Source organism: Callithrix jacchus, chromosome 12 (genome assembly GCF_049354715.1).
Source record: "Callithrix jacchus isolate 240 chromosome 12, calJac240_pri, whole genome shotgun sequence".
Lineage (NCBI taxonomy): Eukaryota > Metazoa > Chordata > Mammalia > Primates > Cebidae > Callithrix > Callithrix jacchus.
In genome coordinates this window covers 60,104,371-60,246,693 of record NC_133513.1, presented here as the reverse complement: position 1 = coordinate 60,246,693, position 142,323 = coordinate 60,104,371, and the positions used below count along the sequence as shown (strand labels likewise).

Genomic DNA, 142,323 nt, shown 5'->3' with positions numbered 1-142,323 from the left:
TGTCCAGGTGAGAGGTGGTGGTGACAGAGGAGATGGGGATAGTGTGCAGACTTGGGGCATTTGCTAGAGGTGGCGCTGGCAGCCCATGCTGTTGGGCCAGCTGTCGGGTGACAGACGGAGGGAAGCCAGACAGAACTGAAGGCTTCTTGACTTGAGCTGTTGACTGGGCTGGGCTAGGAAACTGCCGGAGCTGCAGAATGCTTAGCCCAGGTTCTGGGGGTCAGAGGCAGGTCTCCAGGAGAGATGGCGACAGGGCTGGAGGGACAGCCAGTGGCACCGAACGAGCCCGGTGAATTGGGTTCCTGTAAGTTGCGCATCCCCCAGCCTGGAGTTTGCTGGAGTGAGTTCCCCTCCCAGTTCACCAGTTCCTGCCCAGCTGAGGAGCTCGAGGGGCTGCAGGGAGGGGACAGAGCCTGGGGCCCATCTGCCTGGCTGAGGGGGCCTCTGGAGTCAGATGTCCTGAGTTCCCCTTCCCACCTCGGCAGCTTCGCAGTGCATTTCCTTGCTCACTAAATCCTGACATACTAGGATGATGGGGCTCCCTTTGAAACTTGAGTGAGGTAAGTTCAGGACAAATTAAAGGAAGTCCTGCTTCTCACAGCAGCTCAGGACCTCAGGGGACTCATTACCCTGAGAGGTGGTCCAGGCTGGGAATGTCATGGGATTCCTGAGGGATCTGGGTAAAAGAACAAAATGAGGGGCCCTCAAAGGCCCCTGAGAGGAAACCTGGGATCTGTGTGACCTTTGAGTTGACGTCGGGGAGGAAAACTGGTCTCTTGAGGCTTCTGCTGGCAACAGAGTCGGGAACCATCCTAATCCAACCCAGCATTCCCCTGCCCCACGGCTCTCAGAACCCTGGGCGCCAGAGCTGGAAGGGGCCCCAGGCTCTGCCCCATCCAGTCCTCTTCCGTCACTTGGGAGGACACTCCTCAGTCGCCCCTCCGCCTGAAGCCCTGCAGTGGCGCCAGTGTTTTCACGACCACCCACGTCCAGCACGTCCCATCGGGCCCGATCCCTCCCCACTGCCCCCAACCCCATCCCTCCCCACTGCCCCCTGCCCCACCCCTCCCCACTGTCCCCAGCCCCACCCCTCCCCCTGCCCCCAACCCCACCCCTCCCCCCTGCCCCCAACCCCACCCCTTCCCACTGCCTCCAGCCCCATCCCTCCCCACTGCCTCCAGCCCCATCCCTCCCCACTGCCCCCCAACCCTACCCCTCCCACTGCCCCCCGGCCCACCCCTCCCCACTACCCCCAGCCCCACCTCCCTAGCCTCCCTGCAGCACAGCCAGCCAGCCTGAGGCTTAGGAGCAAGGCTGTCATCACCCAGCCTTCCTCCCTGCTCTTCCCTCTCTACTGGGAACACCTCTTCTCCACTTTTGCCTGTTAACTCTCCCTGACCCTTCTGATTTGGCCTTAGTTGTAAACTCCTAGTCATCCCTGATTCCCACCCCCGCCCCCACCTCTCCAATTTCAGGTTACCTGCCACCGCGGAAAGCTTCCTTAGACCTACTAGCCTGGCTTCCAAGCATAAACCCATCCTGCTGTGTCATCAGGGCCTACTTACACATCTGTCTCCCCTCTGGACAGTTAGCTCTGTGTCTTCCCAGCACTGGCACAGAGTAAATGTTCTTCAGTAATCATTTAAGGTGTCAGGCTCAGAGAATGAAATTGCCATACACAAAATCACAGCGTCATTCGCGTATGCATTCAACACATATCATTGAGCACTCACTCCACGCCATGCCTTTGCTAGGTGCTGGCAACCCAAGGGTGAGCAAGACATGACCCCTGCCCTGTTGGAACTTACAGTTCAGTCAAGAAGACAGCCTCCATTGATTGCCTCAGCAAATGTAAAATTGCAATGGTGATCAGCACCACCAAAAGCCAATGCAAGGTTTCATGAGAAACTAGAAAAAAATCCTTAGTCAGGGAGGCCTGGGGAGGCCTCTCTGAGGAAGGTCCTTGAGCAGATATCTGGCAAGGGAGTAGGAATTGACCACGGAAAGGGTTCCAGGTGGAAGAAACAGCAAGGGCGGAGACCCTGCAGTGGGAAGCGGAGGGTAAGGAGCTGAAGCAGGAGCAGTGTGGCCTGGGCAGGGAACTTCGGGGCAGAGGCTGGTATGAGATGAGATTCAGTTGGAATGCGCAGGGCTTCATGGACCACACTAAGGCTTTGCTCTTTGTCCTAAGAGCAGTGGGAAGCCACCAAAGAGTGTTGAGCAGGACCGTGACCTAAGCAGACTGGTATTATGAAAGCTCAGACCAGCTGATATGGTGTGGCTATGTCCCCACTCAAATCTCATCTTGAATTGTAGCTCCCATAACTCCCACATGTTGTGGGAGGGACCTGGTGACAGCTCATTGCATCGTGGGGGTGATTTCCTCCATACTGCTCTTGTAGTAAATAAGTCTCACAAAATCTGATGGTTTCATAAGGGGAAACCTCTTTCGCTTGATTCTCATTTCCCTCTTGCCTGGCGCCACATAAGATGTGCCTTTCGTTTTCCACCAGGATTGTAAGGCCTCCCAACAATGTAGAACTGTGTGTAAAAACGAACTAATACACTGGGCTTCTGTATAGAGCAGAAGCAAGAACCAGCTGCCCTGACACTAAGCGCTTATAGGATGTCCACATTCTGTAGCCTCTACAGCCCTACTCCCTACCCCAGGTCATACATCTCCAAGGACCTCCCCTACTCCAAAGCATTGATCTGCCCATGCTCATTCCGGCACTAACATCATCCTTGCCCATAGGCGAGGGCTGGGCTTCAGCGATAGCTTTCCTGGGCATTTGGTACAGCCGTGCTCCATGAGGATGTAGTGTACACTACACTTTTGTGTCCAGTAGACAGGACAGGCTGTGCATGCCCAGATGCTGGCCTCAGTGTGCCGCCAAGGGCCAGTGTCAGCACCCATCTGTGTGAAACAGATGAGGACTGTTTCACACAGAGTTTGCTCCTTTGAGGAGTAGAGCCCAGCTCCCTGCCGAGTCTGCTGGGTTCTGCCGTGTGAGGGTTTCAGACAGGGTCCTGACAGTGGCCCGTCAGCGGCATTTACGCCAGAGCAGCAGCCTTTACATGCCTTGGGTCTACACTTGTGGAAGTTGGTGTCAGGACCAAGTAAGGTTAATCTTCCAGGTTGCCTGGGCTGCAGAAACGCAGTAAGAGTAAACTGTTTATGTTCTCTGGCTGCGGAGCCTGTGACTGAAGGCCTTCTGCAAGGAAATCATGGCCCCTAGGCTGTCGGTGCTGGAGGGTGGGGGTCATCTCCTCCAGCACCCACTGTCTTAGCAAGAGAGGGGGCCCAGGGAGGTCAGATTCTTACCATGTCGTGCTGTTCAAGTGGTCAGTAGATTCCACTTCCACACAGAGGCCATTGGCCCACATAATAGCTGGTGTGATGAGGTTGAACTCCTCTCACTCCACCCACAGCCTAGGAGTGAGAAGACAAGGTGGAATTAAAGGGTAAGAGTGCAAAATCTGGGTTTCAGATTCAGGCAACCCTGGGTTCAAATCCTGCCTTTGTCACTTGTCAGCTGTAACCTCTTGGGCAAATTTTTCAACCCCTAGGGTCTTTTTTCATCTATGCTGCAGTGTCCATTATGACTGCCACTAACCACATGTGACTATTTAAATTAATTCAAATTAAATAAAATTAAAAATGCAATAGATCAGTGACACCAGCCGTATCTCAAGCGTTCCTGTGACTAGTGGCTCCTGTATTGGACACAGAACATTTCCATTAAGCAAAACGTCTATCCAACAGCTTTGACCTACAAAATGAGGATAATGAGAAGACTTGTTCTATGGACTGTGGTAAGGATTAAATGAGATAACATCCATAAAGCAACCTGGCCTAGCACCCAACATATATTAAGTTCTCAACTAATGGTTGCTATGATGGCAATGGTGGTGATGGGGTTGGTGAAGTCCATTTGCTTCTGTGTAATTTTCAGTGTCCTGCTGCGTCCATGACAAGAGGTGCTTCAGCCCCATAAAAAGGTGCTAGAGTTAGGCAGCTGTGCACCTGGATTTATTTATCCGTAAGAAGGTGTTGATCATCTGCTGTGGGGCAGGTGCTGTTATCATCTGCTCTGGGTCAGGCATTATGGTAGGTTTGATATGGCACAAAGTCAAACAAGACATGATTTTTATCCTCCAGCAGAGATGCCCGCAAAGCATAGAATACAGAAAATGCCCAAGGAGAGGCAAGAAAAAGGAAAGGAATAGCAAGCCCTGAGGGCTTCCCGGAGAGGTGGCATTTGCTCTATATTATCTTGATTATCTTTTTGTTGTTGTTGCTTGTTTTTGTTTTTGTTTTTTTCAGATGAAGTCTCTCTCTGTCACCCAGGCTGGAGTGCAGTGGCATGATCTTGGCTCACTGCAACCTCTGCCTCCCGGGTTCAAGCAATTCTTCCACCTCAGCCTCCTGAGTAGCTGGGATTACAGGCACCTGCCACCATGCCCGGCTAATTTTTTTGTATTTTGGTATAGACAGGGTTTTACCTTGTTGGCTAGGCTGGTCTTGAACTCCTGAACTCAGGTGAGCCACCCGCCTAAGCCTCCCAAAGTACTGGGATTATAGGCAGGAGCCACCATGCCCAGCCTGCCCTTCTTGAAGGAGGTGTAGGATTTGAGTTGGAGAGGGCAGGAGGACATTCCAAACAAAGGGAACAGCATGGCTGACAGGAGGGGCCTGAAAAGTTCTCTGTGCTTGGAAATGATGGCCAGCTCAGTGTGGCTGTTTGGGGGGGATGGGCCACAAGCCCAGTACTCAGCAAATGCCAGACACTCCCTAAGTATTTGTGGGATCAGCCAGTGGAAGGAAGCTCATAACTGTAATTCTGGGCAAGTTATCCGACCTCTCTGTGCCTTCTGCCTGCTCACACTTCACCTGTTTCTCATCCCGGCCCCCAGCAAGCCTGTGGAGATAAAGAGAGATGAAATGAGAACATGCTTCCATCACAAACATAAGCTGGTCTAACTTCGTGCCTCAGTTTCCCACCTGTAAAATAGGATAATAGTAGCCACTTCCTTGGGCCATTGTAGCATTAAAAGAGTTAATACAGTGGCATGTTTAGAACAGTAAGGAGCACAAAGTGACTCTAGGGAAGGATTAACCAGCAATGTTGGCATGGTGACAACACATATCCTTGCTTTTGTCATGAAGAAGGGCAGTGTTGGCTGGCCTGTCTGAGTAGGACTTAAATAAAGGTTCCTAAAATCATGTTGGCCCTTCATACTTCACCTGCCTTCAAGGATTTTTGAAATCGTAAAGTACATGGAGAGGTGCTGCCCCAGAGTGTCAATTACAGCAGCACTGGGGAGTCAGAGAGAATTGAGCTTTGCTCTTGAGTTGATTTACTGTCTACAGTGGTTTTGCTCTTTGGAACCTGGGCTCTGTTTTGAGAAATCCAGGAGGTGACTTTTCCTAAGGATTTTGAGAGATAAGTAGGAGCTTGCTGGAAAGGCCAGCAAGAGAACCGTACTATGTTAAGATCCCGTACCTAACTAGTTATAGGATTCTCTATCCTATAGAGATAAAACCCATCCAGACCTGCTCTGTTTGACATCTGACACCCTCCAGATGCCTCCAAGACTTCACTGTGCCTTTTTGCTCAGCCTCGTCTTCTTCTTGTTTCCTTTTCTTTTTCTTTTTTTTGAGACAGTCTCACTACGTCACCTAGGCTGGAATGCAGTGATGTGATCTCTGCTCACTACAACCGCCTCCTCCCAGGTTCAAGTGATTCTCCTGCCTCAGCCTGCCAAATAGCTGGTATTACAGGCGCCTACCACCACACCTGGCTAATTTTTGTATTTTTAGTAGAGACAGGTTTTCACCATCTTGGCCAGGCTGGTCTTGAACTCCTGATCTCAGATGATCCACACTCCTCGGCCTGCCAAAGTCCTGGGATTACAGGCGAGAGCCACCACACCAGCCCTTGTATTCTTTTCTTACGCTCCCTTAATACTCCCACCCACCAGCTGTACCAAAGTAGGCATCCCCAACCCACTAGCCTGCATCACTCCTTCCCCCGTCTCAGTGTGCAGTCCCTTCCCCAGTAAATCAGCTTCAGGTGCCTCCCTGGGAAGTGTTTCTTGTCTCCCACAAGATCCCTGTATCCTGTATCCCCTCTCAGCAGTAACCCTGCTTCCTGATTTGGAAAAAGACATTTCAGTCTTTTTTCAAATCAATTCTGACCTCTCTGCAGCGGAATCACCTGCTCAGCTAAAAATGCAGATGCCCAGGTTTGACCTACAACATCAGAATCTCCAATCCTGTGGCCTGGAAATCTGCATTTAGATAGCAGTGCAGGTAATCCTTTCTCTCGGTGAGTTCAGAAAGTCACAGAACTACTAAACTGCGCTTTAGCGTACCTTTTTGTTTGCATCTTTTTCCCTCCACCAGATAGGGGTTTCCTGGGGGCAGGAGCTGGGGTGGGGACAGGGACAGGGACCGGGACAGTGCCTTGCTGTCTGTTTCCCCTAGGCCTGGCGCAAGGCCTGGCACAGAGCCAGTGCCCGGGCAGTTCTGAATGAATCATTCCTGGACATGACACAGTTCCCGTGCCCTCTCTCCTTCCAGCCCATGCCGGAAATAAACTTTTACAAAGGCTGTTGTAAGTAGTTTGTGATCTCTCTGGGAGGCCATGCATGCCTCTCTTAACCAAGAAAGGAACCTAGAGGAAGAGAAGCCCAGCCCTCAGTAACAAGGGGCAGGGGGTGGCCCCAGGACAGGGTCCTAGATGAAGAGGGGTCTGATGGCACTGAAGGGGCTAGGGGAGTGTCCTGGTTCCTAATCAACAGGAAGGGCCTCTGCCTCCAGGATCACTTTTCAGCCCAGCTGCTTGGACATAACCCGAGCTGGGGTTGGGGTTGGGAGTAGGGGCAGCGACAGACAGACAGGCTGATGGGGAGGCCAGTGCTGGGACAGATGGCCAGCCCAGTATGTCTGCCCACCCAACTCCCTCACACCCCCAGTGCCCCGGGAAGGCACATCCAGGGAGAAGGCTCAGCTGGTGAGCTCAGAACACCCTTCTGCTCCCCTCCCCCACCCTGCCCTCCCCTTCTTCAGCTCTTTCCAAGCTCAGGGACATTCAATCCTTCCTTTGATGAACAGCCAAGAAAAGACTCCTTCCACATCCTAAATTTGTTAGCACCAGCTAATCGTCTTAACCTTCCTCCCTCCTGTGCTCCCAATAGGCGCCTCCTTAAAGACACAGGGTGCTTTTGATTCTCAGAGGGGAGCCCCAGGAGGGACCAAATCTCCACAGGGGCAGAGGAAGTTTCCCTGGAGGTCCTTCCTCTGCAGTGGCTGCTGGTGAGCCTGGGTGTGCAGGCACGTGGGGCAGGAGCAGTGGCTGCGTCTGCAGCTGAGCCTGAGGCTTGGCAGCTTAGAACCCCCATTCAAGTGGGGGTGCATCCCAGCGGGAGCCACAGCCCTCATTAGGGGCTCATCCCAGGGTGCTGCTAGGAAACTGAAGTTAGCCAAATCCCAGGTGGAACCCAGCAGAGAGAGGGACACTCTTTCTTGACCCTTGCCTGCTTCTTCATCTTCTCTGTTGTGTCTCTCTTCAGCCTCTTCCTTCTCTTCCTCCGCAATATACTTTCCATCTACTTAAAGCTTTACAGGGTGCCAGGCTACATGCTTACGGCCTGACCCCAGCTCCTTCAGAACTCTAAGAGCTAGAAATTCTTATGCCCATTTTACTGATGAGAAAATTGAGGTAGTGTTTTGCTTATTGGAGGTTTTGTCAGGGATATCCTTGGGGATGAGCTTTGGAGTCTTTTATACATATAAAAAATGGTTTAAACACTTCTCTTTGGGTTTGGTAAAATTGTTAAGAGAAGTCCAGCCTGTCTGAGCCTGAGGGGAGGTGGAGATGAATTTCCCACATGCATCAGGTGGAGCAGGGGGGTGTCAAGGCACTCTGGGTATCTGAATACAGAGGCAGCAGCAGGGGCGTGACCATTTGAATCAGTGCTGGAATGTTGACCATTGTCCAAACTGTTGACCACCATACCCTTCTGTCTCTAAAACACACGTTCTGAACTGCTCACACATGCACACACCTTAGGTAAAAATGACCTACTGTGATCTACTAAATGAGGCCACCCCTGCAAACATCTCCTCTAGGACCAGGCACAGAGTGGGCCCTCAGCACGGCAGCACCCCTTCCTCCTTCCCCTACCCTCATCTTTCTCCCCATTCTCTCTCTCTCCTCCTGCTCTTTCTCCTTGCCTCCAGGCTTACAATACAGGTGAGAAGAGCCAGGACAGAAGAGAATGTGGCTGTGGCCTACAGACCTCATCCTGGCTCTAAGCCTCCCAATAAATAATGGGGTCTGTATATAAGCCTCCAGCTCTGCAGCATCTCAGCTTGGGAGGACTGACGTTTGCTGTTGGAGGGATTAGAGCCCTGGGAGGAAGGGACAAGGGCCTCCCTCCAGAGCGGCAGGGGAAAGGCTCTGAATCACTCTCTTTTCCTTCCCATCTATGGCCCCACAGAAACAGCAAAGAAACATAAAGATCTGCCGTCAAGGTCCTTAGTGGGTGTGGGCCTGGTCTGGGAGGGAGGAGTTCCCCTTCCTGCAAAGGGCTAGACCCTGACCTGAAGGCATGAGACCCAGCATGCTTGGAACACAGGCAGGAAGCTGCCCTTCTTGCCCCCAGCCCACCTCCTTCCTCTTCCCAGCTTGCCTGAGTCCCTAGAATGGGGGTTGTCTGGCCAAATGGAGTCTCTGGTCATTTGTTGAAGACCTCTGAGTCACAAAGGTGAAGAAGCCACTGGGACCGGCTGAGACAGAGGGGCCCTGGGGGAGGGGTCAGGACAGTTGCAGAAGCTTCCAGGAAGATGGATCAGACGTGTCACAAAGCAGTCCAGCTGAGGTTGCTGATGAAATGTGAGCAAGCTGCCAGCCTGAGCCAAATTAAAATCATCCTGTACCCACAGGGTGGCTTAGTAATAAGAAGCAAAGCTGCTATTTCCTGAGTGCTTATTAAGTACAAGACCCTTACATATGTGTATATGTCCCCAACACCCTTGCAAGCTGGTACTATTAGTTCCGCTTTATAAAGAGACTGAGGCTCAGAGAAATGAAGGGGCTCCGGAGCTAGTAAGAGTTGCTGGGATCTGAACCTAGGTCTGTTTGGCTCCAAAGCTCATTCCCAAGGATACCCCTGAGATTGCTCAGTGTGTAAGCAAAACACTACTGAGTGAGAGCAAGAACAGCCAACAGGTGTGAGAGGACCCACGCAGTTTCCTCTCACCTGCAGCCTAACTCACCTGTCTTCCCCACCCCAGACTTCTCTGTCTTTCTGGAGGCAAAGGGACAAGGATGTTTCATTGGACCAGAAAGGGATGCCCTTCCCTTATGAAAACAAATAGAAGCATTCCCCACAGAAGAGCAGAGGGCACCAAGAGGGTCACTTAAGGACAAGTGAGGGCCACGTAGTCACTGGCCTAAGAGTCTCCTCAACTCACCTTCTCTTTGTGGCCCAGTGCTATGTAGCATGGATATTTGCACAGCCCAGGGCTGCAGCCTGCCTTTGCTTCTGTGATGCTGTCCCCATGGGATTTCCTGCTGCCACCTCTGTGTGCCTTGACACCCCCCACTCCACCTGACCCATGTTGGCAATTCATCTCCACCTCCCCTCCAGCTTAGACAGGCTGGAATTCTCTTAACAATTTTACTAAACCCAAAGAGGAGTGTTTAAACTAGTTTTTAAATGTCTTAGATTTTTCAGAGTTTCTGACATCACAGTGCTTACAGAGTACAGGTTTCTGACGCTAAACAATAGAAGGTCACTTTCAGGTCTCAGCTCTGTTATTCTGTCCCATCAGAGAAAGAAGTGGCTGCCCTCTCTTTCAGTTTCTTTCCCACTTCCTCCAGGAGGGGTCTGCGGGCTGTTGCAGAGGCCCAGGAGCCATGCTCCCTGATCATTTCCCACTGCCCGTCATGGAGGCCCAGGGTCCACAGTCAGCAGCTGGCTTGGCAGCCCCTCTGCTTGGTCTCTGGGGAGGGAGGGTGGTGGTATGATTCCCACATAATGGCACGTTTTTATTTTTATTTGTTCTTAAGAAATAGAGAGGATATTGTTTCCTTCTTTTTCATATCTCCTTTTGATCTTACCCCTGGCCCCAATTCTGCAGGACTCCCTGACCCTCGTGGCATGTGGGGCTAACTGTGTGTAGTCTTCTGTTGTGTTCCAGGGCTGCAGACAAGGATGGCGGCTCCCACTGTCTTCCCAGGCTGCCTCCACCTGTCCCCAGTGCAGACCTCTACCGCAATTCCCTCAGTGACTCCTTTACAGGTGTTTTTTTTTTCCCATCTGCAGAAGTCACAATGTCCCTTGTCCCTTTCCAGACCTCCCTGCCCAGGGTGGGCTACCCAATTGATTCCAGTTTCCCTGAACCCAGCGCCTCCTGGGATGGGGCTAAAACAGGGCTGGCCCCGTAGCCAGCTCCCAAGCGAGGTCAGAGGTCAGGAAAGCAGGATGAATTGGTCTTCCTGGGCTCCTCTTAATGATTTTTTAGCCACTGTCCCCATTAGGAGCTGTTAGCACATCAAAGCAGGATTTGTGAAGGGAGCCTGGACACACAGTGATGACCGTGACAGACATTAGCTGGTGGCTGCCCTGGTGCCATAAAACTCCCACTGGGTGAGCTGGAGGTGGAGGGAGGCACTGATCACTTTTGTTCGTGACTCCAGCAAAGGCAGAGCAGATCCAAATGTCCATGTTTCTAAAATGAATGTGTATGTTAACTCATAAAATCCCTGAGTTTGGAACTCTAGGTGAGTTTATACTGTGTGTCACCTTACAGTACAGGGCAAAAGGCAGATTCTGGAATCCACAAGATCTGGATTCAAATCCCAACTGTGGCATCAAGAAGCTACCGGAAGTTGGGTACTTTCAAAGCCTCAGCCCTGTCTCTAGTGGGATGAGGGTAACAATCCTCTTAAAAGACATCAGGAGAGGACCTGGAGCCACATGTTAAACTGCCTCAAGAAACAGGGTTTCTTACCCCATGGCACGTGTCTAATGTAGGAACCTCCCAGCGGCCTCTGGCATCTGGAGGAAGCTGCCTGCTGAGGGGTTTCTACCAGCCTGCTCAGGGTAGTGCTCTCCTTAGGGCTGTCTTTACCAATGGACAAAGGGGTAGGGCTGTTCTCCTTGTAATGCTGAGGGAGGCTGAGGCAGACCCAGTTCCCAGGGAAGCTGTCTGTCAGCTACCAGGCTCTCTACATACACACCATTTAAAGTGGAGGCAAGGGAAGGGGAAGAGACAGAAGGGGAAGGTAGCAGATCTGGGCAAAGGAGGACGTGCCATGTCTCAGTGATGGCCTCAGACTATCCAGGTAGCTCTGGAACTGGGATGGCCCCTCAGAGTTGCCCCAAGTTGGGCATGGGGGCCAGGCTATGAGAGGAGGTCATGGACAAGGTAGCTCTCTTCAGCCAAGGCATTCCTGCAGAGGACTGATGCCCGAGAGCTACCTGCAGGCAGCGCCCTAGTCTAGGGGGACAAGTCCTTCATTCTCTAAAGGAGAATCTGGATGGCACAACACAGCAGGTACTACAGAGGCCTTTCGACAGGGGCCAGAACATGGGCCAGGGTTCCTGAGACCAGGCCTCCATCTCTGCCTTCACTAAGGGGAGCCATGCCTCCCTCAAGATAATGCAAGGTCCTGAGAGTTTCTGGGGCATTCCTGTATACGCCTCACAACTGTAGCTTTGAGAAAACGGGAGTGTTGGGCTCAATGAATACATCTGTTCACCTTTGGCTCTGATTTCTGAAGATTTCTCAGGTTCAGAGAAGTGGGAGAATCAGGGGAATCAGGAAGGGAGCTCCCCCTGCACCCCTAAGCTAAAACAATTTTGCCAAAGTCTGGATACCCCAAAGGTTTCCCAATGCTCTTGGGAAAAATGCCAAGCTCCTCCCTAGCCTGGCCTTCAAGATCCCTTGAGGTCTGGCCCTTGCCTGCCTTTCCTGCTTTATTTCATGTTCATTTCTCTTCTTCTCCTGAAACTCCAGGGCAGAGCTGCTTAATTGAACTTTCTGCCAGGATGAAATATTTTCTACCTGCGTGTCTAATACAGTAGCCACAGCTATGTGTGGCTATTGAATCCTTGAAATGTGGTTAATGAGGCTGAGGAACTGAACTGAATTTTAAATTTTATTTAAATTTTATCGTGTTTTTTGTTCTGTTTTGTTTTGTTTTGTTTTGAGATGGAGTCTCTCTCTGTCACCCAGCTAGAGTGCAGGGGCACAATCTCAGCCCACTGCAACCTCCGCCTCCCGAATTCAAGTGGACTTCCTGCCTCAGCCTCCCAAGTAGCTAAGATTACAGGCTTGGACCACCATCCCCAGCTAATTTCTGTATTTTTAGTAGAGACAGGGTTTTGCCACATTGGCCAGGCTGGTCTCGAACTTCTGACCTTATGCGATTGGCCCACCTTGGCCTCCCAAAGTGCTGGGATAACAGGTCCGAGCCACCACTCCTGGCCATTTCAATTTTATTTTAATGGCCACAGGTGGCTAGCAGCTACTGTTCCTAGCCACAGCTCCAGCCACAGAGGCCTTTTTTCTATTTCCCACCCAGGGCCTTTGCACTTGCTGTGCTGGTGTGCAGTGACCATCCCTTGGATCTTCTCGTACTGCCTTCTCATCTAGGTTTCAACTCCAACATCACCTCCTCAGAAAGGCCTTCCTCAGTCAACCAAGCTAAAGCATGTTCCCAAATTCCAGCCCCATCCACTATATTTGCATATTGTAACACCTTCATCACAGTCATCAGTGTGTAAATTTTTCCCATTTATTTATTTCTGTTTACTGTCTGTCACCTGCAGCTAGAAATAATAATAATATATAAGCCAATATTTGTACAGCACTTATTATGTGTCAGGTACTGGTTTATCACTTCACTTATATTACCTCCTCTAAGCCCTTCAACTCTCCTATGAGATAAGTGCTACTTTGTCCCCATTTTGCAGCTTTTGTCCCCATAAAGCTCAGAGGTGGACTTGCCCAAGGTCACCTGCTAGAAGATGTCTTTTCTACCTCTATAGTCCCAGCACCAGCATAGAGCAGTGCCAGACATATTGAGCAACGACTCAGTACGTGGCCCTTGACTGTCGATCGGGCTAAGACTCAGCAGGGTGGGGTGGTTGGGCTGCTATGGACCCAGGAAGCCTTCTGATCTTGGGTGTGGGCATCAGCCCTGTAGCCCCATGGAACTCCTGGTTGGAATGGTGGGCTGGGGACAAGGACAAGGGTGGTGCTGAGTGTGGCCTGCAGGTTACTCGTCCCATTTAGGGAGACCCCAGTGGGCTGGGAGGGGAGAGGAATGGGCCTCACTGGGCAAACTTGGCAAACCCTTCTCCTAGGCAGTGAATGTTGCTAGTGGCCAAGGTGGACTCCGCCCATCGCTGGGGTGGGGCTAGGGCTGGGGCTTTCCCAGTGCCTTGACAGAAAGGGACCAGAGCTGTGGGGACCACTCAGCCTTTTCCTCTGCACAGAGCTCTGACACCCACGTGGCTGCCCCAGCAGAGGCCTCGCCTGGGGCTGTCCAGCTGCAGGGGAGCGCGGAGGGAGCTCTGTGCAGCCCAGCAATGGGGAGAGATCTTCCTAGCAATCAGCATCTGCTAACACAGCTTGGTCTCCCCAGGGTGTCCCTGCCCCCTCTAAAAAGCATCTTCTCTTAATTAAAAAGGCAGGGCCTTCTGTCTGGAAGGGACAATCCATGAGGAGGGGAAGCCACCAGAGAGGTCTCATCCTCCTTTTGGTCCTGCTGTTTCCATTTCCTATGGATATTGTACCCCCCCATGTCCCATCCCCCACCCAGCACCCCAGGCTTCTAGGTGTGAGAGAACTTTGCACAGAAGCCTGAAATACAATTGTCATTTCCAGTGAGGCCTCTTTTCTGCTGGGTGACCTGGAGTCAGTCTCTTAACCTTCCAGCCTCCGATTCCTCATTCTACAAGGAAGCACATGTGCCCTTCTATGATTGCCATGGGATCTAGGGAAGTACGATGCTCTCAAAACTTACAAGACTTTATACATGTGAGATCAACACAAGTGTAAAAAACCATAACGACGTTCATACAAAGGTTTCACATAGGCTCTCTCCCTTAGGCCCAGAAAACAATTTATCAAAAGAAAACTGCTAGATATGGCCGGGTGCGGTGGCTCACACCTGTAATCCCGGCACTTTGGGAGACTGAGGCGGGCGAATCACAAGGTCAGGAGTTTGAGACCAGCCTGGCCAACATAGTGAATCCCCATCTCTACTAAAAATAACAAAAAAACTTAGCTGGGCATAGTGGCAGGTGCCTGTAATCCCAGCTACTGGGGAGGCTGAGGCAGGAGAATTGCTTGAGCCCGGGAGGCAGAGGTTGCAGTGAGCTGAGATCATGCCATGGCAGATCTCCAGCCCAGGTGACAGAGTGAGATTCCATTTCAAAAGGAAAAAAAATAAGAAAACTGCTAGATGCACAAAGAAATTCAGGCAGCATAGAATATAAAACACAGAAACTTCATGATCAAGTAACCAACTCAAAGGTAAATGATGGTGTATGATCTTTGAATGCGGCCACTTTATAGATGCCGTTTCCAGTGTCCGATACAGGAACATGTCTGGTTGTCATGGTAAATGGAGGAAGCAGCGGACCATATTCCATGCACACTGATTTCTGCTCTGTGAACATAGGTATGCGTGTGGACAAGGATCAGAGGGGAGAAGAGAAAATGGAAACAGTTGTGTGAGAGCAGGGGTGGGGATTAGATATGATGGCCTTTCTTTCACAAAATGGCCTTTCATGTTCTTACAGAGCTGGTTGAACAATAAATACATGTCAGAAAAACAAACCAGAAAAATGTTTTAAAGCAAAGCCAAATGTAAGATCCAAAGTGTTTCCACTCTTCCCAGCTCAGATGGATCCGGTTTCAGGACTCCTCTGTCTCCCAGGCACCCCACGTCCCCGGCACGTACACAGGAGGCCACGCAGCTCACTGTGCAGCCTGGGCCTCAATGGTCAGCCTCTCTGGTCTGGTGTGTGAGACGGCAGAACCCCACTTCATCGTTTTGTTTGATCTTTGCCCCTTCTCCTGTCACATGCTTAAGGCCCTTTCTGTTCAAAAGACAGTGGTTTTAGCTGGGTGCTGTGGCTCACGCCTGTAATCCCAACACTTTGGGAAGCCAAGACTGGTAGATTGCTGGAGTTCAGGAGTTCAAAATCAACCTGGGCAAAATCCCATCTCTACAAAAAAAGTTTGAAACCATAAATTAGTCAGGGATGGTGGTGTGTGCCAGCAGCCCCAGCTACTGGGGAGGCTGGGGTGGGAGGGTCGCTTGAGCCTAGGAGATTGAGACTGCAGTGAGCTGAGATCACATGACTGCCCTCCAGCCTTTTGAGACCCAGTCTCAAAAAAAAAAAAAGTGGTTTCTGTCATTTCTGCTTGTCACCAGACTTTGGTTAGAGGCTCTACATCCTCTAACCAAAATGTTATGAAAATGATTTCACTTGCAGTTGTACTGAGACCTGCCAAGGACGCCAAGCAGGTTTCCTCACAGGGACCAGCTCTGATTGGTTGGTTGTGGTTGCCAAAAAGTACAAGAAACAAACAGCACTGAAATAGATCAGTTATGTCTGCCATGGTCCCTAGATAGAGGAATGGTATATGTCCTGTGGTATTTGCAATTTCAAAATAGACGGGTACTCAACGCAGGGCTCAGATATCTGGGCTTTCATCTCAACCCTGCCAGTGCTTCCCTGGAGAACCTTGGGTACCAAACATCTTTGTCGTGTGTGTAAGGAAAAGCAGAGCCTCCCAGTTCTCCAGGCTGTGTGCTGGTCTGGAAAGAGGACGGACTTTGCGGTCTCATAGACCCAGGCAAGAATCCCAACTCCATCCTTTACTCACTATTTGACCTTGGGTAATCTGTGTAACCTACCAGAGCCTGGGTGTTTACATCTGTAAGTTAGAACTCAGGTAGGCTGAGTTATAATGATTAAAAATAGTAAATAGACAGTGCCCAGTCTACTGCTGGCACACAGTAGGTGTTAGAGTAGCTGTTATCCTGGCCACCTGTGATGTTTGGAGGGTTTGGTGGTGCCGTTCAGCCAGGAGGCATGGAAGCAGGCCATGGGGCTGCCAGGCTGCTGCCCATGAGGCTGTGTGTTTCTTATTTCTCCCTGGTCCACAGTTATGCATGCACGCCTTCACCATGCCCTCCCAGACTAATAACACAGCTGCTTGAGACAGGATTCACTGAAAGACTGGGACAAATTGATGTTTCACTTGATTGCGCTATTGTAAGTTAAAACACTCCATGTTATAATGAACTAATAACATTTGCTAATTACTAATTGCTGTATATGCAATTTAAAGTAAGATTTAAGAAAAATAGATATCTCGGGTGATTAAGTACCTTACTAATTGTTAATTATTCCCTGTCACTCCTCCATGTAGTCCTGCTTTACCTCCAGGCCTGAGGGAAGCAGCCTCCTAACTCACCTGACTTCCTGGGGTGGGGACTTGTGTGGGGCTTGTCTTCAGCTCTGGGCTTCCATGACCAGTAGAAGGAGGGAGGCAAGAGGGAGGGAGGCAAGCACTCTTGAAGGTGGTGTGCCCAAACAATTCCACTCTTGGTCAAAGCTAACTCTCGAATACAAGTTCAATGTGCAAACGCTGTTGTGACATTGCTCCTTCAGAGACCCGCAGTTCAGATGATAGCCAGCGGGCCCACTCTCCATTCATTTAATCACCTATTCATGCATTCAGCAAGGATTGACTGAGCCCACACTCTGGGCTGGAAGTTCTGGGCTGCAGAATTGGAGCAGTTCAGGCCTGGAAGGTCCCCAAAGATTGGGTATTGCAAATTAGCAGCTTGAGGACCAAATACAGCTCTTTCACAGGCTTTGCTTGGCCTGCAGAGTAGTTTTTAAATGTTCTTAAATTAGTATCAGCATTTAGTAATGAGAAGATTTTGCAGAAAATATCTGATTCTCGGCTTTTCTTGAATAGTTTCAAGATCTGGCAATAGTAGGTCTGCATCCTCAACTGGAAATACTTGGTTGCAGCTGAGGGGTGTCCAGTCCATTTTAAGCACACAGGCAAGCCCTTAGCACTCTGCCAGTCTCCACCATGCCCTGTTGCACTGTACCTGGCCTACTTCATTCATTTATGTTTACCTGCCTGGCTCCTTGTAGGCATTGGAGTTTGTGGCACCTAATCTCCCTCAACTCCTCTTGGAGTAGTGACTAAAGAATGAATGTGCCCATCATAAATCTTACAGTCTAACAAAAGACAAGGCAGAAAAACATGGACATGGAATGTGGAAGTGCCGTCCACACATAGAAATGAGAACTGTCATTCACTGAGTATTTTCACATCGTGTATTGTGGTGAATCAAAGCCAACTGTGTGGAGGAGATGATGTGAAGCCATGGTGTACATACTGCAACCTCCGCTGGAGAACTGTCTATGCCTTTTGGATGTAGAAAAGGGAGCAAGGCTTGCACAATTGCTAATTTCCTGGGAAGGGCCAGAGGTGAGGGGCTGGGGATGGAGCAGGACATCCCTCCCCTTGTGAAGATATCTCCAGGTCTTATGGGAGGATCTCACTGTTTCTGGGAGACTCAGTCAAGGGTGACAAGTTCGTGTGGAGACCCTGAGACTCCAGGTTGTTATCAAAATAGAGTTAAGAGGTCAGAGCCAGCAGAGCGCGCTGAGCAAGGCCCATCCTGACTGACTTCCACCTCGCCCACACAAGGGCCAACTTGATAGAGAACCTCTCCATCTTCCCTGGGCCCACTGTCCCTATCTGTGTGTGGCAGCCCAGCCCCTCCGTCCTGTGCTGGAGGCCTGGCCAGGAAACTGTTTAGCCTGAGAACAGTGCCCACCCTTGGCCTGAATCTGCAAACTTGGGATTGTAATCTCTACCAGCAAGACCTATCCCCAACGTTTCCTCACTCAGGAGTTAGGATTCTGACCCCACCCTGGAAGTGCCAGGGGCCCAAGGAAGTAAGAAAATGTGCAATTTGTCCCAACAGTTCAAAGCTGGTGGCTTAAATCTGTACTATTTCATTCAAATGGTCACCCAGTCCTGTCCAGCCTGCTCTGCTTAGCTCAGCTCACCCTGAGCCCTGCCTGTGTTCTTTGTGGGTTCCAGGATTTTGAGGGCTCACCTGAGAGACAGGGCAACAGGGTGATTAACATGGACCAGTACCAATCAGTGGCCTGTTAGGAACCGGGTCGCACAGCAGGAGGTAAGTGGTGAACCTGCAAGGGAAGCTTCCTCTGAATTGACAGCTGCTCCCCCATCGCTCTGCCTCCTGTCATCAATGGCGGCATTAGATTCTCACAGGAGCGAGAACCCTATTGGGAACTGTGCATTTGAGGGATTCAGGTTGCGTACTCCTATGGGCCAAGGTGGAACAGTTTCATCCTGAACCCACCGCTCCCACCCTGAAAAATTGTCTTCTAGGAAATCAGTCCCTGGTGCCAAAAAGGTTAAAGACTGCTGCCCTAGAGTCAGCCTGGTCCTCACCAGCTTGGGATGCAAGGCAGGAGATGCTGCCCCTCTGGGTCTCAGTCTCCTGAGGTCTACCTTAAAAGGCTTATAAGGGTTTAATATGGTAATACCTGGGAAGCGTTAAGATTGGTGCCTGGCACATGAGAAGAGCTCTTATTAGCCATCCTTCTGGTTAGAACACCACGGGTGGTATTACGTGCTTCTGTGATTGGATGCCATTATTTCTGACTTCATAACCATATAATTGTCATAGCTGTATTTGTTGAGTGCTTACTCTGAGCCAGGGACAGTGCTGAATATCTTACTTGTATTATCTCATTTACTACCCAAATCCAGTGAGGTACATATACTCTTATTACCCCCATTTTACAGAGGATACTGGGCTTAGAGAGGTTAAGCAGCTTGCCCAAAGTCACACAGCTAGTAAGTAGTAAAGTGGAGATTCGAACCTGTGGCTGTTTGGCTACAAAGCCTATGCTCTTGTCCAGGATTCTGGGCAGTTCCCCATTCCTTCTAAATAAAAGGAAGAACAGTGAAACCACGAGACTGTGTCTGTCTGTAGTTCCTCCTAAGATGGGCAGTGTCTGGATGGGGTTTGTGATCAGTCCTCCATGGGGGACTCTGGGAGCCAGTTTCAGGAAACAGATGAGTGGGGTCTGAACTTAGCCCAGGGATGAGGCCATGTGGTCCTCAAAGGCACCTGACAGGACTCATGGCAGGTTTTCCTTCTCAGCAGTCTAACCACCTCCCCCCACCACTAAGTCTTGTTGACTCTTAATTTGCTTTTGCAGCTGAAGCAATAAATGTAAAGGTTAAGAAGGAAAGCTCGAGGGTGTAGCTGATTCCAAATGCGGCTCTGCCAGCTTACCAGCTGTGTGACCTTGGGCAAATCGTAACTTCTCTGCACAGCCACAAGAGCCCTGTCTGCAAAACGGTGCATAATAGCACCGAACCTGCCTGTCAGGGCAGTGAGATATAGCGTGTCACTGGGGCTTAGGGCATGCCTGGATTTCAGTTGTATGACTATCGGCCAGAATTTTGACCTCTCTGGGGCTCAGTTTGCTCTTCTGTTAGGTGTGGACAATAGCACACCTTGTACAGTCACCTTCTAGGGCTACGTGAAGAGGAAATGGTATGATGTGTAAGATGCTTGGCCCCGGTTACAGGTTAGCATGATGCCAGACCAAAATGGGTTATTCATATTAGGTTGGTGCAAATGTAACAGCGGTTTTGATATTCCTTTTAATGGCAAAAACCACAATGACTTTTGCACCAACATCATAAATGTGACTTTAAAATTAAAAAGCTCTTCCTTCAGAGATACAGGCCTGGTTGTCAAAGCAAGATCTACGAAGCCTGCAGCCCCTCACAGGTCTCTGAGGGGTGGCGATCGGCGTGGGTCTGTCTGGGGCTGTGACCGTTCACCAGCCCCTCCTCTCTGCTCCTCCGGCAGTCACCTGGCAGGGCCGTGACCAGCAAAGCCATGTTGTGACGTGTGAGCTGCCCCAGGCAGGGCCTTAAACAGGAACACGAGCGAGATCCAGTGTCAGGAAGATGTCTCGGGTCAGAGATGCGATGCCCAGAGACTCCTTGTCTTCCTTCAGGGACCTGAGTGACATCTCAGTGGAAGAAAGCAGCCCTGGCTTGGGACTACGGGGTTCAGACTGGCAGTCAAGGGTCTTGTCAGGACCAATTGCCCCTCCCAGTCAAATCTCTGGTCACAAGGCCCAGAGCCACAGGCAGAGGAGCTGCCCAGAGGGCTGCAGCCAGAGGAGACAGGAGTTCAGGAATATTCTGTTCGAGCTTCCAGACAATACATCTTCTTTGGGCATCTCAGTCCCTCACTCAGAAAATGGGGCTACTGACTCCAACTCCAGCCTTTCAGGGCTGTTTCATGGCTCAAATGAGAAACGGTAAAACCTTCCTGAGAAGGGAGAAGGGCTGAAGGTCAGCCACAGAGTGCCCCAGGCAGGAGCTCACTTGGGAGTGGGGACCCACATGGGGCTAGCTTCATCCCAAGACCAGTAGCAAAGCAGCTCTAAGCTGGACAGGAGGCAGAGTCAGAGAGCCTGCACCTGGGGGATAGTGTGGGGCTACAGTCTCACTCTGGGGCTCCCGGCCTCAGTCTGCAGGAAGCAGTAGGCGTGGTGACCAGCAGATGAGCCCTGCTCTGGGGAAAAGCTACCACAGCCCTCAGCCTCAGGATGAAGTGTCAGGGGACTCAGATGGGGGGGGTCTCCTGAGCTAGAAAGAAAGCCCCCAAGGTCAGGGACAGCTGGTGATCTTTACAGCCTCCTGCACAGCAGCCATGCATAGCTGGTGTTGAGCAGGTGTTGAAAGTGGGCATGAGGGGAACACAGCTCCCTATGCCAGGACACAATCTTCTTTACCCCTCATACCGCACTGAGCCATGCTTCCAAGCACCTGCCTTCTGCCGAAGAATGAGAAAAGCAATTCTGGGAAACTCAGTCACTTCCTGCTCAACCCTTAGCCTTTCAGGCCCTCATCAGCTGTCGAGACACCATTCCCCTCTCCCCCTTTCATTCACCCAGAATTACAGCTGGGCTGGGGAGGGGCACAGGGGTGGCCTAGTTTCATCTTCTGTCTGGGTTGTCGTTCCTCTTGCCAGGGGCTGGGCATCACCCTCCATCCCCCTGGGCAGAACCCTGCAGCCAGGTCCCCCATGCCCTCCTTGCCTGTAGCTTCTGTGGCCATTTTCCTGAGCATGGGGGCCGCTATCCCCCATTCCAGGGGATGTGGGACTCTGGCATCGAGGGAGCTGCAGGGGTGGTAAGGGGATCTCCTGTTCCTCCACCTGCTCAAATCGACTCCCACCAGAGCCATCTCCACGAGGGCTCCTGGCCCCAGGCATCTACCCTCACCCATTGCTAGTTAGGCTGGGGACTGGCTTCCCTGGAAACAGGACTGCATGGGGAAAGAGAGGAGGCCGGGGGGACATGAGGGTTCTGTTGGGAGGAGAAAGGGAGAATAGATGCAGAGGAGGTAACAAGAGGGTCTGCTACCCAGGCACACCCCCTGTGCCCACAGACAGGAGTTGCCGCAGGTGCTGGGCCAGGCATCTGAGCCTCCCCCATCCTACTGGCCCTCAGGCACTTGCAAAACAAGGCAGGGAGCAAGGAAGTGAAGGGGGCACCTCCAGATTGAAAGGAGGGGTTAGCCAAGAAGCCCCTGGAGCCAGACCAACAGCCCTGCCAGGCTGCTGGGCGTGAAGTCCACTTCTATGGAGTCTACGGGAAGGGTGCACTCAGGTGGATCTGGGCTGGCAGTGGCACAGCTAGTAATGTGGGGTCCTCTAAGGACCTCCTGGGACCAGGGCATGAACTAAGCTGGAGGAGTCTTACTGGCTCCTGTCCCTTCCTTGCCCACACCTCCCTGTCTCTCTGCCAACCTTAGCAGCTGGACCAGGATGGCAGAGAGCTGCAATCAATGCTAGTCCTTACATCTGATATGAGATGTGTCTGGGACACCCAGCCTCTCCACCTCTGTCTCAACCACTCCCCAAGGCTAGACCCAGTCCTGCCTGATTAGTTGTAAACGGGTCCTCCTGCTTTGTCTACTTGCTTCCCCTGAGTCTCACCTCCAGATGGCTCTAGTTTCCAGGATGACTAATAGGTTCCATATCATGTGCCAATTTCTGCTGATTGATAGTGGCTGTGTTGCAAAGAATTGTGAAACCTTGTCTAGGCTCATTAAGGAGCTGTGATTGATTATCAATGTCAGCCATGAGTGCAGGAAGAGAGACTATAGGTGTGTGTGATTTCAACTGCCGCCCACTTCTCCCAGAACCTGTTACTCCCCGTCAACCTGACCTGGAAAGGGCTAGGGATGTCTTGTGGCCGAGAGACGTCATCTTAGGACAGATGTGAGCTATGGCGTGCTAGCAAACGTTTAAGAACTGGCTCTTGGGGTAAGGTGGGGCTGCTTTGTAGCTTTTGCCAATTTCCGTGGTGTGAATACTCGCACCACAGCCAGTTTCCAACAGCCAGTGTGAAGTCACTGAGCGCCAAGTTAGGAAGAGATGCACACAGTTGGCTCTTGCAAGACTGCACAAGCTGGCTCTGTCTGAGTAGTCAGACGTTCTTCCTGGGAAATGTAAAGCTTCTCATAGCTCGGCTTATGGTGGGCTGTTCTTGGAAGAGCACTAGACCAGGATTCGTGGATTCGTGATCGTTTACCAGCCGTGAATAACAGGCAAGTTATGTCCTTCTCAGATCCTCAGTTTTCTCATCTATAAAATGGGAGTTGGGTTGTGGTGGACTACCATTTAAGGAAGTGCTTTGTCAGCCATGCTCCCAGGACATCAAATAAGTTCAGATGGTCTACCCCAGAAATCTGCCTCAGCCCTTCCTAGAAAGTCAGGGTTTGGGCCGTAGGGCTGTATGAGACAGGGCTTGGGTGTTCTCTTTGAGCTTAACCCCAGAAGACAGAGACTGCCTGAAAGCTTACCAGTTTCCCTTCACAGGCCTGCCCCCAACAAATTGCTTTCCATGGTTTTTGTTTGAGATGGACTCTTGCTCTGTTGCCCATGCTGGAGTGCAGTGGCACCATCTCAGCTAACTGCAACCTCCACCTCCTGGGTTCAAGCAATTCTCCTGCCTCAGCCTCCTGAATAGCTGAGATTACAGGCATGCGCCACCATGCCTGGCTAATTTTGGTGTATTTTAAATAGAGATGGAGTTTCACTGTACTGGCCAGAACAGTCTCAACCTCCTGACCTCATGATCCACCCGCCTTGGCCTCCCAAAGTGCTGGGATTAGAGGTGTGAGCCACCATACCTGGCCCTTTCCATGGTTTTTAAAGCTACTCGTGTTTTCCTTCTTCACTGCTCTTTGAGGCAGAGGCTGCTCCTTTCATTTCTCCGTGAGCCTCCTTCAAGCTTCAGGAGCCCATGGTCCTGGGAGGCAGGCAGACCTGGGACCAAGTACCAGCCCAATGACACATGTGTTTTGCAACCTTGAATATACCATAAACTGTCTGGGCCTCAGCTTTTCCATCTGTAGAGTGGGAACAATAACCATCATAACTTCTTCACTGGGTTGTTGGGCAGACCAAGTGAAATAAGGTACAGAAGGGTCTTAGCATAGTGTCAGGCACAGAATACATGCTCAATAGATGAGTAACACACAAATTACTATTTGTCCTGATGAGGTCTTAGATGGAGGTGGAACAGGCCAAACTGTAGAAGAATGAGATCCCAAGAGTTGGCAAACCACAGGTTGGTGAGGGCTGGGGCGTGGGTAACGGCGTGTGTCGTAGGGACTGAGGCACAGGGAGAGCCCCGAGGCAGGTCTCGTGCCGTTAGTCCAGCACAGGGTTTCTCATCCTCAACACTATTCACATGTGGGACCAGATGAGTCTGTGGTAGGAGGCTCTGTGCACTGTCTTTCTAGCAGCATCCCTGGCCTGTCCCCACTAGAGACCAGTAGAAGCCTCCCAGTTATGAAATCAAAAATGTCTCCAGACACTGTCAACTATTCCCTGGAGAGCCAAATCCCCTCCAAGCTGAGAACCCCTGCTCCAGCAGGCAGAGTGTATCCAATATCACTAGTCACCCAAGGTCTGAGCGGAGCACATGAGGCAGAACACCTGTCTTGGCAGAGATGGGTGGGTCGGGCACGTGGCAGAGCTGGGGGCAGGTGGTTGGCTACAGGCAGCCTGGCAGCAGGCACCAAGAGGAGTGAGTGGGGGCTAGGACCCCAGCTGCTGGGATCCCAGCGGCACAGCAGGGTCAGAAGATGGTTCAGATGATGCTGAACTTGGGAGCACCCCGCTACTCTTGACGCCCCCCTGTTCAGGACCAGGACTGGGTCCAGCGACTGGGTGGGACCAAGTCCAGGGATGATGGGGAGGGGACTTACCTGCCCATTTTAGAAGGGGCTGAGGGCCCAGCTGACCCTTCCACCCTTGAGAACTTCGTGATCTCCAGCCAGGAGAACATAGGCTGTGGGGCAAGAGAGACCAGGTTCAAATCCAAGCTCTACAATATGGAAATAAAAGCTAAACAATAAAATTACGCCAGGCGTGGTGACTCATGCGTGTAGTCCCAGCATTTTGGGAGGCTGAGGCAGGCAGATAGCTTGAGCTCAGGAGTTTGAGACCAGCCTGGGCAATATAGCAAAACTCCATCCTTACAAAAAATTCGGAAATTAGCCAGGGGCGGTGTGTAGTCTCAGCTACCTGGGAGGCTGAGGTGGGAAGATGGCCTGAGCCCAGGGAGGTTGAGGCTGCAGTGAGCTGTGACTGCACCACTGTACTCCAGCCTGGGCAACAGAGTGAGACCCTATCTCAAAAAATAATAATTTAAAGTTTAAAACTTTAAGAATCAGATGCCTTTGGGAGGCCGAGGCGGGTGGATCACGAGGTCAACAGATCGAGACCATCTTGGTCAACATGGTGAAACCCCATCTCTACTAAAATTACAAAAAATTAGCTGGGCACGGTGGTGCGTGCCTGTAATCCCAGCTACTCGGGAGGCTGAGGCAGGAGAATTGCCTGAACCCAGGAGGCGGAGATTGCGGTGAGCCGAGATCGCGCCATTGCACTCCAGCCTGGGTAACAAGAGCGAAACTCCGTCTCAAAAAAAAAAAAAAAAAAAAGAATCAGATGCCATCACTTAAGAGCAAAGTGACCACCTTAGGCAGGTTGCTTAACCTCTAAGCCTCAGGTTCCAAGTCTATGGAAGGGGTGATAATGCCAACCTCACAAGGTTGTCATAAAGATGCAGTATGGTGTGATAGTTACCATACTTAGCACTGTGCCCTATGTCTGCTGCATAATGGGCACTCAGTAAATGATGCCGATTGAGTTAATGAAGGAATGAAAAAATGAATCCTCCTACAGCAAAGCTTTCTCCCTTAAACCCTCATGTTTGTTTTAGTTCTCATCTCTGGAATTCCTCTAGCTTTCTAACATAGGAAACTGTTGCGTTCTCAGCAGAAGGAAATGAATTATTCATCTCTTATCATCAGAGCTTTGCATCAGGACTGGTAGATAATAAGTGCTTAAAAAATGAAGTTTTCCTTCCTCAGAGGACAATGACTATACTTGATTCATCTTTAGAGAGCCACAGCCCAGCACAGTGACTCCCACACAGTAGGCATTGTCAAGTGTTTGCTGAATGAACATACCAGAAGTGGTTGGGAAAAAAGTCCCAACCCACAATGCTATCCCAGAATTCTTCATAGGGGTCCATCTCTATGTGTCCATTTTGGGGGAGCATGGCTGCCTTGCTTGGAGGAGGTGGGTCAAACCCCGGGGGTGAACAGTAGTGGCCTTAGCAGGAAGCTGAGGCGCTGGCGATAGACATCAGCAGGGAAGTCTCAGGCAGAATGTCCCCACCCTGGATGGCTGCTGTGACCCTTCCCTGACAGCCCTGCTTGCAGCCTGCTCAGCCCACCTGAGGACGCTGGGACAATCTTCATAGTTCTCCCTGCTGCAAGAAACAGGTGTCCTCCTGCGGAAGCAGCAGGTGTGTGGGTGGAGTCCAGGTGTTTTCCTCCTCCCTCCAGATGTGGTAGTGTGGGCTGTACCTCGGCAGGATCAACTGCACAGGTCATGAGATATGGTGTGCTGTTAGGAAGACACCAGGATGGGGAGTCAGGAGACTGAGTGCTGGTCCCATCCCCATCACCTGCCCACAAAGTGGCCCTGGATGGTCATGAATCTCCCTGGACCTCTCTTTCTCCATCTGTACTGTGGGGACTTGGTAATGCCTTGGAGTGACTCCATCCTTTGGCGCCTGGCCAGGGCGATAGGCACAGCCAAGTAGCCCACATGGGAGAGCAACAAGTGACAGCCAGGCACTGCTAGATTTTGCAAAGCCATCAGCTCCCCAGCATCTTAGAGCTGCCAAGCATTGAACACAGCATCAGGGGAAGCATCTGCTTGGAATCCCAGGGCTGTCCAAATACAGGCCTGTTGCATGAAAGTTGGCAGGGGCAGGATGGCAGTTGGGCTTTCCAAGGCACCCAAAGATTTTCCAGGGGGACCCATGAGGACCATCCTTAACAGGGGAAAGCCTTCTTTTATAGCACCCCTATATCTTTTTCCCTTCCTATGGCACAGCATTAGCTCACAAAGAGGATTTTCCTGCTTCTGAAGTCCCTGTAAGGGACAGGGATGGGGAGTGGCACCCTGGAAGAGCTTGGCAGAGCCAAATGCCCTTGCGTAAGACAAAGGCACCTGTTAAAGACAGATGAGAGGATTGAGTCAGAGAAGGGGGAGGCTGATCATGACAGGCATCCCAGGGGAAGGACTGGAGAGGACTGGGTCTGCAGGCAACTGCGGGGTCAGGAGTAGGTTGCTTTCTGAGCGAGAGACAGAGAGAAAGGCACTGTAGAGAAGAGTCCAGGGCGCTCCCATTCACTAGCTGCATGGCCCTGGGGAGTCACTCAAATTTCCGCTGTCTCAGTTTCCTCATCTGCAAGGCGGGAATGATAGAACCTACTGCATAATGGAAGACACCTCAAATTGTGCCTGGCACCTAATAAGGACCATAGAGATGTGTGCAGTGACAATGGTGGTAGTAATATAAAAACCCTCAAAATCTTCAGTAGAATTCATCTCCCCCAGGGGTGGGCCCAGCAAACCGCTCTTCAGCCACTGGGCTGAGTGTCGAGTCTCGTGCCAGCTACCTGGCTGTATCTGGTGACACCTATGCAGCCGAGATTGCCAACAACAGGCAGGGCTGCCCTCAGAGCTCCAGCCTGGGTAACTGGGGGCATTACCAGAGCCTGCCACAGTGGGAGCCAGGGCCCCATCAGGCCTAGCAGGCACAAGTCATCTGCTTTCCATGTGGCTGAACCATCCCAAAATTGCCACGGGCTGAATTTTGTCACCAGCCTGATTCTCATACACGGGACACCTCCCCCCTCTGGGAAGCATAGACTCCCCAGCTGGGCTGGCCCCTCTGGCAGGCTGCACTCTGGGATATTTTCAGATTCTGGGTGACATTCCTCTGCCCCTCAGCCTAATGGGTCCCAGATGCTCCCCCCTGCCCAGTGCTCCCTCCCACATGTTCTGGGCCCTGCATGCAAGCCTGGGGCCTGGGGCTTGCTCACCCAGGCGCTACACCTCTTGACTTTTTCTGTTGCTTTTAATTTAAAACATTTTGTTCCCCCTTAACATGATGGCTTGACAGAGGCCAGCATGAAAGAGGCTGTTTCTTCCTGGATGGTGACCAGGGCAGGGAACGGACAGATGAAGGAGGAGAGAAGGAAGCCGGCTCTGGGAACGGGAGGAGCACGGGGAACATAGGAGCCTTTATTGGCCAAACATAAAAGAAGCAACAGGAGTCGCAGCTGAGTTAACGTGGCCAGGGCACTAGGGGCCGGGCAGACGCACCAGACCCAGCTGGGAATCACTGGGGCGGGCGGGCCATGGGGGTTTCGTGGCTCATGTTCTGCAGAAGTGCTTTTCCTTCCCAATCTTTCTGGGGCTGCTTTTCTAAACCTTCCCTCCTCCTCCTTACCCCTACTCCTTTTTTCTCCCTCTCGGAACACTTGAATTTGTCATTCTTGGCTGTTGCCAGTAATGAGATAGGTCTGCTGCTGCGGCCGTGGGAGGGAGGCAAGGAGTGGACACCAGGAAGAGAAAGGAACCGAGAGAGGCATGGAGGAGGGTGGGGCCGGAGCCCGAGAGGGGCTTTGAGAAAGAGGCTGTGGGTGGCAGACCCTGGAGGGGTGGCGTGCCCAACTCACTGTTAAACAGAAACCAGGCTGGACCCATGGGCCTCAGTCAGGGTGCACCATGAGCAGCCGCGCCTGCCCCTGCCTGCCTGCTGCTCCTCCCTGGCATGGCACAGTGCGCACAGGGGCGTGCGTGCTAACAACCCTCATCTTTGCAGGGTCTGTTATTTCCACCTTCCTCAGTGTGCTTCAGTGCCCACCATCCAGTGTTCTGCAAAGCAGCCTTGTAAACAACTTTAGGCGGGTCCTGAAGAGCCCATTTAGTAGGGTAGGAAGCTGAGGCAGAGGGGTCACTGGCAGGTCCCCAGCAGGGATGAGCCTGGGGCGCTGGCCTCTGCATTTCTCATCCAATTATGAAAGTATGGAGAGGAAATAAAGAGGGAAGAGATTGTATTGGTGAAAGTGGGCCAGGAAAAGACAATCTTTGAAGACTTGATGGAAACCCCTCTGCTGAAGAATTCTTGGACACTGCTTCCCAGACAGCCTCCCACCTGCCCCTACAGCAATGACACTGACCCAGGCATTTTTCCCTCTCTTTCAGGACCTCCTGTAAGTACTCAAGCCGTGGGTCTCATGCATCTGAAAGGCCTGTGTCACCTGTTGGTAACGGGGTTCTGGGTATGGGCACTGAAAGCTGGGCTCCTGCTGTCTTGGGGGGCCCTATATGGGCACCTGAGGGGTCCCTCCAGAATGCTTCTTGGGGGGAGGAGGGCACCATTTTGCTTTTCACCCACCTCTGAACCCCTCCAGGGCAAGACAGTGGCTGCCCCCAGGGCAAAGTAGGCTCCAAATTTCAATCTGAAAGGGTGGCTTTCCCTCTAATTAGCTCTGTTCCTTTGTGCCCCAAAGAAACAACTGGAGTCAAAAAAAAAAAAAAAAAAAAAAGCACCAAGTATTAGAAGAAAAGAGGTCATCTCTCCTCAGTTCTGCTCCTTGTAAGGTCTCAGAAAACAGGTCACCGAGCTGGTTCCAAGTGTGGTCTGCTCCAGAGGACTCATGTCCACATCCCTGAGTGGGCAGCTCCATTCTGGCGAAGCCACTTTGGGCAGGTGGTGGTGGTGGTGGCCATGCTTATGTAAGAGAGAGTGGGTCAGCCGGCTAGACTGGGAGACAGCACGTAATTACAGGCAGCGTGCCTCGCTCCTTCCCGGCCTTGCTAGGAAGCCCAGGGTGGGGCGGGGAGTGGAGCCTTCCAGAGAACCTGAGAAGAGCCCAAGGAGACTGCCTCCCTGAAGTAATGGATCCAGAGAACAGGAGTACCTGTCTTTCATATCCCAACAAAAGACCAGAGGGCGCTGGGGGAGCTGGAGATAGGAGTTGAAAGGGCCCAGCCCTCTCATCAGATCTTTCTCAAGGTTGCTCAATTCAGCCCTATCATCATCCCTTCCTTGGAGAAGTCATTTCTATAGCGGTTTTCCTCTTGATCTGTACCTGTGGGAGCCACCTGCCTAATTTTTAGTAAAGGCCGTTATTGAATACTCCATTTGTCCCCTGAAAGGCCCTTGCACCCACGCTGAGGATCCCATGCCCCTCGACATGTCACAGTGAGGCAAGGCCTGTCACGTCATTGCTTGAAAGGAGGGATGATTTATTATGGCATGTTTGGAGGGATAATTCCTATTATCCATCTTCCAAAATAAACTCTGCCATAGAGAGCTTTCACCTGTTGGAAATGGGCTCGTTTTCCCTGCCTTATTCAGAGGAAGTCACAGGAGCCCTCAACTGCTCCCACCCTGCCTTGGGGCCTCCTGCACACACCTAACCCTCAGGGCCAGGACAGCTCTGAGTCCCTGTCTGACTTGAGGGTCCTTCCCTCATTAGGAATTTTGAATTCTGAGACCTTGTGCTGGCCTGACCCGGGGACTGTTCACAGACCCCTTTGGGTCTGTGCTGAAGGGAACCATGAGGTGGAGGGGATGAGTCTCAGTCTCTACCCACAGAGTGAAGGATAAAGGCCCAGGTAGCTTTCTCCACCTTCTGAGTCCAGCGCAGAAGAGAAGCTTTGCCCAGTGCTGGCTGAAACCACAAGGCAAGAGGAGGAAGAAATGGGAAGCTGGCCAGGGCAGGAATCACCTCCTCAGCCCTGTTCTCTCTGGTTCCTGCAAAAGAAGAATGCTGATGACCAGAGAGAGAAGGTCTGAGATGCCTGTCTGCTGCCCTCTGGGTGTATCCTGGGGGCTGGCTCTGTCCTCCAACAGGAAGACCCAGGTTCCTGTGGGCACAAGCTCAGCCAGTGCCTGGAGAACACAACCGTGCAGGATGGATTAAAGCTGCAGGAGAAACCATTTAGGTGGAAGCAAATTTGCAGCCACCACTGCCCCACCCGTCATGCCCCTGGCAGACATTGCTAATCAATTAGGAGGCTTTTTAACATAACCCATTAGTCAATTACTCCCAATCCATTGGCCATCCCTGGATTCTATTTAAGGGAGAATTTCTCAATGTTGGGAGCTGTGAGACTGAAAACAGATGACCAAGGGAAATAGGGATGTATCTTTCTCTGAAGGAATATAGGGAAATATTTGCTGGCAGCTGCCAGGCCTGGTTGAATATGGTCCTTGTCGAAATAGTAGCTAACACTTACTGTGTGTTAGACACTGCTATGTTTTTATGGAGGCAGTGTAACAGTGATTACCAGCCTGGGCCCTGGGGCCAGACCAACTGCAATCAAATCCTGGCACTGTCACTTTTTGCTGTGTGACCTCAGCAGGTTACTTAATCTCTCTCTGCCTCAGTCCCCTCATCTGTAAAATTAGAAATAGTGTCTTCCTCATATGAGTGTTGTAAGGAGTGTGTGTGTGTGCTACATATATGTATATTTTTCCTTGGAATATATTAATTCATTTGCTCCTGAAAGCATGAGGCTTCCCTAGATGATCCCTGAGAGTTTTTTGCAAACGTTTAATTTTTTTCTTTTTTAGAGGCAGGATCTCACTCTCTCACCCAGGCTGGGGTGCAGTAGTATGATCATAGCTCACTGAAGCCTCAACCTCATGGGCTCAAGCAACCCTCCTGCCTCAGCCTCCCAATTGGCTAGGACTACAGGCTAGACTACACCTGCTAATTTTTAAATGTTTTTTTTTTTTCTTTTTTTAAAAGAGATGGGGTTTTGCTATGTTGCCCAGGCTGGTCATGAACTCCTAACCTCAAGCCACCCTCCTGCCTCAGCCTCTCAAGTGTCTGGGTAAACATTACATTTGAAGGAAGAAATTATGATTTTGTGAATTTTTATTAATGAATTTATTATTTATTTCTACCCCATTTCATTCCAAGAGACATTTTCAGGGGAATTGGAAGGTCACTGCCCCACTTCTCAGCCCACTCTGTGACATTAGGGGACAGGCAGTTTAGAAGCGAGAGGAAGAGGGCATTGGTTCAGCATTAAGGTTCTGGTTTTAGGGACGCAGGGCCTGGGCTGTCCTCGTGGGGGCCTGGGAAAGTAGGAGTGTTGCCAGGTTCTGGCATCTGCAGGCAGATTGATTCCTTCGTTAATGTGTCTTGAGGACTATTGAGAGCTCCACATTGCTGAGGCACTGGGGACACAGTGAATGAAACAAGAAAGTCCCTGCCTCAGGACCTCACATTTTAGTGCAATGGGACAAAACCAACATGACCGGGATGGCAGCCAGTCCTGTCCCCATGAAGCCTGTAGCCCCAGATTCCCCAAGGACCCCCCAGCTGGCAGATGTCACTACATCACTGCTGAGGGGATGTCCTCACAAACAAGGGTTAGAAGGGGTGACTTATTCCTGGAGCTGCCTGAGCTTTTCTCAGCAGCCCTTCAAGGATGGACTTGTCTCCCAGGGAACCCCCCAAGACCCACTCCTGGTTCTGCCTCCGGCTTATGGGAAGAGCAGGATGTCTGGAAGGAGAGAAACTGAATGTGGCAGCAGGTCTCTGAAGGGAGAAACCAAGGCCAGCCCCACGCACATCCCTGGCGGGTCCTCTTCTGATACTCATGGTAGTAGCTGCATTTATTTAGCACTTGCTATATGTCAGCTGCTGGGCTCAAAGCTTCACATACATTCTCCCATTTGATCCTAACAGATAGGTAATGATTATTCTTCCATTTTCAAGATGAGAATACCAAGGGACAGGGAGACCAAGACACTTGCTGGAGGTTTCCCTGGTAGTAAGTGGCAGAGCCAAGAGGTGAACACAGGTGGGCTGTCTTCAGAGCCAGAAATGGAAGGAAGCTTCATGAGCCTTAGGCATCAAGGCTCTTCCTTCATTTTGTTCGTAAAATTGCAACGGCTCACCCAAGGGGCTTGCTAAGTGGTTTGCCGAGGTCACACAGCTGGTTGGGATAGTGTTTGACAGTTATGTGTTACAATACCCTGCCTGACCTATGGCAACTTCACTCTTCATTTCAGGGTCCCACTGGAAGGCCTGGACTCCCAGTAAGTAATTTTTGTTTCTTTTTTCCTTTGGGCCTATTTTACGTGCTCCTTCTCAGTCTGAGGACTGGCTAGGTTGGGTGGCTTGTTTTCTCCAGGTGTATCTGGGTGACAGGCCGTTCTCCAGAATCCCTGATCTGTATAGCTTAGGGTGAAGCTACTTCAGCTCCTTTGTCCTTTGATATCTAGAAAGGACCCTACTGGGGCATCTTCAGCTGCAGACCTTAGTACCCCTCCCGGGGCCCCCAGCAGACAGATCGCAGCATGCAGGCCCTTCCAAAGCTGGGACTGATTTCCAGACTGATGGGCAGCTGTAGGGACGGACAGCCCATGGGCACACTGACTATCCCCCTGCACACCAGCTGACATTCAAATTACTGTTCTCCTCTACCTGCTGGTGAGACAGTGGACTCATAAACTTTGTTTTCCCTCAATTACCATGTCCCAATTCTAGGGACTGTGGGGGAATGTTCAGACTTGCAAATGGAAACTCTCCTAGTAAGAGCCCCAGTGCAAAGGAGTGCCCAAGTAACCATGGAGACGCTGGGACAAAAGAGATAGCCATCTCTTACTGAGACCCTAAGAGGAGCCAGGCACTGCATTTATCCCCTGTCACACATTTGGCTTGTTCAGCACCTCGGTGAAATGGGTATGATTGTAAATCTGTTTTATACATGAGACTCAGGAAGGTAAAATACTTTGTCCATCTGTCCAAGCTTCGGGTGGGGAGCTGTTAGAGGCCCGTATCATCACACACCATTCCATTCTGCTGTTGCTTGTGGTCTGTGCTCCACCTTCGAAAACCGAAAACCGTCTTTAGAGTCTTCTAAGACATTGCTGGGTGGAGTCTAGCCCGGGGCATGGATGAGTTGAATACTGGTTATATGTACCATGGGACCTCAGATGGGGAGTGACCCAGGCAAGATGCTACAGCCAGTTAGGGGGCTGGGATCTGGTATGAAGGGCACCCCGGCCTGGGGCTTGCAGCAGTCTACCCTGTCTCTCTGTACCAAGACCACATCCATAAAATTCCAGACCCTTCTGTGCATCCCTCTTACCTAATGACTCCCCTTTTAGACATGGATTATACTGGAATCTTTGGACGAATCCAACAGCTTCTAGAATTCATGCCTAGCAGTGGCTGTCTTAATGAAATGCATATGGGAGAATGTTCAGTCTTGCAAATGGAAACTCTCCCAGTAAGAGCCCCAGTGCAGAGGAGGATGGGTGAATCGGTTCCATGAAATCCAAGGAGGGGAAACATCAGATGACCGAGGGGACTGTGGGCAGACTTTGTTTTTTCTTACAACATCCACCTTTAAAAAGCATTTAGGGGGCAATTAGCAGAGCAGGGGCTGCTGCACATAGTTTCCAGTCTCTGGCCATTCCACACCCATCCCTAACCCAAGCATTTTATGGCCAGGACTGCAAAGAGCATTAGTTTCAAAAAAGAAATGAAAAAGAAACCAAAACACACATCCTGAAATATCATTGGAAAGCCCAAGAGTGACTGGACCGTGGGGCTGCCACAGCTGATGGCCAGCCCTGGCCTGGTATCCCTCACAGGCAGAGTCGGTTTCAGATCTGTGGGTCATGGTCCTGTTGATGCGTCCGTGTAAGGGGACCTAGGAGTAACCCTCAGAAAGCCTGTGGATGTGAGCCCGTGGTGCACAAAGCAAAAGGTGTGGCATATAGACATGCTGATGAAATGCACCTGCCCACGGCTGTGCTAGGCTTGACATCTGGTATTGAGCAGATGCCGTTTACTCAATACCAAAGGCCAGGCAGGGGCCACATGCTTCTCAGAGACAGCATCACATGGCATCTTCCCAGCAATCCCATGAGAGAGAAGCTCTTATCGCCCCCACCCAACAGAACTGACACTCGAGGTTAAGAGAATAGTCGGTGCTTCTAATCTGCACTGCTAGCCTGCCATTCATTAGCAAAAGTGGAACATTTTACTCAAAGCCACCATTGGTCTTGACCATATACGTGAATTTTAAGAGCCTAATTTCAGAAATGGTTGCTTCTCTCAGGCATGTCTCACATACATTGTGGATGTTCATTGTTCCTCAAGGCATTGTGCCTCAGTGGGGTTAGCAGATGCAGAGTCGCCTCAGAAATGCCCATGCAGTCCCCTCCTGCCCAGCAGGCCAGACAAACCACCTTAATCTCCACACCCTATTGCTTTCCATCCTTCAGCTCATAGCAAACTCTAGACCCCACCCCAGGTTTTATGATGTCTGCATGCATATGATTGCAAAAAAATATTTTCTACCAAAAGGAGGAGGAACAAAACTTAATAAGCAGATTTCCAGAGTGAGAAGATGTAACCCCTGGCTACAAAACAAAGCATTTCCCTTGGAGCATCTGCAACTCATGATTCAGCTGAATCCACATGGCTCTTGGTCCTTCCTGTCAGTACTGGAGGTGGCCGCGAGGAAGGAGGAGTGGAGAAAGACTTTAGTTGTTGCCTTCTCAAACCAGGGGCTGGGGAGGAGCACTGCTCTCCAGCCCTGGCAGAGATAGACCGAGGAAAGTGATTCACTCGTCTGTCACATGGGAGCTGCCAGTCACCCTGCTCTGGGCCTTGAAGTTGTGCGTGATAAAGATGAGGCACATCCTGGCCATTGCTAGAATCGATGCAACAGTGAAGTCTAAGGGAGCAAGGGCCTTGAATAGGCATAGGGAAACTGAGGCCCAGGCTGGGACCAGACTCCTCCTTCAGTACTCTTTCCACAACTCTCATGCCTAAGTATACATAGCCATAGCAGTGGCCACTTGCCGAATAGTGTTTGGGGGCTGCATAGGTAGTGCACTTACATGATGCTTGAGCATCATACAGGATGCCGTCCCAGCTGCAGACTGGGTTAGCTGTGCCCTAAATCAGGTGTACAGCTTGCCTGTGGGATTCTTCACATGCTAGCCTGGTTCCAACCACATCTGATTGTTTCTGCCTCCTTCATCATCAGGGGGACAAAGGTGCCATTGGGATGCCTGGACGTGTGGTGAGTTGGCCATTGCTTGCTTCTCCATGCTGGCCTGTCCTCTAAACAATGGCAATGTACTGTCTACCCCAGCCCCAAGGAGAGGGTCAGCACTGTCCCCTCCCCAGGCCCCGGTGTGCTTCAGAGAGGGACAAGGAAGGAGAAGGAAAGTTTTATTCCAGTCCTTCAGACCCCACAATATGGCTTTATTCTCCAGAGAGCTGCCACAGCAAAGGGAACACCCAACAAAGTTGCACAAACAAAGCCCTTTGCCAGTCACCTGCTGGGGACCAGGGGAGAAACAAACAGCTTCAACACTGGGAGGACTCCCACGCTGTCCCCCAAAGCTGGCAGTTCACCCTCAGATGCACAGCTCCTCCTACAACTACCTCTCGGTGGAGCCAGGCTTCCCAGAGGTCTTCTCTGTACACAGAGATGCACTAAGGGATGGTGAAGACAGGGCTTGGTTCCAGGTGGAACCTCCAAGTCCTCACGAGGAGGCTAAGAGTTAAAACATTCCATGTTTCCTGCTGGAAAGTGAAGATGGAGAAGGGGAGATGAGAATGTTTGATGGAGAGGGTGTTTCCCAGAAACGGGAAGGCCAGCAGCAGGCCCTGAGTGTCTGCAAAGGGCTATAAAGAGCGTAAGGTAGTGATGGCCATGCCCCACCCTCACCACTCCCCAGCCTCAACTGGGACATGGCCTCAGCTGCTCTCCCCCGTGACTCCTAACTTGCCATCAGCCATCAGCCCCTGCCTCCGCCTCCACCTGGCTCCCCAGGACTCCTGACCACCCCCATGTCATTCTCAGCTCTGGCTCGAATCTCATGGGATTGGCTGTAGGAGTGAGTGTGGCATCCTTGTGTGAATTTGCACGCCTAGTGTGAGCCTGCTGGTGCTCAGAGGTTGAGAAAAGGCATTCAAAGGATAGCTGACCCTTGCTAGCCCTAACTGCTTGCTGGCATTATGCTAAGATCCTTCCATATGTTAGCTTACTCAGGCTTCACAAGAACTGCATGAGGTAGGCACAGTTTCCACCCCCACTTTTCAGATGAGAAAACTGAGGCTCAGAAGCTAAATGTCCTTCCCAAGGTCACACCGGAAGTGGCTGAGCAGGAATCTGAACTCAGACAGCCCAACTCCAAACCTGTGCTCTTGATTCTGACAATATTAGGATCTCACCGCTCACCACCCACTCCCATTGGCCTTGCTCCCCACTCACCACCCACCCCCATTGGCCTTGCAGCTCTGAGAAGAGTCTGATCCTTAGAATGAAGCCCCAGAGGCCTGGGATATTTTAGAGTTCAGGACAAGTGTTCCATGTCACAGAGCTCTCTCCAGGGCCCACTCAAGACCTGTCTATCAAGGCATAGAGGCTGGGAGCCCTGGGCCTCCCCACATGAAGCTCTCCCACCACTTCCCAGACCAGAGCATAGTGAAATTGCTGCTCGGCCCTGTCTCTTTTCTTTCGTTCTCTAACTCCAGATCCTCAGTCCACCCAAGCTGTCAGAGGTTCTGTACAGAGCAGGGAAACATGATTCAGCCATCCTTTCTCGATGGCCTGAGCCAGGCACCTGAGCCACCATTGCCCTCTAAGCCAATGTCTTCCAGATGAAGATGTTGAGACTCACTGCACCTGAGATAGGGTAGAGTTGGGTTTTGTACCCAAGCCAACTGTGGGACCCCAAAGTCCCTGCTCCCAGTAGGCAAGTTTCATGAGTTTCTTCCCTGAGTGCAGAGACCAGCCCACAGGGAAGGCTGCAAAATGCAAAGTGGCAGCTCTGGCCTCCCCCTCCTTCCCTCCTTCTTGGGCCCTCTGGACACCTCCCCCCAGGAAGTGTCCCCCTGAGCTGTATTGTGCCCCATAGCAGCGGGGGGAAGGAAGGGACCTGCAGGAGGTATCCCCACTTCCTTCTTGGCGGGCCTATTTTCAAGCCACTCTGGCTGCTGGTGCTATTTTAAATGTGACAATGGGCCCATTTGGCTGCCCAGGAGGGGTCCTGGCATGAGCCACCTGATTAGGAGTGAGGTGGCCAGTAGGTGTGACATGCCTGGGTCATCCCTGGGGTTTACCAGAGGTGGCGTCATTGGCCTGTCCAGAGCAGGGTGGACTGTCCATCTACTGGTCACTGTGATTGCAAGGGACCCTTGGCCTCCTAACCCGCCTCTGCTGCCTCACTGACCCATGCTCCATCCTTCCAGAGGTGTATGTCCTGCCTTCTGGCCTCCTGTGTTTCTCCATGACCCCTCCCTCTACCTTGCCTGGCCAGCCCCAAGGACTCTCTCTGGGCTTGTCTAGCTTGGCAAAGCTTTGTTACTGGTGTTCAGCTGGACATGCAAACGTCCTAGACACCAGTGTCACAACACATCCCTGGGGCAATTCTCCCCCATCCCCACCCCAACCTCAGAGTACCCTGACCAGCTGGGGCCATGGCTTCTGGAGATTTCTGTTTTTTTTTTTTGTTTTGAGATGGAGTCTCACTCTGTCTCCCAGGCTGGAGTGCAGTGGCACAATCTTGGCTCACTGCAACCTCCACCCGCTGGGTTCAGGCCATTCTCCTGCCTCAGCCTCCTGAGTAAGTAGCTGGGATTACAGGCTCCTGCCACTGCACCCGGCTATTATTTTTGTATTTTTAGTAGAGATGGGATTTCATCATGTTGGTCAGGCTGGTCTTGACCTCCTAACCCTGTGATCCACCTTCCTCAGCCTCTGAAAGTGCTGGGATTACAGGTGTGAGCCACCGTGCCCAGCTGGGGAAGACTTCTTGACTTAGGTGGGATCTTGTTTTCTTTTCTCTATCTCTGTCTCTGTCTCTTTCATCATCTGGCGCTCGCGCTCACTCTCACACGCGCTCTCTCTCTCTCTCTCTCTCTCTCTCTCTCTCGTGCACGCACGCACACACACACACACACAGAGACACATGCCTCAAGAGGGCCTCTTGCAGCCCCAGCCTTGTTTCTCAGTTATCTGAAGCGGCCACTTCCACATGCCACATGCTGTGCTTGTTGGATGTGGACCTGTCATGTGTCAGCATCTGTGTTTTATTTTTGTTTCTTATTTCATGGTGATTTCTTCTGTTTGGTCATTGTGCCATGAACACGGATTCTCGTGTGAGTGCCTTTTTCTGATCCCCTCTTGTTTCTCTCCCTCCTTCTTTCTTCCTGTACCCTGTGTTGCATGTGGCTGCCCCAGGGAGTAAAGGGTCAACCAGGCGAGAAGGTAAGTCCACTCTTTCCCCTTCTGCCCTGCACCCAGCTTCCTCCTCCAGGTGGACTCTTGATGGGGAGCCTCTCCACCCTCCTCCCACGATGAAAGCCCCAGCAGAAGTTGCTGGCAGGGACTGCTGCCCTCAGCCTCTCATGGCCCAGTTTCCTAACAGCTTCCATACCATCGGGCAGCAGTCTTGGGATTCCTGGGCGGCAGTCCCAGCTTTCCCAGCTGAGCAGGTCTCCCTGCTCTGCCCTGATGGCATGTGGCCTCACCGCTCTGGCCAATTGCAATTTAGTGTAGCTGGAACTGCCCCCAGGGGGACCCCCGAGGTTATAGAGTAGAGTCCCCCTGAGAAGTCATAACCCCAGAAGCCATCCTGGAACATCAGCCCCGGGGAGTTCTTGAGAGATTTCTGAGCACAACACCTTTTTTTAATTTTTTGAGATAGAGTCTCACTCTGTCACCCAGGCTGGAGTGCAGTGGCATGATCTCAACTCACTGCAACCTCCATCTCTTGGGTTCAAGCCTCAGCCTCCCAAGTAGCTGGGATTACAGGCACGCACCACTATGCCCAGCTAATTTTTGCATTTTTAGTAGAGACAGGGTTTCACCACATTGGCCAGGCTGGTCTCAAACTCCTGACCTCAGGCGATCCACCCTCCACAGCCTCCCAAAGTGATGGGATTACAGGCGTGAGCCACCACGCCTGGCTGAGCACAACACTTCTAAGGAGCTCACCCTACAGAAGAGGAAGCTCATCTGACGCCCGAGGAGGGCCCAGGGCTCGCCCAAGGTCGCACAGCAGTCGTGATGAGCAGGGGCTCCAAGCCAGGCCTCCCAGGGCCCGGCTCCATACTTCCCTGCCTGTAATGCAGTCTTTCTGCAGTAGTTTTCCGTCTCCTAAATAACAACCTCAACAATTACAATACAGCTGCCATGTGTTAAACACAAACTGTGTCAGGTGCAGTTTTAAGTATGTTGTCTGTTTTCCAAACTGGCACTGACAACCTTTCCAGGGAAGCTTTAATATTCCCATTTACATGAGGCACAGATGAGAGGTCAAGTCACATGCTCGGGGTCACACAGCTAGAATGTGGCAGAGCTGGAGAGGTGCCCCAGTGTGTCTGACTCCAAGGCTAGGGCCCCTAGCTCCCATGCTATTCTGTCCCCAAAATGGAACTAGACTGTTAGCTCCGCATTGGGCAGGGGCTAAACCACCGAAGAGAAAGACACATCACCCCTTCCATGGACCAGGCATTCTTTTAAGTTCTTTACATTATCGCATGGCATCTTCACATCCACCCTATGAGGCAGGTGCTGTCTGTATCCTCGCAGAAGAGCAAACAGGCATGGGGACATTAAGCCGCTTTCCCAAGGTCACACAGCTGGTGGCTAACAGAGCTGGGCTTCAAACCCAGGCAGGCTGGCTGTTTTTTTTTTTTTTTTTTTTGAGAAGGAGTCTTGCTCTGTTGACCAGGCTGAAGTGCAGTGGCATGATCTCGGCTCACTGCAACCTCCGCCTCCTAGGTTCAAGGGATTCTCCTGCCTCAGCCTACCGAGTAGCTGGGACTACAGGCACATGCCACCATGCCTGGCTAATTTTTTTGTATTTTTAGTAGAGATGGGATTTCACCACATTAGCAAGAATGGTCTCCATCTCCTGACCTCATGATCTGCCCACCTCAGCCTCCCAAAGTGCTGGGACTACAGGCGTGAGCCACCGTGCCCAGCTGCATTCTGGCTCTTAACCATGACACTACACTGCCTTGTATAAAAATTATTGTATTATTGCCATGACATAAACAGTGACTAATTTGAAATCACACCTCCCCTGCATGTGAGGCATGACATTTTCCAAAATGCGTTTTCCATAAGAGCGGCAGAACTGCTCTCAGCATCCCTATTCACAGAGGAGGTGTGAGATCAGAGAGGTTTTGTGACTTTCCTGGCAGAGTAAGACCTTGAACTCAGGGATACACATGGCACTTGTCTAGCTAGCTCAGCCACCCTTGACAGCACTCTGAGCTCCTCATTCAGCAACATCTGCCTTCCTTTCAGAGCTGACAATTCTGCCCCAACCTTCACCCCTCCGTGTCATTCTGAAACCAGGACTAGGAAATTTGAGGCAGCTCAGCCTTTCAGGGTCAGAGATGCTGGGTCCACACAGCACGCATGTTGCTTGTGTCCCCACCCTCTGTTTTCACAGCCCCCTTCTCAGGCAGATCCCTGTTGGCTAGCTGCAGGGTATGCAGCCAGATGGGTATTTGGAGGGCTGGAAAGCATCCAGTGCTGGGCCGGGGAGAGGCTCAGGACTGGGCACCCTTGCTAAGTCTTCCCTCTCTCCCTGTGCCTCCCTTTTCTCCACCACTGCAATGGATCCTATCCTTCTTGCTTCCCCGGCCTGGGGTCACATCACCCTGTTTCCCCGGAACCCCATGTCCTGTGCTCTCGCTGACACCTCTTCTCCTTTCCCTCCTGCTGCTGCTCCCCACTACTTGCCCTTCCCAACCCGTCCCGAATGCTCCCTCTGTGTTGCCTCTGCTGATCCCCTCATGGCCCTCCACACCCCCTGGCCGCCTCCTCCTGTCCCATGGATGCCAGCGTCTTGCTCCCACCCCCTGCCAACTCCTTCCCTTTGGCTCCTCTCTTTCCGGCTCCTCTTCTCCATACTCCCTGCCCTTTGCTCCCTCTCCCCTTTCCTCTCGCCCTGCAGGGGTCCCCTGGAGATGCTGGGCTGTCCATCATTGGTCCCCGCGGTCCCCCTGTAAGTTGTTTTTGCTCTTCTTCGGGGTGTGGGGGGGATGGGTGAGTTGATGAAAAGGACTTTTAGGCTGAGGATGAGGGGACAGCGAGGGCGGCTGTGCCCCTGGGTGGGGAGGCCACCGCATGTGATGTGGTCAGCCCAACCAGGCCTCCGTGCCAATGTTGATGTTAAGGAAAGTGGCCTGACTAAATATACCTAAATTACAGCCCCCTGGGAAGTTCTGAGGGACCTGCCCTCTAGCCACGAAACTACAGCAGCTGCGAGGCGGCCCTGCTGTTTACAGACAGAAGGGAGAAAAGGCTCACTCTCCTCCGGATGGGGTGATCCGGCTTTCCGGGGAACAAGCCTTTGTTTCTGGAAGCCCACGGATCAGATATGAGTTGGGGTTCACTGACCAGGCACGCACTCCTGGTCTTGCCAGAGGCCCCGCCCGCACTCACCCTCTCGGACGTGCAGTGCTGGGTCCTGTGTGTTCATAGCACCCTCCACCCCTTGGCTGGGAGCCTGAGGAAACCCGTGAGGCTCCCCTGAGATGTGCTTCCTCAGGGACTAAAACAGAGGTGCGGGTGATGAAGCCAGCAAGATATCAAGGCTGTGGGAGGAAGGGCTTGTTGCTTTCCCAGAGCGCTGAGCCACAGGGCTGTAATAACATCACCACATGGCAGGGTGAAAGGATCCGGGAAATGGTCTAACGAAGCCCTCTCAGAAAGGGAAACTGAGGCTCAGAGAGGGGAAGGGGTCTCCCATGTAGAGGCTGGGTGGGATTAGAACCGAGGAGCCCTGGCCTCACCACAGCAGCACAACAGGCTGCTGACTCCACCTTCTGGACTTTTCCAGACCCATCGTGCTCAGTGAGGGGTGGGAGCGGAGGGCTAGCCTCTGGGAGACTGAGACCCACGTGGTGGGAGAGAGAGCGGAGAACAAAAGGCTAAGTTATATCCAAGAGAAGGGGCCCACAGTGAGCTGAACGCCAAGCAAAGGGTTGTGACCAGTGCAGGGAGCTGAGAGTTGGAGCCAGTTTGGGAGGGAGAGCAGGGACAGGAGAGCCAGGCTGGCAGACCAGTCAGGGGCTGGGTCGGAGGCATCACTTGGATGGTCCAGGGCTGAGTAGACATGGCCTTCACAGCAAGGTTTTCTTCTGGGCTCAAACCATAATGACCATGCTTCACACTTCCTCTGTGGCGGCCTTCAGACTTCCACACATATTCACTCACTTAATCCTTATAAGAACTCCATGATGTCGGGACTGTGATTGCCCTCATTTCACAGATGAGAAAACTGAGGCACAGAGAGGCTGAGTGACTTGCCCAAAGCCACAGGGCTGGCGTGTGGCCACACTGCTAGCTCAGCATTCAGTCAGGCTATGTGGCTCCAGTCTGCTTCTGACCCCTGCTGCCACCATGGACTGGCCAGGCCTGATGTCACTGTGGCATGTGCTCCTGGGCTAACACAGTGGCTGCCCTGATGGGCTTTGGGCCTCCTGTGTACTGGAGGAGGCGCAGCGCCAATGCCCTGGCCAAGCTGGTCCTGATGAAGGTGGTGATGGGAAGGTCATAGAAACAGAAGACAGTCAGTCCTCCCGGTTGGAACATAGAGGACCGAGCCTGGTGTGTTAGGAGGACAGGGAGTAACACAGCACACAGGCCCTACCCTGGGCCGCCATCTCTGTCTGCCTTCAGATGTTCTGTTGTGTGGATCCCACTGGTCCTCTAACACACTTTCGGCAAATTATGTCAACAGGCTACAGAAAAGTTACTGAAAAGCTCCACTGCTGGAGACGTGTTCAGGGCAGTAATTGGCCTCTGCTCCTCCTGGCCTCAGCCCAGCACATATACCTAATCAGAAACATACCTGCTGCACTGGATTTGACTCGAATGGTGTAAAGCACCTTCCGTTCAGGTAGCAGTGAGAGTGTCTGTCTCCCAGGCACCTATCACACGGTAGGTCTCCTTCACAGCTGTAAGGCAGGACCCACCAGCCCATTCTACAGAGGAGAAAACAGTTTCCTAACCTGTGGTTCCCCAACTAGTAAGTTCCTGAGCTCATGTTTGGCCAGGTCAGCCTCATCTCAAAGCCTGCATTCTTGCCTCAACACCCTGTTCTGCGTTTGAAACGCTACCGTTTAAAAGGATATTTACTTGAGGAGAAAGAAAATCCTCCAGGCGGGTGACTACATTGGCACCAGGAAAGGTGTTACCGTACCGAGGATCATAACCAGGCCCAGCATCCTCTGACTTTGGCCCCCATCACCCAGTGGCTGGAGCCATCCCTGCTTATTCCCCACTGGACAGCAGGTGCAACCTCCTCAGCTCCTTCCAGGAAGCCGCCCTGAGCTAACAGGAGCATGGATGGGGGAAGACAAAGAGTCCATTTAGTCATTAATGGGTAGAGGTCAAGTGGGCGTCCTTGGTGGCAGCCAGGGATGATGAAGAATGTGTGGCTTTCCACTCAGCCAGGAAAGGTCCAGGATAGATGCTGCTAATAAGAGCCAGCCTTGCCACTCTCAGGGGCCACCTGCCTCCCCTCTTGGAACTTGATAAATGGTCCAAGCAAAGGGGGGACCCCTCCAAGCACTTTGGAGGAGGCTACACTTTCTAATGAAGCAAGCTGGAGTACAGTGTTGGGGCATGTTGACTTTAAGGGAGGCTCATTAAACCGATGGCGAGGCTGGATCCCCGAGATGCTGGCAGGCCCAGCAGGCCTTGGGCAGGGGATCTGCCAGTCCTAGGAAATGCCCCATCTCAAAGGGGGCCCATGCCCTCTCTGAGCTCCCCAGTTTCTCTTCTGGGGCCAGGAGATATCTGAACTTCCAGTCTTCATCCACTAGGAGCCACCCCACACCAGGTAGACACACCTACCGAGTGTGTAATTCACTCCATTCATGTTTGTTAAGAGCCCAGTGCCTGCTAGGTGCTGCATAGACAGTGGAAACCTGACCTCAGTCAGCTTGCCCTCTGGGTACACGATCTAGTGGGAGAGATCAGCAAGCACATAATCCATGACAGTGCAGACAGCAAGTACTAAGCCAGGGGCTGGTTAGAGAGCTGTGGCACAAGGAGGAGGCACCAGACTTGGGGGAGGAGGGCAGGCAGGGAAAGCTTCCTGGAGGAGGGGATAATAACTGTAGTCAAGGACCAGTGAGAAGCCCTTACATTATGGTCAGGGGTTGGGCTTCGTCCTGAGGGTGTGAAGAGCCTGTAGGTTGTGTTAGGCTGATATAGTACATAGGCAGATTTGCAATTTAAAAGGATTTAGAAGGCCCAGGATGCAGCATATTTAGAAGAGGCTGCAGTGGGAGGCTGGCTGGAAAGCACTTGCAACAGCCAAGTCCTGGATTGGAGTAGAATCAGTGGGCTGGCCAGGAGGGCTGGACTTGCAAGCTGTTTTGGAGATGGAATTGGAGGATTTAGTGATGATAAAAAACGAGGATTGAGGGAGAAGCAGGAGCTCAAAATGATGCCACATTTCTGACTTGAGTAACAGAGTCCCCTTCCCCAGAAGGAATTAAACTCGTCTCCCCTGGTAAAGACGAAGAGTTTCCTTTACCAGGGGAGACGAGTTTAATTTGAGCGTGATGACTTAGAGATGCCATAATGTCCAACAGGAACGGTCATCTGCTGGAGGTCAGAGCATGTGGTCTGCCAGAGCTGGCTTCCTTATCGTACCAGGAATCTTAACCAGGCCCAGCAGCCTCTGACTTTGACCCCCATTACCCAGTGGCTTGAGCCATCCCTGGCAAGAGTGGACCATGCACACCTCACCTCCTCCCAACTGTGTTCAGTGACCTCACGTTGGTAGCTTGAAATCAGCTATGGTGGGTGTATTTACACCACAGACACTGGCAAATGCTGTGCAATGCAGGGCTCTCCTCTCCACCCTCCCCCACCCAGCTAATGGTTAAACATGTACCAGCATGGAGTCTTGTTGGTACTGACTTGGAGTGAGGGAGATAAAAAAATGAGGCAGCCCCTGGGCAGAGACACAACTGACCATCTTTCGGGTCAAATAAGAGAAGGGGGTCTTCCTGGTGGGTTTTTCCCAACAAGAACCTTCTGTCTGTGTATTTGCCAGTAGGAGAAAGGCAGGAAGGAGTAGGGATCCACTTTCAGAAGTGGAGACCCCCTTTGGCTCCCTTTTTGCTCTGACCTTGAATTAAGGGAGACAATTTCAGAGGTCAATGTAAAGCTTATTTCCCTTGTTCTGGTACAGAAGGGTGTAATAGTAAACCATGAATTAATGTACAAATACATCTGTTTTTTTGTGCATTTAATGTGATCCTAATCTCTGTCCGTTTTTCATGAGATTGGGAATCCAACAAAATTCTACTAGATACCAAAATGTATTATAAAAACAAGACCATTTACATGAACATATGGACAGAATGGGCAGGGCAGAAACGAAGCCAAATGCATGTGTCCATTTGGTATGTGACAAAGGCCTCATTTCACAATAGGAAGAGCAAGATCAATTGTTCAAGAAATGATGCTGGGGCAACCAATACGCCACTTAGAAAAAGGTAAAATGAAAGAGAGTTGTCGGTTTTTTTTATTATTAACGCCAATTTATTCATTATATCAGAATAATTTCCAGATGAACAAAATATTTAGATATAAAACCTGAAACCATAAAATACAAAGACAAAGCATGAGTGAACATTTTATAATTCTGAATGGGGGAAGGCCCTTTTCAACATGGCATAAAACCCAAATGCCATAGGAGAAGTTTATTAAGTTTGTCTATATAAATATAAAACATACCAGAAACAAAAAGACAAACGCCAAATTAGAAGAATAGTCACCACATATATGATTATCGGAGACTTATTTTTGACAAAGAGCTTCACTCAAATCAGTAGGAAGAAAAGCAAATAACCTAGCAGAAAACACTGGTAAACAGAAACAGGCAGAGAAACACTGGAAGTGATGTCTAACCTCAGGATATAATTGAAGAGATATAAATTAAAGTCTACTTCCAAGTCTCCCTAAATGCCTTTCCCAGGCCCAGCCTTTCCAGAAAGTGGCGTCCCAGTTTCCACTTGGTTCATGACAACAGTTCCCAAGATCTCTGAAAAAGCCTTGGTTAGCCCTGGATTTGGTCCTGGATTGGAGAGATTCATCCTGCTACCAGGGCGGGCTCTGTAATTAGCAAACTGTGTGATTATCCCTACCACGTAAACATTGTCCCTAGCGGGACTGAAGATGTTTCTTGGACTCCTCTACTCCTGACCTTTCCTTCAGGCTGCTTGGTGTGCAGAGTAGTTTACAGAAAGTTTACACTGAGAGGTTTCAGAGATGACATTGCATGGTTTCCGGGTTTTCTCCTTGGTCTATTCTTAGCATCACTTATCCTTGAGAGGAGAAAAGCCAGAGCCCCTTCCGATAGATGAATGGGATCTCCTCCCTTGTGCCCTTTTGGATGGCTGCCACAAACCCATCCTAAGCCTGTGGAAAACTTTAACTCGCTCCCTGTTGAACCAGGGCATCCACCTGGCGGGGTGCCCATCCCACCCAGCTGACGTGTTCCCTGAGCACAGGCCACTGGGCACTTGTGTTCGTGGCTTCAAGAAGGACCCTAGCAGCCTGGAGATGTTTTTGGGTCATAGCAGATGAATCCAGAGAAATCTTCTGGAGAGGATCTGATTCTAAAACTTGCTGCTTGACAAGGACAAACTTTCATTGATCCCAGGACATATTGAGCCCAACAGCAACCTTCCTCTATTCTGGAGCTTTCCTGTTTAGTTCAATTCAACAAGTGTCTGATGATGGCAGCTACCATTTCAATAGCCTTTACAAACATAATTAAATTTGATCTGATGATCCTATGGGGTTACACTGTTATCTCCAGTTATCTCTATATTATAGATGAGGAAACTGAGGCTCTGGGAGGTTAGACAACCTGCTCAGGGTCACACAGCCATAGTTGGAGGCAGGATTAGAATTTAGTCTGCCAGTCTAGAAAGCCCATGCTTGGGAAGAGATTGTAATTGTGTCAGCCAAAGGAGACCCCAAGCTGAGAACTGGGCATGTTTGTTTGGTGAACGGCAGGTGAGCCAGTGTGTCTGAGCAGAGAATAGATGGAAATATGTGGCAGGAAAGGAACTTAACATGGTTGATCGGGATGGAATTGAAGTATGGCCTTGAACATGGTAGAAGGGAGCCCTTGCTGGTCCTTGAGAAAAGGGGTGACAAGACTCACATTTCTTAGCTCTCCATCACCCTTGACCACCTGGTCATCCCTCCTCAGCCCTGCATCATCACAGCCTTGTGCTTCTTCTAATCTCAGCACATCCCCTTTGTCCTGAATCTTGATCGTAAACCACTGGACTGTGACCAGTGAACCTGCTTCTAGTCTCCACCCTAAATATTTATTTGTGTTGCACTCTGCACCTCCGGGAAAATGAGCATGGATTGCTCTGCATCCCACAAAGATTAGGGATGCTCAGACATTGCCCAACTGCTAGGAGAAGCCTGCTGGCCAGGGTGAGAGGAACAGGAGCAATCTGACCTTTTCTAGCTAGAAACACACATTTTGAAGGTCAAGTTCTGATAGCCAAACCATCCTTAGGTAAGTGGCCATGAGCCATGACCATGTAAATAAAAAAAGGGCTTAGATGATCGCAGTCCAGGAGTTCAGTGTGCTTCAGGCTGAGTGTCTGCTGACCTTGCTGTCCCATGCATCTGTTTACAAGCCACACATCCACAGTGGTGAGGAGCTCTCCAGGGCCACTTCCCGGAAGTAGACCCAAAGGACATTGGCCCCTTCCTGTTCCTTCCCCACCCCCAGCCCCCGCAGGAGATTTCCTATGATGTTCCATTTCCTCATTCTCCATCTTCCCTCCCAATCTGCTAACCACAGTGAGTGTCCCCCAAGGATGATCACACAGAGTGAGAGGGATGGGAGCACAGATGAACTGGAGGGCTAGGGATTGGCTGCGTCTCCTGCTTGCTCAACCTTACTTGTCTCCTGTTTGTTTTTTGTTTTTGTTTTTTTTTTTTCCAGGGTCAACCAGGCACTCGAGGTTTTCCTGGATTTCCGGTAAGTGGAGAAGGCTGAAGTTAGCTGTGTCCCAGGTGGTCTGCAGGCCTGATTAGGTTAAACTTCATCTGAGGTCAGCCCTGGTTCCTCTCTTTCCCTCCCAAACCCTGGTCATTAAGGACCTGCTTCTGCAGCCATTCATGGACACCAACTCAGGACAGTAGCTCAGCAGTCAGGTCATGGTACAAGGAATAAATGCAGGGAAGCAAATACACAAATAAGGGGCAGTAGGACCAGCTCCAGGTGAGTGAAGTCACAGGCTGATAAGCCCCAGCATGACCTGGGAATATGGAATGGACGATGCCCTGCAGGAGATCACCCTGCAGCTCAGCCTATGCCTGGGCTTTGAAAGGAGATCCAACAGTGGGGTGGCCATCTGGGTGTCCTTGACCTCTGCCTATGGGGCCTAAGACAGGTTCTGACAGGCAGAGCAGACGGAGAAGTTCCCCTTTTTTCCCAGCCTCAGTGCAGGCCAGACCCTGATTTCTAGGGACACATCACCACCTCTGCACTCAGGGCAAGGGTGATGTCTTTGACATTAATGGGGAGGCCACCCATTGGGTTCTCTCTTGAGCTGTGCCCCTGGCATCCAGCATTTCATTCCCTCCTCACAAGGACCCTTTGTAGAACGTTCTGTTTCTCTCAGCCCCATTTCAGGATGGGAAATTGAGGCCTAGGCTTACCCATGGTCACATAACACGTATGCGGTCAAGCAGGGCCTTGAGCTCCAACTTGTCAGAATCCAGAATCCGTGCTTTTCCCCACTGCCCAGGTAGCCTCTTTGGGAGGAGGCATGTGATGCTCAGTCTTTACATCTGGCCTTTCTGGTTTCAGGGTCCCATTGGGCTGGACGGTAAACCGGTAAGTGAACTTGCTCCTCCTCCTCACTGCAGGTCAGTGATCTTGGATCTCTTGGTCCTTCTGCAAGATCCTGGCTCCTTGGAAGATGCTTTACTTAGAAAGAAAAGTCCTGGGGCTGAAGGTTGTCACTAGTGGGAGGAGGAGGGGGCCCTCTAAGCTACTCCTGACCCCAGTGGCCTTCCCAAGGGCACAGGTCCCCAGCTGCTCAGCTTGGCTTTCAGAGTCCAAGAGAGAGCCATCCCTGGTATGGGTGATTCTGGATGGGGTGGGAGTGAGGCCAGGAGGCAGTGGGGAGAGTGAAGGCTGCAGAGGTGTAATCGCTGGTCTAAGAAGCCTGTCTACTTGTGTACATGCTGGCCCCTGCTCCAGAGCACCTGTGTCTTCCATGGCCCTGTCCTCAAGATCCGGGTCTTCCCTCCCTGACTGAGACCCCACACGTGTTCAAGTCCATGTGAAGACTGCTTCCCGCCATAGCTCCTCTCTTCATTCATTTCAATCCTTTGGACTTGGTCCCCTGACACAAATGTTCATGGGGGGAAGCAGTCCCCTCCCCAGTCCTAGGAGCAAGTCAGCTGGAAGGGAGCATGATTCATCCAAAGCCCTCAGGGTGGATGGAATGCAGCCCCATGAACATCCACGCCTGGCCCCACCACTCGCCTCTCTCAATTGAGGGACTCTAGTACTGCCCAGTCACTCCCTAACTAAAGACCAGCAAGCTAAGTGCAGCCAAGGGGCACCGGCAATCATTTCTACTCATGTCACAGGGCCAGGGATCCCCCAAAACTACCCTGGATATGTGGATGGGGTGAGGGTCGGGGTCCAAGGAGACTACCCCCACCTCTGCTCTCTGAAGGGCAGGCAGCTGCTAGTGAGGCCCAGTGAGGAGCAGTGAGCAAATAACCTTGCCTTAGGGACTGGGTGAAGGAGTACACAAGCCAAAAGGCACAAATGGAGCCCAGGGGGCAGGGAGGAGCATGGGGGACAGTGGGTTGAACATCTGGGCCACAAACAGCACACCTGGTACTCACCCTCTTCTCCTTCTAGGGCCACCCGGGACCAAAGGGGGAGATGGTAAGAGCCCAGATTCCCTGCCTTCTCGAGATGGGTGGGGGTTGGCCTGGCCTCACAGGCAGAGCCAAGCACTGCAAAGCAGGTCCTGCAGGAACAGCAGGAGTGGCTGCCCGTGCTGGTCACTCCCCAGCTGTGTAAGCCACATGCCCTGGATCCTCACACCAATGTTGAGGAAGGAGAGATGGGCAGGGGCTTCTCCATCTGAAGCATGAGGATGGGAGATCTAGAGAGAGTGCACATCCTGGCCGGTAGCAACTGTTGCTTCTCCACCTTTTTGGGGCCCGAAGCACTCCAGTTCCCTGGGCAGATCAATCTGGGCGGTGGCCGCAGGGTGCTGTGATGTGGTGGGGAAACGCTTGCTCCTGTTTCCGACTTGCCAACTGGCCCAAACTCCAAACAGAAACTCCCAGGAAGGCATGGGGAGAGGAGGCAGTGGGAGGAAGAGCTGGTGTTGGAATCCAGGTCCCCTAGCAAGGTTTCCTCTCCATCACAGCTGCCTCCACTGCAAATGCATTTTCCTCCCGCCCCGACCCTATTCCTAGGCATGCTATGCACATGGGTGGTGTAGTGAGGATGGAGGCAGGAATAAACTGCCATGCCACATTGTTACAGAGCCATAAAGGGTTTGGGGCACTTATCCCTTCATCCCCCATCCGCTGCCCTCTTTCCCTCTCTGGCAGCTTTACGATACCCTAAGGTAGCCCATGGTCCCTCATAAGTAATAATAATGGTCATCCTATAGGCACCATTCTGTCATCCTCATAACAGCTTATCATCCCCACTTCATGAGAGGGGAAATTGAGGCACAGAATGTCAAAGTACATTGCCTGAGATCACAAAGCTCCTAAATACCAGAGCTGAGATTCAGATCCATGCAGTGGGGTCTTACCCTTCAATCACACCTCTTCTCAGCTGCCGGCACTTTGTCCCCTTCCTCCAGGGTCCTCTTCCTCCAGGGTCCTTCCACGGGGCCCCTCATCCTGCCCTCACCCTGCCCACACCATTCCTCTGCCCCATGCTCTTGACCACCCGTCTGTTCGGGGATGAGAGCTAACTCAACAGAAAAGGTAAGCCCACCCTCTCTCCCATGAGCCCACATCAGTGGGATAGGTCCCCTGCTTGCCCCATCAAATCTGGCAGGCCACAGAGCCATGCGACTCCTGTTTGGCTTGGCATGGGGACCCAAGCTGTTAGTTGCCCACCACTGTCCAGCTTCGTTACCTTGGCCTGCTCTTCATCTGTTCATCTTCCGCCCCAGATGCTGTCCCCTCCGCTGGTGTCCTACTGGGGCACTGGCACTCGCCCTCATGCATTTAACCTGTGTCCTCACTTGTTGAAAGGGAGTCCCCTGTGCCTTACCCACTTCACATTATTCCCAAGAACCTGAAATAAGGTGTTGAGGTGTTGGGAAGACACAGTTGTACAATAGTGCAGCTGTGGGGTGGACAGGACTGGGGTTCTGAGACGCAGGAATGACATAAGGGCTGTAAAGCAGGGCCTGGACTGAGTCCAGACTCACCCACAGGGCTGTCAGAAGAGCAAGCAGTGCTTGGAACACGCCTGGCACACAGAGAAGCAGTGGCGGTTAGCGGAGGGCTGGTGGCAAGTGCTGAGCACGTCAGCCGTGACCATGGCCCTTAAAGGGGCAGGTGCTGCCCAGCTGGAGATAACTGGCGCCATGTGTTGTTGGGCCTCGACATAATTAAGAGAAACTTGAAATCCAGATTTTTATTTGCACTCTGCTTGCTCTTAAGTGTTGGCAACTAGTTGAAATAAAACCATGTGGGACAAACGAAATCCCTATGGAGACCACAACTGTCCCCTGGGCCACTGTTTGGGATGTCTGGTCTCAACTGTCAAGTCTCTGCAGTCCTAAAACTCCGCCTGCCCCTCCCCCATCACACCTATCTGTCTGTCCTGACAGGATGACCTGGTCACCTGTGGTCTCGGCCTGGGTTCCCTGCTAGATGAATCACGTGCTGCAAAACTTCACTCTAAACACTGCCAGGCTGAGAGCGGTGGCTCACACCTGTAATCCCAGCACTTTGGGAGGCCAGCGCAGGCAGATTGTTTGAGTCTGGGAGTCTGAGAGCAGCCTGAGCACCATGGCAAAACCCTGTCTCTACTAAAAAAAAAAAAAAAAAAAAAAATAGAAAAATTAGCCAGCATGGTGGTGTGTGCCTGTAGTCCCAGCCAGTTGTGAGGCAGAGGTGGGAAAATCACGTGAACCCAGGAGGCAGAGGCTGCAGTGAGCTGAGGTTGCACCACTGCACTCCAGTCTGGGCAACAGAGTGAGACCCTGTCTCAATAAAACACTAAAAAAATAAATAAACGCTCGGCCAGCCACATGGGCTGGGAGTGCCATATGGATGATCCCAAAGGCCACTTCTCCCTTCCAATGATGCTCTTGGGAGTTTCCCAGTTTGGAGGTGGCCCAGTTGGCAAGTCGGGAGAAGGAGCAAGGCTCTCGATCATCACAGCATGCTGCAGCCATCTCCCTGATGGACCCGCCCATGGGGATCTGCAGTGCTACAGGCCCCAGAGAGACTGGTCCAGCAGGTGGTCCTCACAGGCCCCAAGATGGTGGCTCAAAGGGACGGGCTAATGGCTCTAGCCAAGTCTAGAAGCTCTGACTCCCAAGGTTTGGCCCAGTTCCGAGCATTTGGTGGAGTGGAAACAGCTGGACCTTGGCAATCAGACAAACCTGGGCTCCTGTCCCAGTGCTACCATTCGCTAAGCCACAGGGCCTTGTCTCTGTCACCTCGCTCAGGAGCTGGAGCGGACACGAGCATCTCCCTCACAGGCACATACCTGAAGAGCCAGCCTCAGAGTGGATCCTCAACTCATAAGGCATTTGTTTTCTCCTCTTCCCCCTATACCAGCCTGAGTGCACCCTACTAAGATAGCCAGGATGTGCTGGGCCCTCCTCAGACAGCAAGGGTCCCTCCCAACCCCGGCTCCTTTCCTGGCCCTGTGATGACAAGACAGCCTTGAAGCAAATCTCAAGACCAACCCCCACTTTTTTTTGAGATGGAGTCTCACTCTTGTTGCCCAGGCTGGAGTGCAGTGGTGCGATCTCAGCTCATGCAACCTTCACATCCTGGGTTCAAGAGATTCTCCTGCCTCAGCCTCCCAAGTCACTGGGATTACAGGCATGTGCCACCACGCCCAGCTAATTTTTGTATTTTTAGTAGAGGGGGGGTTTCTCCATGTTGGTCAGGCTGGTCTCAGACTCCCAAGATCTTCCTGCCTTGGCCTCCCAAAGGGCTGAGATTACAGGCGTGAGCCACCATGCCCAGCTAAGGCCCCTTATATTCCTTCAAGAAGTCCAGAACATGGCTTCAGTTGCCAATTTCATGCTTCCTTTTTTTTTTTTTGCCAAAGGTTTCTCCAAGGCTCCCAGTGTCTGAGACACTGGCCCAGCCCTCCAGGCCAAAACCCCTCTGGTTCAGTGGGCTTCACTGCAGCCTGGGAGGCAGAAGATGGAATGCACTAGTATCTCCCAGAGGCTTGGTGTGCAAGAGGCAGGGTGTCCCATTGAGCAGAAAACTCCCTGACATCTAGGTGCAGCCCCTCCATAGCTGGCCCATGAGATGCTGGTGGTTGGAGAAATGGATGAAAGATGCCATCTGTCCTTCATCACAGCCCCTAGTCCTGCCCACTAGGGGGTGAAGAAGCTGAGGCTCTTCAGATGAGGCCACACCACCTTGAACATGGTGGGCATGGGAAGACCTGGCCATGGCTGGCAGAGCTCAGCCCTCGGGATTCCAGGAGTTCTAAAAAGCCCCAGTCTCTACCCAGGCAGGTGTCCCCAATTGGTCATCTTCTGTCTGCCCACTGACCTGTGTGTGTTTGCTTCCCACAGGGTCTGACAGGTCCCCCAGGACAGCCGGTTGGTACCTCGTCCTTCTATTTCCTAGCAGAGAAGCTTCGGGTGGCTGTGACCTTAGCTTCGGTTTCTAACTCTCTCATCTCCGTCTCTTTGTAGGGACCTCAGGGACAAAAAGGAGAAAAGGTAAGAGCAATGGAGGTTTCCTAGAGGCACCATCTCAGGAAATGGCCTCCCAACCAGCAGAAAGGGGTCAATAGCGGTTATTTTCAAGCTTTAGTTTTAATTGACAGACCCTGAGGGGCGGCATAACAGATTCAGTTGACGATGCTCCTGGTGACATCTTTTTCTTGGAGTGAGGGTTCCTCTTGGAGCCTGGCCCGGGTGACATCTTTTTCCAGGGGTCCTCTTGGAGCCTGGCCCTCTTCAGCCTCTTTCTGGCCCCTCCCAGCTATCACCCCATGGTGTTCCCTGACACCTCCATGAGCCTCTGGGATTCTGAGGCATCAATCTGTAAACCACTGGCCTGGCATCCAGCCCTCTCTGTGTTGTTGAATTTCTGATAGAGACTCTGCTGTGCTTGCCCCTAGGTGGCTGGTACAGGGGCCTGGCGCTCCCAGCTCAGAGAAGGTGGCTTGGGGATCCCCATGGTGCCAGATGCTCCCATCTAGGGGCTCCTGTTCAGGGATGTTGGGTGGACTTGCCTAGAGGGTCAACCTTTAAGTAGGCATGGAGCATAACTCCCGACTCTGCCATATGGCAAGTGGTATAAAGTGAAGCCTCGCCCCTTGGCTCCATGGGGCCACTTCCAGGCAGTCCCTGGAAGTTTCTTCCCTGCTTCTCACCAGGGGCAAGGGAGGGACTTAGTTCTCCTGCCTCAGAGGGCTCAGACCAAAACTAGAGCAGAAGGGCCGGTAAGTGATGAGATGTGAGGCATGTCCTGAAGCCCTGGGGGTGCCTCAGAGACAGGTGCCCCAGCAAGTGCCTAACACCCCCTTCCCCTTCCCTCTCCTTCCCAGGGTCAGTGTGGAGAGTACCCACACCGGGTAAGTGAACCCCTAAAACTGAGCAGAGTCCTTTAATCCATCCCTGGGTCATAGCCCCCAGCCCAGGCTCATCTCCCTGGGGTCTCCAGTTCCTAACAGAGTGTGGGGGAACAGGAGTACCCAGCACCCTCTGCTCTCAACCCATCAGAGAGTGGGGATTGGGGTGGCAGTGTGTCTGGCGGGAGCAGCTGATGTGTTTCTCCGGCCATGTGCCATGTGGAGCTGCTCATCACCTGTGCGTGTCTGTACATCTGCCCCTTTGTATGTACGTCCGACTCGGTATGTTGGAGGCTCTTGCTGTGTGTCTGGAGCTCTGTGGCTCCTCTGCACTTTGCCCTCTGAGGCAGCACCGATTGTGTGAGTCTGTTTGACTCCCCACCCATCCAGCATGTGTGACAGGGGGAAGGGGAGTGTCTGGTAGCCTAGCCGTGGCCAAAAAAGTGGGACTTTGAGATTAGTCATTGTATCAGATGATGGTATTTCAGATCCAAACCTCAATAATGGGAGATAATCAGGGATGGACTGTAGCAATTCAAGGATAAAGTCTCTCCTTGGCCTCTTTAAGATCAGAGGAAACCCTTCTCTAAGCAGGGTGGGGATTTCAGGCTGAGGTGGTTGCTCTGCCCACCCCCACCTGCTCCTTCCTTTTCCTTGCTCCACCCCAAGATGCAGAACCCAAAAGACTGCTGCTGTCCTGTTAGGAATCTTCACACTTGTGTTCCAGCAGCAGGGTCCAACTTGGGACAGGGGAGAGCAAGATATGCACAGCTTCCTCCAGCAGGAGCCCCAGTGAGCTGGACCCAGAAAAAATGCCCCTCATTTTGTGGATTGGCCTCGTTGCTCCCAGACCTGGAAGCCGGGATGGAGGATGGGCATCTTTAGGTGTCCCTCCCCTCTGTCACGTGCCTTATGGTGCTCAGCCAGTCCAGGTAGTGGGATTTTGGGAGTGGAGACAGACATAAGCAAGGCTCAGTGTCAACTTGACTCCAAAAGGCTGTCAGGAGGGCCATGCTAACAGGCCCAGCCTCTGCGCAGACCCTCAGGAGGCTGGAAGGCAGGCCTGAGCTCTGGATTCCTGGGCAAAGGAACCACTGTGAGCCTGGTACGTGAGAGGCTGGGATGGGTTTAAGGCTGCGGCAGTGCTGGGCCTGGGCTGAGGGAGGCAGGCAGGCCGGCAGCAGCGCAGAGCCAGCCTGTCAGCGGCATGTGCTCCAGGGATGCAGGGGCCCTAGTGTTCCGGGAAGCCTGATCCTGATACAATAATAGAAGGTCAGCTGTGTGTATTTGAAACGATGGGCTCACAGGATTGTTATGTTACCCGAAAGAAGACAGCATCCCCTGCACAAAACAATACAATAGCAGAGGCTTCGGTGGTGTCACCTGTCCTTAGTGAGCACCTGGGGTGGGGTGGGTGCAGGGCGCTCTTACCCTCAGCCCAACGCAAGGGAAGGGAAGGGCGTAGTCACAGAAGGTTGGAGAAGACCCCTGGCCACAGGGTGCAGTGAAACATGGCCTCCTGACAGTGGCACTCTGGGGAGCATGTCAGATGTGGGGCGAGGGAGTAGATTTGGGGTCCCAGCTGAGGGGCAGAGCAAGTTTATTTAAAGAGGGTAGGAAATCAGGGGGTTTCTAGAGATCTGTTGGCTTTGCAAGGGGTCTGCAGGCAGGGTTGGAGTGGCAGGTCTCGAGGCCCAGAAGACACCAAGAGATTCAGGTGACTCTTCCTCCATTCCAGCCTGTGGCTGGAAGGAGAAGAGAGGGGTGGGGAGCAGGGGAGCTGGTGTCTGTGGGCTCTCCCTCATGTTCCCTGTTGCCCTGTCTCTGCCAACTCCATCCCCTCCCAAACTAGGAGTGCCTAAGCAGCATGCCAGCAGCTCTGCGCTCCAGCCAGATAATTTCCTTGAAGGTTTGTAGGTTCCAGAAGGTCTCCTGGCCCCTCTCCCCTGAGAGGCTTCCTGAACATACAGCCCAACATTGCACATCCCCAGGCCCCGGCAGTGGGAGCAGGTGGAGCTCTGTGTGCGACTGCTGCCCCAGAAGGCAGCAGCTGCAACCTGGAAAGGCTACGCTTGGGCTCCCGATCCCCAGCTGGGCACACTCGCAGCCCAAGCAGCTCCTGGTTTGTAATGCTCATCCTGGGAGTCGCTTGTGATTTAAGTGCTTTCAAAACCAAGCGGTTGATGACAGTGTATGCCATCTTTTTATTTTCGCGTGGGCTCTAAGGGCCTCCTAAAGCCAGGGGTTGCTCAGATTCAAGCAGTAGAGGGACTGGAAGCTGCAAGAACTTCCAGAAATGAAAATCACGTTAGATAATAGGATTGCAAGTTGCCTCCCTCAAAAACGCGGTTGAACTTTCTGGAGACATCTTTGCCCAGCCTCTATTTTCCAGGCCCTCCAGCCCCAGGGTGAGCCCTCAGCAGCACTTAGCATGTGCCCACAGTGGCCGCACCCTCAGCCAGCTCAGCCCGAGGAGCCAAGCTTGGCACTGCCCTTGACCACCCTCCCACATGTGCTGACACCAGCCTTTCTTGCTCAACCAAAAAAAGAACCCACCAGCCACACACCAGCCCAGCTTCAAGTACCAATTTTGCTGGCCTGGTGGCTCCCTGGCCAGAACCTCTGAGTTGGCTCCCTTCTGTCCAGCGAGCAGGGACGGGTGGGGCCGGCAGTGCAATGTTGGGCTGCATGTCCAGTAGCCTCTGCAGCCCAGCATGGCCACAGAGGGCAAGGCTGGCCATGGCGGAGGGCACTGTCCCATTCCGGGGGCTGCTGGCCAACACCCTAAACTCCGACCTGGAGTGCAAGGCCGGGTGATGACCACAGCTCCTCCCAGGGGACAGCTGTGCCATCCAAGGACAAGCTCCGCTCTGCACCCTCAAGCCAGGAGAGTACCCTGTCCACTCCTTCCTCCCGCTGCTCATGTGCACGCTAATCTCTCTTCTCTCTTCCTCTGCTCGGTTCCCTCTTGGCTGCCCTGCCCTCCTGGCGACTTTCGGCATCAATCTGAATACCTGGGATCTTTGGCCTTTGCCCTCTGGCCCTCCAACTCATCTTTCTCCTCAGCTGCTGCCTCTCCTCAATTCAGTGCGACTGGCTCCACCCCCGGTCATAAAAAGGCGGACGTTCCAGGTAGACACTTCCCATTTGTCCAGACCACGTGTGGTCTGGCTTTCCCGAGGGTCCTGGCAAACCTGCTGGGGCTGTAGACAAGGCCAGAACCTCACTCCAATTCAGTAAAATTAAATTAGACAAAAATAGATCCACGGGCCGGGCATGGTGGCTCACGCCTATAATCCCAGCACTTTGGGAGGCTGAGACCATCCTGGTCAACATGGTGAAACCCCGTCTCTACTAAAAATACAAAAATTAGCTGGGCATGGTGGTGCATGCCTGTAGTCCCAGCTATTCGGGAGGCTGAGGCAGGAGAATTACTTGAACCCAGGAGACGGAGGTTGCAGTGAGCCGAGATCACGCCATTACACTCCAGCCTGGGTAACAAGAGCGAAACTCCATCTCAAAAAAAAAATAGGTCCACGGATGCCATAGACATGGAAATACACACACACCTCAGGAGACACACAACTACTACCACACAATGATTACTCATAACAGCCACCAACAAGAGCTGTCAGTGTGTGCCAGGCACCCTGTTACCCATTTCACAGGCCTGGTTATATTTAATTCTCCAACAGTTTAATGAATCAGGCATGATCATCCTTATTTCACAGATGAGGAAATCAAGGCTCAGAGAGGTTAACCAAGTTGCCAAGGTCACACAGCCAGTGCATTGCAGAGCAGAAATTTGTACCCAGTCTCTCTGCCTGTAACTAGCTGTGTGATTTGGGGCAAGTTACTTGACCTCTCTGTGCCCCAGCTTTTTCATCTATAAAATATGGATAATAACGGTGTTTATTTCATAGGGCTTTTGTTGATATATAAAGCACTTGGAATAGTTCCTGGCACTGTTTAAGAGACATAATTGTTGGCTGTTATTATTACTACTATCCATATTTTGGAGATAAGGAAACTGAGGCTCAGAGAAGTGAATTGATTTGCCCAAGGTTATATTAACAGTAAGAGGCAGGATGGAAACTGGCATTGAAACAGAATTGGAATTGAAGTCAGGTCTTCAGACCCTCCATCTAGGGCTCTCTCGGCTGGACCTAACTCCTCTCTTCTTAGAAGAGTAGACCGCTTAGCATCTGACCCCTCGTAACCGGAGTTTGGGGAGCAAGGGAAGGGAATCTGTGGAGGGAATGTAGTCCACAGCCAACTTGTGGGCAACTGCTTCCTTCTTCCTGCCTTCTGAGCTCAAGGAGGTGGGACAGGGGCAGATCACAAACAGCAAAGCCATCAGGCCACTGCTCCTCAAGAGACCACAGCTTGATTCCAGGCCGGGTGGCCCGCCGTGCTCCTCACCTTTCTCACACTGCACTGGGTTCCCCCACCCAGTAAAGGGACACCAGCAGTGGCAGGGCTGACCTGCTTTCTAAAGCCTGACCATAGAGCCTCGAGTCACCATCCGGCGTGACTCAACAGTCAGGAGCCCAAGGGCCTGGACGTTTAGGCACCTGACTGAACAAGGCTGAAAACTCCCTCCAATTAACAGCTAAAAATACAGAGGGACACGTGACTCCAGTGCCACCCGAGCCTGCAGGCCGTGTATCACCTTACGCCAGCCAAATCCTCGAGAGCCTCTGTGTGCCCGAGCACTCACTGGAGCTTGGTTACTCAGGGGGCCTGCTGGCAGCACAGAGAAGCACCAGGCCCACCCCTGTCACCCACCCAAGCCCATGCCGGACCCCATTTCAGGAGAACTGAGTCCACACTCAGAATAGCCACTCTCGGGGCCCCAATGGCAGTGACCTCCAGGCCGTAGCTGTATCAGCTGTTCTTTGTTGAGCTCTTGCTGGGTTCCAGGCATTGTTGTGAGAATTCTACGCAAATTATCTCATGCATTCCCCACACCAGCCACCTCATTATCCCCGCTTTGCAAAGGAAGAAAATGAGAGGGGTGCAGGATTCTGTCCTGGCTGCTGCATGTTACTGCCTCCCTTTTCAAGAGCAAGAGGTTAAGCCAGAACTTTTTGTACTACCCTGACCTGCTTTCCAAAGTAGAGAAAGAAGACAAGAAGCTGCTGAGCTGCCTGCTGCAGACTCTGCCTCCAGAATCAGGTTTTTTACGCTGTCGGCCACGATGGACATAAAAATGCTTGTCCATTTCCTATCAATAAACCAATATTGATTTTACAGGCTCTGCAAGCCACTTAAACATTGGGTCTAAGATTCGCTGAAAAAAGAAACTTTAGATGAGATATGATGTGCTTTGCAGATGGCACTGGAGGTCATTTCCAAAGTGCAGAAAGAGTAGAGGGTGAGCCCTTTCTGCTGGGGACTTTCCAAATAGGAAAGAACAGGAAGAATCTGAAGTTCCAAGTTTGGGTCCTGGCACCACCGTGAATTCCCCTGTGATTTTGATCAGGGAATTCAACTTCTCGGAGCTTCAGTTTTCTCTTCTGCAACGCAAGACTTGCAACGTTGTGAAGATTCTAGAATTCGGGAGTTTGCTTCAGACTAAGCCTCCCCCATCTTGTGAATGTAGAAACACCATGAAAAACATAAACACAAAAAGTACAGGATTCTGAGGTGGTTCTGGGACCCAAGCAGCTGAATCAGATTTAATGTGGTTGAAAAGGAGGCTGCATTTGTCCCTTCTTAAGGCCTGAGGCTTAGTGAAGCCTTTCTCAGTTCAGAAGAGACAGTGCCACCTGAGACTTATCAATGACCTACAGGCAGGGCAGCCACCGAAGTGATTTCGGCACCTGCCTCCTCTGCCACCGACACCCTGAGCCCTAAAGTGGCTTCGCAGAGAGTGTGGCAGGATAAGGCCTGGATCCCAGAGTGATGCTGCTGGATGCCATCTGCCCACAGGTGTTCCAGCCACAAGCTGGTGCTAGCAGGTCTTGCTGAAAGCTTCCATTTCTCATTCCCAGGTTGTACACTCCTGTTTATCACCACGGCTTCCCTCTAGAGTTTGCAGCAAGCATCATCAGCTGCCCTCCTCACATGAGGAAGCTGGAGACCCAGTGTGTCATAGGGGCTTGCTGAGATCCTCTGAGAAAGGTGGGCCGGCCTGGAACCCCAGCCGCCTGCACCCCCCAGCATCCAGCCCGGAGCTCCCACAGCTGCCAGGAAGTTCTGCTTCAGCCCGTCTGCAGGGATGGTCCCCTCCTCACAAGAGCTAAGCCCAGATTGACCGAAGAGGTCATTTATCAAATAACGAACCAGGCTGAGAGCCGTGGCTCACGCCTGTAATCCCAGCACTTTGAGAGGCCAAGGTAGTTGGATCCTGAGGTCAGAAGTTTGAGACCAGCCTGACCAATGATGAAACCCCGTTTCTACTAAAAATACAAAAATTAGCTGGGCATGGTGGCATGCACCTGTAATCCCAGCTATTCGGGAGGCTGAGGCAGGAGAATCACTTGAATCCAGCAGGCGGAGGTTGTGGTAAGCTGAGATCATGCCACTACACTTCAGCTTGGGCAACAAAAGGTGAAACTCCGTCAAAACAAACAAAAACAGAAAATAATAAACCAGGGAACCAAAGTTGGTTTAGATCTAGGATGACTCTGCCTTGCCCCTGCCCTGAGATCTGGGTCACAAGCACCAGGCCATCTCCTCCTCCCAGGGGAGTGTGATGCCATCCCTACCTCCCTGGGCTCACAGTCCATTCTGGGGACAGGCATGGTGTGTGGTGCAGGCTGGGCTCAGAGAAGGTGGCGGAGGAGACAAGGGAATGATAACAGCCTCCCCGCAAAGCATAAAGCACTTCGACACAGCTTCCAAACTCTTTCAACAAAACTGAGGCTCAACTTTCCTCTGAGGCCAGGTAGATCCCCTAAGTAACAGAAGCAGGCTGTGTGTGACAAGGGCTAGGAGGGAGAGGACAAAAGCAGCCAGAGAACTCAGGCCCCACTTAAAGGTCAGCCACTCCTTGGACATAGGAATGTGGGCCCAGCACAGCCAGGGTCCCCAGTGTTTCATCAGAAGCCATCCGAATTTTGTACGTAAAGTCTCCTGCTCGGTTGTTTACTGAGCGAAACAAAATTCCATGGGCTTTGACCTAAGGATCCCATTTGATCCTCTGGGGCAGATAGTCAAAACAGCAAAAAGCTGAGACAGGAAATGAGGGCTATTGTTCCCATTCTGTGGCTGAGAGGCTGGGGCTTGGGGAGACCCTGTGCCTCACCACACAGGGAAGGTGACAGATGTAAGCCCAGCCCAAAGATTCCGGCCATCTGGCCAGGGTGGGAGCAGGCCTTTGGTTGGGCCAGGGGCTATCTCTCACCCACTCCTCTGCCTCTGCCATCTGCAGAACATCTCTACGTGGCTGCTCTGTGCAGCAAGTCCTCTTTGGAAGCCCCACCTTCGGGGACCTAATGTCTTGGCCTTCTTCTCACTGCCACCAGCCCCTGCATGTCATCACCACCACCACAGCATCATCACCATCATGCCACCATCTCCTCCCGCCATCACCACTGCCTTCCCAGCAGAAATCACAGCAGGCCTTCATGGGGTGCATGGCAGTAAGGATGGAGCTGGTCTGCAGCTTTGGGAGCCTTCCCTCTAACATTTGTTTTCACAAACCTCAGGGTGAACAGAGCCAGGCCAGCATCCAAGGTCCACCAGGGCCCCCAGGGCCCCCTGGACCCAGTGGACCTCTGGGGCACCCAGGACTGCCAGGGCCTATGGGGCCACCTGTAAGTATCCCCTTCCTCTCTCCTTCAAGACTTGTCCCAAGAACTCTCTGGAAGCCTCCTAACTTTGAATAGACAGTGGGTCCCCTAAAAAAGGCAGAAATGTCTTGGAAAGTCCATTGGATGTGGGTGAAGCACACAAGGGGCTACTCCTCCCCATCACGCTCACCACCTGTTGCACTCTGGCTCTGAAACACAGCTCGGGCCATGTCCCCTGCCTTCCAGGAAAGAGACCACTAATGGACTGTCCCATTCCCAGCCCCAGTAGAGGGGAATTTGGAAAGAGAATTCCCAAGGGCACCTCTGATGGCTATCCCTGAGCCCCTTAGGAAAACCTGAGTCAGGGGCAGTGGATTTTGAAGGAGGTAGTGAGGGTTCAGCCAACTACCTGGCACCCCAGTGACCAGGCCTTCCAGGGGTATGTGTGGGTTTCACACTGCTGGGCCACCTGCCAGCTGAGCTGAAGGTCCAGTCACCTGAGAGCCCCATGCCAAGCTTGAAGATGTGTCAAGCCTGTAGGGCCACTGCTTGAAGATGTGTCAAGCCTACAGGGCCACTGCCTGGAGGGCTCCAGAGAGGCCAACTGGCACCCCTCCAGACTGAACCACATTCAAGTGACAGGTCAAGCCCGGTGGCCACCAAGTCACCCATGTCCAAGCCCTGGCTAAGACTCCACTCTTTCCCTGGGTATCCAGACTTCAGAGAAAACGGGGCTTCCACCCACCCATAAGACTAATGATATTGAAGAGGCAGGTAAAGGGCAAATGCCTTTTTAATCACGTTTTTCCCACATGGTAGAAACAAAGCCTGTTTTTCCTTCTTATGACAAAAACACCATAAATTCATTGTGAAAAGAATGGAACATAGACAAAGATGATGTTTATTTGCATCTCTGATAGTTTGGCTGGAACAGAGTCCCAGAGGTGGAATCGCTAGGCCAGAATGTCCCCAGCAAACAGTCCTCTGTGTATGCAGCTGCATTCTAGATGGCCTGGCTGCATGTCTGGACCCCTTGGCTGCCCAGCTTTCAATCTCCAAGCTTGTTATAGGGGATCCCTGGGCTAGAAAACAGCCACGTCCCAACAGGGCACCCACCTTGTTTGGGAAGGCCAGCACGGTGACCCCTGCAATGTTTGACCCACGCAGTGAATTCTCAATTTTTCCCCAATTTCTCCCCAGCACCCCAGAGAGTGAGATTTATCTTATTTCCACCAGTTTTTAGACGGGAAAACCTGAAGGAAAGGGAAACCCCTCAACCAAACTAAGCCAAGAAAACGAAAAAGTGCTCAAAATTCACTTTTTGCTGAACGCTTTCCACCCCACCCCTCCCAACACACTGGGCTCTCGCTGACTGAACCCACGCCAGGTGGTTTGCTTTGTTGGGTTGTTTACAACAACAACAACAAACACCGAAGGAAAAAGAAGAAAAAGAAAACCAGAGAATATGTTTTTTAAACCAATTGCAACAGACCACTCAGGCATCAAGGCTTTCTCCAGCCCACGCTTGCTGTCCGCATCTACACCCGAGGCTGTGGTGGAGCCAGCCTTCCCTGGCCTCTCCCTCAGCTCACACCACCTCACTGTGGCCAGCTGCCATGCCCACAGTACCCCAAGCAGAAGGAGAGAGAGGGCCCCTCTGCCAGTAGGCAGGACCAAGGGCAAAAGCAAGGCTCTGCTGGGCAAGCCTGGCTATCTAGCGAGGGGTTCCAGTTAGGAGGTGGGTGAGTGAGGATCTGGACCAAACCACACTCAATTCAGCATGATGCTGCTGACCTACTTTCCATGGGTGCACACAGCAGAGTTGCCCGTGGCGCCCACATGACTGCAAAGAAGAACATAAGCCTGTTATCCGTACGTGCCCTCAGCAGGTTTCAGATCCCCTTTTGTCATCCCCTAGACCTGTTGTGTAGCATGCACATTCTTTTGCCATAGCTGTTGGGGGCTACTCTGCCCCCAGGGTCCACTGTTAAGTATGGATAGCCCCAACCATTTACCAGTGGAAACCAGTTCCACTCACCCTTTTTTTTTTTCTTGGTTCCACAGGGCTTACCTGGGCCTCCTGGACCAAAGGTGAGTGTCCTTCTGGGTGATGCATTGAACAGGTGGGAGAATTCCCTGCAGGAGGGAAGGGGATGCAGCACAGAAGGTGACTGAGGCAGGAGAGGAGAGGGGTCTCAGCTGAGAGATGGATCAAGCTTGACCCAGTTCCAAAACACCACCCTTCTCTTAGGAACTAACTTGGTTCCAATAAGAATTGCACTGCTTGTGTGCTCAGGCCAATGAAGCAGGCATTGAAGGCACAGTCCACCCTCCAAGGAGCATAGCGTCTAGCTGGAAACTGTAAGCTCATGCCCAGAACACTGTCACCATATCCCAATAAAACAGTATTTTGTAAGTTGTCAGAATAGGAAGAGACCTCTAGGGTCATCCAGTCTCCTGTGAACACTCACCCAGAAGCCCACAGTGTCAAACAGGCTCTCTGGGGACCCTGGGGCTCTGGAGACTAGAAGTTGCCAAGCACTGGTTTTATGAATGCAGAAGCTAAGAGCCCTGGGGGAAAGTGACTTGTCCATCCATGTTCAACAGAGTCAGGTCTCCCGGGACCCTACCCAACTGAGTCTTCCCACCATTCCTCAGCCTCTGCAAAGTGGAGTTTGTTCTCAAGAGTAGAACAATCTGTGTTGGCCTCAGAGGAAGCTAAGAGCTGTTGCTCCTGGGAAGGCTGGAGATGGGTATTGAAGGGGTAGTGGGACTGGGAGTCATTGAGAGGAAGAGGAATAAATAGTATTGTGTAGGAAACAGCACAAGTCAAAGTTTGGCAGGGAAATAAAAAGTTCTTATGGCCTTCTCTTTGTTTCCTCAGGGAGATCCAGGGATCCAGGGCTACCACGGCCGGAAGGTAAGATGGAGGGGGAGGACCCAAGTGGGGCAGGACTTTGGACAAATCCATGGCCTACTGGACCTCAGACCCAAGAGGGTCTCTCCCTGTCAACCTAGGTGGCTGTGCCTGTACTGAGGCAGGCCAGGGTCTCACTGGCACCCCAAGCTCCTGATAAGTAGGAGCCAGACTACTGGGATCCACTAGGCAGAGTTCTGTGCTGAGCAAGGTTGTAGGAGGTGGAGGGGTCCAGCTCTCACAAGCCAGAGTCAGAAGCTTTCCTGCACAAATAACCCCAGTGAAGGCAGACTTTAATAAGTGCTCCCATCACAAGGTACTGCGTGATTACAGGAGGTGGAGAGACAAATTTCAGGTTGAGACAAGTCTGGGAAATATTCTGGGACAAGACAGCCGAGGAACTCAACCTTGATGAATGGGTGAATGTATCAGTTATCTATCACTCTGTAGCAAACTATTCCAAGTTTACTGACTCTCTCTTACAATTCTGTGGATTGACAATCTGGGAATTCTGCTAATCTCACCTGGCTTCACTCATGCAGTCATACCAAATGACAGATGGAAGTGTGGGAGGGGGCAAGATGGCCCCATTCACATATCTGGTGGCCGATGCTGGCTGTGGGCTGGGGTCCCCTGTTCTCCACATGGCCTCTTTATCCTCCAGGAAGCTAGACAGACTTCCTTAACGGCACAGCAGGTCCAGGGCAACATTCAAAATAGGCAGGTCCCAGTGCATAAGGACTTTTCATGGATCTACTTGCATCACATTTCCTAATGTCTTATTGGTTGAAGCAATCACGTGACCAAGTCATGTGCATCAGTGTGAGAAGAGTCTTAGGCTCTACTTCTTCATTGGAGGAGTAGAAAGGATTTGTGGCCTTTTTTTTGAGACAAAGTCTCGCTCTGTCTCCAGGCTGGAGTGCAGTGGCGCAATCTGGGCTCACAGCAAACCCCATCTCCTGGGTTCAAGCGATTTTCCTGCCTCAGCCTCCTGAGTAGCTGGGAATACAGGCACCAGCTACCATGCCCAGCTAGCTTTTGTATTTTTAGTAGAGACAGGGTTACACCATGTTGGCCAGGATGGTCTTGATCTCTTGACCTCATGATCCGCCTGCCTCAGCCTCCCAAAGTGCTGGAATTACAGGCGTAAGCCACTGCGGCCAGCCTTGTGGCTACTTTTAATCTACCACTGTGAGCCTTCAACCAGCAAATCTGAAAGCAAACAATATTTTAGATAGGTAAACAATTTGAGCAAAGACCCAGAAGCAGTCATTACAATAACTGTAATAGCAATAATAATTTTATGGTAGTCACTACTTAACATGTGCTATGGTCCAGGCAGTCTTTCAACACAACCTGCAATATTTTTAGCACTAAAACCACTCTATGAGGCTGGTATGACTATTCTCCTATTCAATAAAGCAGAAACTTGTGTGTCTTAGTCCATTGCATGTTGCTATAACAGAACACCACAGACTGGGTAATTTATAAAGAAAAGAAACTGATTTCTTACCATTGTGGAGACTGGGAAGCCCAAGGTCAAGGGACCCACATCTGGTGAGGACCTTCTTGTTGTGTCATCCCATGGTAGACAGTGGAAGGGCAGGAGAGGACAAGAGAACACGAGCAAGAGAAACCTGGGCTCACTTTTATAACAAACCCACTCTCGCAACCACAAATACAATAACTAACGTGCAATAACCAACCCACTCCCATGATAACTAACTCACTCCCACAATAACTAACCCACTTCCATGATAACTAACCCATTCCCATGATAACTAACCCACTTCCATGATAACTAACCCACTCCCATAATAACTAACCCACTCCCACAATAACTAACCTAGTCTTTCAATCACAAACACATTCCCATGGTAACAAATCTTCTCCCACAATAATTAACCCACTCCCACAATAAACAACCCACTCACAATAGCAAACTCATTCCCACAATAACTAACTCATTCCCACAATAACTAATTCACTCCCACAATAATTAACTCATTCCCACAATAACTATTTCATTCCCACAATAATTAATTCACTCCCACAATAACTAACTCATTGCCACAATAACTAATTCACTCCCACAATAACTAACCCACTCTTGCAATAACTAATTCACATCCACAATAACTAACTCATGATAACTATCCCACTCCCACGATAACTAACCCACTCCCATGAAAGCAACATGAATATGTATTCATGAGGGCAGAACTGTCATAACCTAATCACTTCTTAAAGGTCCCACCTCTCAACACTGTTTCACTGGAGATTAAGTTTTCAGCACAAGAGTTATGGGGGACACATTGAAACCACAGCACTGGAGCTTGCCCAAAGTCTCCTAGCTCATAAGTGGCAAAGCAGGAGTTCAATTCCAGGTCTGGGTCCTTCCCATGGTACCACCTGCTGTAAGGACACCATCCCTTCCCTCCAGTCCCTGGCTGGGAAGCCACTAGAGCCTTCCAGCAGGAGAAAAGAGGCAGGAAGGAAAGGCAGCAGCAGGAGGGGGAGGAAGGTTGGAAAGGGAAGAATCACTCCTGGCGAAGCACATTCCTCACACCCTGCAGTCAGGCGGCTGCCATCACCACATGGCTTTATGGGTGCCTGGTGAATGAAATGGCAAGACCTGAGAGATCTTTAATTAGTTCTACATAAACTAAGATATTTGTATTGTGTCAGGAAGTGGAAATCAACCCCCGCAGTTGCCTCTGTCCACTCACACAGACTCATAAAATTTACTGCCTCCTGGTGCAATGCGGGGTCAGTTTTTCATTAGCAGCCTTGCCAGCTCTTTCAAGCTGTGGAGGGGTTGCAGAGCAGCAGAGGATCTCCAGGCATCACAGCAATGCCCTTGGCTGGCATCATACCATGAAAGGTGTCTGCATTCTGCTGCAGGCTGGAAGAGTGATTCATCCAGAAAGGAGCATGGGGTCTGCTGTCCTGAGGATGGAGACTCCTCTGCTTAGGGTTAGGGTGTCCTGATGCTAGAGGGCCTGATCCCAGGAGAGTGGCGATCCTAGACTCAGATTGTAGGAAGAAACATTCAGCCTGGGCTACACTGAATTTGCAGAGAAGACCTGCATAAGCCTGCTTATGGGGGAGTACTTCCTGTCCCCAGGAAGCGGGAGGTTTGCTCAGAGTCACCCTGCTCTAGCATGGAAGAGGGATCATACTTCTTGTACAAATGCCAAAGAAGTAGAGCAAGTGTCAATGAGTAAACCGTACAAGAAGAGCAATTCCAGCTCCAGAAGAGGGAGCTTCCTAATCGCCAGATGCCTTGGGAGGAAGGGAGGAAGTTCTGGTAACCAGAGGTGTTCAATTAGAGGCTCGATAATGACGGGTCTGGGATGTGTTTAGAGAAGTGTCTATATCAGCTGGGAGACTGGATTAAAACCCCTTCCAGCTCAGGGAAGCCATGGCTTATGTGAACAGAGTTGGCTCCATACCCTTAAGAGAGGAGCAGCTCCCAGCCTCGTGCCCTGGCCTTGAGAGGAGGCTCTGTCTCCGTGAACCTTCATCCGTGTGTTTTCTCCATCCACATCCAGGGCTTATCAGAAGCATCCCCACTCCTCGGTCTCACAGGGAACTGAGGAGAAGACCCATCCCTTCATGCTGGCCTCTTGCCCCCCAGCCCTTCTTTCTCTGCCACACCACCCTCTCTGCTCTTCTCCAGTGGCCTCTTGTCCTGGAATCTGGAGGGGTGTGAGGCCATTACACCTGTCACTGCCTCTCTGGGTCACTGGAAGGTCCCCACTGCCTCCAAGCTCCCAACCTGTCGCTGAGTCTTTTCAGTAGGTGCCACTGGAGCCACTAGCCTTGCAAAGGCAGCAGCCCATGGCTGGTCTGGGCACCCTTTCCTCTGTGCTGGCCTTCACTCTGCTGGGTCCCTTACCTTGCCACCAACTATCCACTGCCTCCAAGTCCACCAGAGGCCAGAGGGCTGACACTGAGAACTATGACCAGCAGAAGACAGCCTGCCACCAGGGACTGGAGGTCATTCCTTGGGAGGCTACTAGTGCCTGTCCCACTGCCCCAGCCTCACTGGGACAGCAGGTGTCTTGACCCCAGTGATCACCATGATCAGGCAGTGGTTTGTTTTCCCTCTGAATCTTGAGATGAAGCGACTTTTTGTCTTTGGTGCCCAGTGACAAGTGCAGCAATATTTCACATCTCTAGTTTAGAAAGTTCATTTATTCTACCTTATTCAGTTCTTACCATGGCTCAGTGGTTGGAGCTCATTATATTCACTGTATAAATGAGAAGCACAGAGAGGTTAACACTTTGCCCAAGGTTGCACAGCTGGTAAACAACCATGCTGGAATTAGAAACCAGGTCTCATAGGTCCAAGCCCTGTGGCCAACTTTGTGCCCTGGTGCAGAAGTTGAATGTCTGCTCAGGGGGCTCACCCCAGGCTAAGCTAACTGCACAGACCAACCCCTCCCAATCTCCACCTACTAATGGTTTCTCTGGGATGTGGAGGGCTATCCCCGCTCCCTTCTTTTGCCCATCAAGTCCTCTCTTTTATTCTCTTCTCCACGCTCTGCTCTCTGCTTGGAGTAAGGCCCAGGGAGGAGGCACTAACATGAAGGGTGGCTTGGTCACAGGGGCTGGGAAGATGAGTTTGCCTTCCCCTACCACCCTGGGGAGGAACAGCGCCAGCAGGTGGGGATGCCAAGCTGAGACAGGGGCCATGTGACTGCCTCTTCAGGTCAGGATGTGAGCGGCACCTGTGAAGTAACTGATGGGCCCCCCACATGAACTTCCTTGCTTTATCCCAGAGATCTGATCTACATGTGGGGAGACCTTTCTCATACCACAGGCTCTCAGCCAGTGAAGTTTGCTAATGTCCACCACCACCCCCAGCAGCTGGACTAGGCCTGGCATCCTCTCAAAGGCCAGCCAGACCAGCAAGGCAAGCTTCTCCACCAGTTCCTTGAGATCAAAACTCAGTGTGGCCAGCAGCCCCTGTGCTGCCTCCTGCCCCAATCAGGGCCAGCCCTCCTGCCTAGACACTGCAAGTATTGTTGTGCACCCATGTGGTATCTATTTGATACAAATTTATGACACTCATCTACTTTAAATACGTTGCAAGATGCAAAGCGAGTTTAAAACATTACAACCTTGGCTCTCTTTCAAGAGGATTGACGAGTATTGTCAGATTGAATGTGGATCACAAAACCTGGTGAGAGCTTATCTCTAAGTACACCAGAGCTGGTCTGTCTGGCTCACTGTCGGGGTGCATTTGATGCCTGTGGTGGTCTGGATGTTAAGCCTCAGGGTTTGCATGAAGGGCCGTGGCTGAAGCACACATTCCCTTCTTTCAGGCTGTGGGTTTCATGCCAGAGGAGGAGGAACATGAGGACTTCAGGCTAGAGCAGCTTACGACTACAGTTACCCATCCTGGAGGCCTGTGGGGCTCCCCAGAAACAGGGATTCCCCCAGGAGGAGATGGGATGGGCCCTATGATGAGATAGCCAGAGGGCTGGGGAAGGGCATGGGGACAGAAGCCCACCTACACAGACATCTCAGCCTTTATTCTGTGGCCCTGCTGGCCCTTCTCCTTGCCCCTCCTCAATCCTTCTGCCAAAGGGCATGAGGATACTGATCTGCCAGCCAGAGCAAGGGCCCTACACTTCTGTAGAATGATAACTTGTGCAATTTTAACTATCGTACTGGCCTCTTCAACAAGCCAGGCTGTGTACCAGGCACTTTGCATCCATCAACTTACTGAATCCTTGTAACAACCCTGTAAGATAGGTTTTACTCAATTCCCAACTTATGGATGAGCAGACTGAGGTTCACAGAGACCATTTTCCCCGAGGTCCACAGCTAGGAAATAAAGAAGCCAGGTCTGTGTGATCCCAAAGCCCTGTTCTCAATGACTTTACTGTCTGCCTCTTAGCAGCCCTGGGAGGCCCCATGATGATTTCCAGTAGACCTTCCCCCAAACCCCTCCATGAATGAAAGGAAAGGAGGTGGCAGTTGATCTGTTTTCATTCTTGTAAGAGCTGGCTGGATTCAGGCCTTTCTCTGAGCCTCTGGGAGCAGTGTCTGGAGAGTCCAAGGCAGAGAACGAGGAGTACTTGGCTCTTGTCAAAGAACTAAGGAAGTGGAGTGCTTTGCCCATTGGCACTGACTCCACCCAAATGAGTCCCCGGGGGAGTTGGGATGGTCTCAGGACTCCCAAAAAAAGCCTGGAGGAGGCAGCTTGCCCCAACCTGCTGCGCAGCTATTCCTGAAACCTTCCTGCACCCCTCCAGCTCCTGCAGGACCTGAATAGCCCCAGGTTTCCCATGCTGTTCCCATGCTATTCCCATGCTGTTCCCACTCCCACGGAATGCTCTGTGCAGATGGAAGCCATATACACAGGAGCTTGCTAGTGTAGGGACAGCATTTTCTTTGAAAGCCATGAAATCCCAGTGGGGACATCCAGACCATTCGCATTAAAGCAGATAAGAAAACTAAAACCTGGGCCTCAGATCTGAGACCTTGTGCTACCCCAGCCCCTGCCCTGAGCACTCTGGTCTCTGTTTTCCCTGCACTCCAAAGTCCAAGATTAATTAGAGCTGACTTTTCTTTTTGGAACTAACTACAAAATCAACCGATCACAAATTGAGATTACAAGCCAGCCGCCCTTCCAAAGCCCTGGCCTTCAGTGGGGCACCCAACCCCGGTAATTCCCCGGATCACTTCCTGCCGGCCCTAATTACCGGAGGACCTGGGATTTCTACGGTTCCGGTTCCGGTCCTCTCTGGTGTGGAAGTTGGCTGGGGCAGGGAAACAGGAACTGAGCTGCCTTTTTCCTGGAAGGAAGACCTGGGAACTCTTTATGGGGAGAAACACATTAGCCCTCCGCACCCAGCCTTTCTGGCCTTGGGAAAGGACCCTGGTCGGCTTGAGGCCTGAGCCGTCCAGCGACTGGCCCTTCCCCCCACCCCCAAACTCCCCACACTCTCAGGCAGGCCTTCCTCCTCCCCTGCAGAGACCAAAGAGCCTGTGAGCCCAGATGCATTCGCCCAGGGCTTTCCAACCCAGACCTGGCTTTGGCAGAACCTATGCCTAATCTTAGGGAGATTCATTTATTTCCCCGAGCTTCCCTGGCCTGACCTTGGTTTGGATGGGAGCTGACCTTGAAGCCCCCTTCTCCCTCCAGACTGTGCTTTCTTGGCAAGTCCCTGCTCAGCTTGTTCAACCAACAGTAAATCACCACTCCCACAGGATCCGAGCATGGCTGGCTTATGCTCCAAGGAGCTCGCTTCCATTCCATCATCTCTGTAAAGGATGCATCCTTCCACCTGGAAGCTAGGGCCAGAACAGAGGACCTATCAATGCTGTGTTGTGCTCAGGTGCAGGGCCCAGCTTGGGAGTCTGAGTGGCAGCCTCAAAGTCAGGGATGGGACAGGCCTTTAAGGTCATTCAAAGCAAATACCTCTCTACCCACATGTGCTCCCCCAGAGCCTTCTCAGCCACAGTGATGACAGTCTACCCCTTCCTGCTTAGGTTCTTGGCACTGAGGTTAAAAAGCCAGCCTTGCAGAGGGGTGGCTGGATGTTGGTCTGGGAGTCACAGCTTCTGCCATCACTCCATGCACATGGCCGAGACCTTTTGTGAGGCTCAGAGCACCCACTTGCCCAGCCCAAGTAAGGCTCTGAGTCCCTGCTGGAAAGATGAGGGAGGGCAGAGGTAGAGGAGGTAAATCGAGGCCTATGGACTGAGAGAGGCAGGTCCTCCAAAAACAAAGACAGTAATGAGTGAGTGGATGTAAACTGAGCACAATTCCTAATAAACTTTTCATATAGGAAAACCTAAGAGAGGAATTAGAAAAGAAGGAGCCTCTAGACAGGCTCTCACAAAGACATGCCCCAAGGAGCAGCCCTCTGAACAGAGGTGGGCACCATCCTCCTCTGGCAGTAACCACCCCCGCCCCGCCTGCCTCCTGTGTCCTGCACATGGTCCCCGGCCACAGCGACGCTGGAGTCCTTGATAATGACTCTCACCTTACCCATCATCCAGGAACAAATGTGTTCTGCTTTAGGAGAAGCCCGGTTCCCCAGTTCAGAGGTCAGGCAAGGGCAGGTCCTTGGAGACAAGCCCCGAGGAGTGAGCCTAATGAGAGTGGAGTGATTGGCAGAGTGAGGTCAGCTGGGGGAGGCCAGTGGGGGCACTCCTGCTTCCTGCCCAGCAAGGGGTGGGGGAGGGAGGGAGGCCCTGCCATGGGGATCAGGGGAGCCTGGGTCATTTGCGAAATTAAGAGAATTGACCCAGAGGGGAGGGAAGGGGCGAAGGTCAGCCACCCTAACAAGGAGGGCTGCCTCCTGAGGAGACCCCTGGGGCCCTGATTTCCCCTGAGTGCCTGATTGTGTCTTTACACACTCACATCAACAGGGGCTGAGGACAACCCCAATTAGCCTGGAGAACCTCATGCTCCAGGGTTTTCCACTGCACAGTTTCTTCCGGAAGCTCAGAGACAAGCTTGAAGCAGACCCCACCTCCTCCCTGTAGGAGCACCCCTGTGGGCGGGGGTAGGGAAGAGCAGAGACCCGCTGAGCCCCCTCCTGGAGCTGCATTTTTAACCAAAGCTGAGTTCCTCTTCCACAGAGCCCTTTTCTGGAGCTGCCAACCAAGCCAAGTGCCACCTCTCCAGCTTTGGCTCTCCTCTTCCTGAGGGCCATGCAGGCGAGCAGAGACAGGGCTGGGGTGGGCAGGAAGAGGTCAAGGAGGGGCGGTGGATGGGAGATATCTGATCTAACCTCACTTTGCAACCAGTGGGAAAAAGTGGCTTATCTGTGGTCACATGCACTCCCAGCCAGGCTCCGCGAAATGGAGATGGGAAGAGGCGGGTGGGGGCATTGGGAAAAGCAAGAGAAAAGACAGAGAAACTGGAAGAGAGGGATGATGGGGGAGGGGGGCCTCTGAATAGTCAAGGACTCCCAAGCTGACCTTCCACCTGCACCCACAACAGGGGACTGTGGGGCCTCTGTACTGAGTCAAACTGGTTTGTTCATTCAGAATGTTAGCAGGGGACCCTCCAAAGGAAAGAATGACAGGAGCCCTCAGCTGGTGCTACTGAGAGGGCTTGGCAACTGCTGTGGCCAGAGTGGCCAGACTTCAGAAGAGGTGCTGCTGCGCCCTCTGCCGGCCTCAGAGTGGCTATGCACACAGGCAGTGCCCCACCCTGAGCTTTCCTGGGCACCCCGGCTGAGCTGCCGTCACACACTGACCTCTGCACCCCTATAGGTCACAGACTAAGGACCTCCTCAAGCAAAAAGAGGCTCTCCTCTACTTTCAGCCTGCAAAGGCTGTTTGATGGAAGCAGATAGAGCATCAGTCCATCTAATATTTGGGTTGGCTGAGAGAAATGAGCACCTTGGCATTAACAGACAAGAAACTATTCAAAGCCCTAGGCTGCATGACCTTGGCAATCACACCTGGGCTCTGGGAGCCGGAGTTCACTTCCCTGTGGAACAAGAGTAACGTCCACTGCCGGACTGGAAGGGATTGTGGGAGATGCAATAGAGGAAGGTTGTAAAGCTTTTCAGCCCAGTGCAGACAAGTGACAGCTGCAGTAAATGGCTGTGCCCTTCTCTTTCAGTCCGACAAGAAGGAAATTCATGGCTAGGGCAGGCCTGGGGCACTGGATTTTCTGCCATGATCACTTCCTGAGTTTAAGTCTGCCATCTCACCTGTGGTTCAGGGGTGACTGGTGGGTCAGGCTGAGAGAGGGTGCTGGCATTGGGAACTAAAGATTCTAGGCCTTTTGTAGAATGTAGAGACTTGGCCCAAAGAGGATAAAGGTGAAGCCATGTCAGGCAGACATAAATTTGTATGTGCAGATTACAAATGCTAAGTGCTCCTGCTGCATTGAGGATGCAGTGCTGGGTTAGAGGGGATACCAAAAGCTTCATAGAAGAGATCAAAGGGCCCCACTCCCATCAAACAGCCTCTGCAGGCTGAAAGCTGGGCAAAGCCGCTCTCTACTCAGAGGCCCTCAGGTCTGTGGTCCATAGGGATGTGGGGGTCAGTGTGTGAGGGCAGTTCAGCCCAGGGCACCAGAGAAGCTCTGGCTGCTTTATTGACCAAGACTCCAAATGATGAAGGGTTTTAAGTTGAAGAAATGGTAGAAGGCAGAACCATGGAAATTGGTGGTGTTTTCAGGGACACAGATACTAGCTGATGCACCCAATATCAGGTGATGAGGCTGGAAAGGAAGCAGAGGTCAGAACATCATGCTCAGGGACCTGGTCCTTTTCCCACTGTCAACATCAGGCCAGGGATGTTTTAAGGCAGGGGTTTCGCTATCCAGCCTGTGTGTTAGGAAGCTGAAGTGGACACTTGCATGGAAGACCCATCATGGAGGAGGAGGGTGGAAGGACTCTAGCCTTGGCAAGAAGCGTGAACCAGAACCTCCTGTAAGATGGCAGGAAAGGGAGAGCATGGACAGCTGAGAGGGAAGCCAGGGAACACCAGGTCCTCTCTGTCTTTAAGCCAATGGGAACTGCAGCCTGGCCTGGCAGCCAAAGCAGTCGCACCCAATGGGGCAGCTGGGCTGGGAGCAGGACTGTCAGCCTCTGTGTTGCCCATCCACAGTGCTGGCCTTCAGATGGAGGAAGCGCAGCAGGCTGGCCACTGACAGCATCCCGGCCCCAGCCAGGGCTTCATGCTTAGGCACAATCATAGGATTCAACTCCTGGAGCCAGGAGCTGCCCTTCCTCCTCCCCTGATGTAGCCAGTAAGTCCTGACTTACTTGCTCTTGGCCTCCCATTTGTCACTGGCTGTCATCTCCAACTCCACCCCCTTGTGGTGTGTCCTTCTTCCTGATCTCACCCTGCTCTCATAGATTCGGCATTTTCATGGGGAGGTAAAGGGGTTGAACATGGACTGAGTGCCGTGGTTCACGCCTGTAATCCCAGCACTTTAAGAAGCCAAGGTGGGCAGATCACAAGGTCAGGAATTTGAGACCAGCCTGGCCAATATGGTGAAACCCGTCTCTACTAAAATATAAAAGTTAGCTGGATGTAGTAGTGTGCACCTGTAATCCCAGCTACTTGGGAGGCTGAGACAGGGAAATCGCTGGAACCTAGGAGGTGTAGGTTGCAGTGAGCTGAGATGGCGCCCCTGCACTCCAGCCTGGGCAACAGAGTGAGACTCCATCTCAAAAAAAGAGAAGACGTTGAACATAAAGATGGGCCAGTGCCAAGATAGTAGAGCAGAGCCCACGCTATCCCAGAGAAGCAACAAAGGACAGGTGACCCTACCTGTGTCTTTGGACAAGTAGGGTCAGAACTAGGGTGCAGAGAAATAGGCAGGGGCACATGCCTTGGGGAAGAGTTAGACCCTGGGGACTTGGAAGGGAAAGGAACCCCAGATGAAGAGAGAAGAGAGCCCCTCTCTGGCTCAGCCAGAAGGTACCATCCTAGCAAAGCTGCTGGAGTTAAAAGGAGGCAGGGACGGGAGGGAAGGTATGCAGTAGGTAAGCGACCAATGAGGGGTTCCTGCCCATGGTCCCACCCCACAGCCCAGGTTCCAGGTACAACTCTCAACCAGGGAGTGGTAGGTAGATCTCAAGCAAGTCACCTTCCCTTGCTGAACTTGCATTCCTCTAGGCGGGCCTCTCCCTCTAAGGGCCTTTCCTGCTCTGTGACCTGTAACTTGGGCCCTCCTGCAAGTTCACATAGCTGAGGGCAGGGGCCCACATGGCTGCCACCAAGGTCAGGTCCTCAGAGCTCAGTGTGAAAGGAACAGCCATCCCAGCCTCCAGACTAGCCATTCTCACCCACATCCTTGTGGGCCGACAGGCCCTGAGTCTGGTCCTCTCCTCGTCCTTTCTCTTATTTTGTCCTCTAGGGAGAACGGGGCATGCCAGGGATGCCAGGCAAGCATGGAGCCAAGGTACCTTCCCCTTCCCCACATTCAGGCAGCCCAAAGGTCCCGCCCCCTCTCTCCCAGGTCCAGGGACCCTCTGGAGTCCCAACTCTCTGGGCCTCCTTCTGCCTGTCCTGGCCCTCCCAGCTGCAGCACTGTGGTCTCTCATGAGTGCCCCCTGATGTAGGCAGCCTCCTCCTGTGCATCTCTTGGTCAGTAAAAGCCAGCCCAGGTACCCCAGCTCCACTGCAGTCCTAAAACCCAAGTGGAGAGGAAGGATCCTCCAAAATCACCTCCACTTGGGATTTGCTAAGTGGCACTTTGGGCATCATATATCCTTCAAAGTAGGTGGCCTTGGGCTGATATGGAAACAGGATTCACTCCAGCCACTCCCCAGTCTGTGAGGGCAGAGATGCACAGAGCTGGCTGTGAGGGTAATGTCAATCAAACACTGGGGCTGCTGTCCTTGGTGAAATCAGCCCTTTTACTTTGTCATCTAATTTCGCTTCTCTCCCATGACTTTCCATCCTCCTGCCCCCTCCCTTCCCATCTCCTCCTCCTCCTTTCATATTCCAATGAAGCTCCCCCTTCCAGCCCCATCTAGTGCCCCACACTCCCTGCTGTGCCACCCAGGAGAGGCTAGGAGCTGCTCAGGTGGTTGGGCAGCCCAGGGAGACCCGCAGGCTGAGCTGTACAAAGCCCCCTCCTCCAGACCCATTCTCAAGATGTCAGCTCAGCACCTGCACCTCCCAGGGCAGGCTTGGTGGTTGCAGGGTTGGGAGGAGTGAGTGAGTGGTCCTCCTTCCCATTTCACCATGGGGAGGCTGTCCACTGCTCTGCACCGCCCCCCCCCCAACCCTGCTGTCCCCTCGCTGCAGAACATCTTCAGACCTTTTTTTTCTGTCTTCCAGGGGACTCCTGGAATCGCTGTGGCTGGAATGAAGGTCAGTGGACTGTTGTAACCAACACAGCAAGGACAGGTGGGAGAGATGTGAGCGGTCAGAGCTGGGAATCGTAGGCTCAGTGGGGTAACTACCAGACCAAAGAGGGGGCAGGCAGGATTTGGAAACATTTTTCTCAAAGTAACATTTGTACCAGGTGCATAACCTTGAGCCACAGATGTGTAACTAAGCCTCACAAGTAAGTAGCGAAGGTTTCCTGCCTCGACTGAAGTTCTCACTAGCCTTCCAGTGCACCAAGGCAGCGGGAAGGCAGCCCAGATCTTTCCTTCATGTTCTGTAATTCAGCAGCTATATGTTTCCAAAGCTTCAGAGACAGCAGTTCTTCTCCAAACCCCCACCCTAACTGCCCATTTGGTTGGCCGGCAGATGTGAGGACTGCCTGGAAAAACAAGTGCTCAAAGTCGACCTTCACGGCAGGTCCACTTGCAGGGAGCACCATGTCCAAACCAAATACCCATTCCTTCCTCTCCTTCCTCCCGGGCTGCCTCACTTAATGCTCCCACCTGCCACACCCCTCACCTTGGGGAGGAGTAGGACCCTCTAAGGATCAGAAGCCTGATAGGCCTCCTTTGGCCTGGGGCCTGATGCCTGAACAGGGAAAAGCCAGGTCTGGCCAGATGTTTCACTAACTCTACCCTGACTCTCCCCTCGACAGCCAACAGGTGCCTTGCTCATTTGTCATTTCTTTCTGCTTTTACAGTCTCTCACATTTGTTTCTCTTTTTCCACACAGGGTGAGCCAGGGATCCCAGGAACCAAGGTACTGATGCAGGGAGATATTCCGAGCTGCACGGAGCATCAATCATGGGGCAGAGGTGGGAGGGGCTGTTGCTGTTTTGCTCTTAGTCCCTGTGAGGCTGGCCTGGGGCTGGGGACCTGGCTGAGCAGAGAAGGGCCCACTGGTCAGGAGCACACTGCAAATGCCTCCCCCTTCCTGGGTCCTGGCCTGCAGGCATGCCAGCTTCAGCAGGCAGTGACTCTTGTCCCCTGCACCTTCAGGGCTCCCTTTCTCTCTTGTGTGACAATAAGAGATGTGACAAGAAAAAAATTTCCACAGTCAAATAATTTTGAGAAATACTAGGTTAAAAATATTACACAGGTTTCTTTGCTGCAGACCTTCTCAGAACCTTTAATTTGCTAAACGTGCGTAGAGGAACTCTCGAAAGGAAATATCTTATGTGGCATTTTCAAAACTTTTTTGACCAGAACACCCTTTTTTAGAGAAGAGCTTAAGGGACAAGTATTCTGGAAATGCTGATCAATGATCACTGCCCATCCTACCCCTCACTCCCTGCCCCATCTTCTTCTTATCCCAAAGGGAGACCCAGGAGCAGAAGGGAAGCCGGGGCCCCCAGGTTTGCTGGGAAAAAGGGGGCAGAGGGTAGGATATCATGTATTTGAGCGTGTGCCCCCTCATCCTGGCTTGGCCAGTCCCCTGCTCCCTGTCCGTCCTCTGGCTGGTGTGTGGCTTGCAGCATGCTGTTGGTGCATGTGTCCTGGAATGAAGGGAGTGGTGGGACGGCCTGGCCAAGCTTCAGAAACCCACACTCAAGAGCATACCCACTCTCCTGGGGAGCCTTGATTACCCAGCAGAAAGCCCAGCAGAAGGAGGAAACTGCCTCCCTCCACTCCTGCTCCCCAAGGATCTCCATAGGTCAGGACCCAAATCCTTTCCTTCTCTGCCTGCCCTCCTTCTGAAGGATGCCCAGAATAAGCGCATCTACCACAGGAGCAGCCCAGGAAAGACAGGGCAGTAGGGGCTCCCTCCCACCGCCAGGACCTCTGCCTGGCCTTCCACAACACCTCCTGGCCAGCCTTGGGCCACTTTACCGTTCAGCTGCTACCGCGGGGCAGGTGGCAAGGAGGCAACACCCAAAGAGAGTTTGGCACCTTCTGTGGCTCCAGCTGGAATGTTCATTGAGACATCTGACCAAATTATAAGCCCAGAGCCCTCAGCCCACATTATTATACCGGAGAGCTGCCTCTCTCCAGGGCCAAGGGGAGCAAAGCTTCTTGTGCTGACCTGATACCCCCACCCTGCTGGTGGGGTGCTCTTGGGCTCTCACCTAATATTGGACACTGCTATGCACTGAATATGTCCCTCCCAGACCCATATGTTGAAGCCCTCGCCTTCAGTGTGCCTGTATTTAGATAGGGACTCGGGGAGTTGTTAAAGTTAAATGAGGCCATAAGAGTGAGGCCCTAATCCAATGGGATTGGCAGCCCTAGAAAAAGGGAGTGAGAGAGAGACCTTTGAAAGACGTTTCGTCTTGCCTGAGAACATGGCAAGAAGGCTGTCATCTTCAAGCCAGGAAGAGGGCTCTCACCAGAACCTGGCCATACTGGCTCCTGATCTCAGACCTCCAGCTTCCAGAACTGCAGGAAAATACATTTCTGCTGGCAAAGCCACCCGGACTATAGAGTTTGTTATGGCTACTGAGCTGACCAAGACAGATGCTGTGTGAAGCCTTTGTGTCCTAGAAGGTGGAGCATCAAGGAGACAGGGGCTCGACCCGCCTCTGCCACTGACTCAGTAAGGGGTTGGCCACATAACCTCTTGGGGCTTCCCTAGCCAAATCTGAGAAATGAGAATGGGGTTCAGTATCTCTAAGGGACTCTTTGATTTATGTTATGGGGAAAAAAAAGAGTTCTTCCATAGTGGAAGAAGCCGGGTAGGGAAGTGTTCTATTTTGCTAGGGCTGTGGTACCACAGGCTGAGTGGTTTGAGCAGCAGAAATTCATTGTCCCCTGGTTCTGGAAGCTGGAAGTCCAAAAGCAAGGTGTTAGCAGAGTGTGTTCTATCTGAGGTCCAAGGGGGAGATTGCTCTAGGCCTCTCTCCTGGCTTCTGGTGCCTGCTGCAGTCTTTGGCATTCCCTGGCTTATAGACACAGCACCCCAATCTCTGCCTCCATCTCCACATGGCATTTCCCTGTGTGCATGTCTGTGCCCAAATTTCTCCCTTTTATAAGGACATCAGCACGTTGGATAGGGTCTCACCCTACTCCAGTGACCTCATCCTAACTCATTACATTTGCAATGACCCTATGTCCAAATACAGTGAGCTAGTTATAGCTAGAGGCAGAGAGGGGGTGCCAGAAAAGACTGGGGGCCCTTAGTTGCTAAGCATTAAGAATCTAAAGAAGAGCAGAATGGTGAAAAGGAATTGCTTGCCCAGCCACTGGCATTCTGAACTGCTCACCTCTCCCAGGAGACCCCCAGGACGCACTAGATGCTTCTGGCCTTTGTTATGATCTGTGGCCCATGTCACTTCTCCCCAGCATGAGTGACAAGGGCCCGGGTCACATGGGAGTGAGGAAAGCAGTCATGCAGGTGTCACCAGTGCAAAGTGGCCCAGAGAAGTAGCCAGCTGGGATAGGGTCTAGGGGAAGGCAGAGCTCTTTGGAAAGCCAGCTAGGGCAGGGGCAGGGGGCAGGAGCAAGGGAAGGCAAGGCCCTAAGCCATGGAGCTGGTGGCTTCCCAAACCTGCTGCAGAAACTCTTCCTAACCCCCACTGTCTGCGTCTCCCTGCAGGGTGAGAAGGGGGCTGCAGGCTCCCCTGGGCTTCCTGGCCTCTTGGGGCAGAAGGTAGGTGTCACTCTGAATGGAGGGTTCAGGTTCTTTGTCACCCACATTCCATACACAGCCCTGCACATCCACACGAACCCCAGCATTGGATGTGTCTGTCTCCCAGACTGTGGGAAAAGCAGCTGGAACACAGCCAGATTCTGTTTGTCAGGGACTAGTGCCATAGGCAGGCCCTGATTGGCAAAAATGAAATGTAAAGAATTCGGTAGCGATGACCTGGTCAGAATTCTTGGTACCACTTCTGCAAATGCATCCCACAGTTCATGAGCTCTGTAGGATATTTCATTTAGAAAAAAATGTAAAACAATGAGGCCAAATAGGTTAGGGGAGGTGTGTATAATAAGATGGGCCCCTTGGAAAGTCACAGTGCCCCTCAGCCTGTTAGAGGCCTAAGCACCTGCACTGATGGGGTCTGCAAAGCCTTATTTAATGCTGCATTTCTTAACATAGTTTGGCCACCACTAACAATGTTCTTCCACATTTTGAATATTCTTAACCCACTGAGCAGTGTTCCGTGGAAAACACTTTGAGAACCACTGCTGCAGACCCAGCTGTGATGGGTCCTTTGTGTCAGCTCTAAACCTGTTGCCCTTCAGTAGACACTTCCAATCTCTCCTCAAATCCCACGGCTGCATAAGACCAGGCTGGGGTTCTGAAGGCCCCTGGTCCTCAGACATCCTGGGGCCCACAGCCCATAGTGTCCCTCAGGAGCTCAGTCTAGACCTTCCTCCACACCAGGGATGCTAACTTCACCTTCCACCCCCAGGGAGAGAAAGGCGATGCTGGCAACTCCATTGGAGGAGGCAGAGGGGAACCTGGCCCTCCAGGGCTCCCTGGGCCCCCAGGGCCAAAGGTGAGTGTTCCCGGGAGTCAGTGTTGGGAGGTGTTTGCCTGGGGCCTTTATCTTCAGCCTGTTCTCGGGGACTCTATGTCCTGGACATCCCGCCTTCTCTAGCCTTCCCCTGCTCCAGGTGTGTGGTTTTCCCCATGGATTCCAAGAAGGTCATTTGGACCCAGGTCCTGCTTCCAAGCAGATGGGGCAGATGGATGGTCCCATTGACTCAGATGACTCAGATGACTCTGATGTAGCTGAGCCCCGGCCCAATGGCTGCAGGCCCTCTATGGCTAAGCTGTAACTGAGTGAAGGATGGATGGCTGCAGGCCCTCGATGGCTAAGCTGTAACTAAGAGAGGAACCAATGGCTTCAGGGCCTTAGGACAGCCAAGAGGCCCCCCACTTGGCTCTGAGTAGGTTGCAGGTCAATTATCAGCTGAGCCTCATCTAGTGCCAGCACATCTGGTAGTGGTAGCAGTGGGGGCAGCTGCAAATGGGCACAGCCCTCAGTTTCCTTTTGCTGCTCGAAAAGTGCAATGGTAAGATTTGGATTTCACAGAGTAGATGCTTCCTATTGGTTTGCTTTAGCAGCACTGAGAAATGAAGGGGTCTCTTTGTCAGCTCAGAAGGAAAGCATGCATTACTCTACGCGATCTGGAGCAATACATTCGTGCATTCCACCCACACCCACCTGCCGTGGGCTGGGCTCTGCATGGGCATAGGAGGGCCTGGCAGGGCAGAGTGGACACCAGTAAAGGGCACAGAATGTGGGGAAGGAAAACGGGGGTGGGCTTCCAGAGGAAGTGAGATTCAGGCTGGGTCCAAGGGAGGGTAGGAGTCAGGGAGGTGGAACAGTGGGAGGTGCAGAAGCCATTGGGGAAGGCAACACCCAGGGCATGAGCAACAAGGCCATCTTTTCCCCCATAAGCAGCTGTCCAGGTGCCCAGCATGCCTTCATTCCAACTCTCTCTTCTCCCCAGGGAGAAGCAGGTGTCGATGGCCAGGTTGGCCCCCCAGGGCAGCAAGGAGACAAGGTACAGAGACACCCCCCTCCCACATTCCAGAGCTGCAAGATAGGGGTCAGCTTGGGAGGTCAAGAATCATCCCAGCCCACGCTAGGGCTAGCCCTCAGAGCACGTGACCCCTGGCTTCCCTATTTCCTGGTTGGCTTGAGCTTTAGAGAGCCATCCACTGAGACAGCAGCCGTGCAAAAGCCAGTCTAGGGATGGGACACTTGACCAGGAAGTGACACAGCGCTTCCTCAGCCACTGGTAAACGAGGTGCTCTCGCTTCTCTCCAGCTACTCCCTATGAAAGGCTGCAGCCTGCCTCATGAGTTCACAGTGACTGAAGCGCTGTGGCAGTGGAGGAGAAAGAGGGTGGGATACCCGGAGGTGGCAGTGGCCGCACGTCCCATGAGCAGGGTCATCAGGAGTCACACCAAAGGGTTCCTGTTTTGTTTATTTTTACTTTCTAACTTGTTTTTTGTCAATTGTCTTCAATTGTCCCAGAAAAATTGAAACTGCACTTGGTTTTTCACAAGTTACACCGCTTTTTCATTTATTCCCCATAGCTCTGTACTGTTTGCAACAGGAAGAAATCCTTCCACCCGCCCACTCTAGGAGGTGGGTGCTCATACACCCATGTCCTCCCGAGACCTTCCTGACCCTCCATGTCTCACTCAGCATTCTGGGTCTTTCACAAGTAGAGTGGGCAGTAAAAGGACCACGTGGGCTCTCGTTAGTAACTGACACTCAGACAATTGGCAAAAAGTTGCTGAGCCCTGGATACCTGAGCAGAATGGAATTAAAGAGAAGCACATGTCCCTGATCCCATGGAAGCAGCTGACTCAGGGGACTGGGGAAAAGTGAGAGAGACAAAGGGGAGTCACTAACAGCAAACACAGAACAGAAAAAAAGGTCACCGAGTCTGAACTGGGAGGCAGGCTAGAGGAGCTCAAAGGGAGAGAGGAGTGTAGGTGGGTGTTCTTGGGATGTCTCCTGAAGGGGCAGAACCTGCTCTTCTGTGGACTAAGAGCTAAGATGAGCCTCCTGGCCCTTATCACATGGCCTATCTGGGGACATCAGATTCTCTGTACCAACCTTATCCCCACTTTGCTCCAATTTTTCATGCAACAGGGGGAACCTGGAGCAGCAGGAGAACCGGGAGCAGCTGGAGAACCGGGAGCAGCTGGCCCCAAGGTATGTGCCTCTCCCCACTGGAGTCATAGCATGAACCAGCTGATAAATAAAAAATACTCTGAGACAGGTCTCAATTAATATTTAGAAATTTATTTTGCCAAGATTAAGGGCACGTGCCCAAGAGACAGGTACAGGTCTGTGCCTTTTGCCAAAGATGATTTAGAGGGCTTCAGCATTTAAAGGGGAAAAGCAGGCTGGAGGGGAAAGAGGAAGGGTATGGTAATCCGCACATGGCCAGGGAAAAGGAGCAAGTAGGGGAAGAGTCAGTTATGTATTGGCCTCATGCTCAGTAAAATAGCGCTTTACATGAGCTAAGGTGAGCATGGAACAGCGACCTGTGGGGATATTAGAACTTTATCTGTAGCTCTCTGCTTAGGAACAAAAGGAAAGGCAGCTTCTTGAATGACTCAGCTTTTAGCTGAACTTTTTCTCTTTTGCCAGAGTGAACTGGAGCCCTGAGTTTTTATCTTCCTTTCACAGGCTTGACCTTGGGGTGTTGAGGGGGAAGGAGGGTAAGAGCATCTGGCCCTCAGGTGGGAGGTCTGACTGGCAGCCTAGGTGGACTAAAACTTCCCGGGTCAGCCTGACCCAGACGTCTCACATGGAGTCGTCTCAATTTGTTCTGCAGTCCCTGAGCATCCTCTGAGAGTGTTCGGAATCCTCAGGGCCCCACTGGCTCTTCTGGGTCCACCTGTGTACAGCCTGGTGCGGCCAGTGTGGGCTGATAGAGAGCGGGCCACAGTTGCCCTCTCAGCCCTCCCGATTCAGGCCCTGGGTTGAGATCTCATTTGCCTTCTAGGGCTCCAAGGGAGAACCAGGAAAGGGAGAGATGGTGGATTACAATGGAAACATCAGTGAGGCTCTCCAGGTGAGCGGGGGTCCAGCCCCAAGGCCGAGATCCTCATGGACCTCAGGGCTCTGCACCATGCCCTGATCAGGGGCTGTTCCGCAAAGCGGAGTAGGGGCCCTGCCCTCAGGCCCTCAGGCAGCACTGCCAGGAGAGCCACTTCCTCTTCTTTGACCTCCCACTGTGTAGCCTCCTGGCAAATGGCCCCAGGTGGCTGGGCTCTCTGTCTGGGGCCAGCTGGCCAGTTATCCTGCCTCTGGGTACCTGAGAGCCACAGTGGAATTATCCTGGCACCCTGCAGGGTACAGCCCATCCAGGGTACTGGGGCCCCATTTCTTTAGTGCATGCCTAACCCCCTTTCACACAGCAGAAAATCTTCCTGGAACACATCTCCTTTAGTGGGAATTTAATCCTGTTTCAAGTTCATGAGCTCCCGCTCCCCACCCTTTAAAGCAGGGTTTCTCAGCCTTGGGGTTGACATGTGGGGCTGGAGAATCTTTGTGGTGGGAGGAGAGATGGTCCTGTATCTTGTGGGATGTGCAGCAGCATCCCTGGTATCTACCCACCAGATGCCAGTAGCACCCAGCCTCAGCTGTGACAACACACTGTGTCTCCAGACACGATCTATTGTCCCTTGGGAGAAGAAGTTGCCCCCACTCAAGAACCACTTCTTCAAAGGAGTCTGTGTCCATGTGTGACTCCATTTACAAGGTGTAAAATTCTCTTTGAAGGTCAACAGTCATCTCTCTGATCTATTTTTTGAGAGGCTCCGTATTTTGCTATACTGTGTCTATTTAAAGGGAGGTGCGTGGCAACCTTGAAATCTGGGTTCTGGGAGCAGAGGAAAGACCAAGGGGAGGTCCTCAGAAGGTGACTAGAAACAGTAAGAGCTGGTGCTTCCTTCGCTTTCAGTAAAGTGAAGTAAAGGTTGTAGTCCATTTAGGGCATACCCGAGTCCCTTGTAGGACAGCCTCGGAGTATAATCATGCTTAGGAGATGCTTCGTATTTTCTGTCCAGTGACTACAAACCTCAGTGAGAGGTGGGGGTGGGGTGAGTCTGGGGGCTGTGGAGCCTACCTGCAAGGGTCCCCCTCCTCCCGTGCTCCTTTGAGGGGCCCAGCCCCCATGTTTCCAGTGACTGTGCAGTGAGAACCAAACTTTACAGTTGGCTCTTGATTTGCTCTTCAACTGATTGTGTGGTGTTGGTTTCTTAGGAGATCCGGACGCTGGCCTTGATGGTAAGTCTCGCTCCTCCTGGATTTCCTTGAGCACTGGGCAGGGGACTGGGACGGCAGCTGGGAAGCAAGGACGTGAGTGCTTCCTTCAGAACGCAGACACTGGGCTGCAGATCATGGGTGACCGGACAGTGTTGGGGCAGACGATGATCTGAGCTGGAGGTGACAAGTCAGGACTGGTGGGAGGGCCTCGAGAGCTGCCCTGGTCATAATATAGTTCAATGACTCCAAATGAAGCTCATTGATTCCAGAACTATGTCGTTGATAGCAGTTTCTGAGATTGGGGTATCATACAAGCTGTGTTTGATATGCCCTGGGTCATGTCTGTCCTCTGTGTAAAGGCTTTTTACAATACAGCTGTGCTCTCTGGTGACAATACAAATGCTGGGTTTTGTTTACAGCTGTGTCAAGGAAATAGTAGTACAGAAGTGGAGGTTTTTAATGTTTTTCTTTTTTCCCAACTTTTATCTAATTTAAATCCATTACCCCAAAAAACTAGTATCAACCTTCCACCTATCCCCCTTTCCTGGAAATCAATTTCATTATCTGCACTTGGAAAACCAGGGAATTTCAAGCCTGGGTTTTGTACAGGTGCCTACCAGTGACAGGCTCTTGGTAAATATTTGTAGTTAAAATGACCACCACCAAGTTTAACTTGTAAGATGGAGGAGGAAAGATCATGAGGTTCTCTGACTACTGAAATTTCAATTCACCTAATATATTTTCATGGCTAAGAACCCCCGAACACACTTAGGGATGGCACAAACTCACAATCAAACACAACTTGTATGATACCCCAATCTCAGAAACTGCTGTCAATGACATGGTTCTGGAATCAATGAGCTTCATTTGGAGTCATTGAAATATATTATTTGGCAGGGGGCAGTGGCTTATGCCTGTAATCCCAGCACTTTGGGATGCTGAGGTGGGTGGATCACTTGAGGTCAGGAGTTCAAGACCAGCCTGGCCAACATGGTGAAACCCTGTCTCTACTAAAAATACAAAAATTAACCAGGCATGATGGCAGGTGCTGCAATCCCAGCTACTCAGGAGGCTGAGACACGAGAATCATTTGAACCCAGGAGGCAGAGCTTGCAGTGAGTTGAGATCGCACCACGGCACTCCAGCCTGGGTGACAGAGGAAGACTCTGTCTTAATAATGATGATAATGTGAAATCGCTATTGGAAATAAAACTTTCCCAGAAACATTTTTTCTTTTAAAATCAACCTTGAGGTGTAACTTATGCATAATAAAAGGTACTGATTTTAGGTGTAGAGTTTGATGAGTTTTGATAAGTGTAAATACCCAGGTATCCACCACCAATCACTCTAGAAAGTTCCTTCATATTTTGTGGGAGTCCTTCCCAGCCCCAGGTCACCACTGCTCTGCCATCACTTCTGTCACTGCAGATTAGATGTGTCTTTTGTCTCTTCTAGAGTTTCATATAACTGGAATCACATGGTAAGCAGTCTGCTGTGCCTTTGCTCAGCAGAGTGTGTATGAGATGCACCCGTGTCATCAGCACTTGGTTCTTTTTCTCTGCTGAGTAGTATTTCATTGTATGAATGTACCATGCATTCCCCTGTTGATGGACATTTGGGTTGTTTCCTGGAGACAGGTTTAAGTCATTATTCAGGAAGGTCAGACTTAACTTCTTGGAGCCCAAAGGGCCACCAGAGGTACCCTAGAGAGAAGGAGAGGGAATTGGGTGTGGCTCTCCAAACCCATCCCCACTTCAACCCAGTCACACTTGGTGCTTGTATGTTTTGCATTTTAGTTTTCCCCATGTTATTTTCTTTGCAAAAAATATGTTTCTATCACTGGAGAAATGCTTGAAAACAACTTATCTCTACAAGCCAGGCTTCACATAAAGCCCCCTGGGGACAGGCCGCCCTTCTCAGTGTGACAGTTCTTCCATGTGTCTTTCCCTTCTTTCCTAGGGGCCTCCTGGTCTTCCTGGGCAAATCGGCCCACCTGGAGCTCCAGGGATTCCAGGCCAGAAGGTAAATATTGTCTTGACAAAGGGCGTGTGAAGACCTTGCAAAGGCAGCGACCCCAGGGCTTCCCCTTGTCCTGCGACCATCTCACCTTCCCAGCACCGCCACCCTCCTGCTGCTCCAAGGCACCGAGGGCCCTGCCCACCCACCTCCCAGCCGCCGTGGCCCTTCTGTCCTCCCGTTGCCATCTAGCCTTCTGATGCCGTGGGGCCTGGGTCTAGACACACCCCTGCCCTTGCTTCAACCAGACCCACAGCAGGAGTCAGGGCGCCATCAGGGACCTCAGCATTTGAGTCTCTCCCCAACCCTCCTTCCTTGCTTCCTGTCCTTGCTTTCCTCTTACACTCTATCAACCTCTGTGTTTTTCTCAGAAGGGCTGTCCCTCTGTCTCCCATGCATGAGGTCCTCTCCCCTGAAAGTCTCTTTCCCCCTTCCCTTTCTTTCAAAGCCCTTCTCATCTTTCAAGCCCAATTCAAAGACCACCTCCTCCTTGAAGCCTCCCCTGATCGATCTATCAGACAGGATTCTCTGCCCTTTCCTCTGCTTCTCTGAGTAGGGGACCTACATCATTTTGCCACCTCCCTTAACTCTCCACCTGACCCAAAGAAGGGGCTTGGTGTGTGTGAAGAGGAAGGGAGCTCCTGTGGAGCAGCCAGGACAGGGGTTCTGCCTTCAGAGGAGACCTGAAGGCGAGAACCCTTCTGCATGTGAGCCAGGGAGCCCAGGGCCCTCAGAGGCAGTAGTGCAAGGTTGTGGCTAAACGTGGACATGGAGCTAGAGCACCTGGACTGGGATGCTGGCTCCCCAGTTCACTCACTGTGGGCCTCAGGCACATGGCTCTGTGCTTTGGGGTCCTGTCTGTAGAAGAGAGGCAATGCAAGTTAATACCTCCCAGCAACACGGTGAAAACTAAATGAGCAAACTCTATGGGGAAGGGACGCTGGGTGCTGAGAGGGACGCTGGGTGCACTAAGCAATGCATAACTGGTGGCTGCTATGGTCTCTGCCTGGAGAGTCACCTTTAGTTGTTCTGGCTACAGGGGGAGATTGGACTGCCAGGCCCTCCAGGACACGATGGGGAAAAGGTATGAACAGACATCCTCCAGTCAAAACACTGAAGACAGTCCTGGCCCTGGGGACAGGAAGGCTCTAGATCTGGCCCTGGTGTGAGCCCAATGGGCAAGGGGAGATGGGAAGGGGTGGGGAGAGGGGCCCACCCTGCAAGCCCCAGGAGGAGCCAGGCAGATTCCGGCTGGGCTCTCTGTGCCCGCCCCCATCAAACACCAAAGAGCCAAGGCCTTTGGACTTTTCTATTCTCTCTCCCTCTCTTCTCTTTTCTCCATTAATGTGTCTAAGAAGCATTGTTGGTATTTTCTAAAGGGACCTCGCGGTAAACCAGGAGACATGGGCCCTCCTGGTCCCCAAGGCCCCCCAGGAAAGAATGGACCTCCAGGAATGAAGGGAGAAAACGGGAACCCAGGGAGCCCAGGAGAGAAGGGGGAGAAAGGGGAGACAGGACAAGCAGGCTTGCCGGTGAGTGGCAGGGCTGACTGCCCTTCCGTGTACACACCACTCCCAAGCATGACCCCAGCTTTGCCAGGCTTTGCACTTTGCATGGTGCCAGCCAGTGGCTGCCTGGACTAGAAACCTGGGGCCAGGACTTAAGGGTGGGGGATTCACTCGGCTTTCCCTCAAGTCACTCACTTTGTGAAGGCCCGGTTCCCGACTCAGGAGACCTGAGTCCTGCTCTGTCATCTGTATCCTTGGGAAATCCACTGAGCCTTGCAGAGCCCCATTTCCTCGTCTCTAAAACAGCGATAATAATGTCTTCCCTGGATATCTCACTGACTTGTTGGGAAAGAGATCAAGTCATGGTTTAAAGCTGCCTCTTCGGAAAGTGTACAGAAGCCCTATACCCAGGAGAGGTTGCATGTACAGAAACGGGGCCTTCACCCAGTCCACTAAGCTGCCCACTTGACTTGGGAGCCTTCTCTGGGTCTCAGTGGTTTCCATCTGTGAAATGGGTGCCATCTTAGACACCTACCCTTGGAGCAAGAGAGCCACATCATGTGCATGCCACAGTTGGTCACAGACACTCAGCAAGGCCACCGTGAGCTCCACTAACAGAGATTGTTGCCAATCTGTAGGGTCTACACCTCCCAACTGGGGAAAAAAGGAGAACTTGATGGTCAAGGCAGACCCAGAGTGGCAGGATTGCCTAATCCACCTGGGCCCCTGGGGTTTACAGTGAGGCCAGAGGGCTAGGTGTCCAGGTTGTCTGCAGGCAGCCACAGATGAGGGTCATCCCTGGGGCCGCCAGCCTAGCGGGTGCCTGGCACTGTGACAAGGCTGCCCTAACCCCAATCCTGGCTACCCAGCCTGGGTTAAGGGGGATCCTCTTAAACATGGATCTGCTACTGCATTTGAGTGTGAACAGAGGTTGCAGCTTCCTTGACTCACAGTCTGATGGCCTCTAGAAGCACCAACCTATTTTGAAGTTGCTAGAATCTTAGGCTCAGAATTCTCCTCTAGGAAGTGGAAAGAGCCTCAGAAGTCAACCAGTCCCAAGTCTGACCCAGTGCAGGACTCCCTCACTCAGCTGGCACAAGCAAGCAGCTCCCTGCCTCCCGACCTGTCCACTGCACCGTGGGGCAGCCCCAGGATGGAGAGGGCGCTCCTGGATGTGGTGTGGAAGCTCCCTTGTCAGCCTCCCCGAGTTGACCCCTCAGAAGCTCTGGCCTCTGGAGCCATATTCATTATCTACTGCTGCATAACTAATCACTGCAAAGGTAGCAGCTTAAAACAATACACATTCATTGGCACACAGTTTCTGTGGGTCAGGAGTTCAGGCACATTCAAGTTGGGTCCCCTGCCTGTGGTCTCATGAGACAATTATTTGACAATTAATGAGTCAGCCAACTGCATTCTCATCTGGAGCTAGGGATCCCCTTCCAAGCTCACTGGCACTGACAGAATCCAGTTCCTTGCTGGAACAGAACGCACCTCCTAGAGGCCACCTACAGTTTCTGCCACATGCACCCCACCCCAACCGCCAGCACAGTACACAGTTCATAGTATAGCAACCGGCTTCTTCAAGGCCAAGGCCAGCGGGAAGGTCTCTCTAGCGTCTAGTGTTAGCAAGGCAGAGCTGTGTGCATGTGTGTTTGTGTGTTCATGTAACATAATCTTCAAATATATGTCACCATCTGTATGTCACATATACTGTAATCTGTGGCATCATCATAGAAGTGAGGTCCCTCACTTTTGTCATGTGCCTTACTCCAGGGCCAAGAAACAAGTCACAGGTCGCCCTAAGGCCTGTCCACTGCAGAGTCCATAGAGAGTATCAGCCTCTCCTCCCCTGTACTAGAGCCTCAGATTCTTCAAGATACTGATGATAGTCCCTGCCCAGTCTTCTATCCCACAGGCTGACACCTCACATCATCCACAGTGTTCCTTGCTGACACCTAGGCTAGTCGAGTCCCAGTCTAGTTTGTCACAGATTTGAGGGTGCATCTGTGCCCAGGCTTTCCCAAGGGCTGGCATTCATGCAGTGGTGTTTTGTGCCCACAGGGAGAGAAAGGAGAAGCCGGGGAGAAGGGCAATCCAGGAGCAGAGGTACATGGGACATAATTTGACAGAGACTCATCAAATGACAGTCTCTGCAGAATGCACAGTATTTCTGTGCTTTAGAATGCAGCTTGCAAGTGCCTGACATTCACGTTTACTGAGCACCGCTGTGGGTCAGGCACTGAGCCTTGGGACTGCTCCAATCTTCCCGTTAACCACGTCTCTCACTAACCTTCACAGGGTATCTCCCATGCTTCCATCCTGGTGCTAGAGGCTGGAGATATAAAAATAAAGAGAACTTGCCAGACACGGTGCCTCACGCCTGTAATCCCAGCACTTCAGGAGGCTGAGGCGGGCAAATCCACCTGAGGTCAGGAGTTTGAGACCAGCCTGGCCAACATGGTGAAACCCTGTCTCTACTAAAAATACAAAATTAGTCAGGCATGGTGGTGGGCACCTGTAATCCCAGCTACTTGGGAGGCTGAGGCAGGAGAACTGCTTGAACCCAGGGGGCAAAGGTTGCAGTGAGCCAGGATTGCGCCACTGCACTCCAGCACGGGCAACAGAGTGAGACTCTGCCTCAAAAGAAACAAAAAAGAAAATAAAAAGAAAGAAAATAAACAGAACCATCCCTCCACAGCTCACAGTACCCTGTAATGGGCACTAGCATAGGAGCAACTTAGGGAACCAGGCAAGCATCCCAAAAGAAGTCTACGTGGGCAGGGTCTTGATCACTTTGCGGGAGTTTGCCACAGAGTTTCAGAGGTAGGCTTTCCAGATAGAGAGGGACTATTCTTTTGAGAAGAAGTGAGGTGGTCAAAGGAAGAGAAGACAGAACAGCTAAGTAAGAATCAGCCAGGATGGAGGCAAGGTTTTCAAAAGACAGCAGAGAATCAGCCATATTTGTAGGCTTAGGGGCAAGAACCAAGAAAGCAACAGAGATCAATGATGCATGCAACGCAGGATGTTTGATGGAAGGGTCTGGGCACCTAAGTAGCACCTCAGACCCATGGGAGAGACCCCAAACCTTCTCAGTCCCCAGCAGGGTGGTTCACCTTGCCACGCCCTGTCTGAATTTAGTGAAACAGACCTGATACTTGTACAACGTGGATGGTACTTGTTTAGAAATGGATAGCCTCCTAAAGAAACGATTTACATCCAGGAACAGCGTTATACGCACACTGTCCCTCCCAGAAGTATTTAAAATAAAAATTAGAAACAGCCTACATTTCTATCAAGAAGGAAAGGATTAAATAATGTATGGTAATAATAGTCACCACGTCCGAGCACTTTTCCTACGTCCTGGCTGTAACGACTCATTTTCATTCCACTCAATGAATAGCACAGCACCATTACCAGGAAGCTGGTGGGGAACATGTAAAAGAAAAAAAAACGGAAAAAATCGGTTTCACATCAAGTGAAAAAGAGTAGAAAACCAAATTTTGTATATATTTGAAATCATAAGCATATACATATATGTATATATAATTATATGCATATTATATATGAATATCAAAAGTATATACATATATTCAAGCCCTTCTGATACACCAAAAAATTGTTTAAATATCTGAAACCTTTTTATTATTTTAAAATTACCACACAGGTAAAACTGACTTCTTCAGGAGTGTGGCCAGTTCTGTGTATGAGAATACATGTAGAGATTTGTATAACCAATACCATAATTAGGATCTGTAAACCACTTATTTATAATAAGAATTAAAATGGTAAACTTTTATTAAAAATGATAAGCTTTTGTTTAAGAAGGAAGAGCTTCCAAAGATTGTGTTCCCCACAAGGAGACTGTGATGGAGCAGAAAAGTCCACAGGTCCAGGAAATAATAGGGGCCTCCTCTCTGCCCAGTGTAGGGGTGCCCTCTGTCATGACCTGCCAGGGGAGTCACTGCCCTGGCCACACTCCAGGGAATGCTACCCCTGGGAAGACGAGGCACCCAAGGAGAGCCCTGAAGCCGAGGTGAGGTGAACAGCTCAGAAGGAGCCGGCAATGGCCACCTGTGGACAAATGGATGTCTGTGTTCATCAGAGACAGAACACGGTCTAGGCAATGGGCACTGCCCTCCATAGAGGAGACAGCCTGAGCTCCTCCATCCTCACTGTCCAGTCAGAATCTCCTCTACTACAATCTGCATCTGCTCAAGGGAAACAGAGGCCAGCAGTCCCCATCTTGTCTGTGACAAACCTTGGGTACTTGAGGGATAATCATCAGGAATACTTGAGTCTTCCCACTTTCCAGATCACCAATCTCTGCTTCTCTAAGCCAAGAGTCTCAAGTTCAAATGTCTACAAGGGCCAGGCATGCAACAAATGACTGCAAGAGCTCTGGGTCAAAGACAATAGGGAATGGTGGGTACTGTGGTAAACTGAAGATGTCATGCCCCACCTAGAGGGGAAAGCTCTTATTCCACTCCAGGCAATTGTTGCAATGTGTGAACAAGAGCCTGGTGCTGCTAGATCTTCTGGGTTGTTGTTGTTTCCAAGAAAAATCTGGAAGAATAGATCTTTAGGAAAATTTCCTGGGAATTTTTTTTTTCAACACTGAGCAGGCAACCAGTTTGCTATGAGATTTTAACCTGTTCTGAGCCTTTTTGGGGGGATGCTGTGCTGGGCACTCACTGGCTGACCTCCAGTAGGCAGCCATGTCCTCCTCTGGCCTTGCAGCCTCCAGCTGGACCCCAGTCCCTGTCAGGAGGGAGGGCCACTTCAAGTGTAACAGGGCTCCCTTTTGGCTTCTAGGTTCCTGGGCCACCAGGGCCAGAGGGGCCCCCTGGACCTCCGGTAAGTTTGGAGGGTTTCTCAGTGGTCAGTCCACTAACGTCCCCTCTCCATGGCAGTCACTGGACTCAACCTCAGCCTTAGTCACTATCACTTCTTCCTCCCAGGGAGGGATTTTCTGGTCTACAAACCCTTCCCCACTCCTCTTCCCTCCCATGTTAAATAGCAGCATCCTAGGGGCACCAAGGACCCCAGGCATTGCTTGGTTTCCTGGAAAGAGCCGACTGGTAGGGCAGCCCCAGGGTCCCTTGTCTTTAAGCTCTGTCCAACATTTACCTCACCCTTTGCCATTAAACATCTGCTTCTCCCATTCCTTTTTTCAAAGTGACCCATTGGCCTAGCACAGTGGCTCATGCATGTGATACCAATCTGGCACTCTGGGAGGCCAAGGCAGGTGGATCGTTTGAGTCCAAAAGCTTGAGACCAGCCTGGGCAACATAGTGAAACCCTGTCTCCACTAAAAATACAAAAAATTAGCTGGGAGTGGTGGCACACCTCTGTAATCCCAGCTACTCAGGAGGCTAAGGTGGGAGAATCACCTGGACCCTGGAGGTTGAGGCTGCAGTGAGCCAAGATCACACCACTGCACTCCAAGCACTCCAAATCTGGGCAAGCAGAGTGAGACCCTGAAAAGAAGAAAGAAAGGGAGAAAAAGAAAAAGAAGAAAGAAAAGAAAAAGGAAGGAAGGAGAAAGAAAGAGAGGGAAAGAGAGAGAAAGTGATCCAGCCCCACTGGATTGGAAAGAAAGAGGAAAGAGAGAAGAGGGAAAGAAAGAAAGAGAGAAAGAAGAAAGGAAGGAAGGAAGGGAGGGAAAGAGAGAGAGAGAGAGAGAGAAAGTGATCCAGCCCCAGTGGATTGGCTTTCCTTGGCTACAGAAATGAAACCATGGGACCCCTGTGCATTGCCCCTAGAGGGCCCCCAAGCACCCTGAAGCAATAGATGCTGATCCACACCTCTGCGTGGTTCGTGGTCCCCAGGGTGCTGTGTGTCCTCTATTGTGGACGGTAGAAGTAGCAGCAGGAATGGCAGTAGCCAAAGTTTACTGAAACTTACTGGATGCCAGACACTGTTCCAAGCACTTTGCATGTATTAATTTAACATTTTCTGTGTTACATCTGCATCTTCCTTTCACGAGACTGGGTCAACCATGGGGACCACAGAGAGATTTTCTGTGAGCCCCTGGCTGGGGAGGACTGGCTCAGACGACTCCCCCGGAAGCCCCAAGCATAACCCCACTTAGCATTTCCTTCTACCTCTCATGGGCAGGGACCCCAAACCACACTCTGTACCCAGAACCCTTGCTCTTCTGTGGCCCATTTGTGGACAAGGCAGTTGTGTTAACTAGAAATGCAGTTCTAATGCACGTTGTTTTATTCCAAATGCAGGGGCTTCAAGGTGCTCCTGGACCAAAGGTAAGGAGAAGTCATGTGACAGGCGCTGCCTCAGTGCTAGTAGCAAAGAGGGAAAGTGCACCTGAGACCAGCTGACCCTTTTTCCTAAAAGGCATCATGTGACACTCCAGCCAAGGGGGTCTGGTCAGGGCAGATGAAGTCCTAGGTTCCCTTTAGCATCTATCATTGACACGTGGTGTGCTTTGGCTTCAGAAGTTTCTCATACGTCACTCCACAAAGTGACAGGTTAGATTTTTAGCCAATGGTTAAAATCCTTTTCCCATTAAACCTGCCCCAGCCCCTTCACTCATGCTGAGTGTAGGTGGGAGAGAGACAGAAACAGGGTGGGACCCCTCCCCAGGTCAAGCTTGGGGGGACTCTGCACTGGGCTCTCCTGGTCTCACCTCAAGCATTTCAAATGGATGAGGGGGCTGGAGGCTGTCAGTATGACAATGGCCCTTTCCTCATGGCCTGGTATTTAAGAGACTGCTGGGCTAGGCTATGAGCCTCAGGGCTCTGGTGGTAGAATCACAGGCATCTGCCAGCAAGTTTCTGTAAGGTTCCCGTTCTCCTGCCATGCAGATGGGCACCTGGGCCAAACCCTGACCTGTAGGTTTGTCCCTACGCCACCTAGGTATTCTTTTTCCCTGTGAGGCTCTCAAAGCTCCCACAGGATACAGGGGCTACTAATTGAGGTGGGAGTAGGCTAAGAAATCAGGGATTCTTGGTATAGCTGGCCCACCACCTCTGGCTCCTCCCTCCTCTACAAATGCCACCCCAGTCTTCAGGATCCCAGAATGCAAGAATGAGTTGTCTGGGACATGCCCTTGTGTGATCTCTTCCCCTCTCCCTTTCCTCCAGGGGGAAGCAGGACTAGATGGAGCAAAAGGAGAGAAAGGTGTCCAGGGAGAAAAAGGAGACCGTGGTCCCCTGGGACTACCCGTAAGTACCTCCGACCCAGCAAGACTGGAGGGTTTGATGGGCCAGGGGTGTCGGCTGGGACCAGGAGACAGCCACTGGAATGCTAAGGCTCCAGAGTCTGAGCATCCAGAGCTCCATGTGGTTTGGCTTTCCCACCTGGGCAAGACCCCAGGCTCTGATTCTCTTTCTCCTCTGGGCCAAGCCCACCTGGTGCTGGGGAAAGAAAGAAGACAGGCTCCCCTACCCCAAGGGGTATTAAGATAGGGGGCTGGAAGTGGCCTGAGAATAGCCTCAGGCCCTGCTTAAGCCTGGTTTAGAGGTAATCAAAGCCTGCTGCCTTTATGGGGGCCAAGTTTGGAGGGTTTGGATGCAGTGGGACAAGGAGATGGTCTCCATGACAGTCCATTTTCCCAGAGGGACCCCAAGAGAACTCCTGCTCTCTGCTCTTAAGCACCCATCATAGCAGAAAGGCACAAAGTCAGACTTTGTGGTCCCAGTAGGCCAAGGCCATTCATCTCCTGGGTTCCTGGAGATCTCTGATTTCAGCCTGCCCAGAGCAAGAGGCCCCAAGTCAGAGGTGGGGAGATGCTCAGAAGGTGTTCGCATGTCCTGATATGGGTCTAGGCTGAATAGGGCTGATGGCCTCTTCACCACCTCACCTGTGTGCAGGTCAGCACATCCCACCACCCTCCCTGGAGCCTGGGTTCCATGTCCCCTAACTCTGCACTGAGGTGGGCATTCTTCTGGTTTTGTTTTCAAGAGCTGGAAGGGATGTTAGTGATCCATCTCATCATTTCACTGATGGTCAGAGAAGACAGTGGGTCACTGGAGGTCACATACAAAGTTGGCGGCCAAGCCAGAGGCTGCTTTGAGGCCAAGGCCTTGCAAAGCAGCTCCTTCCAGCCACTCAGGCTTACTTTGTCCTGGGCTCAAGGCCAGCTCCCACCCCAGGTAGCCATAAAGTGTAGAGAAACAATGGGAAGCCCAGTTACCCCCGCTTGGCAGTGCTTGAAGGCCTGGTTAATACAATTACAGCAACCAAACAGCAAATGCAAGAGGTATAATTATACCCTCATGAATACATTCGAGGTAGGAATATTTAAGAAGCCGATTTGCTTGACAGACTACAGAAAACAGAGGACTTTAGTGGGCATTTCCTGCTGTATTCAGAATGATTAAGTGCTCTTTACTATTAAAGAGGCTTCCTGCCCCACTCAACCACAAACCTCTCTTCACCCACACTTTGGTTTTTGTCAGGGCCCCAACAACCTTGATGAACACTGGAAAATTCAGTCAGGGGTTGAAATGCAAAAGGAACAGAGACCAAACAGGAAACATTAATATAAACAAGGAAAGTGCCAGAAGAAAGACAAAGTACCTAGTCTATCATTAATTTTTCCCACTTTTAATAGAGGCATGGAGAGAAATCATTTTTTTTTTAGTTTAAGTAAACAACAGAACAAGCATATTCATACAAGACAACTAACGCAAGCCTGAGGGACACACTAGGGAGTGGAGGGGACTGTGATGCACTAGAGAGATCACGTATCCTTCTTAAGGGGAGCCGTCCCTTCTTAGCCCAGCTGACTGTTGCCTTGGAGGAAGGCGGAGCTGGTATTTCTGGGTCTTCCTATTTTTCAAAGGAAGCTGAACATCTGGTGTTTTATGTAAAATCTTTCCATTTTCTAACATTAGATCAAAATTATTTGCAACACTGCAGACCGTACAAATATGTCAGTGGCCCACATATGGCCTGAGAGCCTCTAATTCATGTCTTCTGCTCCAGACCTCTCAAGACAACTGAGATTTAATGCTGCATTTGTTAAATGTACATGGATATTTAGCTATAATTCTGCTTCCAGGCTTCCCCTGGATATTTTATTCTACATAGTAGCAGCCTGTTTCTCCAGGTACATCCTGGAGTGCTCCCCCATTTGCCCTGCAGAAGTGGTTCTCAATGCTGGCTGCACACTGGAATCCCCTGGGAGACTTTAAAACTTACCATCACCCCAAGTTCACTCTTGGAGATATGATTGAATCAGGCTGGGAGAGGGTGGGACCCAGGCATCTGTTTTACTTAACATTGCCCCCAGGAGATTCTAATGTACAGCCAGGGCTGAGAACCACAGCTCTCTCGCCCAGTGAGTCAAGGTCAGGCCTAGAATCGTATGGTCCTAAATCTGAGAAGAGTCCCTGCAGAGTCCTTCTACCCAACACCTTTTCCATGAGGAAGCAGTTCGTTGCCTCCCTCTTCCAGGGACTTCCCTCTGCGTTTGAAATCCTGAGGCTGAGGCTCAGTTGGAAGCAGTTTGCAAACACTCAGTCCTCATCTGGCCAGAGTACTGCTGCTGCCTTCTCCATTACTTGTCACATTGGAATCATTAAAAGAGGGTCCATAGGTTTTCCTGGGTGAGTTTCAGAGGCAGCCTAATAACCCAGGGATGGAGCAGGAGCCCCCCCAACCCCCCCCACCACTGCTCTGCAGTGTTTCACTGGACAGCAAGAGCAAATGAGGGTGCTGATAGCAGGTGGGTCTCAGTAGCTTCCCACCTGCTACCCATTTGCTCCGGGGAATACATAGCCTTAGACTCTGTCCCAGTCCGCTGCCTCCAAAGCGTTTTCCTACACAACAGCCCTTGTCTGGGAGCATATGAATGGATCGAGTTTGGGTTGAGCCTCTCAGATCGTAAAGTGCCAGAGAAATGTCAGGTGTCATTTGTAATATCATCTAAGGCCCAACTCATTCCCCCAGGCTGAAGGATAAACAAACCAACTTCTACCCAGATTTCACAACTGGGTGCTGTCACACAGGCTGAGATCCTCAGGAGCACCCCAGCATGGCCTGGTCCGAACAGGAATGCAAAGTAGCTAGGAGAACTGTCCTCACCTGGGGCCCCTCCCCAGTGAAAGATGGGCACACAGCTCTGATTCCAAGACATCTCTCCAAGTGTTCCTTTCTGTACCCCTTTCTGCACAACACTGAAGGGAGAGGGGTTTCTGAGAGGGAATGAAGGGAGAGAGGATAAACAGAGGCAGGAGGAGCAAGTGGCCATCTGCACTGCCCTCCACCCAGCCTGCTCACGGCCGGCCACTGCCTTCAGTGTCTCCACTGTGTTTTCGTTGGTTTCCATGTAAATACCATCCCCTGTCCTCCCAAGCTTATTTCTCCGGTTGTGTTTGATTACCAGCATTTATGTCTGTCCAGAGTCACTGCTTTACTCACCTCTTCCCTCCCCATTGTTCCCTTTTTCTCCCTCCCAATCTTCTCTTCCCCTTCTTTTGGTCAAACTGTGCCCTTCGTCCAGGGAGCTTCAGGTTTGGACGGCAGGCCTGGGCCATCGGTGAGTGTCACTTCTCCATCACCCCTCACCCCACCCCACCCCACACTTGGCCTGTGATCCCTTTTGTCTGTCCCACTTGGCCTCGTTTTCCCAGTGAGTCATGCCTTGTCCCACCTCCGACACCAGAAAGGTGCCATCGAGGCTCTGAAGTGCCTTTTTGGGCCTCTTGGCCAAATATGACTGGCCTTCATCTTAATGCCCCTGTCCACAGAATACACCCAGGGACCTCAAATCTGCCAGGTGTGGGGTGGGAGGCCACTGCAGCAGCACTGCTCCTGATTCCAAAGGAATGCTGAGTCCAGCCTGGGTGCCCAGCCCTGGGGCTTTGAGTCATGGCCTCTCCCCAGCAAACACACCAGTGTCTGTGTGTGCCCGTCATGCTGTGTTGTCGTTATGCTGTGAGCTCTGTCCACCTCCTGTCTTCCCATGGGGCTCCCTAGTCTTGTGCAGCCACCAGTTGGGTGTGTGGAGGGTGGGACAGCTTTGAAAGGTGAGGACAGGAGTAGCCTGTAGGAGCACAGAAGCCAGTCCCGGCTCTGTGTCTTACACACATTCTAACCACCCTTGCACTGCCTTGACACCTCAGCCACCCTGCAACTCAGCAAGGGGGTTCATTACAGAGCAAGTGAGGCACACTTGGGTCCTCTCCTCCTCTGTTCTTTCTGATTCCAGAAAACAGGCATCATTGACTCTTAACTAGAAAGCACATGGCCCTTCTGCTTCTGACTAACAACTGAAGCATCAGAGAAAACATCCCTCCTGTCCACCTTCTGGTCCCTGACCCCGCTGTGAGGTCAACCTTCCCAAAGTGTTCAGCTCACTCGTCCTCAAGTCTCAAGTCCCTGAGCTATCATGAAAGCTCTGTGTGCCCAGCCCCTTCCAGCCAGGGAAGCCCTGCTCCACCCTTCAGAGTGTTTTCAAGGCTGCATCTGCCCAAGGCCTCCATGAAGATGGCGTTCTAGTGAGCTGGCTGGAGCCACCCTCAGGGGAGGCGATGCCTTGCCAGGGTTCATGTGTGGAGCATAGGGGACACGCTGAAGCAAGGCTCATGGGTCTTCCCAGGGGGCCCGGGGCACAGAAACTGGCACCAACAGAAGCCCAGAGCTTTTAGAGGTAGGAGGGTCAAGAGTGACCCCTGTGAGAGCTGTGTCCTACTATAAATGCCCATTCTGTGCCCTCATAAATAGGAGGTGGCATGGCTTGCCCAAGACGACAGCCTTCTTCAAAGCCCCCCACCTCCCTGCACTGTTGGAGTTCACACCCTAAACCCTTACGTGCAGAGAACATGCCCCGGCTGCCAGGCATGATCATGGCTCTGCTCCTTCGCCACAGTCCCTTCCTCTCCATCCTCCCCCACCTAGTGCACCTGTCTCGGGTGCCTGGGCGGGGCTCAGGGATGATCTGTGGCTTTAATTGCAGAAACCAAGACTTCCCTCTCAATGGCTTCTCCCATTTATGTCAGAAAAGCAATACAAATTCATATACTCTGTCTCTTTGGAACTGAGGCTTTATTTTCCTCATAAAATCAGTATCCTAACTTTAACGGAAAATGGGGTGGCAGGGGAATAAGCCTGCCCTGCCAATATTAACATTTACTGGGCACTTCCTACAGGTCAGGCTCAGCACCAAATGCTAGCCATGCATTCATGCATGGAAACCTGCATTCATGCAAGGAGGCAGACATGAGTGGCACAGACGGAGAAACTGACACTCGGCAAGGCTAAGGAGCTTCTCCAATACCCAGGAGTTTGTAGGCCTCTGAGGCAAGGCCAGCCAGGTGACTCTGCAGCCCTGTGCCAAACCATTGGCCCGAGCTGACTCCTTTTTTTCTTTTTCTTTTTGAGACAATCTCACTGTGTCACCCAGGCTGGAGTGCAGTGGTGCAATCTCTGCTCACTGAAACCTCTACTGCTGGGGTTCAAGTGATTCTCCTGCCTCAGCCTTCCAAGTAGCTGGGATTACAGGTGTCTGCCACCATGCCCAGCTAATTTTTGTATTTTTAGTAGAGACAGGGCTTCACCATGTTGGCCAGACTGGTCTTGAACTCCTGACCTCGGCCTCCCAAAGTGCTGGGATTACAGGCGTGAGCCACCGCATGTGGCCTCCTTTTTATTTCTGCTGTGCTCTTACAGATGCGCACAGCCTGCCTTCCTCCCTCATGGTGGCTAAGGGAGCCCTGAGGACTCCTTACTCCCCCCTTTGTCTTATGTGAAGTAAGTCATGCCCCGCCTTTCACAGCTACATTCAGAGCACCAGAAACTGCCCACAGCTCAGCCCCACTCCTCCTGTCTTCATCTGAGGCTGACAATAGGAGACACTGAACTAGAAACTTGGTCTGGCCAGGCTGTGAACTGGGAACCTGGGAAGATGTTGGATAAGGCCAGAGCAAGCCCTGATGCTTCGTGTCTGGGCTAGCAGAGCTCATGACACGCCTCCCTGCCCGGCCAGTGTCAGTGCAGACATCGAGGCATCCTAATTCCCCCTCGATCCAGTTGGTTTCACAGGCCTGCTAGTGGGGTGAGGAGACCCCAACCAGAGGCTGAGGCCAGGGCTGTGGGTCTGCGGTAGGAGGGTGGGGTGGGCGTTGGCTGAACGACCCTCTCTCGCCTGCCCCTGTGTGTGCGTTCGCATCCATCTCTGTGGCATGATGACCCTCCCGCTGCATGTGGAGCTGCAACAGCAAAGAGAGTGCCAGCCCCTGGCCCCTGCCCTGGGATGGGTCCACTCCCTCCCAAGTGCTTCTGGGAGCAAAACTAAGCAATCATTCTCCCACCGTTTTCAGCCTTGGCAAGCTTGGTTGTGAAGCAAAAGGGTTTCAGTCCATGAATCTGGCTCTGAGACATGGGGAGGTGCTGTCTCCCCAACAGGCCCTGAACCCAAACAGGATCACAGCCCAGTTGAATGACTGCTCTGAATGAGCCTGGCCTCGCCAACCCTGAAAACTGGGCCTGGGACCTTGCTCATCTCCAGGTGTCGGGCGGGGCACCCAGGGCTCCCCAGCGTGTGAGGACCTCACCTCTGCTTTCCTTTCCCTCCCCAGGGTACTCCAGGACCAATTGGAGTTCCAGGCCCAGCAGGACCAAAGGGCGAGAGGGTGAGTGTCAGTGAGCCAGGGGCAGCCTGGAGGCAGGGGCAGGCCTGGGACCCCCAACACCAGGGGTCTCAGCCCTCATGCCTTCCTTCTTCTGTCTCTTCTCCTGGTCATCCTCAAGGCAGCCTGGGATGGGGGGGTGGTTGTGTAACTATGAGTGGACAGAGACTTGGAGGGATCAAAGAGACAGAGAGGTGGGACACATTGGCTCACACCTGGAATTCCAGCACACCTGGAATTCCAGCACGCCAGGGTGAGAGGATCACTGGCACTCAGGAGTCTGAGACCAGCCTGGACAACATAGTGAGACTCCGACTCTACAAAAAAGCATTTTTTAATTAGCCAGGCATAGTGTGCACCTCTAGTCCTAGCTATTTGGGAGGCTGAGGCAGGAGAATCAGTTGAGCTGGGAAGTTGAGGCTGCAGTGACTGTACTACTGCACTCCAGCCTGGGAGACAGAGCAAGACCTCGTCTCTATTTTAAGAAAAAAAAAAAAAGGAGGGAAAGGAAAGAAAGGAATTAGAGAGCTTCCTCTACTTAAGTTTCTGGTCACTTTGTATCCTTCTCAGGTTCACCCTGGCAAGGCCCTGGGTGCCATTGTCACTGGACATGCCTAAAGTTTTTAATTATTTAGGGAAACAGCATGGAACAGAGGGCCAGGTTGTATTTAGACAACTGCTGGAGGACAGCAAGAAGTCAGGAGGCCAGAGCCATAGGCCAGCCTCCCACAGTCGCTGTCCAAGGATGTTGGCCATGTCCGTGTCACAGGACAGCCTTGTCCTGCTGGAATGGGCATGTCCGAGGGTGAGGGTGGAGGGTGTTGGCTGAGTGGAGGCAGGGGAGCTGCGTGTCTTTCCATATTGGCTCTTCCCAGCCAGCCCCTGGCTTCTACACACTCAGGGCTCAGAGGTCCCTGCGTGGGCATCCATCGAGTTCTCTGCCTGCGTGGACAGCTCCCTGTGCTCTCCATCTGCCCACCTGCTGGCTCTGTCTCAGGTGGGGAGGGTGGAAGCTTCTGCAGAGGTGCAGGCTTCTCTGTAACCACCAGCTTGGGGAAACCAGAAGGCTGCTCTGAGGGGTGATCTTTGAGGCTCTGGAGCAGAAAGTAAAGCTTTTTCTCTCCTCCTGCCTTCCTGCTCTGCTTTCTTCTTCCCTGCTTCTGCCTCAGGCTAGCCAGGCCCAGGACACCATGGGTCATTCTGGTGGGGATTGGGGAATAGGGTCTACTGGAGGGAGAGTGAGGGGGGCTTCTGAGCCCCCTCCCCAGGGCAGTGTTCGCCTCAGCAGCACCCACCTTTCCCATAGCCCTTGCTTCCTGGAGGGCTCTTGAGGGGACTGGAGAGGTCTCCTGTGTTTCATACCAAAGCAGAAAATGGCAAGGAAAGTTGTTACCACGTCTGGGAGGATTCATGCATTTCTTTCTCCCATTTTAGGGCAGCAAAGGAGACCCTGGGATGACAGGACCAACGGGAGCAGCTGGGCTTCCTGTGAGTCTCTTGGGATCAGAGTTTCCTCTCCGCACATCCCTGCCCCCATTAGAAACACCCAGGGCCTGCAGCACAATTCTAGGGCCCAGGGAGAACTCTCATTTCTGTGACAGAGGAAGCTGCCAAGAGGCAACGGGTGATGGGCTAGAACGTCCTGCCAGGCACTGCACTGTGAGGGCACCAGGGCCTCTGCCATGCGGACCCTGTGATGGGATGAGAGCCCCTCCCACTGTGTTAAGTGCAGCCTGACCTCAGCCGTGAGTGTGCCGTGGCCCCTGCCCTCAGGAGGGGCAGAATCGAATTCAGACCCCTGTGATAGGAGGAGAGGCTCCATGAGTGGAGCAGCTTCCCAGGGGAGCTGGGCCTTGCAGGGGAGACCTGGCTTTCCATGGCAGCATCCTTTGTTACAGAAATTGGGTGTCTGCTTGCAAGAGCCCACACTTTAGTTTCCCATCCACTGGAGGCTGTGTGTGTTGGCCAGTCTTGCCTCATGCTAAATTCCCCTAGCTAAAATATTGAAAAGAGGGTCTAGCAAGAGCCTGGCAGGAGAGCCCTGGGGACTCCCCTCTGCTAAGAGCACTCCTTGCCCTGGCAAGCGCATCCTCGGAACTCACCCATCACCTGCGGTAGTGACCGCAGGAGAACCCAGCCACAGGCCAGGACCTGGCCTGCAGAGGCGAGGAAACTAGAGCTGTCTTCTTGGCTTTGCCCAGAATTCTTCATTCGCCTCTAGGTCAAGGTTTCAGAGGGGTTTGCTTCTCCATCCCGCTTCCGTATAATGGGAATAATTGAACCTGTCTCTGAGGAGTGAGGCACCGGGGAGTTTTATGAGCCTGGAAGGCAGCACTGCAGAGTGCCCTGTGTTTCTGCACTGACATGCCTTTGTTCCTCTGATCTCTCGCAGGGTTTACATGGACCACCTGGGGACAAGGGAAACCGGGTGAGTTTGAGACTCCGCACTCGGGCTCCAGTTACTAATGTCTTCATGATGGGGTAGAATGATCAATCGGTGATTCCTGACCAACATGGCAAACAGTTTTGCCTGATAAACCATCCTAAATTGAAAGGCTTTACAAGGAGGGCCTTAACCTGTGGTTTGCAGGGAGCCTGGGGCCTAATCCTCGAATGGAACCATGTATTTTTCCACACCACGAGGAGGGACTGAGTCCCACGGCTGCCACCAGCTTAGCATTGCCATCCAGCTACAAGAGCCATGTGTCCAGCTCTTCTAGGTTGCCCTGATAATGGGCCCCTAAATGATCATTTTTGATCCATTGCTACCTTGTCCTCGCCTTCTTAAACTTAGTTTTGCCAGGCATTCCAGGCCACTAGTGAGAGAGAAAATAAATTCCAGCTCTAAGAACAAGCAGACAGCTATTGGAAGCTGCTAACCCTTTTTAAAAGAATATTACAGCCAGTATTTCTCTTGGAAACAGTTGGCAGGGCTCTGAAAGGACTTGCACCTTCTCAGGCCCTTGCCGTCCCTTTGGTTTCTGCCATCTTCACCAGGACACACTTACCACATGCCCACAGCACCCACAGCCATGTGATGGAGTGCGACACCTGCCACGGACTTCAGCATGTGGGGCCAACAGGGAGAATTTAATTACATCTGACCAAGAGATGGCCTTTGGATTCCCCTTGAGGGTCTCATCTGCTGCCCCATCATGGGGCTCTGTGGAGTGGGGGCACACACCCTAGAAGCCAAATGTGTCTTCTGGCAGGTCATAAAATCCAAGGCACTTAGTGGAGAAGAAATGGAAGGAACAGATGGAGAAACAGGGCCCAGACAATGATTACATGTCCTGGGTTCCCATGGAGAGTTAGAGGCAGAGCACAAGGTCTCCAGAACCCAGGTGTCGTGGCTGATCTTTGCACACTGATACCATGTTCATGCACAGAGTGTGCCAGAACGCCTATGCTTCTATCTGGCAAGAGTGAATTCCACTCCCTTCAATTCAAGATCTAGTTACTGAATGTTCCCATTTTCCTAAGTGCTCTTCACCGGCAGCCGGTCGAAAGCAACTCAGTTTGTCCCACATCTTCTGTAAACAAGAGGGAGTGGCAGCGCCACCCCTGGCCATGGCAAGACCAGGTCTGGAAACTGCCAGAATAAACAGACCTGCTTCCCAGTGTTCCAAGGCACGCTGGGAAGGACTTTCCTCAGTGTGGCATCAAAGGATTCAGGCCTCTAAAATCTTTGATCATTCCACCTCTTCATTGGCATACTAACTTCCTTTCAAATGTCATTCTGACGTGTTCTAGTTTTCTTTATTATGTTCAATTAGTATTTTCTAAACCTCCTTCTTAAGACTCTTTCAGTTGGTTTGAGACACTGAGCAGTTTGAAGGCTGCAAAATTGATCCTTCAAGGCACAATGACTGTGTTGCTGGAGAGGTGGAGACAGGACAAGTACCCTTGTCACAGAGGGAGGCGGGGGCTGGTGGCTTTGACACTGCAGGAACTGAGGTTGTCAAGTCATCCACTGAGGCCCCAGGAATCAGTGGAAAAGTATTTCTCGTCCCCCTCCCTTTCCTGATGTTTGACACATTTTCCTCCATCCCATTTACAAATTAGGAATGTGTCACTTAGCAAAAGTCAGCTTCAGAAAACAGTGAGGTGGCACGCACCTTCTTTTGAGCATACCATAAAAAGCCAATGGACTTATTTCCAGAGAGCATGCTTCCAACTGAAGGCGCGGCTTGTTCTCTTCATTCCGGGGATTGGCCTCTCAGGATGTCCGAATGTCCTGGAAGAGTCTCCCCTCAATCTTGCCTCCGCATTCCGACCTTTTTTATTTTTTCTTTGAAACAGTATCTTGCTCTGTTTCCAGGCTGGAGTGCAGTGCCATGATCTCGGCTCACTGCAATCTCTGCCTCCCAGGCTCAAGAGATTCCCCTGCCTCAGCCTCCTGAGTAGCTGGGACCACAAGCCCATGCCACCACTGTACCCTGCCCCCATTCTGACTTTTTTATACCACCAGCCCTGATAGAACTTTGGGGGGAGATGTGAGAGCTTGGTAATGATGCCTCCAAAACAAAGAAAGGCCTGAGAAAGTCAGTGATTGCTCCACCAGGGACAGTTTTGGGGGTTGATAGAGGGGTTATGCCAGAGTATTGACACTTTGATCAAGGCAAAATGCCAGAAGGGCCAAAACAACATTCTGATTAGAAGCTTCATGGTCACCTGTGAAGGGAAAGCTACGGATGTTCAAATCCCCCTGCCCCACCTGGGTTTTGGAGGGTGGCTCCGTATAGGGCAACCCCCAAACTTTGTGCACATCATGCTTCACTTCATGTACCCCATCAGAGATTTGGTTTTTGGTGGCTTTTTTGTTTGTTTTTTTTTGAGACGGAGTCTTGCTCTGTCTCCCAGGCTGGAGTGCAGTGGTATGATCTCCACTCACTGCAATCTCCACCTCCCAGGTTCCAGCGATTCTCCCACCTCAGCCTACTGAGGAGCTGGGATTACAGGTGTGTGCCACCACGCCCAGCTAATCTTTTGTAGCTTTAGTAGAGACAGGGTTTCACCATGTTGGCCAGGCTGGTTTTGAACTCCTGACCTCAAGTGATCCGCCTGCCTCGGCCTCCCAAAGTGCTGGAATTACAGCCAGGAGCTACTGTGCCTGGCCCAGAGATTTGTTTTATCTCACAGTGAACCCAGATACAACCTTAAAAGTGTTCTTCTCCATGTCCCACCAAAGGATGGTCCTAGAGCCTCTTTCCTGTTCATGGAAGGAAGGTCATTGTCATGGGGGGCAAAGGCCCAGAGCCCCAAACCAGGAGCTTTCTAAGCATACACACCAGTGGAAAGAATATCCTGACCTTGTCACTAAGTAGCTTCCCTTCCCCTAAGTAGCTCTATGAATTTGGCCCAGGAGCCACCTTTAGGATCAGTCAAAGGATAAAGGGTGGCATGAATCTGGCAATTTAATCATTAGGAAAATCAGGTGTTACTGTGGGGCTGCCTGCAAACCAGCCAGCTGAAAAGGTCTGCGTGCATGCAGTGAGGCTGCTTCTGTTCTCTGAGATGCCCAACTTTGGGGCAGGGGGTGCACGCATGTGTGTGTGCATGTGTGTCTTGCTTCCTAACTCTGTCTTGCCTTCTCACCTCTCCCACTATCTCTTTTGGCCTCCTCCTTTACTCCTTCTCCCCCATATGTTCATTCCATTATAATAATCCCATGTCCTTCACCCTTTCCCTTCCCCCTCACCAGCTTTCCATTCATCTCCTCCAAAGTCCACCTTCATACATTTACCCATGTTTTTAAGAAGCCTTTGCTCCTTGACTTTATTCACCCCTTTCTCCCTTACCAATTAGGGTTCCCTCTTTGCCAGGGTCTCTTTTGTGTCGCTCTCTGAGGGTGGGAGGCAGGGAGACTGCAGGTGATGCTACTACTCCAGTAGCTTCAAAGGACACCTGATTTGGAGCAATTGCCCAGATTTTTAGAATACAACACCCATAGTATCCATTCCCTGCTGTGACAGTCTGGAACACGCCAACCCTCTGTTACCCCAGGGGTATCCTGGACTTGGGGTTCCCCACTCTGGCAGATTTGCCCATCTTCTTCATTAGTAAACTGCTCAAGACCCACAGAATGAGAGGCCGCACCCTGAGAGAGTTTATCAGATGGCTTCCCCACCCAAATAGCTAGTGGTTTTGCTGGTCTGCACCTTGGGGATGATTTGTGGCATGATGTTCTTACTGGCAGACAAAATTTCAGGCTGATGGAAATATACCTAATATGTGCATACATATGTCATCTTAAACACATGTTCATTTCTAAGTAAGGATTTGCACTTTTAGAAAATTCATTTAGAATAATGCACTGGTTGCAGACAACCTCTGGAATAGAGAAATTTGCATAATTTCCAAAGAAATGAAGGAACACCAAAAATATTCTTTTGTTTGTTTGAAACAGAGTCTCACTCTGTCTCCCAGGCTGGAGTGCAGTGTCGAGATCTCAGCTCACTGCAATCTCTGCCTCCTGGATTCAAGCAATTCTCCTGCCTCAGCCTCCTGAGTAGCTGGGATTACAGGTGCCCATCACCATACCCGGCTAATTTTTGTAATTTTAGTAGATACAGGATTTTGCCATGTTGACCACACTGGTATCAAACTCCTGACCTCAGGTGACCCACCCACCTCAACCTCCCAAAGTGCTGGGATTACAGGCATGAGCCACCGCGCCCAGCCAGAAATATTCTTATCCTCTGCCTTCCTCTAATGAATTTTACCCGGCAGCCTTCCACTGCAGGAACACTGCACGTGACAACCTATGACCCCAACCTTTGGCTCCTATACGAGCTAAAAAGAAATCATAATTATTATCATCATTATGAAGCAGCTATCATTTTCTGTGTACATGCTATGTGCCATTATTAAGCATTTAATGGGCACAAACACCTCAGAATTTTTTTTTCAGGCAGAGTCTTGCTCTATTGCCCAGGCTAGAGTGCAGTGGTGCAATCATTATTCACAGCTTCCTCAAACTCCTGTCCTTGGCTTAAGTAATTTTTCTGCCTCAGACTCCTGAGAAGCTAGGACTACAGGGACATGCCACCACACCTAATTTTTTCATTCTTTGCAAAAATGGGGTCTTGCTTTGTTGTCCAGACTGTCCTTGGACTCCGGGCCTCAAGCAATCCTCCTGCCTTGGCCTCCCAAACTGCTGGGATTACAGACATGAACCACTTTGCCCAGCCTCAGAACAAATTTTTGAGGCAGGTGTTATCGTACCCATTTTACAAGTAAGGAAACAAAGGTTCAAAGTAGCTTCACAAGGTCATGCTGCTGTCAGAACCAACTCTGACTTCAAGCCTTTGTTCTGACCCACATGCTGTTCAGCCTTCAAACGACCCTGGAACGACACAGTTGAAGTCCCCAAGCTTCAACAGGATTAGATAATCCCCCTCCAGAGAGGAGAGGAGCTCCCAGGAAGACTTCCTACGGGCACACTGCACCCCCTTTTTAGGAAACATACATATAAAAATGCAAATGCAAATTCATTAAAGAGGTGATGCTTCATTTTAAAAAAGAATTCCCCACAGCCCTTCTTTAAATGGACTCTGGCACATACAAAATAGAATTCAATTTAGAAAAATGATGTTTACTGCAGCTTTTCAGAAACAAATGAATTCCTTAAACCAACACCTTCACATACAAATAACTGTCTGACAAAGATGAAGCAAGACCAAGATGGAGCAAGATACACATAGAACAGGAGAACCCAGCTGAGAACCAGGGGTCATCCATGAGCCCTGGACACACACACACATATGTGCACAAGGACACACATGTGTGCACATGGACACATGCATACAAACACACGTGTTCATGTGCCCAAGCACATACCAACACACATACATGTGCATGCACGCATGTATATACAAGGACATGCTTGTACACGTACACACATATACACACATGTACACAAGCACATGTGTGCATGTGCTCATACATGCTATGTTTACACACACCCCAGGGCTCCAAGCAAAATCACTTTGCCTCCTAGTAGAATGTTGAAAGGATAGACATTAATTGTGGAAAAAGTTGTCAGCCCATAGCCTTTCAAAAAAGATCCTTGAAGAGAAGGAAGTGGGTCCCTAGCCACTGTGTACCACACAGACCCACCCTGGGCTTAGTATTAGCAAAACTGGCCACCAAAATCTTCCATCCGTGGTTCCCTCCACCTGCAGCTCTGAGCCCTGCTGCCATCCTCCCCTCCCTCTCCCACCCACCTTAGCCAAATTCTCAGGAACCTGGGGAGGGAGAGGAGGTGGGTATTGACTCGAAATCCTATTGGGGAGAATATCCTAATTAAAAGCATCTCTTTTTCCCTCTTTTTCTGTCTCTGACCTTAACACATGAATGTTCCTAAAGTTTTGATGTTGTTGTTTTTTCTCGGACTAAACCATTATTTCCAGGGGGAGAGGGGGAAGAAAGGCTCTAGAGGGCCTAAAGGGGATAAGGGAGACCAAGGAGCGCCTGGATTAGATGCCCCCTGCCCGTTGGTATGTTTTTGTTTATCACTTGTTCTGGTTTTTATCCTTGAGGTTTGCAAGTTGGAAACAAAGAAGGCAAATAAACTGAGAACCAAATGTCTACACCAATGCTACCAGAATCTATCTGTTCCTTTGACTGATGAAATTCTGCCTGCTGTTGGAGTTGCTTTCTAACCACAGCTGCAAGTAATTCTGGCTAAATCCCTTGCCTTTGAATCCTTTTCCTTTGAAGATACAGAACAATTGATGTGTGGAAGTGAAGACACCACTAGGAAAGGGATTTTCAGGGAAGGCCTAAGCTCTTAGCTCAAGGATGGCTTTGGAAGCCAGTGTAGCATTTGTGAGCCATAGATTTGCCTTCTTTGTTTTGTGGCCACCTCTGTGGGCCGGCCATTCAAGCTGTCTGAATCCTCACTCGGTCAGGATGCAGGAACCAGAGTTAGCATCTCCTCAGGGCCACTGATGCTCAAAACTGGGCAGAGCAGGGCTAGATGAGGGGCTTCTGATGCACAGCCTCCCAGTGCTCACCAGCCATCCAGCTAAAACCTTTAAAGCTGCAGACCAGAGTCGGTAGACAGACACCCCACGGGAAGCCTTCTCAAAAGAGCCAACAGTGAATGATCATGCACGTCTGCTGGGCTTCTCCAGTGCCTTTCAACCCATTTGAAGGTTCTAATAACTATGATGTACTAAGTTGAAGTTTGTCTGTGTTTACACCAAGTGAGTCTGTAAAGAGAGGGAGACTAAAGGAGAGGGGGCAGCTTGTCCAGATGCAAAGCTGAACTCTCCAGGGCACAAAGAGAGCACAAAAGCTGGATTTAGGAGATGGGGGATCACCTGGGATTTAGCCCCTGTTTGTAGATGCCTCAAGGGTCCTGCATCCTGGCCAGGGTAGGACTGGGCCTCTCCACTCTATGATTGGAGCTGGCCAGCCTTTACCTGAATAATCATCGTGGTTGGTTTTATGAACAGGGACACCGAGGTTTTAAAGGAGAGAAAGGGGAGCCGGGGTTACCAGGGCTGGACGGACTGGATGCCCCATGCCCATTGGTATGGCATTGCTCTTGCCTGCCTGCATGGCCAGTCTGGGCTTCCCCACGTGTGTGATTCATACCGCCTGCCTCCCCAGCCACCCTCCAAACTCCTTTCCATCCTCCCTGTCTCCATGTCCCACTTGTTCACTCTGTAGACACCAAGGGTCACCCCACACCTTGGCTGGTACTCTGGGGGCTCCCAGCCACGCCACCGTCTTGCATGCGAAGTTTACCCGGATGTTTCCTGGCTTCCTGCTGCAGCTGCTTCTAATGCACATCCACCTGATGTGAGCCAGCCCTCCCACCCTGAAGCTGGCTTTGGCTGCCTCTGATACTCCTCTCCAAACTGATTCTAGACAAAGCTGCCACCAGAGACCTCAGCTAGGAAAATGGGTTCTCTGGACTAGTTCTCAGAACCATGACTTCTTTTCCTTGAGGCAGTGCAGTTAGTTCAGAATGCGCTGGCTGAACATCCAGCAAAACATGTGAATGAGATGCCTGAGTCAGCCCTGTATCCCCTGCCTCTTCCATCACATGATTTGAGGGACAGAACGGCATGATTACCAACAGAATAGACTGAGAAGCTCTGGAAGTGAGGTGAAGGAGGAGCCACCTGCCTATTCTTCCTAGTTGGGTCATGGGCCACTGCCCAGGTGACACCATCAGAACCAGGGAATGGTCTGATGGTCCAGGATTAGGTTTTCAGATCCTAAAGGGTTTGTTCTTTTTGCTTAAATCTCCAAAGACAGTACCAGACCCTTTCTTGTCCCTTTCTTTCATGGTCAAATGGCTTCTTACTGAAGAGTCTGGGAGAGATGAAAAGGTTGAGAATATAGTTGAGGAGGAGGAAGGGAGACAGCTAAGGACCCCTCTTCCAAGCACATCCCAGGCTAACTGGTGGCAGTTTATTCCTGCCTGCCTGGTCCCTCTCTGGCATGGACAGTCTAAGCCTGCAGGCTGATCTTCTTACTGCAAAAGAAGCAGAAGGGAACACTGCTCTCCCCAGATTTCCCTGATAGGTTTGGAGTTCAAGAGTTATTTTATCTTACCAGTAATAAATGAGAATTTGGGGTGTCACATCCCCACCCTGGGGTCACACAAGAATTCTCTCTGACAAAAGAGGATAAGATATAAGAAATTATGCTGCGTGACCCTGAGAGGTGTTTGTAGAGCCCACTGAACGGTGTTAGGGCCTTTTTAGGAGGAGTGCGTGCAACGAAAGTAGAGTGCAGAGCAAGCGGGTAGGTAGCATGCTTCCTGTCCCCGATGGTGCTGCCAGACCCCATGCATGCAGCCTGCACAGCCAGCTTTCTCCACCCAGACTTCTTGAATGCAGCCTGTACGTGCACCTTCCCCACTTGAGACTTCCCGCATGCAGCCGGCACGGGCACCTTTCTCAACCAGGACTTTCTGGTCCCATCAAAGCACCTCCCTTGAGCACCAGCTAGGTCTTCCCTCAGCCACAATCCCCTCCCACAATCCAGGCACCTTTAATTCTGCCAGCAGCTGCCTTGGCCTCTCTGCTCATTACTTTTCATTCTCTGCCTGCCCTGTCCTCCATACCCGCTGCCACCATCCACGTGCCAATGGGAATGCCGCTCAGGCCCGCAGAGGCTCCTCTCCCTCCCAGCATCCATGTGACGTGTGTCGCACCACACCATGGCAGGCTGGGGAAGGGGCCCAGGGTCACCCTGAAACTGTGGAATGCACCACCTCCCCCTGCATTCCCCTCCCCAACCCAGAGGGGAAAATGAAGGTCGCCCTGATTTGACTCTCCATGTAAAATGGCGTTTTCTTCCCTAACATCCCATGTCACTATGCCATTTTTCTATTACTTTTACCGGAGGAGTGTCTTCCCCCTGTTGTTTCTCACTCTGCCTCCTCCTCTGTGTTATTATGGACTTGGGGGACGGGGGTAGCTATTGATGGTGATTTTTAGTACGAGATAACCAGACTTCCTAGGCTATCCATATTGGGACCAATCCCTGCTGAATGCCAGGTGATGAGTGGTTTCAGCTCCTGGCGTGGGTGGATGACGTTAGACCAGGACAGCAGAGGACTCCCATTCCACAAGCTCCCTCAGGACTAAGCACTTGCTCCAGTCTTCTGGAGCCCCGTGGCCATCTCCTTGCTCTGCCTGTCTAGCAGACTTGGACTGAGAACCAGATCTTTACCTTTGGCCCAGCCTCACCTTCTCCACCTGGTCTCTAGATTTCTAGATCCCCCAAAGGGTATGCCAGTGAGGAGGGGAGATGAGGGCCTGAGAAGACTCAGGAAGGTTTCTATCACTGAGGGTGGAACATAAACATCTCCAGGCTAAATGGGCTGCATAGTTGTTAGCAACACAGGAGACTGACAGTGTGCAGTTGATTCCTACACGGCTACCGCATTGCACCCCCAAATTCCCAGCAAAGGCTAAGACTTTGCCAGGAACCATTGTCTTCTTGCCGAAGGCATCTCAGGGCTGCACTGCAATACCCATGAGGCTGCCTGTCCCTTCATGCCCCTCACCCCATCCTAGGGTTGATCATCAGAGAGGGACTGTCTACATGTCCTCCTCCCTCTGCTTAGGAAGAGAGACAAATAAGAGAATGAGAGAGCTGGGAGGGCCCTTAGAGGTCATTTCAAGCAACTGCCCTTGCCCAGGTTTTATGGAGGTGGAAACTGAGGCCCCCTCGTGCTGAGTGGCTTGCCCGTGAGCAGCCAGCACTCCACAGGGCCAGCGCAGAGACTGTTCCTTCATGGCACACAAGGACATCTCTGCTTGCTGGTCCCGCAGGTGAGGACAGCTCCTACTGGCCTTGCACTGTGGCTGCATGTGACCTTAGCCAATGGGAAAACAGCCGAATTTGTCTCCACCTCTTTCTGAGGTTCTGACCTGTAGTAGAGAAAAGAAATAGACAAGAGTGGGTGGGCCACATCCTGATCAGCTGCCAAAATGTGTGTGGCCCTTGTTACCCCTGTCCTGCCCATTTGGTGGACTGTCACAGGTAGTCTGAGCCCTCTGCCTTCCTTTCTCCTTGCAGGGCGAAGACGGCTTACCAGTCCAGGGCTGCTGGAACAAGGTAAGGTTTCCCATCGATTAGCATTGGGGCTCCATTCTCAACAGTGCCATACAGTTCCCACAATTTCCATTCTGCCTTGCTACAGATGAGGCAGCGAGACATAGGTCAAAAAGGCACTGTCTCAAAGGCAGGATGCCCATTAAACATCCCATACACCGCACACTCTTAAAGAACATTTAAAAATGCTTCTTAAGGTATCAGCAGACTCTCTGTGGAATGTCCATGCAGCCACACAGGTGACATCTTTATGCTTTGCGTGTTCAATGTACATAGTGTCTTTCCCCCAAGGAACTTGCCCAAGAAGTTTCAGATCATGTTTTTACCTTAGACATCAATCAGCTACACTCATAGAGTTCCTCTGAGGTCGTTTATGACACATGAGGACGTGTCTTAGATGTAGGACGTCTCAGTTGCTTACACTCTGATCTCACATGCTACTGTGCCTCCCATAGGGGCTGTGCTACTCACCACTCTACCACTCCCCTTGTATTTAAGCTGGTAGAGCTTCATGCCACTACACATGTGACCTGCAGCACAATCTCTCCTGGGCTCCCAGAGTTCCTACCGACAATGAGTTTCCATTGATTCACACTGCCCTTGGCATTTGCCATCATTACATCAGTCTGACAGCACAGGGCTGTGCCGTTGCACGTAATCGCCCCATTCAACCATGGATCCCCAGAGCGCAGGGCTGCCCAGGCTGACAGGGGACATCTGCTTGCTAACTAACCCAGAAGCCCCGCCTTGGTCCCCAGCAATAGTGGCAGCTGCTATGCTGCCCCATGCCGTCTCCCTCCACCTTACCTCTCACTCCAAATCTTCTCACCAAGCCCCCACCACCGTTGTCTCAAGGTTTAGCCTCATTAAGGGGCTGGAGACTCCAACCTGTTCAAGAGTCTGTGCTCAACGAATCCAGTCCTGTTCCAGTGACAGAAGAGTCACACTTACTATGAGATGAACAAGCTCCCCTGTGCTAAGATGCCCAGAATCTCATTAGTGCACTGGGTTGGGTAAAAGCGGTGAAACCACCAAGATCCCAGGCCAATGTTGAACACCTACTTGCCTGGGTACCTAAAGCGCCCCCTAACCCCAGAAGGAAAAGCTCAACACTCAAGAGAGATGCCTCCCCAGAATCTGACCCTGGAGCCTGTCCTCCTCCTCCTACCAAGCTCCACCTAGATCTAGTTAAAACACCACAAAAGCAGGTCAGAGGTGTGTCGAACAAGACCTCCAAACCCTTGCCCCCTAAAAAAAATTCCTCTTTAAGGTTGCTGCCAGTGGTTAGGAGATAGAAATGGTTGAGCTTAGCAGGGGAAGAACAGCCACCACCAAAAGCTGCAATGTCTTGGAGAAGCAACCGGAGACCTTCATGACTATTCATTCACAGCGTAAGTCTAATCTGGGACAATGCAGTCATTACAAGTCAGGCCTCCAAAGCCAGCAGAGAAAGAGAGTGCCCTCTAGTGCCCACAAAGGTGAACAGAGAGGTGAACTTGGTTTCCCGCCCTCAGGAAGCTAAGGTAGCCACCAGTTTCTTCCGCCTAGGGGCTCATGGTTCCCACAGTTCCCCTGTCCAGAGCTCCCATCCAACCCAGTATAGCATTTGCCTCCCTTCCTACAAAGGAAATAAACCTCTGCAGACCCACTGAAACTAACAGAACATTGTTTTTGTTTTTGTTTTGCAGTGATGCCTCTAACCTTGGATTGGCCTGTGTGTGTTTGTACATAGAATATTTATTTTTATACAGTTTTCACTTTTTGAAAATGCCAGAAGTATGATGCCTCTTACAGATTATTAAAAAAGAAAAACCTGCATATTTTGTACAGAAAATACCAACCTCTTCCCTTTTGTTTACAAGATGTTTTGCATAAGTCTATGTCTCTAATACACTTTTTGTTTGTGAGTATGGTCGTAATGTCTGCATGATATTTGTGCACACTTATTAAGTATTGAAGCTTAATAAATTATTGTGTCCTGGTGCCAAAGGGGGCCAGCCAGAACTCAGGTGCTGGCTAGCTCATGTGTGAATTCACACAAATGTAGCGGTCCATGATATTTGCCAAGCTAGGTGTGTCTAAGAATATTTTAAACCCTTGTGGATCTTCATTATTAAAAAAATGAAACATGGCAATTCATGATCCTGATTAATCATTATATTAAATACATTCTCTCCTGTGAAAGCGGGAAGTCCCAGAAGTAGGGTCCTCAGAAGTATGGAGTAAAGTTTTGAAATGTGAAGTTCAACAAAGCGGGGGGGACTCCATCGAGCCATGTGTGCTGTTACAGATCCCGAGTTCATCACAGTGCTTACTGAGTGAGCATTCAGTTGTGCTAAGGGCCCCCAGGGTTTCAAAGGAGCCATTTGCTCTTTTCTGTTGGGTTATGGTGGGTTTTCGTTTGTTTTGCTTTGCTTTGCTTTGAGCTACAATCCCTAGTAGCCGCTATTGCTAATCATGGCCGTTGAGCTGATTATGATTTGTGGGTTCACTCACAACTAGCAGCTGAAGGAGCTTTGCCTCATCTGAGGCTCCACTCCAGCCTGGTATTCACAAAACATGCATAGATCTGGGCATGGGCTGGGCCAATCTGAAGTTGTTTTTATTTTTTTTTAAATAAGGTGGTATTGTTTTCCATATTTAGTAGATTGCTTAGAAAAGGTCTCAGGAAACTGGTTTTAATGACTACTGATGTCTTTCCTATGGTGTAACATACAGGTTTATTATTAGCTGTTTGACAACATGAATTCGTGCTTCTAAAGCTTGAACAGCAGATTACTCCAGTGGTTCACATACATCCCCATCTGGTTTACATTTTACATTTTCTTTATACATCCTTTCTTCTTAGCGCAAGGGGAAATTTAAACCCAGATTCTGTCCACATGCTGTCACACAAAACCCTAAATTAGTGGGCTTCAGTCATTAGACACACCCCTGCCATGTGTGGGGACAAGGCCACACTCGCAACACTCACCGCCCTGAAATAACAGGCAGCTCAGACCCAAAAGGACTATCTCAGCATTCTTACCCCAGACGTCACTAGGTTAGCTTGGGACTTGGACAACTTCCTCCTCTAAGTCTTGGCTTCCTCATTTGAAAAGTGAACCAAGTCTGGGTACAGCTCGACCCTCGTCTCTACAAAAACATTTTTCGAAATTCAGCCAGGTTTGGTGGCACTCGCCTGTAGTCCCAGCTACTCCAGAGGCTGAGGTGGGAGGATTGCTTGAGCCTGGGAGTTTGAGGCTGCAGTGAGCTATGATTGAACACTGCACTCCAGCCTGGGCAACAAAATTTGACCCTGCCTTAAAAACAAAAAAAAAAAAAAAACAAGGAAAGAAAAAGAAAAGTGAGGCCGCACAGTAGTGAACAATAGCTGATCTCTGTGGACACAAACAGGGCTCATCCGAACCCAGTGATGCTTCTTGCCCCGGGCCAGTTCTCATGGCCCTGGAGCCCAGGGACTTCTCCAGCAGCCACAGAATACTTTTAGAGGCCACAAAACTATTTTAATTTTCACCTTTCTACATTTAAAAGAAAAAAGTGAATATATAACAATGAATCCAGCCAGGATTGTTTTTGTCTACCAGCACAATTGTAAAATACAATTTTTGACCGGCCTGACCAACATGGAGAAACCCCATCTTTACTAAAAATACAAAATTAGCCAGGCATGGTGGCACATGTCTGTAATTTCAGCTACTCTGGAGGCTGAGGCAGGAGAATTGCTTAAACCCAGGAGGCAGAGGTTGCAGTGAGCCAAGATCACACCATTGCACTCTAGCCTGGGCAACAAGAGCAAAACTCTGTCTCAAAAAATACAGATATAATTTTTTAAATTAAAAAAAATTAACTTTTTATATTTTTTAATGGAGGAAGACAAAACTGCCCAGGAACCCCAAAAGTCATAATGCAGCCCAGCCCCAATTCTCTGCCCCTGAGAATTCAGTCACCCTCACTGCGGGTGTTCCCATCTCCACACTCCTCCCTTTCCAGCTAAGGTCCCGAGCAATCAGGGCATAACCCCGTTCTTCGAATCCGTGGCCTGATTCCCTTTCAGGCTCTGGCCGGGGCAATCACAGCTCACTGATGATCTCAGAACAGAGTAGAGCATTCACTGGAGCCCGGGAAGCGGAGATTCAGTGTTAGGTGAATATCCTGGGTAACTGGGCAGAGAAACCTCTTTTGTTCCTGTCCTAGGGTTATTTATTTACTTAGAACACCTCAGCTACTGCCACGAAGGATTCAAAGTCATAAGATTCTACATAATCAAATAGAAATATGTGTAAAGACAACTTTACAAGTAGAGAGGAGACAGCGGTGGCTGGGAAGCCCAGGGGATGGGCAAAGGTCCTTGCCGTAACTGAGGCGGGTCGCACACATCACTTCATGCCACCTGGTGGTCACAGAAAAAAAAAAAAGGCTTGGCCCTATTTCGGAGCCCACAATGCCTTGCCCAGTGGACTGCAGTCCCCAAGGCTTAGTCCCGCATGTGTAAGCACATCGTCTCCACACATGGTTGTTGCTGCTGTACTGCTCAGCCAGGACCCCACCCTGTTACCAGTCTGCACCCCAATCTCCTGATTGCAGGTCTCTGCCCCCGAGCCTCCCCACTTGAATCTTGGCTGTGTGTCAGATGCAGTAGAAAGAGATGAGAAGTAGGGAGACACATGGTCAAAGCGTTTACACAGTAGCTGGGAGTCCGTACGAACGCCCAGCAGACCAAGACACCCAGGCAAGAAGGAACGATCTGGTGATGGCATGTGAGATGCAGGAGGGACCAGGAAAAGGCCAACCCGAGGGGCAGGTGCCACAGAGGGCTTGCAGAGGAGAGAGGAGAAAGACACGCTCTCTGTTTTGGGGGACTTGTAGCACCTCCTGGTGAGAACTGCCTGCCCAGGGAACCAGAGATGCACTCAGCCCTGCCCACTGAGCATTTGGTGAAAGTTCTTTGCAAATTGCAAGGCGCTGGGTCTTAAGGCTGTTTATCTCCTGAGATTCACTCTCTGGTTCCAGTATATGTGGCTCTGTGCTCTGGCACAGCAAGACACATGTCCAGCATTGTCCACCTGGATACCTGCAAGGACTAGCCAGTACCCCATGGGTGGCAGTGGGACCAGGTCTTCTGGCCCAAATGGTGCCTCTCCCCAAGGCTGAGACTTATGTGGCTATGGTCATGTGGGCTAAGGGAAGCCACACTTTGCTGAGGGAAGAGGAGGCTCCTTCCACACATTCCCACCCCGCCCCATCTTAGCCCCACCCTGTGCTACTCTCCCTTCCCCAGTCCTGCCTTCCCCTGGCAGAATAGGATAGGATGGAGCTGGGGAGGGTTGGCATCAGCCTGTAAGAGGAGGAGGGCACTGGCCAGCAAGTCCAGAGACTCAGCTTCTAGTTCTTTCTCTACCATTACCTCACAATGTGGCCTTGAGCACCTTACTCCAGGTCTGTTTCCCCAAGCGTCAAGTAAAGAAGCTAGACATGGGTGTCCTCCATAAAACTTTCCAGCCCTGACACCCTAAGGCCCTCTGGCCCCATGGGCAGGTCACCTCCTGGGAGGATTGTGGATGCTGAAGCATTCCATGGCCCCCGCCACCTAGAGTTATTTGGCTGTGACAATATTATGCATGGCATTGGTTTTGCAAAACTGTGTGTGGCAGGTGTGTGCTATGTAACCCCGAATAACAAAACTTCGAGTAGACCTGCGCCACCCAGGAGTAGGGTCAGCTTTCCTTAGGGCAAGAATGCTGTAGAGGTTATCACAGAGGTCTTGGCACTGAGGATGTATCAGAGTGAAAGCAATACAGCTCTGACCACCTGGCACATGCGGGAATCCCCAAGCCCCACAAACGTTCAGGGATGCTGCACTGGCATGGGGAGGCCCGCCCGCCTCCCTCCTCTCAAGCCCTCTGTATCCCTCCCATGCACCACCTCACACACTCCCCCCAGCCTGTCTCCCCCCTTGCCCTGGACTTGGACACATTTTCAGCCAGCTTGAGATGTCAAGTCCCCAAGACTCCACATCATTTCAAAAGCAAAGAGCAGGCTTCCTGTGAACCTTCAGAAAAGAGGACACCATACCAAGATGTGGAACCAAGAGGGAAAGCAGGGAAGGAGCAGCTATTCGCCTCTCAAGGGAGCAGAACTCCCAAGGGGTCGCTGAAGCAGGATGCCCCGAACTATGGTGTAGGAAGCGGGAGGATGGTGCAGGGAAGGGAGCCTCATCTTAGCCACTCAGGCAGAATTCACTGCCATCCACATGCAAAATGACCTCTGGCAGCTAGAAAAGCTCAGCTCTGAGAAACAGCCACGCACCTGCAGAAGGAGACTCAGGTGGATATAGAGGGCCACTGCCTCCCTCACCCCCGGGGCCTTCCTCAGTGAGCCCACCTCCTTTCTTGGGTCTGCCACTCACCCAGTGCCCACACTCTGCTGCCCATCCACAGGCTTGCTCGAGCCAGGCCCTTAGCTGGAGATGCCATTGCTTCTTATCTGTCTCCTTTCAAGGCCCAGCTCAGATCCCATGGCCCTGGAGAGCTGGTTCTGGGCTCCTCAGTTGGTAGAGTCTTTCCTCCCTGCAATGCCTGGAACTCAGTGTTCTTTTCTTCCTCCACCTTATGTGAGAGTGTGCAAAGGGGCTCTTCCATATTTGATAGTGAACTGTCAGAGGGCAGGGACTTTCTTACTCACAGGTGCTGGCGGGACCTAGCTCAGTGCCTCCCCTACAATCCAGCCATCGATCCAGGCTCATACACATCTACCATCTCCTGAGTTATCAGCTGGCTTTGCTAAGCACCTGCTGTGGGCAGACACTGTGCTTCCTGCCAGGCTGGAAAGGAGAGGGAAGTGGCCCCTAAGACTGTAAGACCCAGCTCCTCTAGGAGCTTCACCAGAGCACAACCAACAGCAAACCCATCCACCCTCCAGGAGCTTCACCGGAGCCACCAGGAGCACACCCATCAGGGACGGGTATGCTAAGTGCTAAGTGAGGGGTATGGCCAGTGAGGGCAGGGGTGCAGAGGACAGAAGCTCCTGCAGTGGCCAATGTGGACAGAAAGAGCAGAGGACTAAGCCAGCCGGGAGGGACGTTATGAAGCAGACGGAGGAGATGGACCTGCACACAGGCAGTCCCCATTCTGGGCTCAAGCTCCTTTCCTCAATAGAATCTTCAAGTGAGCTCAAGCCTGGGCCATGCTCACTTCTCAGGTTGTGAAGGACAAGTGGGATGGTGATGGAAGGAAGAGGGTAGAGAGGGCACCTCCCAACTGTGAGGGGCTGGGAGTCTGGCCACCAGCGGCTGGGGGTGGGGATGTCCTGGCCAGGGAGGTACCCCCGGATGTGCCCATCACCAGAGCGTTTCCTTCTCAAATGCCCCTTCTCTATGCCTCCTCAAGGGCCAGGGTCGTTGGTTAGTTGCCAAGAAGTGAAGCCGGCAAGCCCAGAGTCTTGGGGAAAGCGCCTTGCCTTGGAGGAGGAAGGAGGTGGAGAAGCTGCCCCTGGACAGAGGGTCACCGGCTGATTCCTTCCAGGGTGTACCTGGTTTGAGGGGGTGATCAGAGTGTGATGCGACCTCAGGTGTGCATGGATGGGCCTCTGTCCTCTCCAAGGGCTACAGCTCAGCCAGGAAAACCAAGGCATCCACACCCGCACCCCTCCCGCTCTTGTGGCCTACTGAGGTGTCTGCTGCGGCCCCCGTCAGGGTCCTCTGCTGTTGCTGCCCTTTCGCGGGCTCTTGGATTCCTCTTGTTCATGGAGAATTGTGGTTCTGTGAGCAACCTCTCTGCAGAAGGGGCTGTACACACCATCCTGCTCTGACTTGGAAAACCTCCTCCCGATGCAGGCCAGACAGCTGTCACCTCTCCCACCTGTCCTTCAACTTCCTTTGGTGCTGCCACCATCAACCCTGCTACTTCCTGGGCTCTTTCCAGTGTCATAGCAGACAAATGTACCAAGCTGGAAAAGCAAGGAGCGTTTGTCTTAGAAAGGATGGAAACACAATGTAGCAGAAGACAGAAGCCTGCAAGCAAGACTTGGTGGCCATGCCCGGCACCTGGGCTGGTCTTCAGTGCCAGGAGCCTCACCCATCTAGTCCAGCGCCCAGAGGTGCCCCAGCCAGTACTAAATAAGCACGGAGGGAGGCAGCTATCAGGGTCTGAAGTACGCCCTCTTCCTTTAGCAAGATTGTTAAGGGAACAGTGGCTGGAAATCAACACCTTACATCTCCCTTTATCATGCACTCAAACCACCTGCTGCCTACGTCTTCAGTGAACAGAATGACCATATTTTCTTGTTCTATCCAGGACACTTTGCAAGTAAGAAGGACCCTGGTAATCATTAGGCTGTGACGGCAGATGTCAATCTGGCAAACCAGCAGGTGGTCACAGTAACAATGACCCAATACCCACGTCATCCTCCAGCCCTTCCAGGCCAAGCTCTGGCAACAGCTCAACCCCTCCAGCTGCCTTAGAGTGCAGCCATTCACCCACGGCCTCAGGTGTCCACAGGGCCAGGTGGACATCGTGTGGAGAACAAAGGTGAATATGCCCCTGTTCTCACCTCCAGGCACCTCTGGGAGTGGGATATGATCAGAACACAAATGGCAACGCTCTCTGAAGGGAGGCAGACAGGCCAGCAGAAAGCAGAAATGAAGGGCAGGGACATTCACAGGAAAGAAAAATCTTGAATAAACAAACATTTGGAAGGAATTTTTCCCCAAGACTATTTCTAAATGGAGAGGCTGGATCACCAGGGTCACCAGGCCATTCTGGTGATATTCTGACTTTAAATTCATAATCACATCTTTCCTCGACCCTGGTGGGTTAGAGAAAATGCTTTAGCACAAGTCTCATTTTTTCTCCCATTCATACTCTCTGGCCCACAAGGCTTGTGGGTTAAAGTACCCTGATCTTCATTTGATAACCTCATCTCTCTCTGCTCTTTTGGTGCTTACTGTAAAGTAGGAAGAGCAGACTCATTACACAGGGAGGAGCAGTATGTCCAAGGCTGCAAACAAATTGCACAGGTCCATTGCGGCCCTGCTTGGGGTCAATGGCGCATGTGCGTGACTGGATGCACCAAAAGTCATCGCTAATGCACCCAGATGTTGATCCAGATGTGATGTGAGGCTCAGTAGGAACTTAGAGATTTTTTCACAGCCAAGTGAACCAGTCGCCCAACCCTCCTGCCCTTCCCAGGGCATGGTAGAAATAAAAGGCATCCCTATTTAAAATGACACACATGTGAATGGGTTTGATGACTCCAGATGACTCACAGGATCCTGTACATTTGTATATAGTCAAATGGTCTTCATCTCCTGCCAGAAAGCCACCCCGCTCTAAACAGTCGAGGAAGACAGACCCATCACAGCCACCTCCTAAGAAGACTCAGCCCAGTCCCAGGGCTCACTGTAAGATTACAGATGCAGTGAAACTGCTTGCTAAGAGACATTTTTATTGCACTCCACTCATTCCAAAGACAAAGCATTTTATTGCAAAGTCTGCCAAAATAAACCTGCCTGCAACTCCCCAGCCAGTGGGAAAGCACTTGGGCCGGGATGGGAGTAAGGAGATCGGTTGCTTGCACAGCCCGCAGCAGGCCAGCAGAGTGACCTTAGCAAGTGCCTCCCACGCTCTGAGCCTCCAGTCTCTCAGGTATGACCTGGGCCAGGCACTGTCTACCTCCCAGGTGACGTGAGGGCTATCTCTGTGGAAGCACTTGGAATACAGTAAAGAGCCATGCAAAGACTAGACAATACCATTGTTAGTGTTTGCTGTTCAGAAAAAAAAGAAAAAACACTTGCTTTTCATAGACAAACCTCAATTAAATGGAATCACCGAGGAATGGTTCATTAAAATTTCTGGTACAATTAGGTTCAAAGAGGCCCTCCTTGGAGCCGTGAAGAAGGCCTGACTCATACACATTGTGGACACTGAATAGTGAAGATGGGGAAATGGTGGCCAGCTTGGGAGAAGACATGAGGATGGACCTAGGAGGTTGCTTTTTCAAATTAAATTCCATAAATGTTTATAAGGGGTTTTTTGCCCTTACTCTTAGAAAAATCAGCAACTTAAAACAAATTATTTTTGCTTTAAAATGTCAGTTCCCCATATTGCTGGTTAAGTGAGGTTTTTCTCTTCAGAGGGCTCCAGCCTATGACCTTTTCACCATCCTGGTCCTGTCCCGACCTCCCTCCTTCTTTCTCCTGCCCCCCTGTGCCCTTGTAGATATGCTGGGCAGACTCCCCATGTGATCAATCTGATGTCTTAAGTTTAAACGTCATTACCTCAGTATCTCAGTGGAAAAAGTTATATTTCATTTGTGTCTTGTGGCAAACTTCAGCCCAGTTAATGGAGGATTTCATGTACTTTTCAAAATAAGTCAGGCCAGGTGTGGTGGCTTAAGCCTGTAATCCCAGCCCTTGGGGAGGCCAAGACGGGTGGATCACTTGAGGACATGAGTTTGAAACCAGCCTAGTCAACATGGCGAAACCCCATCTGTACTGAAAATACAAAAAATTAGCCAGGCATGGTGGCACGCACCTGTAGTCCCAGTTACTCATGAGGCTGAGGCAGGAGAATCACTTGAACCCAGGAGGTGGAAGTTGCAGTGAGCCGAGATGGTGCCATTGCACTCCAGCCTGGGCAACGGAGTGAGACTCCATCTCAAAAATATATATGTGTGTGTGTGTGTGTGTGTGTGTGTGTGTGTGTGTGTGTGTGTAGGTATATATATATAAAAGTAAGGCAGAACCTAATTTTCAGAATTGCATAATGACGGTCACCGCTGATCCTACTGGTTCCACAGATTCAGCATTAGGAAAAAAAGATTTTCCAGAGTAACCCCTAGATGATGAAAGCACAAACTCATTACTTTTTTTCTTGTGGTAGTTATTTTTGCTAAGGATCTGTCCATACTGCAGGCAGTGGGTCTTTTGTCTGGAAGAAAACATTCATCTGCATATAGCTTGCTAAAGGTTCAAGTTTATTTATCATTTCTGTTTTAATGTAAAGGCAAGGTGTCTTCATTTTGCTAACTGTTGTATGTTTCTTCTGACTTTTTAAAAAGTTGTTTCCCTGAACTCTCCTTTGGGACAGAAGCGCCCCCGGTGAGGCCATCTGGTGCTAAGCCCCCAACGTGAGGCCTCCCCTGCTCCTCACCTAAGGCTTCCCAACCACATACATGCCCCAACCTGACATCTGCCAGAGCTCCTCCGTACACCCTCATGCCTCTTACCAAAAAGAAGTAATTTCCCAACACTCAGGCCTTTCCTGGCCAGTGGCTCAGTCACCTTCTCTGTGTGTGCCATGTTCACATCCCTAGGGAGCCCGTGGCTCGAGTCTCCTCGTGGATGGTGGGAGAGCTTTGGAGTCTTCTACCTTCTTGGTGCTCATTAGCACGTTACCAAATGTCCTCCAAAGGTCTGGAGCAAACTCAACTGCTCACAGAATCTGACCCCAGCCCTTCAGCTTTGATGGCTCCTTGGCCATAGCTCTCCCTAGCACAGTCTCATTTCCTTTTGGTGTCCCTGACAATTTCTCATCCCTTTCTCCTGCATCCGTCCTTGTTCTCTGTGTTCTTTATTTTTCAATACTGTCTTATCTGCTCCCCACCCCCAGACCCCTGGGCTCCCTCCCTGTTCTTGTCTCCATCTCTTTCTGTCTCCATTCCCATTCCCCTGCCCATTCCCTCTACCCGCAAGACCTCCTGACACTTTTTTCAGCACAGCCGACTGATCACTCTCATAGCTCACCTCTGCAAAACAACACGCAGGGAGAAAACTTCCACAATCTTGTCAACCTGTGTGACAGCTTTCTTTTCCTGTCAAACACTCCTGGTGCCTTTCATTTAAATAGATTCTTTGACAGATAACTTAGTAGGTTCCCTCTAAGAGGAAAAATGTGCATTTCTAAAATTTTAGTTTTAGTTTATATTCTAAATCTAATAAAACACCGTTATTAGGTTCTACAGGTGAAGAAATGTTTTGGGCTTTTTTTTTTCCATGTTTTTTGGTTTCATGGTCATAAGCAAAGTGTCTAGGATTTCCTGTTGGTTTCCAGTCCAACATGTCAGAGCAAACTCCTCAGCACAGGCCTGTGACACACTCAGCTCAGGAGGGAGGCAGCCAACGACAGTGCAAAGGGATAGACTCTGCTTCCTTGTCTTTAAAATGAAAGAAGACCAGGTGTCATACTTGGAGCTTCTATAACTCAGTAACTCTTCTGTTGATTTCAGTAAATCAAACACACTTTTCCTTATGCCTACTGGATTTTGTTGATTTAAAGAGATGTTCTGGTTCAGGCCTGAGTTGATACCCACCCTTCCTCCAGCAAACCTGGGCGGAAAGTCACAGTGAACAAAGAAGGGCTACCATTCCCCATGCTGGGAAGACCAGCAAGCACTTCCGGAAATGCTCTTTCCTTCTGGAGAGGGAAGGCGCTTGGCTTCCCTTCCGTGCACGGCTTGTTGGAATCTGGGATTAGATCCCTAATGAGTGATGAGACATCCAGAGAAACAGAGTGCCTGGTATTTATGGCAGAATATAGAAGAACTCATCTTTTTCTTAACCAATTCATTAGTTTATGGTTTAGCCCATAAGTAAGCAAACCAGTTCCATGGCCATCCAAGACCCTGAGAAAAGATCCCCCACCAATATTTCCCATGAATGATCAGGGGTCTGCAGGGTTTCCATCACTGAGGCCACTGGAGTTCAGTGTATATGCCTGGAATGATCAGGATAAAAAACGGCAATCTCTAAGTGGTTCTGTTGCCAAAAGAGTTTATGGATTGTGTTGAAGAGAAAATCGGCACCTGTGTTTTCTATGGTGTTACCACAGATTCGTGCAGGAAGGAGTAATGTCTCTGGGAATATGGCTGTGCAGGGACCATGTTAAAACAGGTGTCACACGAGCCCTCACCTAGCAGGGGTAGAGACAGAACAGAGCAATGTCCTACTATACTACTTGGCAACAAAAGCTGCTGTTCTGGCACACAAACTCACAGGAACTGGCCGCTTCTATGTCACAGCCTCCAGTCTCCCTGTCAAAATATTAACTCAATTAGAGAGGAGCCCTCAAGGAAGTCTGGTTTCTCCAGCTGTTTTCTGAAATAGCTACTTGTGTGGGTGTCCCTCCCCAGGTCCTGAGGCACTCACACAGGGTTCTTCAAATACGCATGATGTTGAACGTCAGTGCCCATAGCCCCCGGCCTGTCCCCACCAGGCTGCCGACCATAGGAGGGAGAAGCCCTCTGTGGGGCCCGGCAATCCCAGAGTGGCATTCCCCTGGGTGGTAGTAATCCCAGCGCATAGTGGTCTCTGTGGCCTCCCATGGCCCTGGCCTCACACGCAGCCTCTTGGTACTGACCAAAGGGACCCCTCCCGTGAGTAATCCCTGTGCCTTGAACCACAGCTTTTCTTCAGCAATCCATAACTCCTATAGTCTGTTATGCCAGAGACTCCACCGAGCACAAAATCATCCCATGGCCTCTTTGGCTGATAATCTAAAAAGGGGGCTCTAGGGAATTTTAATTAGTCTATAACTTTCAGAGCTTTCTCTATAAGAAAGATTATAGAATCTCATATCATATTTCAGCAATTTAGCAAAAATAGCATTTTGCCAGGAAAAGAATCCTAAGGGAAGGTATCTGGTTCCCTTCTTCTTAATTCTTCCTTTCTGCCCAACTGAACATTGCAAACTTCCACAGCAGCCCAGGACGATCTTACCTGTTTATTAAAGCAATGGGATTTTATGCATTTGATACCTTAGCTCTTTTGTTTTAACTTTTCTTCTTGTTATTTGGTGTACAATATTTAAATGTACAGTATTTTATCTCCATGATAAGCTTAATTATAAAACAGTTTCTCTTCCTTCTCATAGCCTTCAGATAATTCAGAAATGTTTAATTCTTCACACTCACTTTACATATGTTGTGCTGTTTCTAACTTCATGTATGTAAATACTTTTTGACATACTTTGGTGTTTTAAGTTCCGTCTCTATTTTTATTGTGATCCTTAATCACTGAGATTCTGTTATCATTCTTAACATTGGATATTTTCTTCTGGTGCACACTATTTTTTAATCACCTTGGATATTTTGGAAATATGTTAGTTCTTTGTGTACGTAGATATGGGAAAGTGCTTTGCTTAAGCTGTAAGCTCTTTGACTTCTTACGAATGCTACCTATATGGTTTTCTTCCAATTAACAGGTGCTATTTCAACAAAACTTGTTTCTCTGCTGAACCATTCTGTCCTTTCCATTTATGACTTTAATTTTTAATTGCCTGTGATTCAGTTTGCCATTGCCTGAATATACCAGATCAAAGACAGATATTTCCCTTGACAGTGGCATCTTCTGTCCATTTTGCTAACTTCCAGGCTGAGAGTGAATAGCAGGAAAAACACCCCAAGTGGCCACAGTTTGCTAAGAACCTACTGAGTAGATGGCTTCACAAATGGCTCCTCAAGTGTTTTGGCAGTGAGGGACAGTCTCTCCAGCTAGCCAACAGCTGCATCTGTTTGAAACGTCTTGCTTCCCACTTTTCCACCTCCAGGTAGACTTTAACCTGGAATTCTAGAAATATCTGTTGACCCAGGCCCTGCTCACCAGTGAGGCAGCACACACAGAGACAGGCAGTGTGGTCTCAGTTTAGAAGAGACCTTTCTCCCTGACCTGAATACATCCATCCTGGGCTCTGTGACAGCAGGGTGAGGTCCCTGCAGGGGAGACAGAAGACCTAGGTTCTGGTTCCAGTTCTGTCACTGGTGCAATGACGGCCATTCTGGGTCTTGGTCCCATAAAATAAAGGGCTAGACCTTCACTGCAACTCAAATATTCTGTATGAAAAGGCTGAGCTAAACAAATCAGTCTATTCTTTGAAATACAGTTTTGCTGCTGCCCAGATGTGGAGGATTTTAGCAAATGAGCACAACTGCTCTTTTAAGTAGGCGCTCTTACCCACTGGGAACCACAGGAGCCAATGACTTGAACCACAGTAATGTAATAGGTACCCTAAAGATCAAAGGTGAACTCAAAAGAGTGATGTGGGAAGATCAATTACTAATGCTCTTCTAGAAAAGCCATCAAATGAAAAAGATGAAGCAGGAACTGGCTGAATTAGCCAAATGGTTAGAAAACAGTTAGTCTGACGTACTTCAACTTATAAGGGAAAAAAAATGGACAGACAATTTTTTGCTGAAATTGTAGTCCTTGCTGTTTGTGTTGTCCTAGAGTTTTATATGCCATTTTGTACTTCTTCTCTATGATGTAAATACTTTTCACTGTAAAAAATGTAAATATTAACTATATTTTTTGTTTCTGTCTTTTCTAAAATGGAAGTTGATCCAAGTAATTACAAATCATCTGTATCTTGTTTTTTTTTTTTTTTTAGAAATGATATACCTCTACTGCCCTTCAGAAGGGAAAGAGTTTCATGATTAAAGAGAAACTTCATTCCTAACTAATGGAAGTAAGATGGTGCCATATAAGAGGAAAAGATGAAGGGTCAGGAGAGTGGGTTTTGGCTCTGACTTTTTCATTAACAGATGTGGGGCCCTGGCTAAGTCACTTAATCTCTTGGAGCTTCATCTAAAACTGAAAACAGCTGCCATTGTTGTTTTAAAACTCAATAAGGTAACAGATGCGCAATGCTGTGAAAGTAAAAAGCTGTACTCAGAGGCATGGAATTACTAAGGCTTAACTGTCATGGTGTCCACTGGCTGAGGGATGAAATTTTTATATATAGGAAATTTCTGTTTAATTATTTTATTTTCCTTGAATTCTATTTTGAGACAAAACCAAAAAGAAATTGAATGTCAAGTTAACTTATCCTACTGGTACTTCTAAAGGTCTATGATTAATACTCACAATGATCTTATGATCTTTAAGAGCACTGGGAAAGAAATAATTTTCAACAGTTTTTAATGAAATACTTAAGTTTGAGTGTGTTCTTGGTTTGACCAAAATTTCTTCATCAGTGCCTAACATTCCACAGGGAAGGCTTTCATGGAGGCAGAAAGGTAATCAAATGATGTGGAATTGGCAATCCATCCAAAAGGGGAAGGAATCCCAAGGAATGTCCCAGGCAAACTCTATTTTGGATCCAAGCAACTCACATATATAAATACATCAAACTGAGAAATGCCTTCTTCCCCTTTGTAAGTCACCAAATGGCACCAATTCAACTCGAAGGAAAGCCACAATAGGTAGCGTTTGCTTCACAGTTCAACAGACCAAAAGGCTTGACCTTGGATTATTGCCACGTCAGAGTAGAAAGAAGCCTTAAAGATTATCTGCACCCCTTGCATCTTACAGATGAGAGACTGAGAATTCATGTGACTTACCCAGTATCATTCAAAATGATGGGCCCTCCAGCTCATGAGAAAAACAGCTAGGGATAAAGAGACCATATACCCCTTCTCAGGGGGTGGTTCCACCCCCTCCACCTGCAGCTCAGAATGAGGGACATGGAGGGCAGGTGGAAGGGAACTTGTGCTTTCATCTCTGAGCCACATCCAGGCCCTCCATCTTCTGAGACCGTCAGAAATACAGGAATTACACTATAGAGTTTGGGGATCTTGGCTGTGGATGAGGACAGTTGTGTTATAAAAGTAAAAGCTTCCATCTCACCTCCTTTTCTGAGAAGCAGGATGGGACTTGGACCCTGAAGAAGTGGGTTCCAGGTCTGAGTCTTCCATTAAGCATGATCATGAGCCCTTCCTTCTGTGAAATGCTAGCACTGAGCATGTAAAAGCACCTTTTCCACTTTCTCTTTCCTGGCTTTTCCTTTCCCACTGCCAGCCCTCAGCTTCTATCAGAACCTTGATGCAGAATCGGTAAAACAAGAAGGTGTCTTAGACACATAGCCCCGTGATTTCCAATTAATTAAACCAACAATTCAGAAAATGGCATTAAAAAATAATTTCAACTGTATTGTGTTTTAAATGATTGATGTTTAAAAGTTCTAGTTTAAAATTCTCCAGAAAATTGATCTGGGTAACCAAATCTTGGAAAGACAAGAAAATCAAGTAGCTGAATCTTTCCATAAACAATCAGGATTTGGAAAGATTTTGTGCTAAAAGATAATGTTCAGGAAAAGGTAAAATCATACTCTTACACAGTTATAAAAATGAACACATGATAAAGATTTTATTTAACTCATATGATGAGGGAACCAGACAGATGTTTCTACTGGTCCAAAGGAAAAATGAAACAAGCACAAATTATAAGCAGTAAAGGAAGGTTGAGATGAACGGCAAATGGAAATGAAGTCAATCATCACTATCGGCAGTATGTAATTTATATAACTATCAGTTACCTACCAGTTAGAAGGGGCTGCAAAATGGCTCAAAGACAATGAACATTATAGAACCTGACACCTCAGAAGGATATGCTACAGATGTGGCATCATTTTCCCTTAAAGCATAGAATTTTTTTCCTACAACTGTAAAGCAACGCTCTGCTCTATTTAATACCTAGACTTATTTCACAGATATTAAAACATACCATCTTTTTCAATTCATTTATTAGGCTGGTAAACATATTATCAGAAAAACCCCTGGGCAGATGTTGATGGATCCCTGTATTTGAGTGTTAACCTTCTGACCTCTGAATTTTCTGAGCCCTTTTCCTCTATTCACTGCCTCCACCCCAAACCGCACCCCTACTTAGCTTGGGGCTAAGAACTCTTGACATAAATAACTAACTTTGCAGAGCTGATCAAAAGCATATGTAGTGAAGGATGCTGACCCCAGATTTCATAGCACTCATCACTGGGTGAGTAATAAATCTCTATGTTTATATGGCTAGAGTCTTTCCTCTGAATTAAAGACCCCTAATCCCTCATATCTGTGGTTGTTAACTGGGAAGAACATCTTTGCTACTGGCCTCTTAATTCAATGTGCCGACAACTAAGATGCTCTTAGAATAATGAACTGCAGTCTCTCTGGTGACCTTGTACAACCCCATGCAGTCTCCCTCCTGACCTTACAGAGGCCCATCCAATGATACTCCATGCATATCATCCACCTGCTCCTTTTAATTGGGCTGGCAGAATCATAGCATCTTAGTCCTGGAGACATGAACTATGTCTCCCTCCCCACTTTTTCAGTATTAATTTAATTAATATGGCCATTGTACTCTTGCCATTGCTAAGAAAACAGTGATTTTCTTAGCATTACTGGATCATTTCAAGTTAAAATAATAAATCAGAATGTTAATTTAAGATGTGGCTATGACACTAAGAAGTTATGTGGCTGTGGCACTAACAAGGTATGTGCCTTCACCAGTCCTTCATCTCCCAAGGCCTCTTCTCCTTCATAAAAGTGAAGACATTGAATTCTAAATCTTTTCTGATTCTATCACAATCTATATTGATAGCTGGTGATATATTGTGGCCATTGGTGTCTTTAATATGCTGTGACTATGGAAGCTGTTGACAGTCTGTATGTGTAATTGGAAATTACACTACTGTGTGCTCTCTCAGAAGTAAGATTTTAATGTGGGAATTGGAGAGAGATTGGTTTGGATAACTCCAATTACAAAGAGAGCTCTTTCCTAACTCATGCCTCATTTGAGAAAGCAGTAGATTCCCAAAAACAAGCTATTAAATGACATCTCCAAGGATTCTGAGCTTGAACAGGCCTTTAGGAGTTTAGGTACTGGATATTCCCCCCAAAAATTGTTTATCTCCCTGGCTTTTGAAGAGTGAGGATGGGTTATGCTGACTTAAATACATTCTTGTTCAGTCCCTCTACTTCCAAATTCTCACTGGGAACAATGGATATAAAAATATAATGTAATGGAGGGAGATTCAGCAAAAACATTGGCCTGTACTTTTCAAAAATACCAGTGTCATCAAAGACAAAGAACAATGAGGAACTGATCCATATTAACAAAGAGTAAAGATTAAAGAGACATGAAAAATACATTCAGGGCCAGGAAAAAAAATGGCCAAAAAGTTCTTTATAGGGCAACTGGCAACATTTGAATATGGTGTGATATTATATAAGTGAATATTCTTGTCCTTCGAAAATACACACTGAAATACATAAGTGAATATGCTTGTCCTTTGAAAATACACACTAAAGTATTTAGCTAAAAAGGAGAAAGATGTCTACAACTTGTCCTCAAATCATTCAGAAAAAAAAAGTTTTTTAATCAAAAAAAGATGAAAAGCTAAATTGAAAAAAAGAAAGTAAGAAAACCAATGTGGGAAATAAGACAAAGGGAGACAAATTTGGATGAAGGATATATGGAAGTTCTTTACACTGCTATAACTATTTCTTGTGTTTGAAATTATTTCCAAAAATATATTAAAAAGATGACAGCATAGAAATAATTTCAACATTCTAAGACAAAATAATTTTGAACCTAAATTTTATATGCAATCAACTATTTAAGTACTGTAACAAAATAAAACCATGTTCATACTGCAGGACTTATTTCTTTAGCCATAAACTCTCACTGAAATTAATGCTAGAAAATGTACTTGAGCAAATAAGAAGACATGGGATACAAGAAACTATTATATCCATAGAAATGGGTAAAATGTACAGCTAAGCCTAAATAATTGTTGTTTTATTAAAAGAATCTAGAAGAAACAAAAATCCTAAATAGTTTCAGTAAGGAAAGTGCAGAGACCTGGGGAGAGAAAGTAAAATCATACCTAGTTTATTCATTACTTTGAATAAGAGGAAAAGAGAAATATTGATTAACTGTAGACATACAGAGGAGATTCCATGTGCTAAAATATAAATATATTCAGGGTGACATTAGCGCAAACGAAGCAGTAAGGAGTTCTGAACATTCTCTCCTCCATAAAATCAACTAAAACATGGCAAAAATGGTCAGAATCTACTTTTTCAGAACTCTAGAAACTAAGGAAAGACAGCAATCCAGGGAATGTTTATTCAAGAAACTTGGTAAGAACAGAGAGCTTTGTGGAGTTTTAACATGCCTATTTCCATGCACCCTCCTCATCTCAGTAGTAGCCTTACACTATAACCAATCTATATTATTGGACATTTAGATGGTTTTCAGTTTTTCACAATGTATAGTCATGATTTTGATATGGTTTTCATCTCAGTTTTAGAATGTCTTTTAAAATTTTGAATTAAAGCCAAAGTACTGATAAAAAAGAAAAGAAAAAGAAAATGTGAAACCAGCAGCCTGGCAGCCAGACACCCAGGAGTTGGGCAAGAAGTGGGGTGCAGGAGGGAAGGCAGTTATGTGGAAGGCAGAACCAGGTTTGAGCTCATTCAAGGCCATGTTTCCAGAGAATTATCATTACTCAAAGTGTTGATCATTCCCTGGAAGACCCTATTCACAAGGCTCACCTTATTTGACCCGGATCAGGGTTAGCCCAGTGTAAACAGCCTTTTCTCCAGGAGCATTTGTCAGAAACAAACAACAGTGACTGTTTAATATTGTGGCTGCCTGGGTGGTGGGTAATAGCTGGGACAGACAATAGTCCTATCAAAATGTTTAAAGGGGAAATCTGAGAAATGATATATCCATGGCGATTCTTTTTGAAACTCCAACATACTCCCAGTAGTCTAGAAAAACATATGTATGTACAGGGCTGTGGGAATACTCAGGAAATACCTGAGAAAGCCCTAGGCTGTCACCTCTGGCTGACCTTGAGGGCCTATACAAACAATAAGTGAACACTAAGCAAGAGTTGTCACCCTGGCTGAGTGTTAAAGGCATACCTCAATATGCACACGGAGCCTCTTGGCAAAGAATGGGAGACTTATTTGTTCTAGTCATTTAAGGAACTGTCTGTGTAATCATTAGCTGATGTCTAAGTTAACTGAGCAGAGACTTCAGTGACCACACATGATGAAAAATAAAGACATTACAGAATTACCTCAAAAAGGTCACTATCAGAAACAACAACAAATAGCAAGGACAGCAAATAATGGAGGGTTAAGGGGGAAGAAAGAATCTGATTCCCAGAGATGACACTTAATATTATATGGTGTGTTGTTTCAATTAAAATTTTAAAATATACAAAAAAAAATAAAGCCTACCTACAAGAAAAAAGCAGGTAACAGAAACTATCTTTGTTGAAGCCAGATACTGGACTTACTATACAAAGACATTAAAATCACTATTTTAGATATGCTAAAACAAAAAGTAAACCATAGGTAAAGATAAAGGAAAATATGAGAATACTATCTCACTGTATAGAGAATATGAATAAATTGATAGAAATTATAAAACAGAACAACTAGAAATTCTAAGGTTAATAAAATACCACTGAACCAAGTGCAGTGGCTCACACCTGTAATCTCAGCACTTTGGGAGGCCAAAGCAGGCAGATCACTTGAGGCTAGGAGTTTCAGACCACCCTGGCCAATATGGTGAAACCCTGTCTTTACTAAAAATACAAAAATTAGCTAAGCATGGTGGCAGGTGCCTGTGGTCCCAGCTACTTGGATGACTGAGGCAGAAGAATTACTTGAACCTGGGAGGCAGAGGTTGCAGTGAGCCGAAATCACACCACTGCACTCCAACCTGGGTGACAGGGCAAGACTCCCTCTCAAAAAAAAGAAAGAAAATACAACTGAATTGAAAATTTCATGAAACAGGTTAAACAACACATATGAGCATTCAGAAGACAGAATCAGCAAACTCGAAGATAGTTCAACTGAGGTTATTTGGTCTGAGGAACAGAAAGGAAAGACATTGAATAAAACTAAACAAGCCTCAGGGACATGTGGGAAATCATCAAGCATACCAATACATGCATACTGGGAATCTGAGAAGAAGGAAGAGAAATGGACAGAAAGCATATATAAAGAAGTAATGGCCAAGACCAGCCTGGCCAATATGGTGAAACCCCATTGAAAAATACAAAAATTAGCCAGGCATGATGGCAGGTGCCTGTAATCCCAGCTACTCAGGAGGCTGAGACAGGAGAATCACTTGAACTCAGGAGGGGGAGGTCACAGTGAGCTGAGGTTGTGCCTGGGCAATAGAGTGAGACTCCATCTCAAAAAAAAAAAGAAAGAAAGAAAGAAAGAATGGCAAAGAGGCAGATGTAAATAGCATCTTATCAATTACATTAGATATAAATGGATTAAACATGCCAATCAAAACACAGAGATCATCAGAATGAATAAAAATACGATCTAACTATATGTAATTTACAAGAGATATATTTTGAATTTAGAAACACAAATAGAACAAATGATAATCTAAAGAAAACTTGAACGGCTATTGCTCATATTAGACAAAACAAACTTTAAGACAAAACTTGTTACTAGGGGCAAAGAATAATATTTTAAAATAATAAAAGAGCCAATCCATCAAGAAGATATGGCAATTATATCACTGATGTCAGCAAGATGGCTGGCTAGAGTTGCCTGGCACTTTTTCTGTCTGACAAAAACAGACCAAAACAATGAATAAACAACAGGAGTGACTAAGGAAGTATGCTGAAGAGCACCTAAAGACAGGAAAATCCCATGGATCGTGGAAGCCCAGGATAGCACCATAGAGAAAAGAGTGGCACACTCTGCAACTGAAGCACTATCTCCCCCACCAGGATTGGCTAGGAGTCAGGGGGTATTTTTTCTTACAGGGAGAAGGTAAGTTGGAAATTCCTAGTGGTCCTCATAGCCACTGCAGACACTACCAGTCCTTGCTAGAGAAGAGTCTCCCAGTCCTCACAGGCCCTGGATCCATTTTGGGGAGTTCTGGAAGTTTCTGTGGCTGCATTGCCCTGGAGTAAGAGCCCAAGTTGTACACTACCTGTCCCCACAGCCTGAGCTGCTATTACATAGTGCCATCTTCAACCCAGACACACTGCTAGAGTGCATCCTGCCCTGAGGGCTGGTGGCCACTGCCTTTCTCCATCAATGAGACCCTGTTATCATTCCACCATGTTTACATAGGTGACTGTAACACCACAACCCCAGCTGCATGGAACGTAGAATCAATGGAATGAGAGAGACTCTGGTGGTCAAACCCACAGAGCACCCCTTCCCACCCCAATCCCAGGGAACAGGTGAACCCGTATAGTAGGAAAGCCACTGATCAAGCAGCCAGCCTGCCACACCTACAGAGTTGTGCTGTACAGATGGCAAACCTGTTGTGCCTGCACACATCCATGCCAAGCCTGACAGCCAGTGAAGCGGCAGCCCAAATTCACAGAGAGACCAACCAGCCTGCCACACTAGCATGCACTCATGCTCAGCTGTACAGCTGGCATAGCAGTGGCCCTACCTTCCCAAACAGCCCACTGCATAGCTGGCTAGACTGCTGCACCTGTATGTGCCCAGGTTGACAGCAAGGCTGGCAGCATGAAAAGCCTCCCTAAAAAGTCCATGACACAGTCAGCTGGCCTACCATGCCCAAACATGCCTAACCTAAAATCTACCCAGACTCCCTACCCTCCAGCAAAACCATGCCACTGCCATCACAAACTTCTGTTGTTTAAGTCATTGAGGCAATCAGAGACATCACTGGTGACATTACAGCTGGAAAAAAAAAATACACATGAACAGAGACCACAGTACTGAGTCCACCCAGATCCAAAGCTAACACAATGCCCAATGAACACCCTAGAGCCCATCTAGGAAAAGTCTCTCCCTATAAAAGCAAGTCTCTACCTATAAAAGCAAGTCTAGAGAATTGGAAAAAGTAACTGTTCCACTAGATACACAGATATCAACATAGGAACACAAGAAACATAAAAAAAAAAGAACAATATAAGTTTCTAGTAACAGGCCTTGAAGAAATGGATATTTATAAAATACCCAAAGTGGAATTCAAAATAATGATATTAAGGAATATTAGTGAGATACAATAGAATATTGACAACTCAATAAAATCAGGAAAGCAATTCATGATGTGAATAAGAAATTCAACAAAGGGAGAGCTATCATTAAAAAGAATCAAACAGTAATTCTGGACCTGAAGAACTCAATAAATGAAATATAAAACACAATTGCGAGCTTCAACAACAGACTAGCTCAAGCAGAAAATAAGAATTTCTGAACTTGAAAACAGGTCTCTTAAAACAACCCAGTGAGAGAGAGGGGGGAAAAAAAGAACAATAAAAAAGCCTATGGGAGTTATAGGACACCATTAAACATATAAATATTCACATTATAGAGGTGTCAGAAAGAGAAAAGATTAAGACACAAAAAACCTGTTTAACAAAGTAATAGCTAAAAAGTTCCCAAGTCTTGGAAGAGATATGGATATCCAGATCCAGGAAGCTCAAAGACACCAGCTAGATCCAGCCCAAAAAGATCCTCTCCAAGGCACATTATAATCAAACTGACAAAAGTCACAAAAAGGGGCCTTTTCCTCTCAGAAGCCCCTCTCTCTCACTAGAGAGACAGCTGTTCTCCTTTCTCTTTCTTCTGGTTATTAAAACACCACTCCTAAACTCCTTGTGTTTGTGTCCTAAATTTTCTTGGCATGAGACAATAAACCCCAAGTATTTACCCCAAATGATGAAGCTGCTTCATACTGGAGGCTTGTCCAGGACTCTAAGGTACAACATTCATCAAAACAGTAAAAAGAGGATAGGACTCCAACTCTGTCTTTTCATTCTGGGACTCTCGGCCTCCATTTTAAACCAAATAAAATCAATAATGGGCATCTTTCAGCCTTTCAAGAATATAATTAGCATGGCTGCCATTCTTAAAGTCTTGGATGAGAGGCTTGCTGGGGAGAACATGGAGAATCCCCTAGTACTCACAAGTTGCCAGGCATATTGGCCATGTTTGAACCACCTTCCTTTCAAGGAGAACATTGCTGTCACATGGGGCTGGAAGAGGTCCTAGGGCAACTGAGGATTTCTGGCTGGGGTTACCCACTGGTGTTATCCAGAGGTTTCTGGGCTGACCCTAGCCTCTGACCAACCAATAGGGTATCAGCAACAGGATCTCCAACTTTCCTATCATAATTTCCTCCTTTGCTATAAGCAACCACCACGTCTCCCATCCTCTTCATGTATGCAATGTGCGGGAAGTTTTACAGTTCAGGGAATTA

General features: G+C 50.4%; 1 protein-coding gene across 11 annotated transcripts; it reads left to right on the top strand.

Moving 5' to 3' along the window:
- Positions 1-28,663: 28,663 nt before the first annotated feature.
- On the top strand, positions 28,664-119,462 carry COL13A1 (collagen type XIII alpha 1 chain). Of its 11 annotated transcripts, none has more exons than XM_035268117.2 (37): positions 28,664-28,792; positions 32,617-32,643; positions 35,613-35,648; positions 38,820-38,846; positions 41,551-41,601; positions 48,601-48,636; positions 49,471-49,497; positions 50,542-50,568; positions 54,434-54,460; positions 54,557-54,583; positions 55,417-55,443; positions 58,507-58,572; positions 63,096-63,203; positions 65,244-65,270; positions 66,064-66,099; positions 77,951-77,995; positions 78,880-78,912; positions 79,663-79,689; positions 82,462-82,515; positions 83,282-83,368; positions 84,330-84,383; positions 85,487-85,549; positions 86,349-86,417; positions 87,611-87,634; positions 89,573-89,635; positions 90,669-90,713; positions 91,009-91,161; positions 95,953-95,994; positions 97,377-97,403; positions 98,244-98,324; positions 101,609-101,644; positions 104,685-104,738; positions 106,170-106,223; positions 107,128-107,163; positions 113,150-113,236; positions 117,288-117,326; positions 119,012-119,462. In XM_035268117.2, exons 1-37 carry the CDS (start codon positions 28,679-28,681, stop codon positions 119,012-119,014), a joined length of 1,839 nt encoding a protein of 612 aa, XP_035124008.2. In that variant the 5' UTR covers positions 28,664-28,678; the 3' UTR covers positions 119,015-119,462. The 11 variants fall into 11 exon arrangements, with proteins under 11 accessions (XP_035124008.2, XP_078201798.1, XP_035124003.2 ...); XM_078345672.1 differs by lacking the exons at positions 101,609-101,644; positions 113,150-113,236 and adding exons at positions 80,248-80,310; positions 114,200-114,277; XM_035268112.2 differs by lacking the exon at positions 101,609-101,644 and adding an exon at positions 80,248-80,310.
- The last annotated feature ends 22,861 nt before the right edge of the window (positions 119,463-142,323 follow it).

Bases quoted from the DNA above. Each gene is read 5' to 3' on its own strand.
- COL13A1 (XM_035268112.2), top strand. From the start codon at position 28,679: ATGGAAACCCCTCTGCTGAAGAATTCTTGGACACTGCTTCCCAGACAG. The intron at 35,649-38,819 runs GTGAGTTGGCCA...TGGCTGCCCCAG, and splicing joins TTGGGATGCCTGGACGTGTG to GGAGTAAAGGGTCAACCAGG. The intron at 66,100-77,950 runs GTAAGATGGAGG...TTTGTCCTCTAG, and splicing joins AGGGCTACCACGGCCGGAAG to GGAGAACGGGGCATGCCAGG.